At 61.0% G+C, this 138,030-nt stretch overlaps 2 protein-coding genes across 10 annotated transcripts; both read left to right on the top strand.

Moving 5' to 3' along the window:
* Nucleotides 1-40,196: 40,196 nt before the first annotated feature.
* On the top strand, nucleotides 40,197-130,917 carry CFAP46 (cilia and flagella associated protein 46). Of its 8 annotated transcripts, none has more exons than XM_032313250.1 (59): nucleotides 40,197-40,310; nucleotides 41,532-41,656; nucleotides 41,840-41,971; nucleotides 42,536-42,600; nucleotides 43,886-43,957; nucleotides 44,834-44,957; nucleotides 45,396-45,490; nucleotides 46,271-46,381; nucleotides 50,387-50,486; nucleotides 61,012-61,110; nucleotides 62,176-62,366; nucleotides 65,408-65,636; nucleotides 65,753-65,873; nucleotides 66,966-67,089; nucleotides 67,279-67,409; nucleotides 67,902-68,029; nucleotides 68,888-69,021; nucleotides 70,184-70,396; nucleotides 71,567-71,732; nucleotides 72,041-72,190; nucleotides 72,694-72,801; nucleotides 73,050-73,216; nucleotides 80,045-80,176; nucleotides 80,548-80,710; nucleotides 84,865-84,949; nucleotides 86,161-86,299; nucleotides 86,612-86,795; nucleotides 89,133-89,292; nucleotides 89,486-89,691; nucleotides 90,520-90,648; nucleotides 91,212-91,361; nucleotides 96,593-96,741; nucleotides 97,745-97,843; nucleotides 98,211-98,343; nucleotides 99,090-99,236; nucleotides 100,979-101,179; nucleotides 102,299-102,405; nucleotides 103,446-103,622; nucleotides 104,690-104,825; nucleotides 109,310-109,492; nucleotides 110,180-110,368; nucleotides 111,873-111,977; nucleotides 112,053-112,232; nucleotides 112,690-112,860; nucleotides 116,842-116,939; nucleotides 117,368-117,444; nucleotides 117,989-118,113; nucleotides 118,553-118,674; nucleotides 119,433-119,515; nucleotides 120,751-120,912; nucleotides 125,237-125,301; nucleotides 125,374-125,434; nucleotides 125,504-125,539; nucleotides 126,074-126,176; nucleotides 127,264-127,376; nucleotides 128,532-128,613; nucleotides 129,184-129,320; nucleotides 129,423-129,503; nucleotides 130,358-130,917. In XM_032313250.1, the coding sequence occupies exons 1-59, from the start codon at nucleotides 40,262-40,264 to the stop codon at nucleotides 130,480-130,482; spliced, it is 7,629 nt and encodes a 2,542-aa protein (XP_032169141.1). In that variant the 5' UTR covers nucleotides 40,197-40,261; the 3' UTR covers nucleotides 130,483-130,917. The 8 variants fall into 8 exon arrangements, with proteins under 8 accessions (XP_032169141.1, XP_032169139.1, XP_032169140.1 ...); XM_032313248.1 differs by having other exon boundaries at nucleotides 43,793-43,957; nucleotides 72,041-72,160; XM_032313249.1 differs by having other exon boundaries at nucleotides 43,793-43,957; nucleotides 101,030-101,179.
* LOC116573249 lies at nucleotides 104,989-109,302 on the top strand. 2 transcript variants are annotated; one of them, XM_032313272.1, is made up of 2 exons: nucleotides 104,989-105,518; nucleotides 109,018-109,302. In XM_032313272.1, the coding sequence occupies exons 1-2, from the start codon at nucleotides 105,045-105,047 to the stop codon at nucleotides 109,150-109,152; spliced, it is 609 nt and encodes a 202-aa protein (XP_032169163.1). In that variant the 5' UTR covers nucleotides 104,989-105,044; the 3' UTR covers nucleotides 109,153-109,302. The 2 variants fall into 2 exon arrangements, with proteins under 2 accessions (XP_032169163.1, XP_032169164.1); XM_032313273.1 differs by lacking the exon at nucleotides 109,018-109,302 and adding an exon at nucleotides 105,974-106,651.
* Nucleotides 130,918-138,030: the final 7,113 nt, after the last annotated feature.

The raw sequence follows: 138,030 nt of genomic DNA, 5'->3' as shown, positions 1-138,030 counted from the left end.
TCTGGTCACCAGAGTCCCCAGGAAGAAACACCTCGTAGAAAAGAGAGGCTTTGGCCCTGATGGGGTGGGCAGGTTGGGTGGGGGCCTGAGGGGGACAGCCCTGGGCCCAAGGGACAGCCCTGGCGGTCCTGCTCCTCTGGCGGCTGCTCGCCCGGCACACAGGCCGGGTCCCAGATGCCGGGGAGCCCCTCTGCAGGGTCCTTTGGGGAAGCTGGCTGCGGGCTCTGGGCCGACTTGGAGGGGAGCAGGTGGAGGGGCTCCCAGGAGCTGAGGGGCGGGGACGAGCCCCGTGTTCCTGTCGGACAGAGGCGGGTTCGGGGCGTGAGGGGGAGAGGAACGAGGGGCTTGGAACCTCGCTAAGAGCACGTGGCCCTCAGACGTGTGGACCAGGGTTTCTAGGCGGGAGCCGGCGCCCACACTGGACGCTGTGGTCGCCTTGCTGGCACGGCCGCATTTCCCACCCGTCAGAAACGGCTAATGGCGTTTGTACAAGTGCTCAGGTCTGAGAGCGGTCAGCCCTGCACCCGTGAGAGGCGGGCGTTCGCAAGCAGCGCCTGGCAGAGACACACCGGCAGGTCCCCGTGCCCGCGGACCTCATGCCCGCCTCCTCGCTCATGGTTTCCAAGCATGCGGAGCCACCGTTTCCACTTGAGAGGAAAGCCTTGCGAGTGCTCGTCCTGGGTCTCCGAGAAGGGCGAGCACACGCGACCGTGGACCATCTGGAGAGTGACCGGGTCGGGTGGCCGTGGCTGCAGGGACGTGCCCGCGGTGTCCGTCAGCTCACCCCAGGGTCCCTCTCCCACGGCCGCGTGCACAACATGTAAGCAAGGCACCTTCTAAAACCCAGGCCCCTTGGTGGACAAAGCCATCTCGGCACATAGGCCAAAGGGCTGGACCCCCGAATGCCCGGTGGCTCCCCAGCCGGCGAGGACGCTGTCGGTCAGCTGTCCTGGGTCCCAGGAGCCCCCCCTGTAGGGTGCGTGGGGGCTGCGCTCCGTCATCCCTGGGTTCGGGGCAAACCACTGTGGGTCTGAAACCTGCCGGGGACCCTCTATCGTCTGGGTGCCCGCGCCCGGGGCAGCCCTAGAGCGGGCAGTGGGTGCCCCCCCAAAGGCCCAGGCAGGACCGAGACGCCCCCCGCACTGACAGGATTGCCAGGCCCCTGCGCGGGGCCGCTTCTGGCTCTGCTTCTCCCAGGGACGCTCTGTCTCTGCTGTGGTGGCTCACCACACAAAGGGCGCTCGGGAGCGCTGGCCTTGCCGGGAAGCAGGCGGGCTGGCTCCACCTGCCGGCCACTCCCGGCTCCGTCCTGCGGCCTTTCATGGGCACCAGGGGCGGGGGGGTGGCGGTGGTGACCACATGGCACGTGTGCCGGCCCAGGCTCCCCCCACCCCTGGGGACAGCGGGAGTCGGCTCCCCTCACCACGCAACTCCCCCTGAGGCCCCCAGGGGCCAGATGCTTGGGAAGTGCACGCGGGGCACAGGGGTGTGGCGACCGAACGGCTCGTCTCTGTGCTGAGGCCTGGCCTCCACCCACCCTGAAGCCAGCGGGCCCCGATGGCCCCCCGTGCCCACACGGACCTGGCCTGCCTGTGCCAGGGTCCTCAGCAAGGCAGAGGCAGGCCTTCCCTTGTGTTGGCTGCAGCCCGGTGGGCGGGTTGGGACCACCCCCCACTTTCACAGGTCAGGGGTTCCTTCCGCGACCTTGCAAAGAGCAGAAATGCCACCCCCGTCCTCGTCACGAGGCCTCCGAGGCTGCCAGGAAGGAACCCAGAAAGAGCGCGGCTGACCTGGGGACACGGTGACAAGGCCTGCGTGAGGACAGCATTCCCGACCCCCGTGGATGCATCCGGTCCGCGCCAGAGCGACCAGCTGTAGGGGCGACTAGCCTGGAGGGACACACACAGCCCGGACAGGCCACAGGGGAACGGCAGCCCCAGCCGGCTCCTGGCCTGTCTGTGTGCCGCGTCACCGCAGACTTGACGGTCTCCGTGTCTGCAGGGCCAGTGAGGGCGGGGCTACGGTCTCACCTGAGACCCCGGGGAAGGGGCTGTTTCCCGCTCCCAGGGCTGGAGGCAGCAAACCGGGGGCTCTGGGGCTGGGGCCTCAGCTTCTCACCTACTATCAGCAGGTGGCCTGCAACCCCCGCCCTGTGGGTGACCTGGCACCATCACTCATTACGTCAGCGTCGGGGGTGGGGTGGACAGAGTCTCCCTGCGGAGTCGGCGTCGCGATCCAACGCAGCGTGAAGCACAGGCGACGTGCCGTCCGTCTTGTCGTACTTCACGGCTTCCGAGCACGTCTCGGGCCCCTCACACCCTGGTCAGCCGGAGGCGGAGGCCGTTGGCTCCGAGCGCGCCCGCACGGCACGGTGTGGGGCTGGTGTGCTCTCCCTGACGGCGGGCGCGTGTCTGCACGTAAACCACTTCCATGTTCGCGGCTGGACCTGCAGGGGAGACACAGCCGGACACCAGAGAAACACACCGCCGTGAGGAAACCGAGGCAGGGGAAGACAGAGCCCGGAGCTGGCGTCTCCCCACGTGGCAGCCCCCGACCCAAAAGCCTCCTCCTGGGGAGGGGGCGCTGGTGCTGCTGGCGCCGGGGGACCTTGCCCTCCGTCCACGTAGCCCAGGCCACCAGAGCACCTGCCATCACCCCGAGGCTCAGACCAGGACCACGGGGGGGCAATGACCTTTCACACCCAACACCGAAAACACCAGCCACGCAAGAAGTGCCCGGTCAGCGGGACTTCATTCAAGTTAGACTTCTGCTCCCGAAAGACCGTTTGAAGAAAACAAAAGAAGCCACAGAGAGGGAGAAAAAATTGCAAAGGACACATCACGGAAAGGACCGTTTTCCAAAATATGCAAAGATCTCTTAGAATTCAAGAGTCAGGAAATAAGCTGCTGATTAAATGGCCGAAGACCTTCATAGACAGTCACCAAAGGGGACGCACGCATAGCCAAGAACACAGGCAAGGTGCCCCGCATCGCGTGTCGTCACAAGTTCCGGCAACGACGGGCCGCCACTGCACCCCTGTTCCGGGCTCGGCGCGTGCCAGCCGCCCGCGGGGGTGACGCAGCGGACCCCTGCCACGGCCGGGGGCACCGACAGGGCACAGCCCCCGCAGACGGCACGGCTGCCGTCTCTTGCAGAATCAAACACATGACCCAGCAGTCGCGCTCCTTGGGGTTTACCCAGAGGAGGGGACACTGGTGTCCACACGGGAATCTGCACACGGTTTTTACAGCAGCTGCCGAAACCCGAACGCTGCCCTGCCGTCCTGCCGCGGGTGACGGGGAGACGCACTGGGGTCTGTCAGGCAGTGTGTCCTCGGGGATAAAGGGAACGCGTGCTCCGGCAGGAACGAGCGCGGAGGGCCCTGACGTGCCCGGACGAGGTGGAAGGAGCCAGAAGGAGGCCGAGCCGCTCCGCGGGAGGCCGGCTCCACACTCGGGAGAGGGTCCGCGGTCGCCAGGGCTGGGGGAGCAGGGAGGACGCTCCGGGCCGCGGAGCCGTGTGACAGCGGAGCCGTGTGACAGCGGAGCCGTGTGACAGCGCAGCGAAGGACACCGTCACCGGACACCCCACGGCTGGACAGTCTTTAACACTGGAGCCGGGAAGAGCCGGGGGCCTCAGCAGAGCTCCAGGGAGGGGCTGTGGGAGCCGAGCGCCCACGGGTGCAGACCACGAGGCAGGGGCCCGTGGCCAGAGCGCTGTTGGCAGCATTTGCGGAGCGGCCAGTTCCGCCCGAGAGCCCCCGGCCCAGCTGTGGCCCTGCGTGGGCCCAGGTCATGCGGCGGGCACGGGGCTCCCGGGCCCCACCCCCATCGTGGGCCCAGAGTATATGTAGCAGCAAAGGTGAGAAAAGCATTTGTTCTTCTCGTGATGGGATTTGCCGTTTTCCTCTGTGAGGTCCGGAGACGCCCTTGCTCTCCGTTGGCGTGTGCGACGCGTGCTCTCCCTGTGCTGCTGATAAAAGCACCAAAGAGCCCCGATCCCTCGGCCCCGCCAGGAAGCCTTCCCCGCCCCGGCTTGGACACCGACTCGCCCTCCCGTTCTGCAGCGCGGACATGCAGGCAGAGCTCCTGACCCACGTGTTTCCAGAAGGTTGTCTGTTCCCAATCCTTTCCCAAATACGATAGAATCCCCTCCAGGATCATGACGGAGTCAGGTGATTTACCATCGTTTCGAGGGCCACGCACGCCCGAGTGAGCTAAGAGAAGGAAGACAGCCGTGTGGGTCAGCAGCGGCCTCCGGTGCGCACCTGAAGGCCTCCCCGACCAGCCGTGCCTGGACCCCGTGCTCCTGCCATAGAGCTCACGGCGGCCTCTTTCCTGTCACACTTAATCCGACAAGAGTCCGGGTCGCGGCCTGCCGTTCAGACGTCTGCAGTGGCACCACCTGCTCCTGGAGGATGCTTCCTCCTGCCCTTCCCGCCCCGGGGCCTCCACGGGGACAGCTGCACTGCTGGTGACGGCCATGCAGGACACTGGAGAGAAGCCAGACCCCACATCTTTGCACAATGACAGCAGCGCCAACCACGAGGGCCTCCGCCTGTGGGGACCTATGGGGACAAGGCCTCAAGGCCACCCCATCATGGGGAATGGCGAGGCCCAGGGCCCCTGCCCATGGCCACAGGGCAGCAGGCTGGGAAGCATGGCTAGTTCTGGGTGACCGCGGGCTCCCCACGTGGGCCCCTTGCCCAGTCTGGACCAAGTGTTCCCCCAGGATTAGGGCCTTCCTGGCTCAGGGTCTCAGGACCATGTTGCCAAGCGCCGGTTCCCACCTTTGCTCCCTCAGCCCCCGGACAAATCCATGTCTGTCACTCAGGGCAATGCTTCCCCGTAGAAGTGGTGGCGTCTCGCCTCTCGCCTGCCCCTTCCTCTCCACGGTTAGAAGGAGGTTCCAGAACGCTGAACAGCCGGGCCACTCAGGGCTCCCACAGCCAGTCATCTGTGCTCAGGCGCCTGGCTGCGGCCTCTGTCTGCCCAACCACCCTCCAAGGTTTGGGACTGGCTCATCCTTTGTGCAATTAATCACAGTCCCAAATTGTAAATCAGAAAGGATGCTCCTTCACGCAGAACCCCAGTCCCTCCCAATCTGCCCCAAAGTGGGTCCCAGCTGACCCAGGAACAGGCTGGGATTCCGTGGTGGACACCGTGGAGACCCGTGCCAGCCCTCCTGTCCCTGGGCTCGGTTCACCAGGGAACCGCCCTGAGGTTCCCAGTCCCCCCGAGAAGGTGTCCTCTGGGGGGGGAGGCCTGCCGGGGGACGCGCCACAGGGCAGCACTGTCTTCACAGGATACTCTCAGGGCCCTAAGTCTTGCTCTCAGCCTCTCCCCTTCAATGAGAGTGAAGTCCAGGTGCGTCACGGGCGTAGATGTGAAGCAGGCACGAAGCCTGCATCTGGACTGGTGCGCAGACAAGGAGCTCCCCGAAGTCCGCGTCAGAAACAGACAGACAATCCAATCGGACGAGCAGGGCTGTGGTGAGGCATTCGGCAAAGGCGTCCAGAACGCCCGGCAGCACGTGGACGGCGGCCTGCATTGGGAGCCACCAGGAAAACGCACATTAAAACCGCAGCCTGTCAGCCGGCCGAAGCGGGACATGCCTGCGCCAGCCGGTGCCGAGAAACCGGCTGGTGGCGCAGCCGTGACGTGGCTGGGTGCTGGGACGCGGTGCGGAGCTTCCTAAACCACCGAACACGCGGTTAGTACGACCCACAGCGGCACCGGGACTTTATCCTGGAGAAATGGAAGTTTCCTTCACAGAAAAACCCATGCATGGGTATTATAACCTTCTATTACGAAGATTTCATTCATTTATTTGACACAGAGATGGGGGAGAGTGTGCACGAGCAGGGGGAGGGGCAGACGGAGAAACGGGGTCCCCACCGAGCAGGGAGCCCGATGCGGGGCTCGATCCCAGGAGCCTGAGACCATGACCTGAGCCGAAGGCAGAGGCTTAACTGACGGAGCCCCCCGGGTGCCCCCGATATAAACTTTTATCCAGAATCGCCCCAATGTGGGACGCTGGTGCTCTTCAGGCAGTTCAACACGCCGAGACCCCGCACCGCGGGCCGCAGCTGCGCAGCGGGTCCCCGGTGACTCTGCCGGGGGCCACGCCGGGGGATAAAGGCTAGTCCCCGGAGGTCACGCAGAGGACTCACTTATGGGACGGCCTTGAAACGGCAAAACGTAGAAACGGACAGACCCAGAAATGCCAGGGGCTGGGGACGCACGTGCGGGCGTGAGTGTGTGAACAGGTCTCTGAGTGTGCGCGTGAGTGTGCACGGGGGTAGCTGGGGCCTGCGAGTGTGTCTCAAGTGAGCCCGTAGTGGGCGTGAGTGTGCGCACCTGTGCGTGCCGGTGTGTACACACATGCGGCTGTTCCCCTCTGTGCACACGTGTGTGTCCACATCCGTCCAGGTGCCTGGCCTGGGACCGACAACCTCATCGTGCTCCGGGGTCAGAGTGCCGTCCGGTCGAGAGCGTGACGGAAGCAGCGCCGGCCCCGGGAAACGGACCCTCGTCCGAAAGCGGCCGCTGCGCTCGGCCTCCTTGGCCCCGCCCCGCCACGGCCGGAGGGCGCCGCGCAAGCCTGGAGTGCCCGCAGCCAGGTGGGTCACCGCGGAAGCCGGGTCCCCGTGCCACGCCCTCGTAACATCCGGCCGTGAGGACTGCAAGCTCCTTCTAAACGGAACGCTCGTCCGAGAACACACGCAGCCCCTCGACTGACCAGAACCGAGCCACGACCTGTCGCAGCTGCCGCCATCGCCGAGCAAAGCCCACGCCAACCGGGCGCGCGCGGCTTTACGAGCGGCAACCGACCCACCGCCGCCGGACAGGTAGGGCCCCCGTCTGGAAAGCGGCTTGGGAAGGAAAAGACCGTCCTGCCACGTCAGAGCCGGACTGTGTCGTGCTTGAAGACAAACCGTTCAGGACGACAGAGCTGAGTCCCGTGAATCCTGGAGCTTCGGGGCTTTCCTGAAGGGCGTGGAGTACCTCACGTCTCTCGGTGTGAGTCCCTGGTCTGCCCCACGTGGCGCCACGCTGCCACACGGAGACAGCGCTGGGGACACGTGACCTGCCCCACCCCACAGGTCGCGCACCTCCGCACGACCGGCCCGCACCAGTGGGGAGCGAGTCGGGGGGGACAGAGCCAGACGGCCCGGGGCTGCGGGGCTTGTGGGGAGTGTCTCCTGGGCTGGGGGGCATCCCGTGGACAAAGCAGCAGTGCAGGGCCCAGGCGAGACGCAGCTCGGCCACCAGTGGCCCGGAGCGCTCAAGCACAACGTAGGACGACGATGCCGCCCTCCAGCGCCCCACGAGGGGACGGAATCGCAGGTCGGAGCCGTCTCTGCCAGACGAGCTCGCGGCCGGCAAGTGCTCCTCGGCCGCCGGCGGCTGCAGGGAGAAGCTGCTACGGGGGGTGACCGCAAGCACCACACAGCCGCCCAGCGGCAGCGGCCGTTCCTCCGGAGGACAGAAACGTGGCTCCAGCTGGCTCATCCCCTCTGCTGCCCGCGGACACCTCCCGCCTCTGCTGCACGGCCAGCCCCGGCCGCCGACTCCCACCGGGCCCCCGCGGGCAGCCGTGGACGTGAGGATGAGGGCTGTGGGGAGGGCGGCCCCCACCCTGACCCAGAGCCTGCGGGTCTCCCGGCCGTGGTTCTGCTCTGACCGACTCTGAAGGCAGCTCAGTTCCGGAGGCTGAGCGGAACACGGCTGGTTTCTCACACGGCGTGGCAAAGAAGCCGGGGAAAGCCCCGTGGGCCGCGGACAGCCACGCGCCCCCGCTGAGGGGCTGGCATCGGGGTCGGGTGCCGGAGAGCTGGGGGGCTTGGAGCTGCCAGCACCTTCCCTCAGGCCTTGGCGGCTCATTTTATCCTCAGGAGTTTCGACGACACTTCCGAGCACACATTCCCACAAATAGCCCATCACACAGAAAATGAACACCCAGAGCTTGGCCCCTTCAGGGTTCCTGGGACAGTGGCTCTGTCCCTGACCTGCAGACCCCTCGCAGGAGGCCCCGGCCCAGACGCCTGCTGCCCTCCCCCGTCCCTGAGCCTGCACTGCCCGGCTCTTTCCCGTGAGCCGCATCTGGTGAGCCGCAGGTGAGTCCTTCCCAGAGGCCACCGCCCGAGGGAGGTCAGTAGAACCTACGTAATCTGCTCTGATGTAAGTGAAAAATGAACCAGCACCAAACACGCCACAGCCTGTCCCATGTGGCCGTGCCTCCCTCCCGGGCTGGCTGGCCCCGTGCCCTCTGGCCTCTTCAGCTCGGTGTCCTCCCCCCAACCATCGCCCAGGCCACAGAAAGGAGAAATTCAGGTCTCAGGGCGTAAGGCCTCCCCACCCCCGGGGACGTGATCGTGGGGAAGGGGAGGCCCTGGTTTCCCATTTGTTCTCATGTAAGAAGTCCCACCAGGGCTGACGCCAGCTGCCGGTGGAAAACCAGGTGCGAAATTCCTGAAAATGCGACAGTGCACCTTTGCTGCGTGGTACTGCCCGGTATGAGGCACTGTGAGCCTCTGTGAGTGGACCCCGGCTTATCGGCTGTGGCCAGGCCTCACACGTGCTCTCCACGGCCACGCTCTCTCGGCAACACCCGCAAACTGCCTCAACCTGGCCCTAGCCCTGGGGGGTCTGCCCCTGCCCCTGGGGTCTGGCCCTGCCCCTGGGGTCTGGCTCTATTCCTAGGGGTCTGACTCTATTACTGGGGTCTGACCCTGTCCTCGAGGGTCTGGCCTCACTTCCGAGATCTGGCTCTGTTCCTGGGATCTGACTCCTCCCCTGGGCTAGTCCTTCAGCTTGGTCAGTCCCAGGGCCCTGAGAAGTTGAAGGACTGGACAACCAGTCAGGCCACAACCCCCACGGTTTCCTTGATCAGAGGCTCACTGGGCACAACTTGGAGCCAGGCCCACTCTGGGAGGGGGCATGGCCCCGGGCCTGGAGGCAGATGTCAAAGTCCAGCAGGGAGACCCCATCTGAGAAGGTGAGCATGGAGGGGTCTGGTGCCAGGACGGCCCGAATAAGCAACCAGGACAGCGTCCCCAGGGAGCGAAGCCCACATCCTTTGACCCTCTTGCCCGACGTTTATGTGCTTAGGGAGCATTAAAACAGCACCAGTGATTCTTACATAAATGGTGGGAATTGGATGTAATTGGATAAAGATGCTTTTGGAAATGTGTTTATTCGACTGACGACACAATCTGGGCGACGTGCCATCGGCTCCGTCTGCCTTGGGGACCCGTGTGTGGGAGTGGCCAGGCTGGCGAAGCGAATCACCCGAAGCCGGAGGCTTAGACAACACACACTTGTCATCCCAGAAGTGTGACGTCGCGGTGCCTGCCACTGTGCTCCCTCCAGAGACCCCGGAGCACAGCCCCCTGTTCCTTCCAGCTTCCCCTGTCCTGGGTGTGCCTCCCCTGGGCCCAGCCACCCGCCTCTCCCCCCGCCTCCAATCCCCCTCCGCCTCTCTTGGGGACACGTGTCACTGGGCTTGGGACTCCCCTAATTCCTTAACTCAATCACACCTTTACAGGACTTTGCCAAGCAAGGTCATGTTCACAGGAGCCAAGGAAGGGTGGGACCTTGGACATATCTTTTTGGGGGACGTTATTTAAGTGACCACGATGTACCTTAACTGTATTTTGCTATAATAAAACAAAGAAAACATCAAACTCGCAGGACACCACATGGTGAGATTCTGGCCTCTGCAGGCCCCCTCTGGCCTCCTGCCCTGCCCTGTCCAAGAGTGACACCCAACCAACACAGCAGGTGTCCTTATGGCACACAGGCCCGTCGGTGGGCCCCAAGGACGGAGCGAGGCCCTTGCAGACGTCCAGCTTGGTGCCCTTCCTTAAGAGTGGCCTGCAAAGTGGCAGCCTTGTTCTGAGTGATTTTGATGGATCTCAACGGGAACATGGTATGAAATCTCAGAAATGCCACTGGCTTCCCAACTCAGGGAAACAGGCTGCTGTGGAAACACCTGCAGAACGCGGAGCTGATTCGCGGTGCCCGGTGGCGAGAGGAAATCCGTCGCTATGGCTCAGGGTGCAGCAACCAGGGAGGCCTGAGCCCTGCACCCGGGGCAGCGTGGTGGCCGGGGGGCTGTTCACACCACCCCATCCCAGACCAATGAGCCCAGTGCTCCACAGAGCTGGAACCCCGCGGTGGGCAGTCCAGGGGCAGGGAGGGCAAGGTGCCCGCGGGACCCTGGCCGCTAGACCCACAGACGCCTCCCACCCTCAGTCCCCAGACCTGCGACAGTCCCCGGGCAGGGCTGCCTCAAAGACGGCCAGTCCTTCACAAGCCACCCGCGAAGGCACGAAGCTGTACTCTTAGCTCACGCCGCACACGGAAATTAATTCAAAATGGGTCAGGACCTAAATGTGATAGCTAAGACTCTTGGAAGACAACACAGGGTGAGGTCTCCACGACACGGGCCATGACAGTGATTTCTTGGACGTGGTACCAAAGGCACAGGCAACAGAATAAAAAAAAATAGATAAATCTGACTTCATAAAAAAATTTCAATTTGCACATGAAAAGACACTATCCACAGAGTAAACAGGCAACCCACGGAATGGGAGAAAGTATTTGCAAATCATATATCTGGTGAGAGACTAGTATCCAGTATATACAGTAAGTTCCTAGAATTCAACAACAAAAAACCCAGTGAAAATACAAGCAAAGGCCTTGAACAGACATCCCTCCAGAGAAGAGGTGCCGATGGCCCATAAGGCCGTGAAAAGATGGTCAGCATCACTAGTTGCCGGGGAAATGCAGATCCAGACCACACTGAGATGTCACCTCACAGTCAGGAGGACAGCTAGTTTCAAAGAAGCTGGAAAATATCAAATGTTGGGAGGAGGTGGAGAAAATGGTGAGAACGAAACACGGTGCAGTCTCTGGTAAACAGAATCGCCACGTGGCCCGGGGATTCCATGTCTGGGTGTGCACGCAAGAGTGGAAAGCAGGATTCAGGGAGATACCTGCACGCTCACGTTCACTGCGGCTTGGTTCACAAGAGCTAAGCTGTGGAAACAAAACGAGCATCCATCGATTGATTATGGACAAGCAAATGTGGTGTAGGCACGCCCTGGAACGTTATTCAGCCTTAAAAGGACATGAATTCTGCAACAACATGGTCGGACCTTGAGGACACTATGCTCCGTGAGACCATCAACCACAAAAAGACAAACACATGATTCCACTTCTAGGAGGTTCTTAGAGTGGTCAGAGTCACGCAGACAGCATGGAGAGAGGTGGTGCCAGGGGCTGGGAGAGGGGAGAAGTCCGGGTGTAGTAGGGACAGAATTTTGTTTTTACAACATGAAAGGCGTTTCAAAGAAGAACAGTCTGTGATGGCTGCAGAAGCTAATGTACTGAATATCATGGAGTCGTACACTTAAGAACAGTCAAGATGGCAAATTTTACTTTATTTGTTAAATTAACATATAACGTATTATTTGCCCCAGGGGTACAGATCTCTGAATCATCAATCTTATACAATTTACAGCACTCACCATAGCACATACCCTCCCCAGTGTCCATCACCCAGGCACCCCAACTCTCTCTCCCACCAGCAACCCTCAGTTTGTTTCCTGAGATTAAGAGTTCCTTATGGTTTGTCTCCCTCCCAGTCCCAACTTGTTTCATTTTTCTCTCCTTTCCCCCAGGACCCCCCACCCGGCCTCTCAAATTCCTCATATCAGGGAGATCATATGATAATTGTCTTTCTCTGATTGACTTATTTCGCTCAGCATAATACCCTCTAGTTCGAACCACATCATTGCAAATGGCAAGATTTTGGGTTTTGATGGCTGCGTAGTATTCCATTGTGTGTATACACCACATCTTCTTTATCCACTCATCTGTCAACGGACAGGATGGAAACTTTGATGCTACGTGTATTATAGCATAGTATTAAAAAGTTGGGAAAAAATCCAAACACCTAGTAAGATACTTGAAATGGGTTTTCAGTAAGTGATATACACATTTTTGAAAAACACATTCACGAACAAATAACAACAAGACATATAAATCCTATCAGTAATTACATTAAATGCAAATGGGTTAAACACATACTCAAAAGGCAGAGACCAATCAAATGGATTTTTCAAGTGATGCAACTCTGCGCCGTCTGCAAGAGACACACTTCAGCTTCAAAGACATGGACGGATCGATCGCAGAAGCATGGAAGGTGTGCTCCCTGCAGATGGTGACTTGGAGCAGCCACACTAATGGGAGACGAGGTCGAGTTTAAGACAAAAATTGTTACTAGACACAAAGAAAGACATGTTTAGGTGACAAAAGCCTTAATCCTTCAAGGAGGTAGAAGAATCATAAACGCACACATACCCCACAACATGGCCCTGAAGACGGGGCAACAAATGGCTGAGTCAGGGGGTCAAAATTCGGTGCAGCGATTGTGCACCTGGTCCCCACCATCTATGCTGCATAGGATGGCAGGACAGAGGATCAGCTGGAAAAGTGCAGATGGACAGTTCAGGGAGCTGCCTACCAGACACCCAGAAACCCCACCCGACAACGGGAGCCGTGTTCTTCCCACGTGTTCCTGGCACGTCCTTGAGAACTCTCCAGATTAGGTAGTAAGTTGGGCTCATAATTGTTCCAGGATGTTGGAAAGGACCGAACTTGCACAGGCTGTGTTTCTGACTTGGCGATGGAATGAAAATCGAAACTGATGACAGAAGGAATCCCAAATGTCTGGCCGTTGAGCAGACCTTCCTGATAACTCGGGTCAGGGACGACGGCACATGACAAAGGCCAAGAGACGCCACGAAAGCTGCGCCCTGGGGAATACGGGTCTTAACAAGGGGAGAGCGTGCAAACTAGTCATTCAGTCTTCTGCCTTTAGAAGCTAGAAAAGGACGAGGAAGGTGAGTGTGGAGCGAGGGGCGGGCAGGCAGGGCGTCTGCCTTCAGAGCTGAGAGCACGGAGGTCCAAGTGGGGAGCAGGAGAACAAGGCGAAAATCAGCCAAGCCGAAAACAGTTTGCCTGAGGCGATCAGTGACGCGGACAGCCCTTTAGCTGCACAGAGAGGACGCCAGTGACCGGCGGAGCCTCGTGGGAATGAAAAGGACGACAAGGAAATGAGAAGAAAAGCCACACACGAAAATAACCCAGGTAAGGACGGACATGTCGCGGGGAGGGCAGCCCCTGACACGGCCTCGACGGGGACGAGGGTCTGGACTACACTACAGCCCAAGGGGTGGGAGGAACAGCGTGCAAACCTCCAGACAGGAGCCAGCCCAGGTGGCTTCCGGGGAACTCTACCAAACAGTCAGAGGAGAGTTAATTCCAGAATAAATAGGCAGGTCTGAGTCTCACCATTGTCCAGCCAACACCCGCAGAGCTCCCCCATCGTCGGAGGGCGCTCTCCTTTCCAGAACACGGGGGTGCTCGCGGACAGAGCAGCCTCTGGGCCCGAAGGAAGTCTCAGGAAATCCAAACTGGGCGGCGTGTTCTCCAACTGTTCTCCAGATGTTAGTAACAGAAAGGGCTCCGGAAAGTCTGCAAGTCTTCAGACGCCATATAGCCTGGAGTCAAAGAGGAAATCAGAAAGGAAATTAAGAAATATTTGGAACTGAATAAAACATTTTAGAATTTGTGGGATGCCACTAACCTCGCCCCTAGGGGTGCATGGATCACAGTAAATGCTTCTTTTAGGAAGTAAAGAGTCTCAAATCAATGAACAGCTTTTACTACAAGAAACAAAAAAAAAAAAAAAGGAGAAAATCAAATGCAGAGTAAGCAGAAGATTGCAAAGATCAGAGCAGAAGTCAATGAAATAGAAAAACAGGAAAAAATAGAGAAATCAGTTTAAGAATATCAATAAAATTGATAAACTCTTGCTAGAATGAGCAGAAGGGGGGCAGAAAACACCAATTTGGGAATGAGAAAATTATTTAAAATTAAAGAAAACATTGGAGAATCAGAGTTGATTCAACAAAACTTTCACTCTTTGAAAAATGCAGTAAGTGGACGGAACGGCGAGTAAGAGTGTGCGTGGTGTGGTGTGACCCGGGCGGCCACCTGTGTGCTCCGGAGCAAGCCCTCGGCAGTTCCCTGGCCGTGCACGCAGTCCTAGGATGCCCCGTCCCACCTCTCGGTGTCCACCCGGGACAAATGACGGCCCGTCCCCCACAGACTTGAACAGGAGCGCTTGGAGCAGCTTCTCCGTCCTGGCCGGAGCTGGGAACAAGCCGTCGCCGGGCAGTGGAGCACCGGCTGCGCCACGTCCGTGTCCAGAGCCGCGAGAGCGGGAGCTCCGGCTGCTGGCTCTCACGCAGGACGGTCCCCGAGACCCCCCCGTGTGCTCCACGCACAGCAAGTCCCATGCAGGCGAGACTCCGCTACGGGTCAGGAGGGATCTGCGGCTGCCCGGGGCTCAGAGTGGGGCTGATGGGGGTGGGCACACCCGGGGGAGACAGCCGACTGGACCCCGGTTGTGGTGCTGACAGCCGGCGGACTGGGTCCTGGCGTGCGTGCATTTTATTCTGTGTAGATTGTGCCGCGATGAGGCTGCGCGGCAGGGTGAGTATTGGCCGTGACCCAGTGCCTCGCCACGGGCCACCCGCGGTGCCAAGGATGCCCCGATTTAGCCTCTTGGCCTCAGGCCCTCCTTCCCGAGCTGCTCCGCACCCCGACACTGACACGCTTCCATCTGGGAGCAGCCCTCCCTGAAGACCTCAGGTCACACCGTCCACGCGTGGCCACCCTCCCCTAGCGCCCCCACCCCTGTGAGTGAGTGATGGGTCCTGCGCCCCCGGAGGTCCCAGTGAAGAGGAGCCGGCCTCCCGCCTACGGTGACCTGCGCCGGCCCGGAGACACCTGGCGGCAGGTGCAGAGTGACTCCCAGGACGGGGACACCGGGATCTCTGCCGTGGGGACAAAAGATCTGTGTTTCCGCGCTGCGCCTGTCCACCCCGGCCCCCAGCCTGAGCTCCCTTGTGCCCAAGGGTGACCAGCTCGCCCCGCAGTGGCCAGCACCAGAGCAGAAGGCCTTTGGGAGCACGTGAGGGGCAGTGGACATGCAGGCGCTCCAAGGCCAGGCGATGCTCACTGAGCCAAGCCCGGTCCGGTACAGCCTGGGTCAGCCCACAGGCTCCCTCTGACGTCCTGGGCCCAAGGTGGCCTCCGCTGGGACCGCCACACGGGCCTCAGCTAGCATCAGCCCTCCCGTCCACGTGAGCCTGGAGATGTCCCCATGACAGGGACCCCCCCCCCCACCCGTCTGAGCCCCACCCCGAGCAGAGGTGCTGCTCACTAACAGCCAGGAAGGTCAGGGACACCGACGTGGGCCTTGAACCCAGAGCATCTGCTTAGAGATCGAGGCCACCAGAGAAGCCCAAACACCAGCCACAGGGGAAACATCTTCTGGGGCCGCACTTCTCTGTTCCCGGAGGAGGCGGAGGCGGAGGCGGCCCACCGGCTGCGCAGGAGCACGGAGGACACAGTGCCTGACGCCACGTCCCTGCACGTGCTATACCGCAAGACCCGCACAGGCTCGGCTGGAAGCCGCGGGGGCGTCTCCGTGGACACGGGAACAACCCCCACAAGTGCCCTGTTGTATTTATGCGCCTGGAAGACATTTGATGCCTTGGAGGGTCTCACCTATGTGTGTTCATCTCTGTGATAATGTTTGTTAAGATTTTTAATTGAAAAAATCATAGAAGTCACTTATTTTATAAACACAGAAGCACTTGAGCTCAAGACATACTGGGAGGAAGAGGCGGCTGAACCTCGTGGGGACAGTCCTCAGAGGCTGTGAGTCCCCGCGTTGCGGGACGGAACCAGCGTTTCCGCCGACTCTGCCAGTGCTCGCCCTGCGCACCCGACCACGCTGGTCCCGCTCCGAGAGCCCGCTGAGGGCCAGAACCACAGCAGGGCCCCTGAGAGCGGGGCGTGGAGCTTCCAGCTATGCCCTCTGTCCCCTGCTGGCCGTCCAGCGACCTCTGTCCCCTGCTGGCCGTCCCACACCCTCTGACCCCCGCTGGTTGTCCCCCATTGTCCGCAGCTCACGCAGCAGGACCTGAAGACAAGTGACCAAGCACAACGTTTCGCACGGGTGCGCCCTGCAACGCTGTTCGTGATGGCCAGAAGGTGGGAACAAGCCAGTGTCCACCGGCGACTGTCCAGGCAGACACGGGGGTGCCGCGCCCCCATGAGCAGGAGCAAGGTGCAGACACCGCAGCGCAGTGAGAGAAGCCACGTGGTGATGGAAACCACGGATGAGACGTGTCCAGAAAAGGCAGATTCGCACACAGAGGGCAGGTTGGCGGCTGCGGTGGGGGACGTGGCTGATGCGCTCGGGGCCGATGAAGGGGCCGGGAGGGGGGTGGTGGGAGCTGGGCCGACAGAGCCAGAGTGGGACGTGAACGTCACCAGATGCCATTCCTTCTTGGTCCTAAAACCAGGACAGCGCTCAGGACGCGTGGTCAGCGGTCCGTCTTGCCGCCTCTCCTGACCCCGGGCCCGGGCTGGGGAGCTCGTCCCACCCCCCGGTTTAGCCGCAACAAGGTCCAGATCTGCACGGGGAGACATGCTGCTGCCCCAGCCGGGTCCAGGGAGAACCCCTTCCGGCCGCTGTAAGACAGTCATGGAGGGGCGAGGCAGGGGAGCCACGCACGGACCTCCCTGGCTGAGGAGGGCGGTGTGAGACCAGGCTGCTCTCACACCACGTGCCCCCACCACAAGGAGAGCTGAGGTGCTGCCCAAAGGACCCCCAACCCAGGTGGAAGGTACCCCGGCCCCCAAGGCACAGGGCCCGGCTTGTTTCACCCACATGCACAGCTGCCCCTCTGGGCCCAGCCCCTGCCTCTGCTCCATGGGCACCCACGGGAACCCGGCAAATGCCTGGCAGACAGATTGTCCATCACCGGGTCCTGTGGAGAGGACGCTCCCACTGCTGTCCGTCCCGGACCAGAGCGCCCACCCAGGGATGTGCCGGAGGGGAGGCCGGGCGTCGCTAGGCAGAGGCGGGCTCTGGCGTCGGAGGAGGTGAGGACCCTGGATGGACATCGGGCGGACAGAGACGCAGGAGAAGGCGCAGGACGCCCAGGGAGCCTCCTCCCCAGCGTCCACCGGCGCGCGCCTGGCTGTCCATCCCGTCCTGGCTGGGAGGAGGGCAGGGCCGGGGTGTGAGCCAGGGCACAGCCTCCGAAGGGCTGTGCCCTCGCCGCTGAGTGAGAGGCCGTGGGTCCTGGAAGAAACACCAAGGCCACCAATAAGCACGTTCGCTGTCTCCAGCCTGAATCCCTGCTGTGTCCTCCCTGGGGACCCACTGCCCTGTGGCCGGGCAGGGCTCAGCCGTCCCATCCCCATAGCGGGGAGCAGATGCCCCGCGGGCCATCGGTGGTGCAGGGGTCCTGTCGGCCTAAACCTCAGCCCCTTTGGGGGACCGCTCCGCCCGGTGCCCATCGGAGCTCTGCTCTTTCAGACGTGGTGCCCGGGGCAAGAGGGACCCGTGCCTGCAGCTTGACGTCCACCCCTGTGCCCACATGCACCCAGGACTCCGGAGGGTCCCCCGGCAGCACCCCGACCCTGCCCAGAGCCTGGAGGTCACGCTGGAGTCAGAAGGTCACGGCAGGCGTGGCTGCCTCACAGGGAAGCACCTCGCAGCCGTGACAGAAGCGCCGGAGGAAGGCCGGGCGGAGGTCGGCAGGAACCGGTGCTCCGCGGATGGCCCTCAGCCTGGTACCGCCGCACGGGGCGCCTCCTTGTGAAACGTGAGGGCGCAGCGTCCCGACTCGCACCACGGCCGGGGGCATGGAGCTCCCAGGGTCTCAGTCCTGGACCCCGTCTGTCCCAGACCTCAGCCCTGGATGCCCACCCTGGATCCCCGCCCCAGACCCTGTCCCCGATCCCCACCCTGGACCTTAGCCCCGGACTCCAGCCCCAGCCCCCCGGATCCTGCCCCACGGGCTAGAGGGTCCGGGTCTCTGTGTCCCCCCACCGCACCCCGTGTCACCATGTCTGATGGGAAGAGCCACAGAGAGAAACCGTGGCGGCGGCCTGACGGGCTCCCCCACATCCCAAACTACAGCCTGACCCGAGGCTGCCGCCGCAGGAGGTGCTGTTTTCAAATACTAAAGAGCTGCCGTTGGGGCCCGTGCTGGGAACGCACGGACGGACGCTGGGGGCCGTCAGCACCGGGGACCCAGGCCCCGAGGGGACGGTTTCTACACTGACCTCAGCCCGTCCTCTCAAGCAGGAAAACGGGTCCCACTGCCGCCGAGAACGCCGCCCCACAGGCTGCCCCCAGGACCCCGGGCGGGGCCTCTCCCCGCGGATCGGCGCCCCTCAGACCCAGGGCAGTGGTGCAGACGAGGGACGGCTGCGAGGTCCTGGGGGCGCTGGTGGGGCCAGGGTGCAGCCAGGACGTGACCTGGATGAGGCCAGGGCAGACCCGGGCCCCGGCTTCCACCTGCCACTCTCTGGGGCAGAGCACACTTCCCCACGCAGAGCGGGTGCGTAGCGAGGACCCGGCCCGCGGACGGAAAGACTGCTTTTCCGGGTTCCCGGCTCTGGATCTCCTTCCAACTAGAGGCCCCTGAGTCCAGGCCCGCTGCTGGTTGGAGGCCGGGCTCAGCAGGTGGGGGGAGTGTCCCTGCTCCGGGGCCGGCCTGGGCCCGAGGCCGCTTGTGGACCGTCTCACGGGTACCCGTTGGCGCGCACCGTGCTGCTGGCTGTGGCCCGACCTCAGCGCTGGGAAGCCCAACGCACCGTCCAGCCTTGGCAGCGGCTTGCCTCCTGCTGGTTTGGGAGCGGGCGAGGACAGCGGGTCACGCGTGCTCTGAACTCAATGCGGCCCTGGGTCCTCACGGGTCTGGCCGTGCGTCCCACGCGGGTCCTCACACAGGCGGCCTCGGGGCGCACATCTGCTCCGGCTGGCAGAGGGCGGCCCTGGGGGGGTGGGACAAAGACCCACGCCCACACACCCCCAGGCTCACGAGTTCACAGCTCAGGCCCCTCCCCTGCCGCGGCCCCCACCTCCGGGCTTCGCTGTCGGAGGTACAGATAATGGGGTGAAAGCGCCCGCTTCTCCTCCGTCTCCTGGCACCAGATGCCACGACACGCCTCAGACCAGTGACGCGGTCTTGTAGTGAAGGACGAGTCGACCTTACCAGTCCACACGGTTTCAGTTTTCACCACGAGGGCCTTAAAGCACGTGGAGTATCACCTGCGCGGCCTCTCGGGGCGACGCGGTTGCGCACGGGCAGCGTCCCCAGCACAGAGGGACAGACTCGGGCAGACAGACAGCCTGCAGCCCCCGCGGGCCCCAGGGCCTCCTCATCTCCCTGCAACCCTACGGTGTCGGGAGTCGGGATGGCGTGGGACCATCCCCACCAGCCCATGGTTCAGGGCTGTCGCCCCACACGTGAACCGTGGCCACCCTCACACGCATCCCTGCACAGTCCGACCCCCGTGGAGAGACGTGCACGTGCTCAGGCTGCCAGTGAGCGGCTGCTCTGCCGGGCGGCCTGGGACCGTGGACAAGAACCCACTCACACTCTCGAGGTCCCGTCTGCTCTTAGCACACACTTGTCCAGCTGACCCTTGGCTAGAACGCGACTGTCACCTCCCCACGCGGCTCTGCCCCCTTGCGTGGAGGTTCGTCCTCATCGTCCAAGGCTGCCCAGGCACTGCTGGTGACCGTCCCTGTGTGCTCCGGTGCCTCGGAAGCTCCCCGGAGAGCGCAGACGTGCAGCTCCCCGATCGGCTCCGAAGGCCCCTCAGACGATGTTCGGTTTTGTTTATTCCCAGCATCTGTGACCTTCAGAGGACATTTTGGGGTCAGGGTTAGTGTCTGATGTCTTCATAACGAAGCAACAGGAAGGTGTCCTCCGGGAGCACTCCCTGCAGCGTGGAAGCGGTGCCATTACTCCAAGAAGACGATTCTAGGGTGTCCCTGAGCAGTGTGGGGTGGCCGGTTCAAGCCACCACAGACGGAGGCCACGCCGGGCTGGACGCCCTCGGGAAGCCACCTTGGGATACAGAAGGACACACCTTCCCGGGTGAAAAACCCGAGGCTGCCAGGGAGCCAGATGGTGCTGGACGTGGCCTGGGTGAGCGGCACGGCCCTTCCTGCGCGTCGCCCAGCGGCAGGTTCTGAGTTAGGAAGAAACCACCTCCTTCAGTGCGAGCACCGGCCCCCTGCCTCCCAGTAACTGAGAAGCTCCTCCCCGGCCAGCCCCCCACAGCCTCTTGGCCGCCCGTGGGACCGCCCAGCGCTGCCCGTGGGACCGCCCAGCGCTGCCCGTGGGAAGGCTCAGCGCCGCCAGGAGCCTTCACCACCTGCACGGAGCAAGGCGCGTGTTGAGATTCCCGGGTCGCTGAGGGGGGCAGCTGGGCTATTTTTAACTACATCCCCTGGACTTTTTATAGAAGAGAAAGGCCTGGCTTTTTTCTTGCTCCACAGCTTCTGCTACTAACGACAAAATCTATCCTCAAAAATCTAAGCAAATTTTCAATAAAATTCGGTGATAAAATTCCGGTAAACTATGTATTTGTACCTTTCTGAGCCGGAGTTCTTTTCCAAAACCGACGGGGTTTGGATCATTTATGCAGTAGACTCTTCCAAGACGTTTTCATCCCAGGAAAAGGCCAGACCCGGCCTCGGTACACGGTTGTGGGTGCAGAACAGCCCGAGCTCTCCCGAGGGCTCCCCACCCCCGGAGAAGCTGCCTGAGGGGCAGAAAGTCCCCCCCAGCCTCCCCCAACTCGGACCCCTTCCCCAGGCTTCTCCCCTTCGGCCGGCTGAAGCTGGTCTCCTGGCACTTGGAGTCCCAGGTGCTGATCCCGAAAGGCGCAGCAGGGACCCCACAGCGCCCAGCCCCTGCTGAGGTTGGTGGAGCCGGGACTGGCCAGAGGGCCGCTGAGGTGCGGGGGTGGGGGGCAGGGGAGGGAGGTCGTCCCTCGGCTTGGCCGCTGTGTGCGCCGGCCCCACCCCGAGCGCGGGGTAGACAGTCAGTAACTAGCTCCCACACACTTATGCCCTGGCCGGGCCAAGACCGGGGCGGGGCGGGGGGTCCCGTCTCACTGGACACAGGTTAGAGCAGAGCCGCAGGCCGGTGGACACACAGAGGTGCAGCCCAGACGCATCGGAGGCGGGAGTGGCAGCCAGCCACAGGAGGAAGGTCACCCTCTCCAGGCTGGCCCAGCGCGCCCCACCCTGGCCTGAGCGTCCCAGCTGTGTGGAGCCGGACACTGCACGGACAGGAGGAGGATCGGCCCTGGTGAGGGGTGAGCGACCCCCGGCTCTCCTGGGGGAGGGCAGCCGTCCGGACGGACGTGGCATAAGATGGGCCCTCGGGGGCTACCAGGGAGCCGGAGGGGTTGTCAGGAAGCTGTGTCCCTGGTGTGGCCTGAGCCCCACGAGGGGCAGGTTCCTTGGAGAATGACCACAGGTGGGTGATTAACTCACAGCCCCGGGGTCAGTGGACAGAGGCCGGGAGGGTCAGCCTGGCTTGCTGCCCCCTAGTGGTCGCTGCTCTTCACGCTGGGGACAGAGACCCCCAAGGGGCTGAGCGAGGACAAGGAAAGGGGCTGACTGCGCTCCCTGCCGTGCGCCCCAGAAGGGACAGTCACCCGGGGAGCGCAGGATGTGCCCTCTCACGGCCCCGAAGCAAGTCCCGGAAATCCAACACACCCACTTAAACCAAGACGTCCCGGTCTCTTGACTCCAGCGCGACTGTGAAGACGTGTGTGAGAAGCCGCACAGCTCCCGCCGGCGGCCGCTGAAGCCTTTGCCCGACGGACAGTTCACTCGCCGGTAAAGAAGGCAACGAGCTTTCGGACACTCGTGTCCAACTGTGGAAGTCGAAAGCCTCCCCCCCAACCCCAACCTTCCAACCAGGCTGGCTGGCAGCCCCACGGGGGCCCCAGGGCAGGACCGGCAACCTTCCAGACCCACGGATGCCGGTGGCCCCGTGGCCGCGCGTCCTCGGTGCTGGACCCCCATGCCTTGAGGAGCTTGATTCATTCTGGCTTCTAATTATTTTTTTGGCTTCGTTTTTATTTATTTCCCTCTGTCTCGTTGAAGTAAAACAAGCCGTGCGTGCTGCTGAGGACTCCCTTTCCCGGAACGTGTCCATGGTCGGCCGGAGACTACCACGGGTGAAGGATCCACGGCGGGTTCCAGCCGTCCTGCTGCAGACGTGTGGCACGAAGCTATTTTGGTTCACAGTAAATAAGAGTTTCCAAACAGGTTGTGCATATTTTTCAGCGAAGCTTCGGTTCCCGGCGGAGAATGTCGCGCATTTGGAAGGCAAACTTCCGAGGCAATGGTCGGCATGTGCCGGAGCGCCCGGGCCGGCAGGAAGGAGGCGGTCCTCTCGGAGAGCGAGTGGTGTGTGCAAAACCGCCGGGCTTTTACCGACGAGGTGCACAGGGAAGTTCGAGAAATCCCACATTTCAGACTTGCCGTCAGCTCCTCCAGACGTGCAAGTCCGAGCAAGCCTGACGGTCAGGAAGGAGCAGAGGAGCCAAGTGCTTCCTGGCCGCCCGGGCTCCCTGGATGCCTGGGGGCTGCGTCTCCAGCACGAAAGGCTTCTTCTGCGTCGGGTCCTGACTGGCTCACGCGGAAGCTCACGTCTCCACGTCTCCAATGGGTGCTCCTTCAGAAGCAGCCATGGCTCCTCGTCTGGGGGTCGGTGCCAAAGGGAAGTGGGCCCTGCGCCTTCCTCTTAGCGGCCGGTGCTGCTGGGGCTCCAGCTCTGAGGGGGGACAGCTCAGGGAGGACGGAGACACTTGACGATCTCACGGTGACACGCGTCTGCTCAGGTTGCAAGAGGGGAGCTTCGTGTACCCGGGGCGATGTGTTGGCCGATGTGGGGAGGGACCTTTGAAAATGAAAGCTGTGCACTTTGTGATCACCCCCGTCAGTTCCTTCAGACTCGAGTCGTTGGTTCTCCGTTTGCTTGGTTTGGAGCTGGTGGTTTCGTGAATCAGTTTCTTGGTCAGAGTTGTCGAAATTCTCCCCGGGATCGAGCGTGTGATCCTAACGTCCCCAGAGGCCGGTGTCTGCGGGACTTGTCAGGGTCCTTTCCTGGACGGCCTGCTGGTGACTGGGAAGCCCGTCCGGGAGGAATCAAGAGAGGAACCGCAGTGCCGGACAGTGCTGCGGCCGGGGCCGATCCGGTGCGGGTTCCCTCGTGACACACGATGCGCCGATGGGGGAACCCGGTCGTTTCTGCAACGCACCACCGCTTGGAATCGTCATCATTGGAAATACGACTGATTGTAGGGACAGTAGGAACATGGACAAATTTCTAGGTATTTTTAATAATTTTGTATAATTTCTGAAAGACCCGCATTAGTAACAGGAGCCCAAAGAAATACCACCAAGCGACGTCCGCCGCGACCGGCAGCCCTGCAGCCCCGCCTCAGCCCTGCCCAGCCGGAGTCTCGTCTGGCGGTGTGGGGTCCGGCGGGGCTCACGTGCACCGTCCGGCTCGCCTCCGGCAGCGAGAGCGCCTGGCCTGTCCCCGCATTCTGGCAGGTCCTTTCCCGTGTCCTCACGCTGGTCTCTCGCAGCCACCGGCCCGCAAACGCTGTGTCCCCAGGGTGGGGGTGGGGGGCTCTGTGGGAGTCCCGCGGACTCTGGGCACCACACCCGCAGGCCGGTGACCGGATGCTGGGGGACGCAGGGGGCGGGGGCAGGCAGGACCCCGGACAGCGAGGCGGACAGCTGCCCTGACGGGGAGGGTGCGGCGCCGTCAGCTGGGGGGAGTCACCGGACAAAATCCACTCACAGAGCGAAGGGCACAAAGCTCTTACGCTTTTCATTTTCAATCACGCTGCACCCGTGAGCCCATGTGGTATTTGCTTTGGGTGGGAAGGTCACTTAAATTTTTCATTTTAATGGCTCAAAAATACGGCTGCTACTGTTGCCTACTTGTGTGTTTTCTTGGAGGAGACTGGAAGCTCCTCGCCAAGAGACAAGTAAGTCGCTCAGTAATAATGGAACAAGGCCAGCGACGAATGCTTCATTTGTCACGAGTCCATGAATATTTCAGCAATAACTGGAGGCTCCTTGTGTTGCAATAACAAGGCCTCGGGGGGCCTGGGGGCAGGGGGGCCGGGGGCGTAGACAGGCCGGGGGCAGGGGGCCGGGGATGTAGGCCCGGGGGCAGGGGGCCGGGGGCATAGGCCGGGGGCAGGGGGCCGGGGGTGTAGACCTGGGGGCAGGGGTCGGGGGCAGGGGGGCCGGGGGCGTAGACAGGCCGGGGGCAGGGGGCCGGGGATGTAGGCCCGGGGGCAGGGGGCCGGGGGCATAGGCCGGGGGCAGGGGGCCGGGGGTGTAGACCTGGGGGCAGGGGTCGGGGGCAGGGGGGCCGGGGGCGTAGACAGGCCGGGGGCAGGGGGCCGGGGATGTAGGCCCGGGGGCAGGGGGCCGGGGGCGTAGGCCCGGGGGCAGGGGGCCGGGGGCGTAGGCCCGGGGGCAGGGGCCGGGGGCGTAGGCCTGGGGGCAGGGGCCGGGGGCAGGCGCCTGGGGGCAGGGGGCCGGGGGCAGGGGCCGGGGGCAGGGGCAGGGGCACGGGGCAGGCGCCGGGGGCGTAGGCCAGGGGCAGGGGCCGGGGACGTAGGCCGGGGGCAGGGGCCGGGGGCAGACGGGCCAGGCCTCCTTCCCTTGATTGTGTTGGTGGCGCTCGTTGGAGTCAGTGTCGTGTCCCAGGTCAATGAGGAAAGATATTTATACTCAAGATGACCCGCGAGGCCTCCGTCCGCTCACCTCCCTGCACGGCGAGGCCTGTTCGCTCCCAGAAGACGCTGCCGGCGTGGCCGCTCCTGCTGAGACGCGGCAAGCACCCGCCTCACCGTGTCCCCCTCGCGGTGTGGTCGGTGTCGCCAGCGGCCCACGTGGCAGCGGCCGCCGTCAGTCAGGGCGAGGGGCCTGCGGGGACCGGACGGCCTGCTCGGGACGCACGTGTGGGGAAGTCGGTCACAGACACACAGTGCGCTCACACTCGCCCACGTTCACAGACGCTCACCCTCGTGTGACACACTCACAGACGCACACTGCGCTCACACTCGCCCACACTCAGATGCGCACGTGTGTTCACACTCACCCTCCAACACTCGCGAATGCACACGCGTGCTCACACACGCAGCCCACCGTCCTCGGAAGCGGCTGGCCTGTGTCCGGGGGCCCCAGGGCACAGGCTGGTGGCCGGAGGTCTCGCTGCGCAGAAGCGTCCACACTCCCGGCTGGTCTTGGTGGAACTTCAGCCCTCGTCCTTGTGCCGGGCTCCAGGAATGTAAGTAAAGCCGACATCCGTCCGCCCATTCCCAAACCTCCCAGGACCTCCGCTGACACCACCAATAGCGCCCCTCTCCCTCCCACTCGCACAGCTGGAGCATTACGAGCCCCTCCTGGGTCTCAGGAGCAGGCTTGTCCCCTGGGGGACAGTCCCCCTGCCAGTCGGGGACACAGAACCTGGGGCCTGATCTGGACCGTGGGGACTCACAGGTGTTCCTCAGGGCACGGGCTGCGGTGTCCCTGTGGGGGGGCCAGGCCCTGGGACCTCCGCAGTGACGCAGCTGGGCTTCCCGCTCGCAGAGGCCCCGTTCCTAGCAAGGCGTGGTGAGAGCGGCGTCCGGACAAGGATGCTGACGCAAGCCAGGCAATCCGGGGGTGGCCGTCCTTGCCGTGAGGGGGCAGCTGAGTCCCTCACCCACTCCGAGCTCTGTCCACACTCCCGTTCGCCTACGGGCTCAGCTGCCTGGCCAGACGGGGGGGGACACGTGACCCAGTGGGTCAGACGCGGACTTGGGGTTGAGGTCGCTGAGCTGGGTCGCCCCAAGGCCAGGGAGCATCCCCAGGAGGCACGTGGCTGTGTCGTGGGCTGGCCTGGCCACAGGCCTGATGGAAGGTTCCGAGGGCACGTGTGCTGGGGAAGGGCCTTGGGAGCACGACGCGGCAGGCAGGGGGGAGGCGGGGGAGGCAGTCGCCAGTGTAGACGTGCGCTGCTGCTCTGGCCCCAGGGCCGAGTCCTGCTGGGACCCACGAGACGTGGAGAAGCCTCAGGTTCCACCAGCCTGGGCAAGGGGCTCCCAGCGGCCCGACCCCCTAGGTGGGCAGGCCCACAGTACTTCTGTGTGAACTACAAAAAGCCACCCTCCCAGGATGACTACAAAGCCTCTCCCGGGGCTGTCAGGCCCCAGAAGGTGCTGGCGCCTTTGTGCTGGGGAGACAGTCCGCCCTGACCCCGGCGGCCAGGCTGGCGTGGCTGGGGAGGATGGGCGCCTTCTCCGCCCAAGGGTCTTGGCCACGCGGCCACTTGAGAAACGCCGACTCCCTCTGACCAGGGGATGTTCGTAAGGAAAACCGTGAGGTGACAACCCAGCTCAGTCAGCCCCGTTAGTGAGGCGCCCCTGAGCTCGATAATGGGCTCCTGTAGGCGTGACCGACCCGAGCACCCCCGGGACAGGAGCGCAGGACGCCACCGCTTTTGGAACCCCAGGTCTGCACGGCTTGCTAGCACAGACCCTGTGGGCGCCGCAGTCCGCGGACCGGCCGGAGGAGGCAGACTCACCCATCGCGCCAGCGTCCCCCCCGCGCCCCCACCCCCGGTCTGGGCCTCAGTGCAGCTGCCGGGACGGGAGGGACGAGCTGAGCCTCTGGGGCTGCGGCGGCCGGGGCCGGGGCCGCGCCTCAGGATCCAGTGGGGAGCCGTCTTCGGAGGGTCACAGCGGCTGGGCCACCTCAGAGCCCAGGGACAGGCCGTGGGGGCAGAGCCGCAGGCGGGGACAGCGCTGTCTTTGGAGCAGCGGAGAGCAGCTCCAGCAGCCCCACGAGGCTGTTGCGGAACCGACATGGCTGCGAACCCCCAGTGTTCCTGAGCACAACAGGGCAGCCTCGGGACGCCCAGCAGCAGACGAGAGCTGGGCCTGAGAGGGCTCCAAGCGCGTCCTCATGGCACACCCCAGAGGCTGACAGGCGGCAGAGATCCCCCCGCTGGAGGCAGCAGCTCACCCACGGGATGGGGGCCCCTTCCCAGAGGCTGGGGCTGTCGGGCTTGGGACTACGGCAAGTAGTGGGGTCTTCGTGTGTGGAAGACCCTCCAGGGACCAGTGTCCTCGCTGTGAGCCCACCGTGGGCTGTCCAGCGACAGGGTGGGGCCTGGTCACAGGTCGGCGGCATCTGGCACTCTCACCACAGCTGGACCCTTCCCAACGTGAATTCCCGGCTGGGCGCCTCGTGAACCTTCACTGATCTGCTCACTAGTGGCTGCCTCTCTGTGATGCCTGGGAAGCCTCGGGTGGTGCTGGCCCAGCCTTGGGACACTCACGGCCCCTCAGATGCCCCCAGCACATGGGCAGACTGTCCCTCCCTCAGATATGGGGATGGAGGCTAGGTGGGGGCCTGGTGACGGCGCCGACCAGCTCGTCGCTCTGTCCCCCTCAGCCTCGCGCGGGTCTGCCTGCAGCTCCCAGTCCCCCAGCAATGCCCTCCCTGGTGTGGCTGCCGCCTGGGGTGCCCCGGCCCCGTCCACCAGGCCGGGGGTAGCACCAGCCCAGCCCAGCCCAGCAGCATTGCTCCAAGAACGGACAGCACCCCTGGGCGCCCACGAGTCCTGGAGGGGCGTTCGGTCCTCACGCTGGGATCACCTGCAGGACCAGGGGGCTCCATGGCACGCGCCTCGGGGCCGGTCGGGGCTGGACGACCAGGAGCAGCGGTACAGCCCGTCCTCTGGGGAGGGCGCGTGGTATCCTTGGGCCGCGGTCCTGGAGGGTGGGCTGCGTGGTCCGTGCGCGAGGATGGTGGGCTCAAGGCTGACACTCCCGTGCGTTCCCAATTTCGGTGAGTGGAACTGTGGAATTTCCTATTTTACCAAGTTGCTGAGTCTCTGTCACGGCCAACTGACCTTCCCTTTGAGCAGCGGCCTGTGCTGTCTCGGCGCAGGAGAGCAGGACATGCTCGCGAGCCGCAGCACAGCTGGAAACACGCAGCCCGCGCCGTTTGGAGGTTCTTCCCTTCCCACCGGAGGGGCGGTCTGCGCGGACACGGGCCTGCACGGACACGAAGAAGCTGAGCGGGAGCCCTTTGCAGCTGGACTTATCTGAGCCCAGGAGCCAGATCCGGACGTCGGAGCGCCCAAATATCCTAAAGCCACCCGAACACTCCCCACCTCCCACAGATGTCCTCGCCAGCCTCGGCGCGGCCCCCACAGTTGCGCAGGGTTCCCAGGTCACAGATGGAGAAACTCAGGCTTGACGGCGGAGTGAGTGGCCTGCAGCCGCCCGGGAGGAATGAGCGGTGTGGGGCCTGCGCCCACCGGGTCTGGCTCCGGAGCCTGACCCAGGCCACCGTCCCACGGCGACTCCCGGGGGTCCCAGGCTCATGGTAGGTCGGAGTTCTGCCCTGTTTGTGGACCCAACGAAGACAGCCCGGCCTCCTGGTCGGAAGGGGCCAGGCCCCCAACGGCCCTGGGCCAGAGGGACGATGCCTAGAGAAGTCCTCCTGGCAGCACCAGTGCGGATCCTGCCGGCTCCGTCTCCTCAGTCCCCAGGCCACGGCCACGGCACCTTCCCAAAGTGCATCCCAGGTCCTCAGACCTTAAGGAGCTCGCGCAGCAGAAGTAGGTGCTGCCTGTCCCTGCCACGCCAAGGACTCCGTGAGCTGCTACAGAGGCCGTCTGTCTGGAAGCAGGGAGTGTGGTCTTCATGCGAACAGAAGCCCTCTGCACCACGGATGGAGGCCACGGACTCAGCCAGCCACATCGTAACTGGCCACTCTGGACGGGGAGGGACAGGGAGGGGCCGTGGGCAGCAAGCCGGGTGAGAGAGAGCAGCAGACCCCTGGGGTCCAGGCCCACGGCCCTGCCTTCCCGAAATAGGTCACTTTACTTCTTTCCCCCACTTCATGCCTCAGATTCCTTTGTGTCACCAGTTACACGAAGGGAATCTTGGACATCGTCGTATTGTTTCTGACTTAGTGGAAGCAGCGATACTCTGTCCTTAGGGCGTTGGAAAATGCTCATTTCTTCCTAATCGATTCAGAGCTTTTAATCAAGAGTGGACGCCGGATTTTATCAAACGCGTTTCAGGCACTTACGGAAATAATCATTATTTCCTGTTTCGGCTTGTTACATGCTGATTTACGGAATCCGTGTCCGAGTGTTGAGCTGCCTTTGAATTCCCAGGATGAGCCCGTTCCTGTGCTGTTAGATCTTGTTGGCTGACGTCTTATTTATGGAAGGTTCTGCGTTGACTTCACGGGCGAGACGGGTCTGTACCTTTCACTTGCCTGCTACCTTGTTGTAGCGATGTTGTTCTGTCTTCATAGACATAATTTGGAAGTTTTCCTTCTTTTTCTGTGCTCTGGGACTGTTTACACAGCATTAATTATTCATTCTGTTTAAAGGAATCAGTATCTTTGTATTATTGAGGCTCTGTATCCAAGAACACCCAAGTCCCTGTCCCCTCTCCAGTCTCCTGGGAACAGCTTTCCTGGGGGATTCTGTGGCCTGTGTCCCGTGGTGCTGGGTCTGTGCCTGGGGCACCGGGCTGTGTCCTCCATGGTGACGGGGCCGTGGAGAGGCCTCTGTCTTCTGGGTGCTCTACTCCCTCACCTTTTCCTGGGAAAGCATCATAAAAGCAAGGTACTCGCCCATGGGTTTTAAGTTTCCATGAGTTTTAAGCTTAAATCTCTATGCAATTCCTCCTTTGTCATTTATTATTTTCTATATTTGTGTTTCTCCCATTTTTCTCAGCTAGCACCGGGCTCCCTGGGAGCTGGGTTTATTTGGTCCCTCTGCGCGCCTCTTTCCTACATCGCCGTGTGACTTCCTTCCTGCGTGTTCATGTGGATGTCCTTCCTTCGAGCACTTGAGTTGGATGGTTGGCGCTCTGGTTCATAGCCAGATATTCGTTCTCCCTCAGAGGACGGCTTTTGGCAGGACACGCGTGCCTCCCTCCGGTTCTGTCGGAGACGGTCTGTGTGACGAGCTTGTTTTCCTTGGGTCTCAGAGTCGGCCGAGACGCAGGTGTTCTTCTTTGGCGAGGAGGGCTGTTTGCAGTTGCGTTTTAATGTCTGATTTTGTTGTCATGATCCAACAATGTTCTCTGCACTGTTTCAACTTTGGGGACTATTGAAGGGTTTTTTGGGAACTTCACCTGGGAAGTTTCCTTCTCTATGTCCAGCACAAGACACAGATCTCAGCCAGTTGTCTCCGGCGGAGACAGAATCTTACACCTGTCTTCTTGGCCCATTTTAGGTAAGACAGAATACAGTTTCTTCTTATGAATATTTTCATACCTTTTCTTTTTTTTGATGCTCTCTTAATTTTATTTTAACCTTGCTGACAGCAGGACTCTCCGTCTCTCCCTCCCGCCTGGTCCCATCTGTCTGACCCCTCGGGGCCGCTGGGGTGTTGGTGGGTCTGTAGCAGCAGGTGACTTGTTTGCTTTGTGTTCCAGTTTGAGTCTTTTTCCATCAACAGGTGAGTTTCCGGCCCGTAGCGTTGATGACTTCGGTCTTATTCTATTTGATGTATTTATATTTATTGGTTTCATTTATGTTTTATGTTTATTCATATTTTTGTATTTTTATGTGATACTTTCTGTCTTTATTATCTTTAGCTTTTTCTTTCCCCAGATGATCTGTGACTCTAGTGCTGGGGTTCGTGTGGGTCTCGGTGGAGGCCGCGCCCTCGTGGGAGGCTTCTCCCTGGCCGGCTTCTTGGGCGGCTGCACTGGCGTCCCGGGCGCCTCCTGCTTCCTCACCCCTGCCTTGACTTTTTTCCTGGCTTTTCCCCTTCAATACATTTTTTTTTTTGCAATAATACCTTTTAAGTCTCCGGGATGAGGTTGAGCCTCGCTGACTGGGGCCCGGGGAGTGGTCGAAGTACAGGCCCGGCACCCTCAGAGCAAGCCCAGAACTGAGGGACCCCCGCCCAGTCATTGGGGAAGGACGCCGGTGCCCGCGGCTCTGGGACTGTGGCCATGGGGGCTGCTTGCCCTCCAGCTCCAGGACACACGGCTCGGTTCCTGCCCTCCACGGCGCCGGTCAGGAGGGACCCATCTCTGAGCGGCTCTGTCATCCTATCCACCCCAGGCACACTGGTGGGGGCTGCTCCCAGCCCCCCGGAACTCTCTGGAGCATCTGAAATCCTGTCTCCCGGGCAAGGTTGTTGCAGCAGCAAGGCCCCTCCTTCCTGGTCACCCTGCGAGACCCTCCTGCGCGGCCAGCCTGGTTAGATGGGGATGGGCACCACACGGACGCCCGCGCCAAGGTCCACACCCTCCCCTGCCTGAATGAGCTCTCGTTCCCGGCAGCTCCGCCTGGCATCACTGCCCATCCCTCTGCTCGGGAGTGGCCAACAGCCAGGCACAGAAGGCCCCCTGATGGCCCCTGCCCCGACCTCCAGATGCCCCGGGCCTCAGCCCCCGCGTGCCCGCGCTGCCAGGCCACCCGGCTGTCCGGCCGGACTCCAAGGCCCAGAGCACAGAGATGCGAACACATGAATAACTATTTGAGGTCTCCTAAAACAAGCAATGGCCAGAGGACACCACATGAGCTGCTCTAGGCCAGGCCTAGGGGCTCCTGAGCCTGGGGTGGGATGAGCATCCGCCCAGCCAGCAGGGAGAGCTCAGAGCATCTGGGCATCGCTCAGAAACCGCACCCCCCCAACTCGTGCAGGGTCTGCCTCTGCCCTGGGCGCAGGGGCTCTGCATCTCTGCCTTCATCCCGGCACACCTGTGGGAGGCCCAGTGCACAGCGAGGTGCCCAAATGTGGGCTCCAAACTGCTCAAGCGTCCGGGCTCTGCTTTCCCCCAGGGGTCCCCAGTCTGGGTCCGTGAGCATGAGGGTTCCATCCTGCCTGGGTCTCCCAGAAGTTTCTTCCTGGACTTTTCTGCCTAAAGCGCTGGCTGTGACCCTGAGCCCTCTCTCCCTGAGGCACCGGGCGTGTGCTGAGCCCCCAATGCGGAAATGCGCCAGCAGATCTCCGTGTTTGTGGACGTTTCAGACGGGCTGCCCCCTCCGCCAGGCCCTGCTGCGGACAGTGAGACAGAGCTCCCCTTCTAGCAGGTTCTCCTTGCCTTGTGCTTGCACACAACGGAAACCCTTCTGGGCCTCTTTCTCACCCTCAGACCGGGGCCTAAGTGAAAACCCATCCCCCCCGGGGGCACCACTGCCAGTGTCTTTGGAAGGCAAAGCCTGGGGTCCCAGGGGTTGGGGGAGGGACTGAGTCCCTCCCACAGAGGTGGGTCAGGTGAGAGACCTTCCTGTAAGTTCTGTACAAACAAGACAACACACCCAGAATGGAATCGCTCACCCCAAGCCCCAGGTCACAACCCGAACCCAGAACCGGATCCGTAGAGCAGCGAGGCGGGAGCGGCCGGGTCGGCCCTGGGCGGGTCACCTGTCCCACAGGCCCCTGCGTCCGTCCCCTAAAGAAAAGTCGCCGTGCAGTGACCCGCCCGCGTTGTGCTGCTGGGACGTCCTCGTCCCGCCCCCTCCTGCCTGTAAGTCCACGTGCAGCACCTCCGAGGGCCTCCTGTCTGCTGGCTGGGACGCCCGATTTTCTCTCTCTCTCTTTCTTTTAAGATTTTATTTACGTATCTGAGAGAGACCGAGCACAGCAGGGGCTGCAGCGGAGGCAGAGGGAGAGGCAGACCCCCCGCTGAGCAGGGAGCCCGACACGGGGCTCGATCCCGGGACCCTGGGATCATGACCTGAGCCGGAGGCAGAGGCTTCACCCACGGAGCCACCCAGGCGCCCTCCAATTCCTGAATTACTGAACAAAGCCAGTAAGAGCCTTAAAATTTACTTGTTGAATTTCATTTTTTAGCAGTTCCAGGAGAAGCTGCTGTTTTGGATCTTGCGTGGGTCCCTGCGCTCAGCCGCCGCGGCGCCTGGGGTGGGAGGGAGGTGTGCGGGCCGACCCGCACCAGAGAGACGCAGAGGTGTAGTCTCCCTCGGTCCTGCCGCCAGAAACAACGGGGGCACCCCATTTTGGGTGCGGGGGAGCCTGGGGGGCTGGGGGTCACCGAGGTGGGCGGCGTGGGTGCCTGCCGGAGGCTCAGCAGCTCTGGGCTCACAGGCGGACCACGCATGTGGCTGAAAACTGGACAAAGTGCCGGTTCCCGGGAACAGCTGTGCAGACAAACTCAAGAGGAGCCACGGAGTGTCGGGAGCGCGGCCCAGGCTTCCTGGCGGCGGCCCCGGGGCTCCTTCAGCCACTGGGATTCCGTGTGCCACGTCACTACCCACAAGAGGGGACGGCAAACCCGGCCAGAGATCCGGGGCGGCTGGAACGGGCCCGCGCTGCTGGCGGAAAGGGAAACCGCGAGCCTGTGGGAAGCAGCCGGCGGTGTTGCCGCAGCCTGCACCCGCCCCGCGCGTCAGCATCTGCCCCAGAGAAGCAAAGGCAAAGCTCCTGCAAACACACGGGACTGGCGGGAGCCGTGTTCGTCGCAGCCCCAGCAGGAGCGTGGGTGCACGAGGCCGGAGCACAGCTCCCGCCGGGGCGACACGGGCGTGGACTGCTCGCGGCCGGTGCTACACAGATGTCTCCACGGTGACATCACTGTGATCTCCTCACGGACATGTCCCCGCTCTAGCTCGCTTCGTGGTCAGGACACAGCAGATGAGACGCGTCACATGTGTACAAACAACACGTGTGTGCGCAGGTGTTTGTTAAGGGTGAGTCTACCGGTGAGCGCGTGATCCCCACCGGTCCTGGGATGGAGCCCCGCACCGGGCTCCCGGCTCGCAGGGAGTCTGCTTCTCCCCCTTCATGCTCTCTCTCTCTCTCTCCCCCAAATAAATAAATAAAATCTTAAAAAAAAAAAAAAAAAAACAGTGACTTGCGATTTTCTGCTGCACGGGGGTCTGAGCCCCTTACCCCGCGCCGTTCGGGGCCAGCTATGCTACGCAGCGTATTTGGGAACAAGCTTCATGCACGGCCACGTGCACAGTCTGGACAGCCCCGTGCTGCGTGAGAAGAGCCAGACGCCAGAGAACACGGGGTCAGATCTCACGCGGAGCCGGACGCCAGGCCGGCCGTGCTGAGGGAGGCGGGGGCAGATGCGGTCCACGGGCGGGGGCAGTGGCTGGGACAGTAGGGCCTCCACGGGGGGACCGAGTGACCCGCAAATGCATTTGTCAGAACTCTGAAAATGGGACGTTTAAGGCCAGTGCGTGTCACTGCAGGCGGATGGTGCCACATTAGAGCGGGGACAGAGGGCTTGAGGCCTTAGTGTCAGACGAGCTTGGAGGCCAGGCAAGTGCCCGAGTGAGACAGGGACGCGCTTCCCAGTGACCGGGGGCAGCCCACCGTGAAGACGGGACACGCGCTTCCCAGTGACCGGGGGCAGCCCACCGTGAAGACGGGACGGCCACAAACACCTCTGCGCCCAACTGCAGAATCGAGTTCACGGAGCCGGGGGCCTGGACGGGAACCTGACCACGGACAAACGAAAGCCACGCCGTGGCCCCCTCAGCTGATGGCCGGCACAGCCCTGCAAACGTCCGTGGAGGCTGGGAGCCGAGTACACGTCTGTGCCCGGAGGAGCCTCAGGGAGCCCCCGGAGCACACGCGGCCAGGCTCCCCGCGCCACGGGAAGCAAGAACACCACCAGACCACAAACACCCCCATCTGAGCACCTGACTTCTTTAGGAAACTGTTGCGCCAAAGAAGAAATGAGAGCTCTCGTTACAGAACATCCGGCAAATGACATGGAAAACCCCACCGTCCAGTAAAACAGCCAGAATTCGGAAGTCAGCAAGGGGACAGCACTGTGCCGGTTAACGTCCGCCACGCCGACAGCACAGCTCCGGCCCGGACCCTCCGGACGGCTGTCCGACCTGGGGACGCGGAGGTCCCCCTGGGGTCTCTGCCCTGACGCCGGGCCCCGGGAGCGCCCCGTCTCAGTGCCCGCATCCCACCCCCGCCCTCGGGGCTTCTCCCCAGACCCAACCGACTGCCGTGCTGCCCGTCTCCTTGCTAATGAGGGAAAGGGCACGGGGCCTCGTACTTCCTCCGTATTTGTGTAAGAAAACATGTTTCGACAATTTGAGAATTAAACCAGTGTCATTTTTCAAAGTGATTTTGTTTTTAGGTAATCTCCGCACTGAATATGGGGCTCGAGCCCACGATCCTGAGATCAAGGGCTGCTCACTGCACGCACGGAAGCAGTCAGGCACCCGAGAATCAAGCTTTTGCACTACGTACCCGAAATGACGCACCCGCGGTGCTCGGACAACACGCCACACCCCTGCTTAGTTCATTAACTAAGGAGAAAAGGGGAAAGTGATGTAAGTAGGCATCCGACTCAAGAAGAACTAGAACACACGGCCGAGTTCAGGGACAGAGCGGAGGGTAAGAATGAAAGAAAAAATAGTAAAAAACAAATTCTAGGATCAATAAATATACCCGAAAGCTCATTCTTTTTTTTTTTTTTAAAGGAAAATAATAAAGTAGAACCCAGCTAGCCTGACCAAGAAGACAAGAAAGAGACACAAAATAAAGAAACCGTAGGAAAAGAGCCCAAGACACAGAGGGGTTGAGAGGCACATGTTCACGTCTGTGTGTTCTCAGGTCTGGGTGACACGGACGCGGTTTCAGACACATACCCACGGGGCTGGGAGGAACCAGTGACTGTCCCACAGCCACACGCACGCCCACGCACTCCCCGCACACACCCACAGCCCCACGCACGCCCACGCACGCACCAACTCCTGCTCAAAAAAAAGAAGAGAACGTGCCCAGTTTCCCAAGCGCCGGCGAGCTCGAAGGGACAGCTGCCGTGTCACAGAAGCAGTCCGCGAGCGCAGAGGGACGGGCTTCTGAAGTCTGGACGGACACCCTGGACCCGCTTCCTGTGGCAGCGCAGAGGCAGGGATTCTGAGGATCTGGTTAGCGGCACCAGACCCGTCCCCCGGGCCCCAGGAGGCAGCAGCCCAGCATCCCCCGCTCGCGGACGGCTGGCTCTGGGCTGAGACCCAGCACCCCTGCCGTGGGAGCCGCCGTTAGAGCAGCCCGAGAGGACGTGGGCCGCGGGCCCCCGTGTGGAGGAGGGTGACCAAAGTGCTGATTTGAGGGTCACCCAGCTGCGTGTCAAGGACCTCCTGCTGCAGGCGGATGCAGACGCCATCAGGAGGCCAGTCCGGGAGGCCCGAGGCCCGTCAGGGGAAGGGCGGCCCACGCCGAAACCCTCCCGTGAGCGCGGTGTGTCCCTACACGGGCAGTGCCGTGCCCTCGGAGGGGTGCGTCGGGGCCGCCGTGGCCTGTCCTCGAGGCGTCCGGGGTCAGAGCACCGGCGAGGAGGAGCAGCAGCCAGGGAAACGCACAGCGCCCCACGAGTTGCACACTCAGTGGGAAAGAGCAGGTGGGGCTGACCGGAACTGTCCTCACTAATGAGACGCCATCTAGCAGAGAGAGGTCGGCGTCCCTGTCTTCAGGGTTAAGGCGACTGTGTGACTAGAGGCGTGAGTTTAACGTTTAATGCTCTAGGATTTGGAAAATCTCTTACTATGTGACGTTGGGAGATACTTCCATGGGGGGAATAAATGTAACCGCCGTGCGCACGGTGCCAAGCGTCTCTCTGAATAAACCCACATCCGAGGGCGCTCTGGGAGCACAGAGCGGCCGACCGACTGGCCTGAGCCTTCCACCCCCAAGACGGTGCGTGACTCCAGAGCCCGAGTGAGACGGAGTTGTGGGTTTCAGAATCACGTCTGGGCAGAAGCTATTTTATCAGACATGCAAACACACACACATGTGCCACACACCACCCTGTATGCACATGGGTACATGTGTGTATGTCCTTTGTCATGCTTCAAATTTTAAATCTTACGTAAGAAAACGTACACCCGACGCCGGCCAGAAATCCGCCCCGGGGTCTGTCTGCATCTTAATCTTGAAAATGCAAAATGAAACCCTGGTGAGGACATCAGCTGGGAGTGTCCCAGGGAAAAAGGAGCAGCTTAGGTTTAACAAGAGAAATGTCTGTTTCTTTTTCATGTGAGGCCGTCCAGGACCGAGCAGCCGCCCCACAGCCGGGAGACCCAGGCTGCTTCGTCCACGTGTGGAGGTCATCACCTCACGGCACAAAATAGCTGCGCAAGCTCCAGCCTTCATGGCCATATTTCCACCAGCAAGCAAAAGGAGGACCCACCAAGGGGTTGCTCTCCCTGTGAGAATCCTCCCCTAAAATTGCTTTAAAGTGACCAGAACTTGGTCACTTGACCACACTGGCTACAAGGGAGGTGGGAAGTGAGGTAGCCTTCTGCTTGCCAAAAATCGGAGCCTGTTCCTGGGGCAGAAGCAGCGGAGAAGGCGTAAAGAGAGACAAACAGAACGTGGAGCAGCACGGACTTCTGCACCGTCTGGGAGGCGACGCAGCGGGGAAAGCTGACCCTTGTCTTCTCTGGCTGCCTTCCCGGGCTCATCCCGCAGCGCCCGGCTCCTCCGGGTGCCAGCGGCTCACAGCTACCCCGTCCTGCTGCCCCAGGCCGGTGCTCCTCCCCACCCAGCTGGGTCTCAGCTCAGTCCCACTGGCCCTGGGACCAGACGCCTGCACGACCGCCCGTGGTATTCTGCAGGCTCTCCGCTGCGAATGGCGACTGCAGGGAGTTTGGAAGGGAGTACAACCACGTGCCTGATGCTCCAGGAAAGAAAGGGCCCTGCCTGCCCCCTCTTCCCTCGGAGCCACACCCCGGTCTCCCCAGCCTTTGGTTCCCTCTGCCTGGCCCAGAACCGGGTGGACACGGACTCGCAGAGAGGGTTCCTGCATGCCCGGTGCTGCTGCCCTCCCCCGTGCACGTGCCTACACGTTGCTGGTCGGTGCCCCGGCTCGGTCCTCCTGCCCGCAGGGAAGCAGCCCATCGCGTGCCCACAGCACACCGGGCTCCCTGCTGGCTACGTGTGCTGTTTCCACTTCAGGGCTAACAGGAACCGAGCTGCAGTGGACATCCTGGAGCACGGCTCTCTGCGGACACGTCATCTAACTTGGGTTAACCCGTAAAAGTAGATTGTGGGGCTTTAGGGTAGCAGCTTGTCTAACTTCATTAAAAACCTTCTGTTTCTCAGCACCATGTTTCATTCCCACTGGCCGTGGGAGAGGGTCCCCGTGGGTGTATCTCACCGATACTCATCATGGTCAGTCTCTTCCGTTTCAGCAGTCCGCGTGGGTCCACAGCAGGATCTCGCTGCGAGTTAGATCTGTGTTTCCTGCTGACTCTTCCGCTGTCCAGCGCCTGTCCGCATCTTCTGCCCAGTTTTTGGTGTGTTGTCTTTCCTTAGATTTACTGGCTTTTAAATCTATGCCCTGGGTGCAGTTCGCACGTCAGGTTTATTTGTCACGAATATTTTCTCCCATTCTGTTCATTTTCTTACAGTCTTTCGAAGAGCAGGGGTTTTGTTTTTGAGGAGGACAGCTCTGTTCTTTTCCTGGATGGCTTCAGTCTTCGTGCCCTGGCTAGGACGCTCCCGTCTGCTCCAGGATGCTGCACTATTCGCTTTCTGTCCCCCCCACACGGCCTGTGACCCGGCTCTGACGAGGGCTGCCTGGCGGGGCAGGGGGCTGCGTGTCCCGGCGCCTACCCACCTCCAAGGCGTTCTGGCACCATGGTGAGAAAAGACCGTCCTGTTCCCTGCATCAGCGTGTCGGCCAGGTCAGCCGACCCCGCACACGGGATCTGGTTCTGACCTCGGTCTGCTCCGCTGGTCTACACTGTCTCCTGTACTGGACGGCCTTCCTGTCACTCTGGAGATGATGGAGTGTGAGTCCTCCAACGCTGCTGTCCCCTCACGGTCGTCTTGGCCACTCCAGGTCCTCTGTGTTTCCGTGGACGGGTTAGGGTCAGCTGTCGGTTTCCAGAAAACGGTCGGCTGGGCTTGCGGCCGGCGTGCCCCTGGGCGGGAAGGGCCTGGCGCTCGCAAACCCGCGTCTCCCGCCCTCCGCGGCTGGGCGCTTCTCTCAACCAGGCTTTGCGGCCGCCGCGCCGGGACAGTCACCTCTTTCGTTCAGTTCGCTCCGCACTGGTCTGTTTTTGATGCTCTTCTCAGCGGGGCGGCTCTGTGCTCCTGGTGGGTGCGGCCGTTGGGGACCCGTCCGCACCCACCAGCTGGCGCTGCCCCATCCGCTGACTTCGCTTCCTCAGCCGCTGCGGGTCTGGAGATGCCGCAGGACTCTCCACCGCGCGTCCCATTAACCAATGAAACCGTCAACCCGAAAGGGCTCGACGGTCTCCTCCGTTAGAAACCAAGTCCTGCCCGGAAGCCCGTGCCCCCGCCTCACCGCTTTCCCTCAGAGGCCGCTACTGCGCACCGCCCTCCCTCGCCCACCCACCGCTCCCCCGTCAGGAAACGGCTATTCCGGTCGCTCGAGGCCTCGCCCTTGTTCACCCCAACCGCTCCTCTCGCGGACCTCTCGGCCACGTCTGATGCAGCGGCCCGTCCCCCAACACCCCTCCCTCGGCTCCCCGCGGCCCTGCCCGCCTCGCCCTCCACCTCTCTGCACCCCCCCCCCCCGCACAGCTCTTCCCGCCGCTCCTGGCCGAGGGGTCTCCAAGGCTGGGGGGTCTCCAGCCCCGCTCCCCCCGGGCGCCCGTCCACAGCCGCACGCGTAGGCGGAGGCGCGCAGGCCACCTCCAGCCCAGAGCCTCGCAGACGCCCCGACGGAGCGGCCGCCCCGGCTCGGGAGCCGCAGCTGGGCTCAGCCGGCCCGCGGGGCGCGACCCTCTCAGGGTCCGAGCCCCAGACCCGCATCCGGCCCGCCGGGCGCGACCCTCCCAGGGTCCGAGCCCCAGACCCGCATCCACGGTCGCGGCCGCTGCGCCCCCGCCCAGGGCCGAGCAACGGTGCGCGGGATCCGGGTCTGCAGGACGCACGGGAACCGCCCCGGGCAGGAGTCCGGGCAGGAACAGTCGGGCCAGACCCAGGGGCGTCCCCGACCTGGGGGCTGCTCGGGCGGGGGCGCGGGGCGGCTGCAGCATCTCCCCGGGAGGGTGGGGGGAGCGGCGCGGGGCCCCGACGCGAGCGCGCCCTGCCCTGGCTCCGCATCCCCCGGCCGCGGGGCCGCGCGCCCGCCCCCACGTCGCTGGCGGGAACGCGCGGGACGGAGCGCTCAGGGCGGGGCCCGGGCGGCGGTTCGCCCCCGCCTAGTGTGGCCCCGTCGCCGACCCGTAGCGCCGGCCGCGTCCCCTCGGTCGCTAGGCAACGCCCCGCCGCCGGCGGCCGGAGGAAGCCCGCGGCGCTCGGTGCGGCGCCATGGACCTGGTCATCACGCAGGAGCTGGCCCGCGCCCAGAGCCAGCAGGGTGGGCGGGGGCCCCGTCCCCGGCCGGAGGGACCCGGAAGCCCCCAGGACCCTGCCCCCGGGGAGGCGACCCACCCGTCCCAGCGGACCGCAGACCCGGGGCGGCCGGGGGGTTCCCACTGGAGGCGGTCCGGCCCGCGCCCCCACCCCCGCCGCCGGACCCCCGCGGCCCGCGTCGTCGTCCTCCGCGGGGGCTCGGGATGCCTGCCCCCTGCTGCGGACGCTCGGGCCTGGTGCAGACGGGGGCGGGCTGGGGCGGGGTGCGGCCGCGGGGGGCGGAGGCCGGACGGGGCGGGGGCGGAGGCCGGACGGGGCGGGGGCGGATCCCGGGCCGCGGGGGGCGGAGCTCGGACCGCGGGGGGCGGAGGCCGGACCGCGGGGGGCGGAGCCCGGACCTCGGGGGCTGGAGCTCGGACCGCGGGGGGCGGAGGCCGGACCGCGGGGGGCGGAGCCCGGACCTCGGGGGCTGGAGCTAGGACCGCGGGGGGCGGAGGCCGGACCGCGGGGGGCGGAGCCCGGACCGCGGAGGGTGGAGCCCGAACCGCGGGGGGTGGAGCCCGGTCCGCGGGGGCCGGAGCCCGGACCTCGGGGGCTGGAACTCGGACCGCGGGGGGCGGAGGCCGGACCGCGGGGGCCGGAGCCCGGACCTCGGGGGCTGGAGCTCGGACCGCGGGGGGCGGAGGCCGGACCGCGGGGGGCGGAGGCCGGACCGCGGGGGGTGGAGCCCGGACCGCGGGGGCCGGAGCCCGGACCTCGGGGGCTGGAGCTCGGACCGCGGGGGGCGGAGCCCGGACCGCGGGGGGCGGAGCCCGGACCGCGGGGGCCGGAGCCCGGACCGCGGGGGCCGGAGCCCGGACCTCGGGGGCTGGAGCTCGGACCGCGGGGGGCGGAGCCCGGACCTCGGGGGCTGGAGCTCGGACCGCGGGGGGCGGAGCCCGGACCGCGGGGGGCGGAGCTAGGACCGCGGGGGGCGGAGCTAGGACCGCGGGGGGCGGAGCCCGGTCCGCGGGGGGCGGAGCCCGGGCCGCGGGGGGCGGAGCCAGGACCGCGGGGGGCGGAGGCCGGACCGCGGGGGGCGGAGCCCGGACCGCGGAGGGTGGAGCCCGAACCGCGGGGGGTGGAGCCCGGTCCGCGGGGGGCGGAGCCCGGACGGCAGGCCCCTCCCACACTGGTCCCCGCGCACAGCGGAGCCACGTGCGCTCTCTTCTCTGCGCCCCTGCAGACGAGGCCTCCCTGAAGAGGGCCTACGAGCTGATTAAGTCGGCCAACCTCGGGAGGTCAGAGTTTGACCCCATGGAAAGCTTCAGCCCCGATCTGTTTGTTTTGTGCGCAGAACAAGCCCTGAAGGTACTGAGGGCGGGGCGGGGGCGGGGGCGGTGTCCTAGGAGGGTCGCTGTTTCTGGGAGCCGGAGGCGGAGCCGCGGAGAGCAGGCGCCCCCGGTGGGGGTGGGGCGATGCGGTCCTCAGGTCTGTCTTCAGAGCCAGACACCCCTTCTGGGGTGTTGGTGGCAGGACTGCGGTGTCTTGCAGATGGGGCACCCCGCCCTGAGCGATGACTGCCTCCGGATGTACTTCAAGGTGAAGGGGCCCGTCACCCAGTTCCTGGGCCGAGCGCACCTGTGCAGGGCCCAGCTCTGTGCCCCCAAGTCCACGGAAAACCTGGTGAGAGACGCCCCAGAGGGCAGGCCTCCATTGGAGGGTGAAGCTTTTCGGGGCGCAGCCAGCCCCCCACTGCACCCCCCGCACTAGGTCCCTGTTCCTAAGCAAATGCTAACGGCTTGTGCCGCTCCGGGTTTTCCCCGAGGCTGCCTTGATTCTCTCAAAATGTTACATCTTGTGTCAAAAGACTTACAGTCTCGCCGGCTCCCGAAATGGCTCCCGAAATTTCAGTCGGGTCAGGCAAACCCTCAAGAACTCCAGGGGAAGGTCCGCGAGCGATTCCTTGTCAGTGCTGGGAAACGGGCCTGTTCCCCGCCTGTGCTTTCCCCAAGTTCCTGTCTGACCTTGGGCGTCTGCAGGCTCCCGCTCTGGTCGTGCCCAGGACAGCTGCCCTGGACCTGGGCCGGGTGTGCGTGCGGACTCGCGAGGTGCCCCGGCTCCGGCTGCTCTCACACAGGCTCCCAGGCCAGTCCGTAGGCGGCTTAATGTCCACGGACGTGGCGACGACGAATGACTGATGTTTCAGTGGCGAATTCAATATAATGTTGAATTTTTATGTTGTTTTAGGAGGAATTTGAAAATTGTGTGACTCAGTATATGAAGGCAATAAACTTTGCAAAAGCAGAACCCAGGTAGGCGTAATAGAATCGGCCGTTTCTAACTGGGATTGGGTAAAAGGTCCAGGACCAGGATTTACCACGTGCTTCTGCCTGTTGAGACTGTGGGGGTTGTCCTTGCGTGCCCTGCCGAATGCTCTGTCGCTAACGCGTAGGTCTGGGCCGAGCACAGAGTCCCTTGGCTTCACCCTTTTGTCTCCTGCGGTTCCTGTGACCACATGGCGTTTGTCTGTGGGAACTTCTCCCTTGGCCGGTCTCCATGGCCCTCTTACTTTCTGGGCCTCTGTGGGTTCAGCATCAGGGTCCCTCCCTCCCCGGCCCCCGCTCGCCCACGTCGCCTCTGGCAGACGGGCCGAGGCCTCACGTGCACAGCGATTTAGCTGCAAGTCCCGCACACTTTCCTACTGAAGGTTTCCTTCATCAAAAAGAAATGTTAGAGAAGCCGTTACGTTTGCACGCAACGTGGTAGTAACTCGACCTATTTGAGTAGGATGCACCGCTTACGGGAGGTGCAGGTGGAATCCCGACTCGCTCCCTGGGTGTCCGGATCAGTGCTCTGACGGTCTCCTCCCCAGGCCCCTGGGGCCTTACAAGGCAGAGCTGGCCTCTCAGAGGTCCCCTGTGGGACCTTCACTCAGGTTCCTCCAGGCTCTGTCCAGCCTTCAGGAAGAAGCCCACCGTCTGAGGGGTCCCTGCTCCCCTGCCCACCCCGCCTCCTGCTCCACTTTGCACTTCACGCTCAGGCATGGGGGCTTTGGTCCCCAAAGTTTCTGCTCTTCTTTTTTTTTAACCTGCCAGACCCTTTCCCTGCGCTGCTGTCTGGTCTCAGCAGGATGTTCCTTCCTCCAGGAAGCCTTCCTTGATCCCCTCTGCACTTGCCTTTTCTTGTCTATCTCTTGGGAACCAAAGGAGACCTTGCTGGCTGGTGCGTTTTCACAGGGAGCCTATCACTTTTGGAATGACCGAACGGGTGAAGGGCTCTCTAGTCCGGCCTCAGGACTCACGTGGCCAGGTCATCGTGGCTGGACTTGACCTGTAGCCTCCACACCCTCCTGCATAGGCCGTGTGGGTGCGATTGGCCCAGAGCGGCTCAGATCGCGTTGTTGCCTTCTGCTGGAGACAGAGGACTCGGGGACCCAGGACTGGCTTGGGATGGGCTCCTGGTGGGCAGGGACCTGCTCTCGGATGACCTTGGCGTGCCCTGCAGGTACTACTTCCTGGTGTATAACGCATCGGTCCTCTACTGGCAAATGGTGAGGCCGTTCCTCAAGCCGGGCTATCACCACCATCTGCTCTCCAGCCTCTCCCAGGTTGTCAGCGTGTTAAACCAGACTGCAGAGGAAGACAAGGAGTGGCGAGCAGAGCTGATGCTGTGAGTCGGACGCCCGGCCGTGGGTCCCTAAGCAGCGCACCGGCAGCCTCTGACCTGTTGCCTCTCCCGCTCGCTCCTGGCAGGAGGGTCATGTCCCAGGGCAGGGCGGATATCACTGCTTTCTAATCTGTAGCTACAATTACGTTTGTGTGTGTCTTGTCTGATGAGGTCTGCAGACGAAATCACAGCGTCCTGATCACGGGGGGTTATAACAAGACGAGTGCTTGGACTCAGAACCCAGGAAATGTGAGCTTGGGTCATGATCCTGGCTTGTGGTTTTAACTCGGTTCAGTAAATTGTTAATGGGGTAGACGTTTTAGCAACATAAAACTCAGCCAGGATGGCCCTGTTTAGGGAGGTGTGTGCCTAGTGCATCACCGGAGAGACAGCCCCGAGAAGCCACGGTGAGATCACACGGTCAGCGTGTGATCCTTGTGCTGAGGGGACCAGGGGGCGAGCAGCCAGACTTTCCCTATCTTTGGGGAGCACGACATGCAGGCCAGAGACTGGGGGAGTGTCTGCAAGGGGGGCCTAGGGACGGGCCCTGAACTTGGAATCCAGAATCCATAGGCTTTCCTTTCCCTGCTGTATGGCTGTTTAGGAAATAAGTATAAGTACGATCTTAACGAAAAATACTATTTTAGATGTTTGAGGTAGTTACAGTGCAGACATTTCCTTTCCCTGCTGCCAAGGGTAGCACAGCTCGCGGACGCTGCCGAGCCGTGTGCCGCGGGGGCGCAGTAGGGAGCCGGCGGAGCCGTGTGTCTTTCTGAAGTTTGCGAGACGTAATAAACGCACAATAACCTGGTTATTAGACATCTGCGGTGGGAAACGGTTTTACCAGGTTTTAATATCTAGTTGGTTTATATTACCCAGGGAGCTCCTGGACTGTTATCTCCAAGCCGGAAAAAAGGACGAGGCCGCAAAATTTTGTGTCACCGCAGCACCGTTCATAAAAGCCAACGTGCCGCACAAGTACCGACACATCTATTCCGTCATGGTGAGTTGGCACATGAGAGAGGCGGGCAGAAGGAAGTTCTTAAATGTCGTCTTTGGGGAACTGTGTGTAACCACGGCCGGGTCCCTCCACCGAGAGAAAAGCACACGTGCGTTGTGCATCCGTTGACAAAAAACCAAGATCTTTGCCTTCGTTGTGATCTCGGACTATTTCACTCGTAGCAGAAGATGTGTTACGGTTAAGGAATCGTAAACCCCAGAGCGTGCTCGGGGAATGTCATCTTCTGCTAACTTTGGCGTATGGGAAACCAACTTGGCTTCTCCATGAAAACTAAGTATAAAATGTAATTAAGGAAGAGGTACTTACTCGTTCTAAGTATTATTTTAAGAGAGAAATAGTTGTAAAATAATAACTGATATCGGGATTTCTACCTAATCATTTGTTTACACCGACGGATAACTCCCGTCCGCCTCGTGACAGGTGCGACATGGACTGGCGGACGAGCTCCAGTTAGCGGAAGAGAAGACAGCCTCCACCAGCCTGGCCGTCACTTACCACATCAACATGCTGAAGGCGTAAGTGGTTTAGGGGTTTTAGGTGCCGACTCAGGGTCTGTGGCACCTAGAGGGGATGTGGCCGTGCCGGGGGGTGGGTGACGGTGGGACAGGAGGGAGAGGCGGGGCCCAGAGGACGGGACTCTGCCTCCCTTTACCTAGAAGTGGCCAGAGAGGCTGCCAGTGGGTGAGCGTAGCTTCTAAGCCAGCGAGGAAAGTGGTTAAGGAGCAGAGGCACTGGCGGGGCGAGCTCTGTCTGAGAGGCCCTTCCAGATGAGCCTTCACACTTGACCTTGACATTGAGCAAAACAGGAGGGGTTGACTTGGATAGCCCCTGACGGTAGTGGTCCGAAGTGGAGGAAGCAGGGACCCGGGTGCGGGCAGACACCTGCTCGAGCGGCCGGAGGGGTGAAACAGGAGGAGAGCCGCCGTGTGCGAGGGAAGAGCCGTGGGGAGATCCAGAGCGTGTGAGGCGAGGTCCGCGGGGAGATCGCTGTGTGTCTGAGTACAGGGAGGCGGTTTGCCGCCCAGGGTCCTGAGCAGGGGAGGCACCAAGGGCCCAGCCAGCCTGCAGGGTTGCCCTCCTGGGGCTCTGGTTCCGGCAGAGGCCTGTGTGGGGAGAGACGGCCTGTTCTGGGAGCGAGGGGCGTAAGGAGGTAGGAGAAGTCATCTTGGACAGCGAAGCATCGAGGGACGAGGCTTTTTAAGGCCTCTGTGCAGTGGGAAACACAGGTCCCTAGACCTTCTGTGTCTCTTAGGGTAATTGGAACAAATCTGACGTAACGCTTGAATAAATTCTAGGAAATTGGACAAGAATGAGTTACCTGAAGATGTGGGTGCAGTTCTGAAGGAGACCTACGGACATTTAAGTTCTTACAACCACCAGCGCTCCCCTGCGGTCCGAGAGGAGAAGTAAGTGTTCGCGTTTTTCCGCCGTCACGTCTACGTGGTCATCGGACCGCAGCAGGGTCAGCCCCGGCGGAGAGTCTGCTCTTGGTTCGGGCCTCGAGGTCTGTGCTGTCCGGGGAGCGTATGGGATATGGAACTTCAAGTCGTACTTTTAAAATCAAATTCAGCTTCCCAGCATGGGCACGTTTCAGGGTATTGACACATCTCACAGCTTTCTGAGCAGCCGTGAAACGTGTCGCGGCCAGACTCCTCTGCCCGCGGACTTTGCTTTCCAGTCTGCGCCTTCCTCCATCCCCTGGCGCCGCTGGCGTTTGCAGACATCCCGGCCTGGGTTCCCGGCCTGGGTTCCCGGGAGCGGGGAGCTGCGCCAGCGGCTGTCGGCAGGAGCAGGAGGCGTGCCCTGGTGTGTGCCGCAGGGATGACGGGCGGGCTTCCCCGTGACTCGGAGGAAGAAGCGCCAGCCCTACCCTGCGGCGGTGGTGGCTGAAGTGGCCTCCCTGCTCTGGTCCCATCTGTGTGCCCCGATTACCGCGGGGCGTACCGCTCCGCTGTGGGGCGGCCTCTGAACGACGGCCTTTGAGTTCTCAGTGATTGTCCCTCCTCCGCACTCCCGACTCACGAGACACTGTGGCCAAGGTCTGTAATCATTACTTGTGTATTTTTTCACTCTGTCACTCATTCCTTAATTTTGGGGTGTTATGGGTGGAACTGTGTCCCTCAAAAAGACCTATTCAAGTCCCAACCCTTGCTTCTGGTGAACATGATTTTATTTGGAAACAGGGTTTTTACAGAGGTCATCAGGCTCGGGTGGGGTCATACCGGCTTGGGGTGGGCCCTCATGGGTGGCTTGGGTCCTCGTAAGAAGAGGGAGGTCTGGGGTGCAGATTCTCATGGGGCAGAAGGCCGGGTGACGCCGGGGGCAGAGGTTAGAGCATCGTAGCTACAAGCCGATGAGCACAAGGCTGCCGGCGACCCAGTAGGACGGGTCTTACCCTGGACCTCAGGCTCCTTGTCTCCAAAACTGTACGAGATGAAATTCTGTTGTTTAAGCCAATTAGTAGCTGGTAGCCCATCACTGCCACCTCCGGAAACTCGTCTAGGGGGTGTGATAACCAGTCGCTGTGTCACAAGTTGCCCCGGGGCCAACGGCATACGACACACGCCCGTTGTCTCGCGCTGCCTGCGGACGGGCATCCCGGTGCCGCTGCCATGCGGGGGTCGGCGGGGCGCGGGGGTGCTCTGTCGGAGCCGGCTGGGGACCGCTGACCTGCGCACGGGGAGTCGGAATTGTGGGGGACGTGGTCAGGCGCCAGGCTGCGCGTTCCTAGAGGACGGGGTCACGCAGGCTGTGAGCCAGGCCTCTGGAGGCCGCCCGTGGTAGACTGGGTGAAGGGGCCCCAGATGTCTCCTGTCCGTGTTGTCACTCTGGAGGAGCTCCTCCACGGCTCTTGCATTTATACAGACTTAATGGGGGGGGGGGTGTCTATACATATTTTTAAATTTATTTTTATCATTGCGGTGCCTGGGGACGCAGTTGGTTAAACATCTGACTGTTGGTTTCGGCTCAGGTCACAATGTCAGGGATGTGAGACCGAGCCTCTCGTCAGGCTTCCTGCTCTGTGCAACGTCCATTCGTGATTTTCTCTCCCTGTGCCCCACCCCGAGCTCACGCCCTCTAAAACAAATAAATCTTTGAATGGATGGAATCCATCATTTTTCTCTTATTTCAAATTGAACATGCAATAATTATAAGGAGTTTGGAAATGGATCAGTGTGAACCTCCAGCATTAACATCTCACAGGTTGTGAACTGCTTTTCCCATAGAAATTGTGAGGCTGTTCTACATCACAGACTGTCTGCAGCGAAGTTCTTAACGTGGGTGTTCAGGCCCTCTGGGGAGTCAGCCAGAGCTCGTCGGGTCAGAGAGGCCGTGCACACGCATGGCACGCATCTGCACGGCTGCCGCGTCCCCTCCGGCCGGCCGTGTGACAGCTGGGCCCTGCCCTGGGGTCTCGCTACTGATATGGGCAGCTCCAGGAAGTTTCTAGAAATGGGACCCTGGGGTACTTGAGACATGCTGCAAAAGCCGTGTGGAGCCCACCTGTGAAGACCCTGGCCTCTGACCTCTCTGGTCGCCGCAGGGCAGATTGGAGGAGGGGACGTGCCACTGCTCCCTCCCTCGGACTGCCGCTGTTTTGTCCTGGGTTTCCTGGCATTTTCCCCTGTATTAGTTTCCTATACACTTGTTTTGCCCAGTTTTTTAATAAGGGCATAAACCATTTCATTACTGACTCGCAGAAGCTTTTTCTGTTTTAAAACTTGGGCCCTCCAGCTCCTGTGTTTACCCCTTGTCCCAGTTTGGGTACCTTTTAGGTGTTTAACATTAATTTTTGATGTACAGAAATGTGGTATTTAATATAAGACTAATTCGAACTCACATTTATCCCGCCAGTCAGGGGCCTGTTGCTCAGTCCTTCCCCAGCAGCCCCGTGAGTCGAGGCTGACCTGGGTCCCCCAGAAGTCCAGGGCCGTGTGCTTCCGCCCAGCGGGAGCCAGCCTTGGCCTCGGGTCCCCACCTCTGCCTCGGAGCCCAGCAAGACCCTCCCACCCTCCAGGTCTGCAGATGGTCCTTGCCCCTGCGGTGTGGCTCGGGCTTTCCTTTCCCAGGAACGTCTGCTTTTCCTGTGTGTGGCCCCTGGGGCTGCGTCGCGGCTCCTGACGCTGACAGCTCAGTTTCCTCGGCTTCCCGCACGGTCGGCCTTCGCCAGACGTGCTGCTCGGGCTGCAGGAGGGGCCCGTCCCGTGCGGCCTGGGCTCCTGTCTCACTGGCCGCAGCTGCCTTCTGTGTTTGCTTGGGGTGGTTCCTTGTCTGACGGCCTGCGGCTCCGACTCCGAGGGAGGGGCTCTGCTGACTGCCTTCCACCCGGGCTTCTGTGCCCAGAATTCTGGGCGGGAAAAATGTTCTGTTTAAAACTTAAAAAAAAAAAAGGACTGAAACTCTGTGATTTGTACCTTTTCGAGTTCTCCCTCTTAACCTGTGCAGTGGGTCCAGGCGGCCAGAGGTCCGGGAGCACGGAGGGGCCGGATGTCAAGAGGCGAGGCCTGCCGGGCCCTTGGGGCTCCAGGGGCTGAGCAGGTGGAGGAGGCGGCGGGCCGGGACAGTGGGAATGCAGGGGGCGGGAGGGTGGCGACACTGGACTCGGTTATTACAGCAGACAGTCCACCTGGGGTCCCAAGTAAGACGGCGATGGCTCACTTGCAAAGGGCAGAAGGGGCACCGGCTTGTCCCAGGGGACGTTTGGCATGTCTGGAGGTCGCTGGGGGCCGTGGTGGGGAGCCGCTGCTGGCATCTGGTGGCCGGCAGCCAGGGGTGCTGCTGAGGTCCTGGGTGTGCAGGTTGGGTCTCCCGAGCCCAGCGAAGAACTGCCTGGCCGGGATGTCAGGTCGAGGCGGGGGGCCCGGGCCCGTCCTGCTCCACTAGCCTCAGATCACGCCGTCCGGTCTCCAGCTCATTCCCCAAGTTGCCCTGGCCGTCACGGGTCCTTTGCACTCCCAGACGACGTTAGCATCCGCTTGCCGCTTTCTGCAGAGACCGGGACCAGCGGTGCCTCCGGATGTGTGTCCCGTGGCCAGAGGAAGGGCTTTGAGTCAGGAAGTCCGTGTCTGTTCCCTGTGTTGCTCCCACAGCTCTGCTGAGTCCGACGGTGACGTCGGGTGCTGATGGCTGTGCGGGGCTGCTCGTCCCTGTCCCCTTCTGTGCTTGTACCGTCTGAGGGCACAGGAGGAGGAGCAGCTTCCTAAGCGGACCGAGCTCTTCGTTTCCGCCAAGTGTGGCATCAGGGCCTGGCGGGGGCCGGGCTTGGGGACGGTGGCCATAGGTTTGTTTGGTGTTGTCTCCCGTGTGGGGTTAACCAGCGACCGCTGCCTCCCCTGTCGGGTAGAGGAGCACGCGGCCGTGCCCCCTGACGCCCGCGCCGACACGGGGCCCTTCTGTTTCCTCACTCGCAGACTTCTTCTGCTCTTCGAACTGGCCCGGCTTTCCCTGGCCTTGAAGTGTGAGGAGATAGCCTCCGCCTGCCTCTCCGACCTGCAGAGTGTCGACAGCAGAGTAAGTGGCCGGCGGCGCGTGCTCGGGGAGGGCAGGGAGGGAGGGTGAGGCCGAGGCCCGCAGCAGGGGTGTGGCGGCGAGGAGGCACCGGTTGTGCAGGGGTGCAGCCCCTTGGCAAGGGGGTGCGGCTCGTGCCCCCAATCTCGCCGCCCTTGAGGCCGCGGCCCAGGTTGCTGCCGGCTGCCCCACGACTCACCGGAGGGGCTGCCAGTGTCTCGCCGAGTTGCCGACCCACAGCCTGTTGCCAGCCCCATGACTGGACACTCCCACCCGTCCCTCTGCTTTCACAGAAGGGGCTGGAATCAGCATTTTGTACCTAAAGCTTTTACCCGTACTTACCTTTTTTTCCTGTACTAAGTCCACGGACACGAAAGTACTCGCGAATTGCACTTTCAAGGTTTAAAAATACGTGTTAAAATATTGGCTCCAACAAAAGACTTACCTCCCTGCCCGGGCTTCCCACGGGTGCGCACCTCGGCGTGTGCCTTGACTGCGGGGGCTGCGAGGGCTCTGGACAGAACCGAGGCTCCTGGGCTGCCCGCGGTGGACGCGGCTCCCCGACACCAGCGGGTGCCGCGGTGGGCGCCGCGGCCCGTGAGAGCCCGAGAGGAGGGAGGGGTCGCCCGGATGCTGGGGCCGTTCCGCCTCCGCCACGTCCTGCACTTGCCCCTGAGCACCTGCCGTGTTTGGTCCCAGAGTCCCTGTGAGTCGCAGACCTCGGCTGCTTCTCTGACGTTTGCCACCAAATCCAGCCCCAGCGCAGTGTCCCCTCCGTGGCGCGGGTCGTGAGACAGTTCCGCGGGGAGAGCCGTCACGTCTGTGGTTCTCTTGGTCTGGAAATTGTTCTGAAGAGGAAGGAAAACTTCACCCGGACCGGGACGGCCGGTGGTCCTTGGACGGCACTGCTGGCTGGGAGGGAGGCTGGGGTGCGCGGCGGGGCTGCGTGCGGCGGGGCTGCGGCTGGACGGCGGCGCGGCCGGAGAGCGCAGGGGCCGGAACCAGCGGAGGCACATTTTTGAAGGACTTCAGAGTTCTTTACGGAGTCATTCCCATCCTCTGTTTCCACACAGAGTGGCCCGACCTTAGCACTGGGGTGTCCCCCCGCTCAGCCCACCCGCAGACAGCGACCTCCCACGAGAGGGCCGTTCCCCCAGGGCGGTGCTGCTGCGTGGCCTGTGGTATCCGTGGAATCGCCGAGGCCCGCTTCTTTCTTAAACGCGGAGCTCCAGTGCCGACAGCCCCGTGAGTCGCGCCTCTGGGACCGCAGCTCCCTCCCTCTCCTCACTGGCCCTTTGCAGCGTACTCCGTATTTCTTGTTCTTGGGGTTTGTAGGTATTCTGGCGGACTCGGAGAGGATGTCTTCACCTTTTAAGTGAAGGATTCTGTGTGTCCATTAAACAGCCTCGGTGTTATTTGGTTCGTTTTCATCTGTGTGCTGAGAAATGTGTTAAGTGTCTTCCTACAAATATGAGCATCTCAGTTTACGTCGTACGTTTGTCCTTTCTCACGGGTACTGGCTCGTCTCGGTTTGGAATCGTGCTGTTTTCCCGGTAAGTTGTTCGTCACGTGATTACACCTCGACCTTCTTCGTGATGGTGACGTTTCTGTCGTCCATTTTCCCTGTGAGGGCAGGGACCCGTCTGACCTGCTTGCTGCTGTGACCCCTCCCAGCGTATGATGTCTGGCACTCAGGAGGTGCTTGGCAAATTTTGTGGACCAGGTGAGCAGATGTGAAGGTCATTACGGTCTCTGTGAAGTGGGCGTGTTCCGGTTTTCAGGGTTTGTCAGCTTTTTCTTCGTAGGGTCTCTGTGCAGGGACGGGCCGCGTGGTTGGAAAGTCCACATGCCGGGTCACTCTCAGGGGGTCCGGGTGGGCCAACGCCGAGCAAGAGGGCAGAGGCGCAGTGGAGAGGGAGACGACTGAGCGGCAGGGCCTGGTAGTTCGCCACCCGGAGGGGACAGTAAACAAAGACAGCCGCGTCGTTTTATGATACTTCAGAAGAACGGGAAACTTTCCTTAAAAGCGGGAAAGATATGAAAGTGACATCGTGAAAGAAATGAACTTTTTTCTGGCCAAGTTGGAGTAAAAGTTTCTCAAGTCTGAAACAACTAAAAAAAACAAACAAAATATGAGACACAAATCTTCAAGGGACCAGACGGCGGAGAGTGAAGGAATTCGGGAGGTGGGAGGTCGCAGCTCGGCGCAGGGGTGGGTGCAGGCGAAGCCCGAGACGGTAGCCGAGCCGCGGAGCCGTGGGTCGCCCGGAGGCCAGAGCAGTCCCGGTTCACAGGACAGAGCGCCAGGGAGCAGCGAGCCGCACCAGAGGGGGGGTCCGGACAGGCCCGAGGCCCCCCTTCGAGTCTTCAGCTGGGATCCGACTCGCGCCCGTGCGTACGGGACCCGTGCACGCCGGCGAGGGAGCCACCGACCAGGAACAGTCTGACCGGGAACACAGGGCTGAGAATCGCTCCTGGAGTGCAATTTAAAGCAGTTCGATCTAGGTCCTGATGCCTGGCCACCACACACACCCACGTAAGCACAGTGTTGCTTATGTCAGCAGCCAGTGCCCGGGACCCAGAGCCAGTGCCGTTGCTCTGCAAGCCTCCCGACGTAGTCTCCAGCTCTGCGGCTGCTCCTCGGGCGCCCATGGGCCAGGGGTCAGGGCCAGTGCTGCTAGAGTGCTTGTAGCCCAGCCCTAGTGCCCAAAGAGATCCCCATGGCTGCGACCTCCCCTGAGGGAGAGAAAGGAATCAGGAGGTCCCCAGCAGCCTTCGCCACCACGGACCCCAACAGACCTTGAAACTAGAGACCAGCAGCCTTGACCGTTGAGGAACCCTACCGTGTCTGCTGAGGCTGACCTCGGCTGGCGGAGCTGCGTGGGGACGATGACACCGGGCCTTCCCTGCGCTAGAGCTGCCGGCCACGTCTCCCTGGCTGGCATTGTCACCCTGCCCCACGGGGGAGGGTCTCTCCCCGCCGGAACTGGACTGCACCGCTTGGAAGACTTCTTCATCAGATGCACAGACATCATCACAGACACACACAACAAGGAAACACGACGCCACCAAAGGGACACAACAATTTTCCAGTGAGGTGCTCCGAAGAAACAGGTTTGTGAAGTGCCAGGGAATTCGAAGTGATTGTTTCCAGGAAGCGCAGCTACGAGAGAGAGAGACTCAAGGAAGTCAGGGATAAGGGGAACAAAATGAGAAGTTCAGTGGCGATGAGGATTTCTTAGAAACCCTGGTGCTGAAGACCCAATACAGGGAATGAAGCGAGACGCGTAGTGGGGAGCTTTGGTCGGGGGCTTGATCCAAGCAGAAAAGAGAATTTGTAAACTGAAAGGTCACTTGACATTTCCCCGAAGAAACGAAACAGTACAGAAGGCCGACGTGAAGTATGGGTGCGCGTCCCGGGGGTCCCAGAGAGCAAGGGACGAGGAAGAGGCAAGAAAACAGGTTTAAAAAAATAACGGTTGAACTTTCCCTAGTCTGGAGAAGAGGTGGTCGTCCAAGGACACGAGGCTCACAGGTCCCAGAGAGATTCAACCCAGCGAAGACTGCACCGAAGGATCTTAGAATCCAAGTGCCGGACGGTTTGTTGTACGAAGTATTATTATTATAAAGGAGTTTTGAAAGCAGCAGGAGAATCACGCTGATTCATCCAAGGGAGTCGCCGTGAGGCCGTCGGAGGGTTTGTCGGCAGAGACCTCGCAGGCCAGGAAGGGACCGGGCGACGCATTCCGAGCGCGGAAGGCAGAAGCTGCCGGGCAGGAGTGTGTTGTCCCGCGAGGCTGTCCGTGAGCAGCGGAGGACGGAGGCAGACGGGAGCGGAGCGAGTTCTTCACGGGAAAGGACAGGGCGGGGTCAGAAGCGCACCGGTGCGGGCAGCGGGGACGCGTCGGCCGGCGCTTCGGGGGCCGGTGCGGCCGGAGCCTGGCCCGTGCGGTCTGGAAGACAGAGTCACTCGGGACGACGCGCCGCAGTGACTAGGTAACGGGCACGAAACATGAAAATCGCGAATTGTGACGTGGGAAACATGCCGTGTAGTGGGGAGTAGTGACAAGGGAGTTTTGTGTGGTTGCAGGAGGTTGAGCAGACGCTCGCCGCGGGGTGTTTCCTGGAAGCTTCGGCTGCCTGCGGGGCGGGGGAGAGGAGGGGGGGGTTGGGGGGGTGGGGGGTGGGGGGTTGGGGGGTGGGGGGGTGGGGGGGTGGGGGGCTGGTGGAGGGGGGAGGGGGGCTGGTGGAGGGGGGAGGGGGGGCGCCGCAGCAGAGACACCGGCTGGCGGAGAGGAAGCCGGCAGGGGTGAGTCGTTTCCTGCTCATGGCGACGTGGCGGAGAAGGACCGGCTTCTCCCCCGCGGAGACGGGGTGCCGAGTGCACGGCGGGTCGAAGACGGGCCCGGCCGCCCGCTGCCCACAGGAGGCCGCTTGGGGCCGCGTGCAGGACGGTGAGCGCGGGAGCCGGACCCCCGCGCTTACCCGAAGTCGGAACAGACTCCGCGGGACAGAGAATCGTTCTCTGGTGAGAAACGTCGCCCAGTCACGAGGCCGGGACCGCCGTGCGTGCTTGTGTGCCCTGCGTCGGAGCACCCAGGGCGTGGGCGAGTCTTACCACACCTGGAAGCAGAAGTGAACGGCGACCCGGTAACCGCAGGGTCTGCGGCCCTTCGCCGTCCCCAGGGACCTGTCCCTCACACGGACCTGATGGGCTTCGTAGACGCACACAGAACAGAGGCGACTCCCACGAAACCAGAAGTGGAAGCACAGACGGTACCGCTGACACCCCAGGGACGTGAAGGGGCGTAGGACGGCTGCGCCCCGAGGAGACCATAACCCGTGGGTTCTGTTCCCAGAGACACAAACCTACCGAGACAGAACCGCGAGTCAGACTCTGAATGGGCTGACAACTAGCAAGCAGCTTGAGCTGGTAAAAAAAATCCCCGACGAAGAAATGCCCAGGACCAGAGGACTTCACCAGGGAATTACACCAGACGTTAAAGAACTGATGCCGGTCCTTTATGAAGTGTTCAAAAAAAACCCCAAAAAACTGAAGAGAAAGGAACACTCCCCTGCTCACTTTTAAGGCCACCACTGCTCTGATAGCACAGCCAGAGAAAGACACTACAAGAGAAGGAAAGTGCGGGCCGGTGTCCCTGATGGACATGGAGGCCAGCTCAGACTCAGCGCGTCATGGAGATCAGGTGCCCAGAGCGGGCGTGACTTCTCCCGAGGACGCAAGGCGGGGTTAGCGCAGACGGGTCCAGTAACTGTGGTGCCGCACCTCAATGTGAAGAAGGGTAGGCACCACGTGATAATCTCAATACACGCAAGAAAAGCGTTTGTCGAAATTCAACATCCTTTCGTGATACGACGCTCAACAAACCGGACACGGAGTGATGTTGTCTCCACAGAGGTCTCCTGCGACCAGCCCACAACTCACATCGTACTCTGTGGTGAAAAGCTAAAAGGAAAGTTCCCCTAAAAGCTGTCAGAACTAATGAGCAAATTCAGTAAAGTTAGAAAACTCACAATCAACAGAAATCTGTTGTTCCTGTGCACTAAAACTAACCATCCGAAAGAGAACTTGAGAAAGCAACTCCGTCTACGACAGCATCACACTCAACGAACTGCTCAGGAGTGAGTTTAACCGAGGACGTTAGGGACCTGAGCGCCCGGAACTGCGCGGTGTTCATGGAAGACGTTGAGGAAGACACAAGTAAATGGAAAGATATTCAATGTTTATGGATTGGAAGAACTAAAATTGTTAAAATGCCCATACTACCCAAAACCATCTACAGATTCAATGCAATCTCTATCAGAATTCCAATGGTCTTTCTCACAAAAGATTAAAAAAAAAATCTTAGGGGCGCCTGGGTGGCTCAGTGGGTTAAGCCGCTGCCTTCGGCTCGGGTCATGATCTCGGGGTCCTGGGATTGAGTCCCGCATTGGGCTCTCTGCTTAGCGGGGAGCCTGCTTCCTCCTCTCTCTCTCTGCCTGTGTCTCTGCCTACTTGGGATCTCTGTCAAATAAATAAATAAAATCTTTAAAAAATAATCTTAAAGCTTGTGGAAAGCCTGTGGGGCCCCCGGAGAGCCGCAGCACTCTCGAGAAGGAAAAGCGGAGCTGCGGGTCTCCTGCTTCTTCGCGTCCCCGTTAAAAACGACAGGAATCGGAATCATGGCGTACTGGCTTAGAAACAGAGGCGGAGAGCCGCGGAATAGAATCGGGAGCCCAGAAGTCAGTGCACACGCATAATGCCAACTGGTGTTTGGCAAAGCCCCGGTAGCACACCTTGGGGAAGCCGGGCGACCTCGTACAGAGGCGTGCGACTGGACCCCCCCTTTCAGCACTCACAAACACTGACTTGAGATGGATTAAAGACCTTGAAGACCTGAAACCATTAAGCCTCTCCCATGCGCATACATAGGGGAAGAACTTCTTGACGTGGGTCTTGGCGACGTTTTGACTTTGACAATGAAAGCAAAAGTAAACAAGAGGGACTACATCAAACAGCAAAGAAAACGGTCGACCGTGGAGCAGCAGCGTAGGGCGTAGGAGGGAAGCCCTTGCCGACTGGGTGTCTGAGAAGGGGCTGGCACCTAAACCAGACAAGGAGCTCCTGTAATTCAGTAGCAAAACCCCGAGTACTCTAGTGAATGAAATGAGCTGAAGACCCGCGTAAACACTTTCTCAGAGAAGAGACCCGGGTGGCCGAGCAGTACGTGAAGAGGAAGTTACCATCCCCCACCGTCAGGGGCTAAAATGGAAGCCGCGGTGTCCCCTCACAGCCGTTACAGTGGCTGTCAGCAAAGACACAGGCGGTAACAGGTGTTGGCTCCCACCCCCTTCAGATGTCCAGGGATGTGGAGAAAAGGAAGCCCTTGTACAGTCGAGGCGGGAAGTGAAGTGGTACAGCCACGACGGGAAACTAAAACCAGACTGCGGGAGACCCAGCGACGCTGCTCCTGGGAATACGCCCGAAGGGACGTGAACCCAGTCCCTGGACCAGCTGTCTGTGCTCCGCGCTCGTCGGAGCGCTAGCCACGATAGCCACGACAGGGAGATAACCTGACGCCCGCGGCGAGCGGATAAAGAGAACGTGTGCGCGTATACGGGTGCGCACACACACACCACACACACCACAGGGCACACGGAGGCAATCCTGCCGTGTGTGACAGCGTGCACGCGTCTAGAGTGTCGTGCCGAGTGAAGGAAGCAGACGGAGAAACAGAATAAAATGGGCCTTGCAAGGGCCTGGCGTGCAGGGAGGAGACGCTGGTCGGGGCACTGGCTGCGTCGGAGGTGCTGGTGTACAGCTTGATGACTGGGCTGCGCATTGGAAGCTGCCCAAAGGGTAGATCTTGGGCATTCTTGCCAAAAGGAAAAAATAAAACAAAATACGTGAAGCGATTGATTTGTTAATTTACCTCATTACGGTAATAAAACCCTAATGTACACGTATATCATCGCATCTACACCCCACACATACAAATTCGTCAGTTATACCTCAATAAAAACTTTTAAAAGTAAAGCAGAACTGACATTTCAGAGGAAAAGATTAGCACTACCAGAATGAAGCAGAGGAGAAACACGGAAATAACCGAGCTCCCGCGAGTCGTGGGGCAGCTTTGGGCAGACGAACGTGCGCATCGTCGGAGTCCCCGAGGAGAGGCGAGAGAAGGACCCCGAGACACGATGGGTCAGAATTCCAAACGCGGTCGTCTTTAAAGGGGGACATGGGGGACTAAGGAGCCCCGGTGAGTCCGACAGCTAACTCTTCGTTGGAAACGATGCAAGCCAAGACATGTAAGCGCGACATCTTTACAATATGAAAAACAGGAAAGCTATCTGCCTAAAAATGTACGCTCCGAAAGTATCTTTAAAAACCAGATGTAAGGGGCGCCTGGGGGGCTCAGTCAGGGAAATGTCTGCCTTAGCCCAGGTCGTGATCCTGGGGTGCTGGGATCGAGCCCTCGTCGGGCTCCCTGCTCGGTGGGGCGTCTGCTTCTCCCACTCCTTCTGAAGGCTCATGCTCTCTCACTCTCAAATTTTAAAGAAATATTTAAAAATTTAAAAAAGAGCTAAATATTTATTAAAATGTACCAAATCTGAAAGAGTGACTCAGACTACAGGAAACGTAGGGCAAGCTCTTCGTGTGGAGGCCAGCGGCGCGGCAAGTCCGGGTCTGCGGAACATAGAGAGGGGCCCGGAAAGGGCCACCACGGGAGCAGGAGTGAAAGACCCGACAAATATTTAACTCTCCTCAAAAGGCCATTGACTGTGTAGAGGGAAGATACCGATGTGAACCCCCAGACTCTGTCCGGGTCGACGGCGGCGCTGGCGCCGTCCCAAGCAGAGGCCCGGCAGGAGCGCTCCGGAGACGGGCCGCGGGTCACAAAACCTGTGCGGAGACGCAACGGCACCAAGATCGGGCGTCGAGGACGGCCGCTGCCTGGCCCGCGGGGGGACGGTGGCGGCGCCCACGTCAGCCGCCGTGGCGCTGGCTTGAAGGATGCGATGCTCCACGGGGCGAGTCCAGCGTTAGACCCGCGAACGTACGGCCAGTTGCCTTTTGACAGAGGCGTGACGGCGTTGGGTGGGTGAGGAAGTTGCCCCTTACACGATGGCGCTGGAGCAGCCCATGTCCGAGCCGGAGCCGAACCGAACCAGCGAGCGCACCGGCCCCCACTTCCCGCCGCACGCGGACGCGAGACCTCGCGTGGGACGAGCGTCGGGAGACGACTTGCAGAGCAGCAACAGCGAGTCTCTGTGATCTGGGGTTCGGCAAAGACTTCTTAGATTCGGTGTCGAGCGTGATTCATACAAGAAGTCGACACATTTTGCTACAATGAAGAACCTTCGTTCAGAAAATGAAGCACCGAGTAGGTCCTGAGTGAAGGTGTCCGCGAGTCGTGTCTGACCAAGGGCTGCGCCCGGCTGTGCAGGGAGCGCTCAGTGCTCGAGAAAACAACCAAAAAAAAAAAAAGAAGAAGAAAGAAAGAAAGAAAAGAAAAAAGGAACCAGAGAGCTCTGGGCAGGCACTTTCCCCGGTGAAGACCGTGGACGGACCGAAGAACGGACTCCGAGAAGCGCTGGTTGCCCGGTCCTCCACGCTCCCACCGCACGGCGCACTCCTGCACCCCGGGTCCGGGACACCTGCTGCGTGTCCTCCGGTTTTGACAATTCTCATGCTCTCGCTGGGGACAGCGCCAGATCCCACGCTGAGGGACTCAGTCCCGCAGAACTGCTCCCCCGCTTTGGTGCCCCCAACTTCTGTCCTTCTGCTCTACAGATGAGGGGCTCCCACAACCCCCTCCTTGGGTTTGATCCGTTTTCCAGAGCAACTCACAGAACTCAGGGGAACCCGTTTACCCATTTATTACATAATAAAGGTGCAGAGGAGCGGCCAGAGAGAGACGTAGGGGAGAGTTGGGGGGAGGCGTCCTGAGCAAGGGCAGAAGCTTCTGTCCTCGTGGAGACGGGTGGGCCGCCCTCCCAGTGTGTGCACGTGTTTGCCAACCTGCAGGCGCCCTGGACCCTGTACTATTGGGATTTTACGGGGGTTTCCTCACATAGGCACGATCCAATTAGCGATGCATTTCTGGAGGCCGGGGGTGGGGCTGAGGGCCCCCAGCTTGTCGTCAGGGCTTGGCCTTTGTGGGACCAGCCCCCAGTCTGTGGAAGGAAAGATGCCCCCAGTGCTCTAACACTTAGAGCATCACAAGCGTTTCAGGAGCGCTGTGCTGGGAACCGAGGCGGAGACCCGTGTGCACTCTGGACTAACTCGTGGCGACACACGTCCTAGATGGCTGCACGCACAGACCGACCCCACTCGGCGTGGAGAGGCTGTGGGGACGCCACAGCTCTCGGGCCAGCGGGAGTGCAGAATGGCACAGCGCCTTTGGAAGAGCTTAGCAGTTTCGTAGAAGCAAAGTGAGGCCCGCGAGACAAATCCTGGGTTCCTACTGCCCACGCCTCGGCCCTGCCAAGCAGGATGCTCTCATCCCAGCCCCGCAGGGAGTAAGTGAAAGAAAACGTGTTTGCCAAGGGTTATAAGCATTTATCTGAAGTTGGTGTAATTATGTAAAAATTCAAGGTCCAGTGAAATTATCTTTTTTTCCCCACAATTAAAAATGTATAAAAAATGTTTGCTTTCTCACTTAAAGCTTTGCATTTGGGGGCACCTGGGTGGCTCAGTCATCAGGGCTCTGCCTTCAGCTCAGATCGTGGTCTCAGGGTCCTGGGATCGACCCCCACAGCGAAGCCTACTTCCCCCTCTTGTGTTCCGTCTCTTGCTGTGTCTCTGTCAGATAAATAAATAAAACCTTAAAAAAAAAAAGCTTTGCATTTTGGGGGAATATTTAAAGTTTTTGTTATATGTCTTTGTATTCTCTTGTTTTTGTTGTTGAATTTCTACCTAGTACGTTAGTAGTATTTTAAAATGGTCTTTGAGGTTAATGAACGTGTGTGATTGCTTCCCTTAAAATCTCCCGTATATGCAGAGACTGTGTGTGTCCCGCAGGATCCTGGGAAGCTGATTGAAATCGAGTGCCTGGAGTGTGAACTGGAAGCTTCGAGTCTCGAAAGTAAACTTAAAGTCTACGTCCGCGCGGCTGTCGAGGTAAATCCCTGAACAGGAGACGGCATCACTCAGCAGTTTGTGCATTTCCTGGAAGCTGCCGGCCCCTCGGATCACGGGGACACAAGGGCATCTGCTGTTTAACACAGTAGGTTTGGACCAGCAGCCCCGGCCAGGAAAGGAATCCAGAGATTGTATTAGACTACTCGTTAATGAGAATTTGGCAGCTTAAAAGGAAAAGCAAACGGTTGGCACCGAGTAGTGATGGCTGAGGCGGGAGCTCCTAGGGTTTGCTCGAGGCGCCCCAGAGAACCTTCCAGCCAGAGAGCAGCAGCCGGCCGCGGGGCTCTGTCCCCCGCACCTGCAGCAGGCTCCGCGCCTTCACTGCTGCCTGGCGGATGTCTGTGTTCCTCTTGGACTTGCTCATGGGCTTCTCTAGCCCTGAGCCCACCTGGCACCTGGCAGGAGCCTGACCAGGGCAGCGTCGGGCATGGTTTCCTGAGCATCCCGGCCCCACGTCTGGCCATGGGCTGCAGCAGCATGGGTGGCCCGAGGGGCTGCAGCGGGCGCTGTGTCAAGCTCAGTCCCTCTGCTGCTGCCCACTGGCACCTGTCAGGGCGCATTGGCTGCCAGCTCGGGAGGCAGAGTGAGGGGAGGCCCTGAGGCTGCCAGTAGCCAGAGGCCATGGGACCAAGCTTCGGGTCAGCAGGCAGCCCCAGGGGACTCTGAGGAAGTGTGGGCCGTAAGCCGGCTCCCCACATCCTCAGATGTGAGACCAGAGCCTGTCTGGTGGGAAGGGCGCATGTAGCACAGGACAGAGGAGGGGGTCTCTGGGTCGTAGACAGAGCCGGCCACAGGCCACTGTGGTCACGGTACCAGCTCGAGAAGTACACACCCTTGGATGGAAGCAGCTCGTGCGAGAGAAGCACCGTGTGGGTGTGCGGGGCCCATTCCCGGCCTTTCAGGGAAGTGTCTTACAGACAAGCAGCCCCTTGTAGGGCTGGTGACACAGGCCCTGGCCCCCACAGCCACCCGAGCCTCCAGCTCCCTGGGTGGGGCGCGGGGTTTGCCTCCCGTCCGCACAGGCGGCCCATGTGTCTCGTGCAGATGCAGCTGAGCATAGTACAGAGGCTCGACGTGGCCCTGCAGCGAGCCGTACGCCTGGGCGAGCCTGGGCCCGTCCACGTGGTGTGTGCTACGCAGTGGAACACGTGTCTCCCTCTGCTGCAGCACAACCTGCGGCGCCAGCTGCGGAAGCCGCTGAGCAACGTCGCCGATGTCCTGGAGAAGGCGGACAGGTAGTCTGTGCCCCCAAGAGGTGGGTGCTCGTGTGGGGAGGCCTGGGGCGGATCCCTCAACACCGGGAGGAAGCTGAGGTCCGGCTCATGTCCCCCAAAAGTGGTGCCAGCAGGAAACTCTACCTACATCAGAAAGGGCTTGGCCGGTGGTGACGGGGTCACGAGTGTGCCCTGGGCAGGACAGGGTGGCCCTCCCCACTGGCTGACACAAAGTTAGGGCCAGCCCGCGTCCCGGCACCGAGGCTCTGACTGCCCGCGGCCACACGCCGACGGCAGGATTCAGGCAGGTCCGACCTCCTCCGTAGACCAGTGCCGGTGCCCTGTTGACTCCGCTCCACGGGCTCTGATGGAAGAGCCTGCTACAGCCACGGTGTGGTGCCCGCTGGCCATGACACCAGAGGCATGATCTGGGGTGTGGGCACCAACGGGTCAGTGCCGAGCTGAGGGACTCCAAGTCTGTGGTCCGCACTGGGTTGGACACATTTGTCCCGCACTTGCTGAGCCGCTGTCCTGGGCCGGGCAGGGCACTGCGCCTGGAGACGTGCTGCGGGGTGTACAGCCGAGCACCGGCACCCGCACCGGCACCGGCACCCGCTCTGTTTCAGCAGGCGGCTGTGTTGAGTGCTGGGAAGGTAGTAAAGCAGGGAGAAGAGGCGCAGGGCTGCTGTTCCGGGCTGCGAGGCGTCTGGTGGCAGCGTCCGCCCATCTTCCTTTCATGTGCTGGGCCCGTCCGTGGCGCCTGGAGCTCCAGCCCCTCCGCGTTTGGTGCCGCGCTGAGCTTATCTCGACCTCATTTCTTTCTGCGCGTCCCTTCGGCTTCCGGCTGCTCCTTCCCTGCCTTCCTTGAGGTTAATTTTTAGAGTTCGGCTCCGCTTGCCCCGCTGGCTCGTTTCTCCACCCTCCCTCCCAGGGCGCAGGGCTGCTCAAGGGCCAGTAATGCGGGTCCTCAGGCAGCCGGGTCTGTGCGGGCCGCTCGCGCACCCCGGCCCGCACGGACCGTAGAGCTCTGCGGCGCCGCTCCCCGCGTCCGCACCCGCTGCCTGTGCGCCGTCGTGCTCGTGGGTCTCACGTCTGCACGCAGCGCGGTGCGGCTCCGGCATGAACAGATCTTCCTCCCTCGCGGAGCTGCCGTCCGTCTCGGAGCCCGTGGATTTGTTCGTTTGCTTGCTTGCTTGGTGCTAAGAAAATCACAGAGGAAGCGGTAGTTTCTCACGTTTACCTACTCCGCTGATCCCGCCGGCTCTTTCCTTCCTGCGCATCCTGGGTCCCACGTGCTCTGTTTCAACCCGAAGGCCTCCCTGCTGGCGATGGACCTTGTGGGTCTGAAATGACTTTCCCTCACTCTCCGCTTGGAAGACTGTCGTCGCTGGCTGTTGGGTTCTGGGTTTCCAGGTATTTTCTTCTTTAAACACCTTGGCAAGGTTGTTGTAGTTCTTCTGGCCATCCGGATTCCTGATAAGAATGTGCACTGTTTTCAGGAGGGTCGGGCCCTTCGCCGTACGTGCCTCTGCTCCTGTTTTCGGAGTTCTGACCTCGGTACCCTTGGAGCCTTTAACGCTCCTCGTTGGGTCTGCTGAGATGTGCAGACGCGGGCCCGGGCCTCTCACCAGGAAGCATCAGCTGTTACCATTTGTTCTCTCTCTCTGCCTCCTGGGACTCGGGCTTCGCACGTGCCCTGGACACGGCCCCCAAGTCCCAAGCCTCTGCTCCTTTTAAAAACCGACTTCAGTCTGTCCCTCCGAGGCATGATGTCTAGGCTGTGGCTGGCTCGGTTGCAGCCTGCTGTGGCACCAGCAGGACCTTTCCAACGTCGCGTGTCCCTGTTCTGAGCTCTGGTGTCTCGGTTCCTGCGGGTTCTCCTCTCCGGAGAGTCCGTATCTGTTCCGTCCCTAATATCGTCTGCCTTCAGGTTTTTACAATACGTTTATATTTGCATTTTAATATCTGCATTGAAGGATTTATCTGGCAAACCCAATGCCTGGCCCGGGCCGTATCCACTCACAGGCTGCTGCACGTCCGGTCTCCGGCCCCACGGAGCCCCTCACCCCATCCCGCCTGTGGCTGCAGCTGCCCAGGCTGCGCTGCGATGGCACCTCCTTGGCCCCGTGCTCTGCAAGACTGTCCTGACCGTCCCTCTGTGCAGCGCCCCATGCTGTGTGTGTGCTGTCGGCCTCAGTCGGCGCCCCAGCTCGGTCAGCCCTGGCCGGGTCTCCCGCTGCCCAAAGGAGCAGGATTCAGGGCAGGGCCTGCCCCAAACTGTGACACATTCTGGGCAGGGTCTGCACAGCCTGGTTCCCTGAGGAAGAGCAGGGACCTCAGTCTGGCACCAACCAGGGACCCCTCACGGACGTGGGTGAAGCCACAGGCATTCCTTGCCTCCGTGTCCCCAAGGTCACAGCCGTATCACATGGCATTCATACCTCTGTCTGCGCTGTCAGCTCACGGGTCCTGCAGCGCCTGTGTTCAGCCGAATCTGTTGGATTTGTTGATGCTGGTGTCCCTGGGCAGTGGCTGTGGTGTGGGTCTCTGCCTCTTGTTGATGGAAAAGCTCTGAAGACACTTCCGTGACATGTGCAGACACCGGCAGAGGAAGCAGCCGGAGCAGCAGCCAGGCAGGGGGCAGGCCCCTTGGGGGGTGTCCCTGAGCTGCTGAGACCAGAGCAGGGCCCCATCCTGGGGGGCAAATGGCAGACTTCTGTCGCGGGCAGCGGGCAGCAGCGGGCAGCAGCAGGCACGCAGGTGGGACGGTTCTGATGGCCAGAGGCAGTAGCGGTAGCAGCAGCGTCGCGAGCCTCCCGTGTCTGCTAAGACCCTACCCAGCAGGTCCCACTGCACGGTTCCCCGTCCACTGACCTGCTGCTCCTCAGCCCCGGAGCCCAGGTGCTACAGCTGCCCTGCAGGGGCCTCCCTGCTTGTCCCCGATCGAGGCCTCCAGGCAAAGCCGGCGGGAGCCGAAGCACGCTGGGAAGCCCAGACTCCGGGGGGGTCTCACGGCAGGTCCGTGCGCCCAGGCCTGCGTCACACCGTGCTGTCTTCCCCAGCCTCATGGTCCTGCTCCGCTGCCAAGTGCACATGGAGATGGCGCACATTGAGGAGGATGAGGACCGGCTGGAGCCGGCCATCCAGCACCTGCAGAAGGCTGTGCTCCTGGACAGCCTCGGCCTCTACCGGGACAAGCTCACCAGGGCCTTGAACCGGCTGCGCCTGTGCACCATGCTCTACCAGTCCCCCGAGCGTGCCGAGGACAAGGCCATCATGGCCATTGAGCAGGTACTGACCCGGGCTCCGTGGGGCTGCCCAGGGATGGGGCCGGCCGAGCAGCCCGGGACAGCGTCCGTTTAGGTGATGTAGTGGCCCGCGCATCACACCGTGTCTTCCTGCCGCAGGCGAGGAAGGCTGTCCCCAGAGACAGCGTCAGGAAGAAGCGGGCGCTCCTGGTGAACGCGGGCCTGGCGCTGGCCCCTGACACCTTCCAGATTGTGCTCGACAGCGAGAATGAGGCCAAAGGTACATGCTGCCTCGCCCCTGGAGCCCAGCGTGTTTCTGCTCAGGAGCCGCCCTGAGCCTCCTGCGTCCGCAGGCTGACCCCCAGCCCGGCACGTGGGGACCAGGCTGCGCCCGCCCAAGGTCTGAACCCGCCCGTCCCGGCCTTGACATGCGTGCAGTCTGGGTCTCAGCTCGGCCACTGTCCCCCAGGACCTTGTTCACGGCAGGACTGACCATCGTGCGCTGGAGGCCGGGGCTCCTGATGAGGGGTCGGCAGGGCTAGGAGCTCCCCCCGGGGCTGGGCGGAGGGTGGCTTCAGCCCCTTCGGCAGACGGAGTCTTCCCCGTGTCTTCACGCCATCTTTCCTCTGTGCCTGCTTCTCTGGCTCCAGAGTTCCTCCCTTTTAAGGACATCTGTCGTAACAGATTAGGGCCGGCCTCACGATCTCATTTGAACTGGATTGCCCCCATAAAGACACAAGTAAGGTCACTAGGGTCCTGGGGTTAGGGCTTCATTGTACCTTTCTGGGGCACAGTTCTGCCCACATCACGGACGTGCCCAGGGCATCGCATCCTGTGGACGGCAGGTTCGTGCCTGACTGGGGAGCCCACCCACGGCTCTGCCCTCGCCGGCCGGCATGCCCCAGCGCTGGGGAGCGGACTGCTCTGGGACGTGGCCTCTGTCGGCCTCAGGCTTCTCTGGGGCCTGCTGGTGCCACCTTGGGTTTCCACCTTGCCCCGGCCGGTGTGGGGCTGTGTTGGCGGTCCCGACCGCTCCGTGCCGCCGGCCTCCCAGCCAAAGAGCCCACCCACGGCCCAGCCCGGTGAGGCCTTCAAGGGGCTCCTAGGGCCGGCTGCCGGCGGCTGGTGTGTCGGCTGCGAGGCGGCAGCACGTGCCACTGGGCACGGTCCACCACCCAGTGGACCGTGGGGTTAGGGGGTTGTTGGGCAGGGGCCGCCGTGAGGGAGAGGCCCCCAGACCACGGAGCCCAAGCTGCCGGGCGTGGTGGCTGTGCTCACGGCGCAGGGTCCCCGGGACAGAGACATGGCGCCTCCCAGTCCTGTGGCCCCGAACATTGCCATGTGAGCCTGGCATCTCCGCGTCTACCCTCAGTGTCCGTGGGGAAAGTCAGGGGCCGCTTCACCTACCTGTTTGCGAAGGCGCGGCACCACATGGTCAGCGTGGAGAAAGCCGCCGGGCACCTGCGGCGTCTGGGGGCCGAGAACGACAAGGAGAGGTGGGTGATGTGGCGCGGGCCCCAGGCGCCGGCTGGGCCGGGCTGTCGGGACGCCTCCGTGGGCCGGGTGGTCCTGAGGGAAGCACGTGGGCTCCCGCCGCCCCATCGCGATCCACCGGGCGCCCCCACGCTCGGGTTCCTAATGTCGCCCCCTGCTCACCTGTCCACCACCTCCCGTCTGGTGAGCAGAATCCAGATCTGGGCCGAGCTCGCCAAAGTGTCCCGGAAGCAAGGCGTGTGGGATGTCTGCCGGGCGGCGAGCCGCTTCTGCCTCCTGTACCACAACGTCAAGGTGAAGAGGCTGGCGCGGCCGAAGAAAGGTACCCGGGCCCGGGGCCTCGGAGCCACGGGCAGTGGCTGCGGGGCTGTCCGCACGCAGACAGGGGCTGTCTGGCTCCCGCCAGAGTCTGGATCCAGGTCGTGCGCCCATGCTGGACCCCAGCTCACGGGGACCCGTCGACCGAGCGTGGGCCGGGGGGCTTCTCGGGACTGTGGGGGCGGCTCCCTGCAGCAGCTCTGGTCGAGGGGACACTTGGGACCCAGGGACGTGCCAGGGGTCCCACATGGTCAGGGACGTGGGTGCCGCAGGCTTGGAGGGCGGGGCTTCTCGAGAGGCCAGACTGCGTGAGCCAGACCAGGAACGCGTTGTGGGGGGGGCAGGGGGGGGGGGCGGGGGGGCTTTCGCACCCCCCCCGGGGGCCCGCCCACAGGGGGTTTCCTCCGGCCCCTTCCCGGCTGGGAATCCCTGTGTGTTGTTTGCTAGTGAAGACGCGCATGTGCGACCAGAGCTCGAGCGTCGCGCTCTCCCTCAGGGAAGAAGAAGAGGGGAGGAGACAGCCCGGCCCAGGACGCCTGGGGCCCGTCGGAGGTCACCCTGCAGAGGCAGACGAGCCCCAGCCTGCTGCGCAAGTTTGCGGAAGTGGGCTTCATCAGCGCGGAGGTGCGCCCCTGCCCCGTGGCTCGGGGTGCGCACTCAACCCCCCCACCCCGACCGGCTCCTGAAGCGCCGTGCAGCGGAGGGACGCCTCCCCGGGTTCACAGATGGGTCACGACCTTGTGTCAATCCACGTCCTTCCGTGGAAGCCCTTTCTGCGTCTGCAGCCGTTTCGCAGGCACGGAGGCGACGGCTGGGCTCTTGGGGCGTCCCGTCAACGGCTCTGACTGAGCTGTGCGTTCCCTCTGCTTGCGCCAGAGCGGGGCTGGCCCCTCTGGGGTTCACCGGCACGTCCGCAGTGAGCACACGCAGACCCCAGGGTGGGCGCCAGGCCGGGGCCGCCGTCTCCACTGCACCTGCCCCCCTCCCAGGGCAGCGTCCCCAGTGACGTCTCGTCACATCATTGTTCTCGGGGCCACCTTGGCCTGTGTGTCTTGGGGTCATTGGGGGATGTGGCTAGAGCCCTCACTGGAGATCGTGTCTGGGCCGTGAGCCGGGGACACGGTGACACCTGGGGCAGAGCCCGGTGCAGGGAGCCGGCAGCCGGTGGGGGCAGGACCGTCACGCCCCAGCCCTGTGTGCGGCCCCTCCGCCTGTGCCGGTGCCCTCGGCAGCCGCCGGTGTCTGTGCTCACTCGTGCGGTGACTGGGGGTCCGAGTGACCGGGACGGTGGTCCGAGAACGGGGCCTCCTCTTCCTGAGACGCTGTGTGCATGGGGGACGTGGGGCAGATGGGGGGTGGGGAGGACCCTCTGGAAGACCACAGGTTCATCACAGGGCCTGCCCCCCTCAGGCCTGACTGTGCACCCCCCTGGCGCCCGGTGCCCGCGCCTGTGACCGCTCGTGCTGCACGCTTCCTTCGCAGGGCACGGTGCACTTGCTGCGCTCCGAGGGTGTGGAGCTGAACAACCGTCCCCGCCCCCCGGAGGACCTGAGCCAGCACTCCGCCGGCTACACGGTCGAGTCCCCGGAGGACAATGCGCAGTGGATCATGTACCAGTAGGTGGCCCGACGGGGCCCAGGCGACCCCAGCAGATGCGGGCACGGCTTGGCCACGGAGCACGGGCTGGGTGGCCGGGGACGACAGGGCCCAGACTCGGGGTGTCTGTGCCCAGACCAGGGCCGTGGCTTGTGTCGCGTGTGACACACGTGGCTCCTCCCAGTTAGTGTGTTACCAGAGACGGGGAGGAGCTCACGGGAGGAGCCGTGGTCAGCTCTGCCCACGGCGTCTGGGCTCAGTCATGGTGCGCGTGGACGGGAAGGAGCACTTTGTACAACAGCCCAGAAGACGTGCCACGTGAGCCACCGCCACGGAAGCACTCATAGCTCGCGGTGCTGGTTTCACGGTGGTGGGTTTTAGTCATGTTTAGTCTAAAGCTGAGTATTCCTGCAAGAGAACGTGGTACCGAGTGGGCATCCACGCATCTCGGAGCCGCGGCCAATTCTCCCTCACTGGGGCCCGGTGAGCCTCTCCCCCGCGGGTTCCACGCAGTGAACGGCTCCTGTGGGGGGCGGCCCCCGCGTTCAGCGCTCGGAACGTTTGTCTTGGTGTTTGTTACGTGGACGGCGTCTTTGCCTCAGTCCTCGGGGGGTCCCACGGAGCAGAGCCCAGGGCCCCGTCCCCGGGTGCCAGCTGCGACGCGGCAAGGGCCTGCCTGTGCTGGAGGAGGCTCCGTAAGCCACGGCCCAGCCACGCCCGACCCACGAATGCTTCTGTACAGCCTACGTGCTGAGTGCTTTTGATGTATTAGAAGTCTGTGAAGTAAACTAGGGAAAAATGGGCAACAGAGACTCCCACGGCTCACAAAGCCTAGGATACTTGCCATTGGGCCCCTTACCCTAAGGCGCTGGGACCACAGGTCCAAGAGAACGGACTGTCCTGCAGAGGGCGAGGGGCGGCTGGTGGCCCAGACGGAGGTTTGAGGCAGAGTAGGGGTGTGATTTGGGAACTCGGAGCCGAGGGAGGACGTCCAGCTGGGGGGCAGGATATGCTGGGCAGGGCTGCGCCCTGGGAGGGAACACGACAGGTTCCAGCAGGCAGCCCCGGCAGGGGCACCTTTGTGACCCCAGATGCTGCGGAGAGCTGGGCCGTCAGCAGGTGTCGTGTTTGCGCCTGTGACGCCCGTCTGAGCAAAGGCTCGGCGGGGTGTGCTGTCCACAGGGCCTGGATTGAGGGTCTGTCGCAGAGCGCCATGAACAGCTGGCTGCGGTCTGCCGAGATCGGACGAGAGCTCCAGGAGGGCTGGATCGTGCAGAACGCGGTGGTCTACGTCCTGAACCACAACTACCACCTCATTGTGGCCGGGCGGCAGAGGGAGCTCGTGGACACCTTGGACCACCTCCTGAGCATTGTCAAGGCCACGGGCCATAGCGGGTAGGTGTGGCCCGTGGATGCTTCGTGTACTCCTGGCCTCCAGGGCTGTCTCCCTCCTGATGCCCCGAGACTTCGATTCAGGCCTGGCAACTGTGGGGTCACACATGAGTCTGTTGTGGGGCGGGCGCCCCGAGACCCGTCCTTCCAGTGAGCAGCGGGGCTGCGGTTGGCTGGTGTGCGGCGGTGGTGGGGACGCGGGGAAACCCGAGGGCTGCTCAAGCCTCCACAGGCTCTGACTCCGAGCTGCACATCCCGAGCAGAGGCTCAGCCCTGCCCCCACAGCGCCCCGTGCAGAATCCCGCCCGCCTAACTGTTTTCCAAACTGAAGGGTTTTAAGGAACATTTGCTGAGACCCGAGTCCCCTTGGAGAACAGACGGAAAAAGCAACCCCATCTCGGAGTCTTGTGCTGGTTTTGGAGCGGGTCGGAGAGGGGTAGGATCTGTGCCCGTGAGTTCTTGTCCTGCCGGACGTGAACGAGGAGCTAAAACGAGACTTCGGAAAGCGTCAGGTCTGGTCAGAGTTTTCCGACAGGGATGATGCTTCCGAACGCTCTTTTCTTGTTGCTGGTTTGGCTTTTGGTCGAAGCAATAAGACGTCAGAGCTTCGCATCGGAGGCTGAGGTAGAGACGGTGCCGTGGGTCGGGATGCGGCAGCGTGTGTGGATTTTTGTACGTGACAAATAACAAAAGTGGACCCTGAGACCCAGGGCTGCTCAGCGGGCCCTGGGACGCCCCTCCGACTCGAGCGCCCACTGGGACACCGTGGACACCCGCCTCTCCCCTCTGGGCCGCGCTCCTGCAGATTGCTGTTGTGGACGGGGAGCAGACTTTGAGTCCCTGATTCCTGGCACGGGGAGGCCATTTCAACAATTCTAACCTGAGCCACGACTGGGCCGGATGGACAGATGTCCCGGCCCTGAGGAGCCCACCCACCTGACATGGTGGGCCCCTCTCAGTGCAAAGACCTGTGTTGGGGGACTGAAGTGTCCCCGTGTGGCCCTCGTCATAGCCAGTGTCTCCTGGAAGGTCTGAGAACAGCCCCATGGCCTAGGGCTGAAACCATGAGCGCCTGTCGTCGGGTCCCGTTAGATGGGGACCGGGACTCCGGAGGCCCCGCGTCTGCCTCTGTGCGAGCGGCCGCGCCCTCACCGCCGGCACGTTGCTTTCCAGACACCCCACCGTGCTGGCCATGCTCTGTAACACGCTGGCCCGAGGCTTGATCATTAAGTGGATTCCAGCCCACGTGCCAGAAAAATCGAAGAGACCCGTACGCTCCAACCTGTTTCACGCCCCACTGGACTCGGTGGCCAGCTCTGAAGTCAGGACCGCCGTGGAGGTAGAAGGACCCCGCGCGAGGCCGGGGGACCCGCACCCCGTTAGCGGAGGGGGCGGGTGGCGGAGCAGCTCGGAGCTGGACACAGGGCGCGGGCAAGAGGGGAACACGCAGAGCCCTGGAAGTTCTGGGGACGCTCCGGGCCCCCGGGGGGGAGGGGCTGGGGCCGCCAGCATCGGGACTGGCATCTGCTTCAGCCACTGGTGCGGCCTGACCGGGAGCCGCGTCCACTTGTCTTTAAATCATTTGGGTCTTGGCTCGGGCTTCCCTGTCACGTTCGGGCCACGTGAGTAAGGACCCGTCCACTTTAGGTCTGCGAGTTTGCCCTGAACCCGACGGACGGGCCTGTGCCCGAGGAGGTGCTGCCCATCAGCGCCCGGCAGCAGCTCATCGCCACCTGGGTGAAGGGGAAGCAGCTGCTGCAGCAGCAGGTCGGGCCGCGGCTGGGCGTGGACGAGCAGGTGCCGCGGCCGCGGGGTGCGGGCCGGGGTCGGGGGGGCCCGGGGGCTTGAAGAGGCTGGTCCACATGTGCCCGGCCCTGCAGGGTAGGAGCCTCCCGCACAGGACAGTGGCGCGCGTGGGGGAGGGCTCCCTCGTCCTGTAGAGGAGCCCCGCCCTCTGGGAAGGTCTGTCCCCAGAGAGGTCACTGCCCTGGGCCGCAGCATCTTCTCCTTAGTTCTGTGGCCTTACCTGGAGGTGCACCCAGGCCAGAGGGAGCCCCCCGAGCTGTGAACCTGAGACTGTGGGAGTGGGGCGGGGGCCGGCAGGTTTTGCTCCCACAGACGCGGACCTTGGGCTGGTGGGCAGTTGGAGCCGCACCCGGGCCACGGCCGAGCCCTTCTGCCTGCTGGCGGCTGAACACGGATCTTGGAGAGACCCTTCGGGGGCTCTGGTCGTTGCCGCTGTGCTGCCGTGGCCCGGCGTGGCCCGGCACCCCTGGGCTGAAGATGCTTCCTTCCCCCAGAGTCCCAACGAGGACATCGACTCGGTGACGCAGGTCCTCGTCGCTCTGGAGATGTACTCCTGCAACGGGCTGGGCCTCATGGACTTCGCCGTGCCCCCGCTGGCCCAGGTAGGAAGACCCTGACCCGAGGCCGTTCACTGGAACCTGCAGCTCCAACATGGAGCCAGGGTCAGGGGGCCTCGCCTGAGGGGGCAGACTGGCGTCCCGGGGCGTGACCACGTCCTTGCCACAGCACTCAACACCCGGGTGCGGGGTCCCCGGTTCGGGCCCATGTGGGAGCTCCCCTGAGTGCCTCCTCTGGGCTCGGCGCCGGGCACGTCGCCGCACTCACAGACGCGCCTTCCCCCGCACTGCAGCTGGTGAGGACGGCGTCCGAGTGCGGCTGGTCCGACCCGCTGGTGGAGCTGCAGACCCTGATGCGGCTCACGCGCTTCGCCCACGCGGCGCGCGACCATGAGCTCACCATGCTCTGCTCGCAGAAGGCCACCCAGATGGGCATCAGACACCTGCGAGCCTGCGACCCGTGAGTGCCCCCCTGACCCCACTCGCTGTCCTGGTGACGCTCATTTCCTGGCGCCTGGGGGGGCAGGGGACGTCCCGTGGAGCCTCCGTGTCACACGTCAGTGTGCGGGGCCAAGGAGCAAGGCCGGCGGGGTCCCCGAGCGAGACACCACCCCTTGCCAGCCTCACCTGCTGCTCCCCATGGACCCGGAGCTCTGACTTGGCCCCTGAGCAGGTCACGGGCTGACCAAGGTCCCTGCCTGGCGCCGGCCGCAGCTCCCCTGGCCGCAGGCACGCGGAGGCCTTCCCTCCCCGAGTGCGAGGCTGCCTCACGCCCGCTGCCGTGGTGGAAGTTTCTGAGGCAAGGACAGGTTTCCTTGAGGTTCTTTTCAGGCTCTTTCCTGGAAATGATGAAATCACTGACCCAAGCGTATGTATGAAGACATTCATGGCGGCCAAGCAGCCAGTCTGGCATCCCGAGGCCAGGCCCCAGCCGTGCCGGATAGCTCCGCGTCCCCAGGCTTGGACCGCGTCGCCATTGCAGGCTGCCCGCTGCCACAGGCCGTTTTTTGGGGGGGGGGTCTGTCCCACACGCCAAATCCCGGGGACGGGGACGCGTCTACCCGAGGTCAGCCACTCCACGGCCCTCCTCAGACCCGCCTGATGCACGTTTGGGGCCACAGGTGAAAGCCACCCGAGAGGTCTGCACGCCATCAGTCAGCCCGTGGCCAGGGCCTCAGCGCAGGGGGCCGGCACGGTTCGCCCGAGGACCCTGTGGCGCTGCCTCACTCCCTGCCCGGGGCAGCTCTCTGCTAGGCATCACGGCTCCCACGTTGATGGGAGAAACTGAGGCAGGTCGAGGGCGATTCACGGGCCCTGCCGGCAGGTGCAGAGCTGGGATGGGGCCCCAGCGTCTGGCTCTACAAGCCCACGCTCCTAGAGACCACTGGACGCCACCTCTCGGACGTGAGCACGGCACCCTCTCTGTCAGCAGGGGCGCGCTGGAAAGTTCCAGAAGAAGTCAGCCGCGTCCCTCTGAGCGTGTGTCCCCAAGACGGGTGCCACACTGGGTGACTGACGGGACTTCTGGAATGCGGGGTGGCTGGGGGCAGGAGAGGCCCCCCTCCCATGAGGCGACTCCAGGGGCCTGGGCCCAAGGAACAAAGTCTGATTCTGGAAAGTCCTGGGAAAACCATCTGAATTGGACTAGGAGCCTCGTACCTGGTTAGTTCACAGTTTCCCCCAAAATCAGACGTCGTGGGGGCAGCTCTCGTTCTGAGAACCCGCCGCCCCGCAAGCAGAAGACAGGCTCACGCACTCCGTTCTACCCACTCCCTGGGGGTGGCCCAGCGTGGTGACAAGGTTGGGACAGCCTGGGCCCCCAGGACCCGCCCTCCTCAGATGGGGCGGCAGAGGCCTGGCATGGGGAAGGGGCGGGTCGAGGCAGGAGACCCAACGTGAAGAGGAGCTCTGACCACACGGGGACACAGGAAGGTCCTGGGGCGGCCAGGGCGGGGACGGGTTAGAGACATGGGGACCGAGGGGCGTTCTCAGGCCCTGCGGCTTGAGGGCTGCAAGGAAACTCCGCCCACCCTGGCTCCTGGGCGGCCTCCACGGAGCACGCGGCTGCCTGCGGAGCGCCCACCCGGCAGCAGGTGGGCCGAAGCCCTGTCCCGAGAGCCCCCAGCAGCGTCCTGGCCACAGGCGTGAACAGGGAGTTACTGGGACGCAGGACCGCACGATGGTCCGAGGAGAACAGGAGACAAACCTCGCGGTGCACCGGGAAGATGCAGCGCTCGGAGGTAAGGCACAGCACTGCTGAGGGACAGGAGCCACACCGGACCGAGCTCTGCTGGGCACAAACTCGGGGCAGAAGAAGTGGGAGGAAATGTCATGGGACATACACGAGAAGGGACAGACGCACAGAAAATGTGACAGACGCCGGACGACATGTGGGGAGTTTTACTTTGGGAGCCGTAGCAGGAGCAGAGTGCCCTTGAGAAAGGAGCCTGAGTGGGGCAGAGAGCCCCTCGCGTGTGGCCCCGCGGACGCCGAGTCACCACCGCCAGTGCCCAGCAAGGCAGGAGACAGAAGGGCCGCAGGCTTCTGAGAACCCATCACCGGAAGGTGGAGCTTTCTAGTGGAAATGATTCTAAAGACCTAGAATTCTAACTCATCCAGACTTTCAGTCACGTCTGGGTACGGAAGCCATTTTTAGACGGGCAGAGACCTAGATTATAGACGTGCCACACCTGTTTTTAGAAAGTTCCTTGAAGGAGATGCTCCAGAAAAACAAGGGAATAAACCAAAAAAAGGGAAAAATGTGGGATGTTGGCAATAACAGATTCAACCCAGAAAAGTCGTCAAGCTGTGCCGGCCCTGAGAGAGCCACCTGTGTAAAGAACAGTGGGACGGAGGCGGCCCGCGAGTCAGGGCGGTGAGGGGGGACCCGACGCGTTGTGTCACGGGAAAATAATACAACCGAGAAAAGCCAGTTGGAAACTCCAGAAGAGCCGAGAGTCATACACAGCCCGACTCCTCGGGGGAGAACATTTGCGTTATCATGGTGTTCACTGGTATTTTAGTTTTAGGACTAACATTTTGACACAGGAAATCTCTCTGTGGTTATCGGGTCTGACAATACAAAAGTAGAAGTCCTGACGACACGCTTTAGCAGGCAGGGGAGTGTCTAGAAGGGTGGAGAGGGCTGTGGTAACGTCCTTGCTGGAGAAGGTGCGCGGTCGGGGTCGCCAGCTCAGGGTCACGAGCCCTTACGGTACAAAGATGATGAGCAGGGGAACTAAAGTCATGCTATAATCAACAATACTCCTAAGTTGGGAAGACGGCAAAGGGGGGGTTCTGAGTGACTTGAGCTTCCACGGCCGGCTCTCAGAGCTCCACAGGTAACGTGTGGCGTCCGTCCGCGGGGCGGCTCGTGCGAGGGGAGGGTCCGGAGACCTGCACCTGCCTGCGGGCAGCCAGGGCTAAGTATGTCGCAGTCATTCCCTCCGGGGAGCAGCCCTGGGAGCCAGATAGGAGGCCCTTCTTCCCAGCCATGTGCAGGTGCCACCTGGATAGAAATCCAGAAGGTGTTTTGAAAAGAGACACTGCAGAGACGTTGTAGGAGTTGGTATGGGCGAGCTGCTGCCGTGGGGCTAAAACGTCCTTTGCTGCCGGCTGAAGGCTGGTCAGGAGGAGCCGCCAGGTAATGAAGGACGTGGGCCCTGGCTTTGCCATTCTGCATGGGTGATTCTTAAATTGAGTTTTATCTTAAAAGGACAAGTCTTTTACTAATATAAAAATTCGTTTCCAAAAATTCATTTGTAGAACGTCGCTGCCCTCTAGCGGTGGCTGGAGTCACGGCACCCCGTGGACTTGCCTACGCAGCCGCTGGGTTCGACTGCGGTTCTGACCGCTTGTCCAAGCACACGGGGTGCTCGCCGTGTCCGGGTCACTCAGTGGTCACTCAGAGCACTGGACCCTGAGGCTGGGCAGGATCCGTGGTCACACTCGGCCACACGGCGTGCACTGCAGATGGCTCATCTGTTTTACTTACACATATTTCAAATTTTTGTGCTAATTTTTGCATTTTGCTAGTTACTTGAAGAAACTCTATGTGGGATTGGTCACAGAGTAATTTTATAACAGCACTTACATTCAAGAGTAAATGTAATTTTTAGTTCTTAATGAAAAATTTCAGTTGCTAATCAACTCATATTTTCACCTCCAAGTGTTCAATTACTAGAATAACTTTCACATTCACACTATCAATGTAAACGAATATACATTAATGAGAAATTTCATGTGGATCCCTAAAATAGACAGAAAATAGATTAAAAGGAAGTAGCCTAAGAATATTTGGGGCATTTCTACTTTGTTCAGCATTTTTACTCAACATAATCATCAATGTTGGGTCTTTATATAAATTTGAAAGTCCCTTTTCTACCCGTTCTGGCCATGGTATAGTAGCGGATGTTATAGTCTTACTCTGTGAAAAAAACCAAGACAAAACTGTAAGGCTTAACAAAATACATGAAGCACTGATTTTTGGGCATTGGACAACAGATGGTCCAAAGCAGAAATTTTTGCAGGGGGGACATCAAAAGTGGGCTGGCTCCACTTTCAGACTCACTCTCTGCCAGGTGGGGCTGCAGCGCTGGCCTAACCAGCACCGAGCGGTGGAGCCCAGACAGAAGCCGTACTGGAGTGGGACAGGGATCCGCGCAGGGGGCCGCCCAGGCAGCAGGGTTGGTGTGAGAGAGGAGGTTCCTGACGGAGCACGCGTGCTCACAGGCACTGACATGTGGGCTCTAAGATCAAGAGAGATGGTGGAATTGGCCAACAGGGGTCAGGGGGGCTTCACTGATCTTGCCAGGCAATCATCGAGATCACACCTTAAGAATAGGGCTATAAGGGCTACTGTAGCCTTGCCCTAAAGAGCCTCCCTCAGATCTTGAGAAGATAAGCGGAACCGCCACTACATTACCTGCCTGTCAGAAGAAAACGCGCCTTCCTTTCAAGGAAGGCAACACCACCCACACGCTCACCAGTGCTCTCAACAGTACAGCCCTTCAGTGTCCAACATAAGATAAAAAATTACTAGACCCCTGGGAAAATGAGAAAATGTCCTTCCATACCAGGAGAAAACACAGTCAATAGAATAGAAACAGATGCCTGTGTGAGGGCTCAGTGGGGTTCAGCATCGGTTTTCAGAGCCGGGGACTGAGCCCCACATTGGGCTACCTGCTCAGTGGGAAGTCTGCGCCTCTGCGTCTCTCTCGGCCCCTCTCCCCTGTTCTTGCCCACACTTTCTCTCTCTGAAATAAAAATATATCTTTACAAAATGAACTAGAAGCAGTCAACAGACCCAGATATGACACAAATTTTGGAATTAGCAGACAACACATTTAAAATTTAAATTAAAACAACTATTATAAATATAAGAATATATTTTTAGTGGAAAAACTAGTGTACAAGGGGGGAATTTCAACAAAGAAATGAAAAATGTTATGAACTAAGTGGAAACTCTAGGACTGACAAATATAGTCTCTGCAAACATTACTGGGAAAGCTTAGTGTCCGAGGAGGAAGTGGTAGTAACTCTGACGGCAGATCTACACAGCACTGAAGCCGAGGCACAGGGAGAAAAACCAGAAAAGCAAAATGAACATCACGTCAGCAGCATGCAGGGCAGAATCAAGTGGTCCAACACACACCTAGTGGGAGTCTCGGGACAGAGGCAAGAAAGGGAGGCAGAAATATACGTACTTACATTTTCTCAAATTCAGTTAAAAATATCAACCCAGAGATCCAAGACTTGCAATGACCCCAGGCAGGATCAACACACAGAAAACAACACCGTGTTCACTGTAGTCAGACTGCTGCAGACCAAAGTGACGAGAAATCTTTAGAAAGGAGTCAGAAGGCAAACAGATGCACTACGTACAGGAAAGCAAGGTCAAAACTGCAGACTTCTCTGCAGAAACAATGCAGACTGCCCAACGCTTTAAGTGCTTAAAAAAACAACTGTCAATCTAGAATTCCATGTCCAAGAATAGCCTTCAGGAAACGAACTCAAAATCAAGATGTTTTAAGATAAACTAAAGGTAAAAGAATCCATTCCTAGAAGAGATGCCAGAAGAAATTCTTCAGGCAACAGGAAGACGAGAGAGGCAGAAAGTTGGCCCAAGAAGCCCCGGAGGGCACCCGCAGTGGTGAATGTGTGGGCGCACACGAAAGGCCTCACCTTCAGTTCGCCGGTCCTTTAAAGGACACTTGCCTGTTTAAAACAAAGTACATTGAATCGTGGGATCATTAATAAATGTGGAAGCGAAACGCATGGCCACGATGGCACAAACAATAGAATGAGGCACACAGACGTTCACTGTTCAGAGCTCGGACGCCACCCGGGAAGTGATGCGACGTTAATTCAAGGTAGACTGTGCCTGGTTAAGGGTGTATGTTGTGATCTCTAGAGCAAGTCCCTAAAAATAATTAAAATCCAATAGAGGAGATAAAATGGAGTGCTAGAAAATATTCAGTTAACCCAAAACAGCGTAGGAAAGGAGCAACATATGGGACGAAAGGACAGCAAGGCGAAGCGGATGATCCGCCCCGACCGCACCCATGTATGCACGAAACGTAAGCGGGCCAGCGCTCTGGTGAAATGCACAGGCTTTATCCGCCGGATCCAGTAAGTAAGACCCAACTAGAAGTTGTTTTCAGAGACACATCCAGAATAGACTCAGGTGGCCCACGGAGGGAGTCTACCTGGGAGCCAGTATATTTCTCTTAGAATAAATCCAGGGCCCCCTAAGTGGAGTTTCAGGGATTTGCTCCCCTCCAGCACTGCACAGGGGTGACCTCTCAGTGTACGTGGTGTCGTATGTGCACAGCCCACAGTGTGGCTGAGATAGGAAACCTGGGGGGAGAGGGAATCCCACAGCATTCTTGACGTTGCTTTGAGTTGGAACCGTGTAGGACTGGGCTCTCAGCACACAGACGACGGCCTCTGGGACCAGACACACTGGGGCACACGGGACGGGGCCCATGACTCTGGGTGGCGCTTGGCCATCCTACAAGGGCGGGTTCCAGCAGACAGGCTCACTCACTGCTGGCCTTCATGTTCCCGGTTTCAAGAGCTGGAAACCAGAGACGTGAGTGAGTCGTTTCAACACCAACTCATGATTCTGTGCCGTGGTTCCGTGGGTTGACCGGATTCAGCTAGTTAGCTGTGGCGCAGGGGCTTTCATGAGGTTCCTGTGGATGTCCTCAGGGCTCGTTAGCCTTCCTGCAGGGCCCCTGTCTCCCCTGAAGGCCGTCCTGCATTTGAGGCCCTTCTCTGTCTCCAGGGTCGAGACTGAACTGGTGGCGGAGATGCTGAGCACCACAGCCTGCATCCGGGGCAGGAGCATCATGGAGAACCTGAAGGGGAGAAAGCAGCTGCGCCTGGCGGCCGCCAAGGCCTTCATAGAGAGTGCCAAGTACGCCGCGCCGCGCTCCAGGCCGGTGGTGTGGGGTGCGCGCTGCGCGAGGGCCGTGAGCGGCGACTGTAGTGCTACGAACGGACGGGCACGATGCTCAGTGGGGACAGCCGCGGAGGCCGGCTCTCCCTTGGTGGCCCCATGGCCAGGGCTATCTCACGCTTCGTGGTGACACCTACCCCCCCCCACCCGCTTGGGCATGAGCAGGTCACCCCAGGCCGCGTGGCCATCGGAGGGAGGGAGCGCCCGTACGGAGGGCTATTTCACGGCACCCAACCGCGCCCCTCCCCTGTAAATCCAGGAGCCTCACGTGTCGCTGCTGCGTCGTCCGTCCCTGTTTACACCTGGCCAGGTCAGGAATTCCCTTTCAGGTTTGGGGGCATTGCAAGGAGCAGCGCCCTGGTGATGGTGGCCGCGAGGCACTACTGGAACACCTGGCTTCCGTTCCTGTCCTCCGCGGCCAGCAGGAAGACAACCAAGAACATCCTACAGCGGATCATCAGCATCATCAACAGGACAGAAGCGAAAAAGCAGGTGGCTGTGTGGGGCCACGGCGGGGCAGGCCTCTCCCAGAAAGGCTGGGCAAGATCCCCAGGAAAGGCAGACCCCACGGAGCTCTTGAAACCAGGAACATGAAGGCCAGCAGAGTGGGGGGCCCGGAGGACAAGGGCATTTCCGAAATCCCAGCTGGGCGAAACCCCGCCCCTCCCTCCGCCCCTAGAGAACACGGACCCGTACCCAGAAAGCTCCAGCAGGAGGGAGGGAGGCGCGGAGGAGGTGGGAACAGAGCAGGAGCCTCAGACAGCTGCGGAAAACCACGGAAGAGCCGGCGTCCTGGCCTGGCTCTACCCAATGCCCACCCCATCACCAGCGTGGGCGGCCTTGGTAAAGGCCTTGTCCCTGTGTGGCCCCCTCTGTCCACCAGCCCCTCGGGCTGGCAGAGCTGGGCCCAGTCCCAGCTTGAGAGGGAGTGTGCAGGTCAGTGAGGACTGTCTCACTCGCCTGCTGACCACGTGTGTCCTCTGCCCCTCCTGGAGACTCCCAGCCCTAGGACTCGGCTCCCCACAGGGCTTCCAGCACCTTTCCCGTCTGCCAGGAAAGCCACACGCCTACGGTTTTCAGTGGGATCCTTCCGAAACGAAGGCCTGCAGGTCCAAGTCGTTGGCAGACAGAGGTCCGTGCCCAGACCAGGCAGGAGCCCATGGACAGAGCTTCTTGAGCCCGCAGTCCCCGGCCCAGTGATGCCTCCGAGGCCAGCGGACAGACAGGCTCTGGGAGGTTTGGCGGGGACCAAAGTCAGAACCGAAGTCAGATGTTTAACTGACTGAGCCCCCCAGGGGCCCCTATACCTCATTGTGGTTTTGATTTGCGTTTCTCTTGCACTAAGGATAGAGCATCTTTCATGTGCTTATCTTCGCTATCTGCATGTTTTCTTTGGGAAGCGTCTTTTCAAGTTCCTTGCCCTTTTTTGAATTGGTTTGGTTTTTGTTGAGTTGTAAAGAGTTCTCTGCACATTCTGGATATTAATCCCTCGTCAGACAGAAGATGCGCAGATTTTTTTCTCCATTTGTTTGACTGCCTTTTCACTCCCTTGGTGGTATCTTTGGATGCACAGAGGTTCTTAGTTTTGATGAAATTCAATTTTTTTTTTTCTTTTTGCCTATGTTTTGGTGTCACATCCATGGAGCCATTGTCAAATCTAATGTCATGGAGAATTTTTCCAGTATTTTCTTCTAAGAGTTTTATAGCTTTACCTCTTGTGTTCAGGGGTTTTTCCCCCACTTGAGTTAATTTCGGTATATGCTGTAAAGCAGGGGGACAGCTTTGTTCCATCGTGTGTGAAAGTCCCGTGTCCCAGCACCAGCTGTTGAAAAGGTGGCTCTTTTCCCGTTGAATGATCTTGGCATCCTTGTCAAAACTCATTTCACCATTTACAGAAGAGTTTACTTCTGGGGTCTTTCTTCTGTTCCACTGGTATGTGTGTCTGTCGTAATGCCAGGGCCACACTGATTTGACGACTGTAGCTTTGTGACAAATTTCGGAGTCAGGAGCTAGGAGCCTTGCAAGTTTATTACTCCTTTTTGAGATTGTTGTGGCTACTTGGGGCCTCGTTGCAATTCCACATGAATTTGAGGATTGGCTTTTCTATTTCTTCTAAAAACGGTGTTGGAGGGGCGCCTGGGTGGCTCAGTGGGTTAAGCCTCTGCCTTCGGCTCAGGTCATGATCCCAGGGGCCTGGGATCGAGCCCCGCATCGGGCTCTCTGCTCAGCGGGGAGCCTGCTTCCTCCTCTCTCTCTCTGCCTATTTGTGATCTCTCTCTCTGTCAAATAGATAAATAAAATCTTTTAAAAAATAAAAAATAAAAAAAAATAAAAACGGTGTTGGAGCTTTGAGGCGGGTGTGTTGACTCTTTAGATCACTTGGGGTAATACGTACGGTTGAACATGTGAAAGCCTTTCTATCCATGAACATGGATGTTTTTCCATTCATATAGGTCTTCCTTAATTTCTTTCAGGGATGTTTTCATCGTTTTTGGCAGATACGTCTTTTACCTCTTTGGAAGTATTTAATTCCTTTAGGTGCTAGCATAAATGATTTTGCTTTCTGTCTTAGCTCTGGCTGCTCTAACAACATGGTGCATGACTGGGTGGCCTACCCAACAGAAGTCTGTGTCATGTCCTTCTGGAGTCCGGAGTTCTGAGACCAGGGAACCAGCGTGGCCTGGTTCTGGTGAAGGCTCTCTTCTGTCTTGCATCCGTCTGCCTTCTTGCTGTGTCCTCCTCTGGGGGCAATGTAGGGACAGAGCAAGATGTCTTCTGTCTCATGTTATGGTCTTATGAAGGACCCTGCCCCTCATGACCTCATCTAACCCTAATTACCCCCCACTGGAGACGAAGACTTCTACAGGTGAATGCGGTAGTGGTGGGGGACACAACTAAGTGCACAGCACGTTCCTAGTTTCCTTTGTGGATTGTTAGTTGCTGATATATAGAGAAACCACGGACTGTTATATTGTGTCCTACAGGTTTTCTAAATTGATTTATTAGCTCTAATGATTTTCTTGGGAACTTTTGGGGATTCTTCTATATGTAGGATCATATCATCTGTGAAAGGAGAGAGTTTCACCTTTTATTCTTTTTCTTGTCTTGTTACTCTGGCTGGAATTTCCAGTAGAATTTTGAACAGCAGCAGGGAAAGCATCTTCATCTTGTTCCTGGTCTCGGGGGGAGCTTCAGGTGCTCACCACTGAGCGCAGTGTCAGCTGTGGGGTTTTGATAGATATCCTTCATGTGTTGAGAAATGCTTCCATTTTTCCCAGTTTTCTGAGATTTTATGAAAAGCTGTTGGATTTTGTCCAATGCCTTGTTCCATCAGCTGAGGATCGTGGCGTGGGGAACGTGGTGGTCCTTTTCCTCCTGCGTTCTACGAACGCGATGAGTTGCATGGACGATGTTACATGGAAGACTCGTCCTCCCGGGGTGAACCCCACGTGGTCATGGATTTGATTTGCTAAATTTTGTTGAGGATGTTTCCCTCATCTAAATTCCTAATGGGTATTGGTCTATGATCTTTCTTGCTGTGTATTTGTCTAGAATGCTCTCAGAATCAGTTTGGAAGTATTTCTTGCACTTTGGTGTTTGAAAAGTTGAGGAGGATTATTGTCAATTGTGTAGACATTCGGTAGACCCCAACCACAAGCCATCGGGTCCAGGACTTTTCTTTATTGGGTTGTTTCTGATTATTGGCTCAGTTGTTACTTGTGTATGTTTGTTGAGATTTTCCATTTCTTATTGAGTCAGTGTAGGCAACGTGCATGTTTCAAGGTATGTGCCCATTTCTTCCCGTCTTAATAGTTGGTTGGTGCGCTTCTTATCTCTCCAGGGTCGGTGTTCAAATTCCCGCGCTCACTCCTGATTTTGGTCATTTGTGCCTTCATTTTCTCCTTGCTAGTCTTGCTAAAGGTTTGTCAATTTACTTGATCTTTTCGTTGACTTTCTCTGTTATTTTTCCAACCTCTATTTTGTCGATTACTTTGTTCTACCTGCCTTTATTACTACCTGCCTTCTGCTGGCTTTGGGTCTAGTTTGTTCTTTTTCTAGTTCCTTCAGGTGGAAAGTCAGGTTGTTCACTTGACATCTTTCTTCTGTTTCCATGTCGGCATTTGCAGCTGTAAACTTGCCTCCGAGCGCTGCGTTTGCATCTCCTCCAAGTCATTTGTGTTTGTTTAGAGGGCGCACAAGCAGCGGAGGGACAGAGAGAATCCTAAGACTCCCTGCTGAGCATGGAGCCTGCTGGGGCTCGACCCCAGGACCCAGAGATCAGGACAGTCAGACTCTTAACTGACTGAGCCACCCAGGCATCTTTCCTAACATCTTAACATCTTAACATCTTAACATCTTTCTTTTTTCTAATGTGCTTTTGATCCCATCGATTTCAGCCTCTAAAATGGGTTTGGACACTTCATGCCATTGAGGAAGCTGCTGTCTGAGTTGGGGGTGGTCTCTGCGTAGGGCTCTCCCGGGCACTGGGAGCTTCTTCTCCTGGGTGAATGGGACTTTGCTTTTTATGTCTTAGTGTTTCAGAAACTTAGTTGCAATTTCTGTAATTAGGTACTGAGCCAAATAAACCTCAAAACGGTGAAGGAGTCACAACTTCCTGGATATACATGTCCTTGTTTCGACTGCAGGGAAAGAGGGAAGTGCTGCTGCTTCACCAGTGGCCTACGGCGGACTCCCACAGCGGAGGGGTGGCAGAAGGTCACTTTCTCCCAGGTTTGTAGACACGAGACAGACACAGCCACAGGCACAAGAGAGGCAAGGGCTCTGCGCCATAACTCCGGCAGCCTTGCATGAAGCCTGCTCAGTCCGGACGGAGACCACAGGGAGTGTTGCCTCGTCACTTGGGGTGTGATGGGCAACAACCTCACGGAGCCCCCATGGTGTGCACAAGGACGCCAGCTAGGGGACCCCGTCCCGGACGCCCTGGAGTCAGGGGGTACCCGGCAGGCCCGTCACAGTCTTGCACTTCCGCACAACGAGGCGGAGATGTCGTCTTGCAAAACCAAACCAAAACACAAACTGAACTAGGAGGTAAAACCATATTTAAGAATTCGTGTTTAATTCTGCGGAGAAAAATCATCATCCTTGTATCTGGCAGTATTTGCTGGGGAGTGTAAATGCTGGGGACCGTCTCCGGTCCCAAGGACTTCAGGTCTGTCGGAGAGAGAAACTTGATTTAAAATGATGAACAAAAAGTAGGACCATGTGTCACTGACTTTGGAGCACTGAGCCGCGACAGTTCCCACAGGCTCCCCGCAGAGCGCACCCGGGCTCCTGGCGCCGATGGAACAGAGGGGGGCACAGGGCAGGACCCCCAGCCCGTCAGGCCTGAAACGACAGGCAGGAGCAGCCCTTGTGGCCCAGTCCCAGAGGCTGACCAGCGTCTGGGTCCCACTGCTGGGTGTGGGCGGCAGGGACCCTGCATACTGAGAGCCCCGTGCTGGCTGTGCAGAGGCCTCAGGGGCACACAGGTTCCACGCAGCGGGTGCCGGTGCCAGCAGTGTCCCCGGCCATGGCCTTTGTCTGCTCTGGGGTCCACCCTGCAAACAGAGACCCCGAGGGTCCTGCACCCACGGCGGGGCCTCTGCTCAGGTGGGACCCCGGGGGTGCATAAGCTCGGGCACGCCCTGGGGTGTGCGGTGGCAAGTCCACAGGACAGTTTTGTCTCTGTCCCTCCGCAGGCCGTTTCCACACCCAAGGGTGCGGCCCCGGCCGCCCGATCCGTAGAGCCGCAGAGGAGGGACCTCCGCAGGACCTGGGGGCGGGTGGGGGGCGCAGAGTCCGAGCTCAGCAGGGGCTGGCGGCGTGCGGGAGGCACCTGCGGGAGGAGGAAGCTCCGTGGGGCTCCGTGAGTCCGACTGGGCTTGGTGGTGGGCCCCGGGCCGTCCAGCCTCGCCCCCGCACAGCCGCCTCTCCCGCCGCAGGTGCCGAGGACGACCTGACGCTGCGCGCCGCGCTCTACGGGCTGCTGTTCCACTGCCACGCCGACCACGGGGACTGGGAGGGCGGCCTCAAGGTGCTGGACGAGGCCGTGCAGGTGCTGCCGCGGACGGCCCACCGCCTGTGAGCGCTCTGCCGGACCGACCCTCCCCTCCCCTGCCCCCGCCCTCCTCTCCCCTCCTTCCCCCTCCCCACCCCCTCCCCCCAGAACCTCCCTCCCCTGCTCCGGCTCTAGGCCTTGCCCTGTCCGCTCTCTTTGCCCCGCAGGGAAACCCAGGCGAGGCTCAGCCGCACACAGATGCGAGGAACTCGGGCGCCGTTGCTCACCTTCCGTTTTGTCACTAGGAGAAGGGACACGACCTCCTTAGTTTTAGATGCATCGTCTGTGTTTGTTTCTCCTTCAAGCACTGATTTTTCTTTTTTGCTTTGTTTAAGCTTGATTTTTAAACATATGGTCATGGTGAAAGCCAGACTCGGCCAGAACTTCACCATGGAGATCCAGAAGTTCAAGGACGAGAGGGAAGGCTATCAGGCGCACATGTGGCGCCGGCTGGCCTTGAACTCGAGAAGCGCGTCCGGGCAGCTGGTCTGCCACCACAACGCCATCCGGGCCCTGCAGGTCTGACCGGGGCTTCGGGCGCTGGCGACTCAGCTTCTGGGGTAGAGACGTGACCCGTGGGGGGAGGCTGAGCCCCTCCTCGCCCAGCAGAGGAAGTGAGGAGGGCACGTGCCCTTCTGAGGAGTCAGGGGCGCTCTTCCGTCGCACCGCCCCAGCGTGGAGGGATGCACCTTGCGGGGCGCGGCCTCCTGTTCTGCAGGGGGGTCCACCCGAGGAGGGGACGCCCGAGGCTGGACCGGGCTGCGGAGGGAGCAGGGCTCCGCAGCCTTCTGAGACTCCCCACGCCAACAAGAACCGAGTAGACTGGGAGTGACACGGGGTGAGGGGCAGAATCGGGGGAGGGGAGGTGCCTGGTGCAGAGCAGGTGGGACTCAGGGAAGGACAAGGAAGCCCTGGCAGGGGGGACTGAGGTTGTCTTGAAGACGCTCCCCGGCCCCACATACCTGTTCCAGAGAGCATCTCTCGTTGCTCTCATGGAGCGCGTCCTGCTGGGAGGGTTCTCGACTGAGCCAGGGTCCCGGGGACGGGTCAGGACACTGCTCTGTGTGGTCAATGCTGAGTGGTCGGTGAAGACCAAGGTCCCCATCAGGTTCACCGGGGCCAGCAGCGTGGCCCCCACTACTTGACAGAAAGGCACCAGCCTTCTTGCAAAGGCTCTCCATCCCCACTGACCCCAAGCCCCTCCTCACTTGCTCCCTGTTTCTCAGGGGTACGAGGTGTTTTTAGCAATTCACAAGGTCACAGAGCCATCACCACAGTCAACGGCACAATATTTCATCACCACCCAGAACCCCGTAGGTCTGTTCTCTGTCCTCCCACTGCCAACCCCAGTGAGCTGCCAGTCCACTCTCTGCCTCCAAGGGTTTTCTGTCTGGACATGTGCAGTCGCACAAGGTGTGTCCGCTATGACCGGCTTCTTCCACATCGTGTAAGGTGGCCAGACCTCGTGTGTGCAGCTGGGTGCGTGCTCTCGCCGGCTCAGGGCTGCTGGTCTCCCGTCAGAGGGGTGTATGTGTTCTTCCCGGGGGGGCTCTTTCCGTGTGGACACACGGTCACGTTTCTCTTGGGCTCTGCCCGAGCAGCATAACTGCGGGGCCCCGCGCGGTCTCCCCACCGAACCTTCCAGGAGTGCTTTCCCACCAGCTGGGCGAGGCTCCGGTCTCTCCACGCCCTGGTGACGCCGTCTCCTGGCCGCCTGGTTCTAGCATCCTGGCGGCCACAGCGCTGATTGCAGTTCCCGGGCGACTGATGCATGTATTTGCATACGTGTATTGGCCGTTTGTCTATCTTTTTGGGCAAAATGTCTATTCTGATGCTTTGCCCAATTTTTGATTTGGTTATCTTTTTATTGTTGAGCTGTAGGACTTCCGCGAGCATCCTGGGCACGACCCTTACCAGATAAAAGATCTGTAAATTTTCTCTCCTTCTGGGTATTGTTGTTTTCAGCCTCTCCCACACTACTTACTGAGGGGGGTGGCGGGGCTCAGGGCTCGGCTTCCCTCCGTCCACAAGCCTTCCTCCCTGATGATCTCAGCCAGGCTCCGGGCTGAACGCCGCCTCCCCCCTGAGTCGCCTCACAGCTTAGTGTCTAGCCTGGACCCCTCTCCCCTCGCCCCCCACGCCCCGCTGCCCGCGCCCCTCCATCTCACGATGCGTCAGCCCAACACCCGATGTCGAAGTCCCGCTCCGCGGCGCCCCCTCCTCCTTCCTGCCTTTTCTGCCCCACAGAGGGCAGCCCCCCACTCCCAGGGGGTCAGGCATGGGGCATGGGGCGCAGCAGGCGGGAGGCAGAGGGGCCACCGCTGCGCTGGCTCTGCTCTGGGAGGACGGGGAGCAGCTCCACTGCCACCTGCCGTGCTTTGTGACCTAGTCTGTGCGCAGCCGCAGCCCGGGCCTGGGGCTGGGCTCTGGGGCTGCCGCAGGGATGGAAAGGCGTCTTCCCTGGCCCTGGAGCTCTGCTGAACCGCAGAACCATCCAGAGCCTGCCTCCCATACACGTTTGAAGGCCCGTCTGAGGAAACAAAGCTGCTCACGGACCAAAGACAGCCCGACTGAGGAGTCCGGGTGCCGGGAGGGGCAGACGGGCACAGGCCGGGGACTGGAGGACTCGGAGAGACTGTGCCAGGCTTTGGTCTTGGGACAAAACCATGAGCGACAGAAAGGTTCTAACGAGTGTGGGCAGCAGATGTCCCGCTAGCGGGTCCCGCCACGTGGAGGCGGGGTGAGGGCCCACCACGGGTCCCAGAAAAGGAAGCAGCGGACGCCGTCCATCGCAGCGTTTGGGATGCGGAGTGGTAAGCGCGTGTCTCTTCTGTCTTTTTTTGCTTCATCCCAAAGAAACCAGAGAATGAGTGGCAGAAAGTTGAGTACATCCTGGAGCTCAGCGAATGGCTGTACTACAAGCAGTTTCCTATGGAAGACGTGATTTTCCACCTGAAGTGGGCGGTCGACATCCTGATGCTGATCACCCCAGCCAGGGACACGCCTGAGGGGGCAGGTGAGGGTGCGGTCTGCTCTGATTCGGGGCCGGCCCGGCGTGGACGTGTCCTCACGGCCTCCGCTGGGACCTGTGCCCGGGGCAGGAGCCCTGGGACCGTATCCCTGAGGCCAGCCCAGCCCCTGATGGCAGGGATGCCTTCTAGAAGGGCCCGGTCAGGACAGCTCATGGCCGGGGCACCCCTGTGTTGCAGAGGAGCCACTGTCCACTCCGGAAGCCCCAGAAAGCGTGGTGTCCAAGGACATGGGGACAGTCCCCGTGGAGGAGCTCCGCAGCGTGAGACAGCTAGAGGCGCTGGCTCGGGCCTACACCCTGCTGGCGCTGATGGTGTCCCCGGGTGCCGCCGGCTATGAGGAATATTGCCTCCTGGCCTACATGTGCCTCAGGCGCATCTGGCAGGTGAGGCGCCAGGCTGCTCACTGCCCCGTCCCCAGCTCTTGGCAGGGGCCGACACCTCCCCCTGCAGCTCACGGGCCTCGCCGGCTGGTGCCGCCCTCAGACAACAGCCCTGCCCCCACTGCAGTGGCCGGGGACACTCTTCTCTGAAACACACCACCACCCCGGCCCATCCACCACGAAGTGCCCCAGGGCAACGGTGTGTTGGGGCGACAGCCAGCCCATGCTTGCCTCTGCCTGCCCCTCGGCGCCCTGGCACTCAAGAACCTTCTGTGCATTCCCCGTCCACCATTTCTTTACAGGGCCCTCCCAGAGTGGCTCTTGGAGCTTCTGGTTCTCGAGGACATTTGAGGGCAATGCCCCTGACCCTCCCAGCAGTGTGCCGGGGGACAGTGGGACTGCCACCCCTTGGCGGTGGGAAGAATGAGACAGACCTGGAAGGCATCCTTGGTCTTCAAGATGCCCCAGCCCACTCTCCCACCATCCACAAAACAAGGATTCTTCAACACTTCTTTTAGGAGAACAGCTAAAATCTTTACGTGTTCTCAATTAGAGACGTAAACTCACTTCATGGAGGTGACCGGCACTCCTTGGAGGTTGGCTCTGTGTCCCCGCTGGTCCAGCATCTTGGAGACTGCAGTGTCCCACCCACTGAGGGACACCACAGTCCCCTGTGCTTGGGGCAGGCTCACTGGTGTGGCCCTGGTGCCCGAGTAGACACCAGGCTGCCCCTCAGAGCCGTACCACTGGCCACCCCTCAGATCTGAGCCGGTGCAGGAACGTGTGCACGGCTGCTCTTAACGCTGCGAATCTGGATTTCACTTTCCGCAGGTGTCTTTATTAACAGCAGGAAAAGCCATTTCAGAAAGCAAAATTCTGGAAGCAACAGGCAGCTCCCACTTGCTGTCGCCTCACAAAGAGAAGGACAGGAGGAGGGGAAAGAGCAGAGACCCCAAGCAGGTGCCGGGGCGCATGCGCGCGGGCCGTGTCGGGCCGGCCGCGGGAGGCCGGGGCCAGCGACTGGACACACCCAGCCTGTGGGGCCTGACGGACCCCCGTCCCTCAGTGTCCTCCTCCGTAAAGTGGAGGACACCCCCCGGCTGTGAGGAGGGTGACCCAGGGCGCACGTCTCCTCTCTGGTCGGAGGCCGGCTCTCTGGAGCAGAGGGGAAGCGCGGGCATCCCGGGGCGGCCGTGCAGAGCGGGCTCCCGCTGGGCTCCGGCACCACGTCCTCCGAGCGCGGGGTGGCAGGCGCCGGGCTCCGCGGGAAGACTCTGGCCGTGCACACAGCCAACAGCATCCGCTTTGCAAGTGATACCAGAGCGCGTTCGGCTGTGACAGTGAACGCGGCTGGGGTGTGGGTTACAGGGAGGGCGGCCACGAGCAGGGGCGCCATCGGGGCGGGGGGGCCCTGATCCAGCCAGCGCTGGGCCCCCGAAGGCAGTGCCCTCTCCGGGTTCACCCCCTGCCCCGGCTCAGGCTGGGCAGGATTCCGAAGCGAGTCCCGCCCTCCTGCTTCGCAGCAGCAAAGCGCCGCCGCGGGCAAGCAGCTCCACGACGCGCCGGCCAGCGTGGAAGAGTGGGCTTCCTACTGCTGCCCCGAAGGAGTGATGTCACTGTTCCGACACGATAACAGCGACTTTACCATTAACCCTTCAAGCATCCGGAAGCCGGTAAGGCGACTTCGAGGGGCGGGTGCCGGCCGCCGTCCTGAACCCCGACTCCCTGCCCCGTAGCCATTGTGCTGTGATGTACATCCAGAAAGAGGCACGTAAGCAGGGCCTGGCTTGGTGCCTCGTTGACGACGCACCTGTGCGTGGCCTCCCAGGCCTCTGCCGTCCCCAGGCGACAGCCAGTGTCGGTGGGAAGCACGTGCTCCCTCTCGTCGTGCGGTGCCCTCCCCGCCAGGAATGCACCCCGATGCGGAAACGCCGCCGGTGGCCCTGTCTGTGGCTGCTGTGGCGGCGAGCCGCGGCCGCCCCGGCTCTGGCTCCGGCTCCAGGGCCCACCTGGGTAACCCGCGGAAACGCTCCCTCTCTGGATTTCCGCCGGCCACGCTGGCAAGGAAGCCGTTTGCTGGGAGGTCCCCGGGGTTAGACCCCATGACCCGGGACCTTCATTGCCCAGCGCCTTCCTCCCGTCTTTTGTGCTGAACAACGTGGGGACCGTCCCCGTGTCCCTCCCGTGTTCGGGTTCGTTCGCCCCGTCTCGTCCGTGTCTCTGTCGCCTGTTGGGTTTCTCGGCCGTGGAGCCGTCCCACGCCCGGACTAGACCACAGTACGCGTGTCCCTGCGACACTGGGGGACACTCGTGTTGTCCCCAGTCGGTGGCTTCACATGCAAAGCTGCTGTGAGTGTTCCTGACGGCACCCGTGGCCGTGGAGCGTGGGTTTGGCCGACCAGGTCACCTCTGGCCAAACGGCCTTCTGAGGTGGCTGAGCCAGCGCCGTGCCCCCTGCAGCGGCGGGGGGGGGGGCATCGTCCACGCCGTGCCGGCCTCGCGTGGTTCCCCTTCCTACCTGGGCCCAGGTAGGAAGCATGGCCGCGCCTCACTCTGCCCTCTGGACCTCGGATGTCGTCTCTGTGGCCTTTCCAGGCTGTTGCCCACATTTTACTGAGGTTTCTGTCTCTTTCTTACTGATTTGAAGGAATCCTTAACCTTCTCTGGAAACCACACCCTGCGGCGGACGGAGGGCGCGTCACCTTCCCCTCTTCGTGGGCTCCCCTGAGGTCTTCGCGTGACTCGAGATTCCGCGTCCCTGTGATAAAATTAGAGATCTGCCCCTTTGTCACTAGGACTTCGTGGGTCCTGTTTGACGGGACCGTTTCCGTCTCCAGAGGTCGTGAAGATACCCGCTCGCGGCGTCTTCCTGAAGCTTTCTGGGGTTCTGTGCCAGAGTCCCACAGGCCGTCGCCTGAGGCCGGGGGGTGTGGTGCCGGGCGAGGTCAGCACGGGCTCTCCAGTCTGGGTGTCAGAATGTTCCAGCCCGTCTGTGGGAAGAGCGTGCGCCCGTCTTCTCTGCGGAGCCGTGTTTGCCCTGCGACCGTGTCCACGCGCGCCCGCCCCTCACGGCCGCGACGCCTGAGCCTCCGTGGTCTTCGAGAAGGTTCTGGACGTTCTTCCCGTACCCCTCACAGCTCCGCGTGCACCGTGGAGTCCGCGGCTGGGCCCGGCTCCTGACTGCTCAGAGGCTCCGGTCGGCCGCCGGCTCGGGGAGAGCGGACGCCCACGGCCCTCCGGAGCGTGACCAGCCCGACCCCTCCCCCGGCTCGGGCCTTCCCTCGACGCGTGGCGGGGGTGCGTTTCCCGTGCGGCGCGCGTGCCGGTGGGGTTCGCTGTATTCGACTCGACGTGTTTGATCCTGTTGCAAATGGGCTTTTCTGGGTCACGCCTGAACGCCACGTGAAATACAGAAAGACAGTTTTGTTGAACTTCCAATCACTGTGCTGACTTGTCTGTCCCGTCTTCTGGGCGTCGTGTGGGACCGTCGCTCTGTCGTCACTCCCGCCCTGGGCTCTGCGGGTCCAGGCCCGGGCAGGTGCCGGAGAGACGCCGGGCACGGCAAGGGGCTTATCGCGCTGCCGGCTCTGACGGGAGGATTGGCGACACTCGCTAGAGCTGTGACGGCTGTTTGTCGTGGTTTCAGGGAGATTCTTTACCCCCGGAGAGTTTCCCGTTTCTCGCTGCCCAGAGCTTAGTCGCGAGCGGCCGGAGCCGGCGGCGGCGCGTTTCCTTCCAGCGGCTCAAGCGGCGGCGCGGCTTCTCCTTCCTGCTTCCAGCTGATCGCGCGGCTCTTTTGCCGATGGTCACGCGGAGAAGATCCGTGTGGCTGAAATGTGTCATTCGTGTCCCGCATACTCGTGTTTGCCACCTTGCGGCGTTGGTGTCCACAGCCCTCTCCCGTGCGTCCGGCCCCCGTGTCAGGATTTGGTAAAAAGTTATGCAGATTCTGGTTCTGTTCCCAGCCGGCCCCAGACATGCGGCTTTTCAGCACTGACATCCAGCTCTCCTGCTGCCTGTGGACACCCGCTGGGTGTCCCGTGAATTCACCCAGTCCCGGCACGGACCACCCAGGGTCGGTGGGTGTGCGCTCCTCGGCCTCAGAGCTCAGGCTCTCAAGGCGGCCCCCGCGTCGACAGTGCCGGGGCTCTAGGCCACCTGCACGGTCATCTGATGTGGCTGCGCGTTGGAGGTTCCCGTGACGCCCCTGTGCAGGGTTACGATTTGCTAGGGCGGCTCACGGAACTCAGGGAAACACCGTGTTTTCTAGATCACCGCGTTGTTAGCAAGGACGCGAGTGAGCGGCCGGGTGAAGAGGTCCGCGGGTCGGGGTCTGGTGCCGAGTGCGGGAGCTCCTGCACGCCTGGCACCGGGGGGCGCCGCCGCGTGTGGATGTGTTCACCCCCCGGACATGCGCCTCGCTGCTCCATGTAGGGCTTTAGGGAGGTTCCGCGACGCAGGCGCGAGTGAGGGAATCTTTGGCCGTTGGTGACTTGCTCCTCCTCCGGCTGCTCCCTGTCCCCGGCACCAGGGGCGGGACCAGACCTCCAGCCTCTGGTCACAGGGTTGGGTCCCCGGCACGCAGTCCCCCTCCCCAGCTGTCCGGGGGCCGCCTGGAGTCACCTCACGGAGACAAACTCAGCTGCTCGGAAGGGCCTCCTGGTTCTCGAGGTCGCAAGGGTTGTTGGAGCTCGGTGCCAGCAGCGGGTCCGTGTCCTTGTGGGTCACAATGTCACACTGACCCTTTCGTCAGTTAGGAAGTGTCTTCTCCCCCTTCTTTTTCTTATTTTTTTTTTTAAGATTTTATTTATTTATTTGACAGAGATCACAAGTAGGCAGAGAGGCAGGCAGAGAGAGAGGAGGAAGCAGGCTCCCTGCAGAGCAGAGAGCCCGATGCGGGACTCGATCCCAGGACCCTGAGATCATGACCTGAGCCGAAGGCAGAGGCTTAACCCACTGAGCCACCCAGGTGCCCCCCCTTTCTTTTTCTTGAAGGGCTTCGTGCTTCTACTGATACTTATTTTTTAGAAAAGTCTGGACTGTGACAAAATACCCGTGGTTTTTTATTTATTCTGTCCATTAATAACTAATATTTGAGAACATTTTAATGTTAATGGAACATGAGCTAAGAAAAGTTTAATTTTTTTACATTTCAATATTAGGGTATTAACAAGAGAAAATAAAAATAATTATGGTCAAAATTACTGCATCAAAACAAACAATAAATGCTTGACATTAGGCTACATACCATTTAGTTTTTGGCGTAAAGTTCTTTGTAAGAGAGAACACTAGTCACGTCGCTCGTGGGGACACTTCCCGCTGCTGGGGCGGCCACTTCTCGGTGTCCCTGCGGCGGCTCTTAGCATAGTTGTCTGCGGTTGTGGGAATGGGGTGCAGTGGAGAGGCACTCACCGCCTCCGTGCTAAGTAAGAGCACATCCCCGATTCCCGTAGGTACGGGGAGGCCGACAGAGCGCGGCTGCCCCGTGTGTTTGAGGCCATCGGTCAAGCCTAAGGAGTTCGGTCAAGGCACGGGTGTAACGGTTCGCACAAGAAAGAGCGCGACGCCAGCCTGGGGGCCTGAGAACAGGACAAAACCATAAGTCACTCTTTCTGGCGGCGGTGACAGTGCCCTTTCTACCATCTTCCCTGTGACTTGAGACAATCTTTGCTGGCCCGAGGCATGCGGAGTGTGTGGGGCCAGGCCACGTGGGTCGCCGCCACGGACGGTCCTCCATCTTTATTTTTCTTGATTCTTGGGGAGGTTTGTAAAAGATTATTTGTTCGTTCTGCCTTAAATCTGGGAGAGTCCCCTGGTGGGAACTTCTGGACCTTTTCTTCTTTGTGGGAAAGTCATAAGTTACGATTCAGTTTTCTTTGTAGTTCAAGAGCTTTTCTGATTTTCTGTTTCTCTTATAATTTGGCGGATTGTGTTTTTCTAGGGTATTTCCACGTAACATAAAATTACACGTTTGTAAAGTAATGTTGTTCCTAATGTCCTTTCCTGATCTTGGAGTGTCCGTAGGCTCTGTAGGATGCGAGCCTTCCCACCCCTGCTTCCTGACCAGCCTCACAGGGTCATCGGTATTAATCTCTCAAAGAAAACGCATGTTCTCCTGGTCGCCCAAAGCCACTGGCTTTTGGGAAGTCCCTGAGATGGCTGCTTTGCGTGTAGATCACCCTGACCCTAAGGTGCAGGCCTTTGGGGACCCAGCCGGGTGCGTAGCTTGCGGTGGGCCCTCCACGCGGCTGCTTGTCCCCCCCCCACAGGAAAAACCCCAAACAAGCAAACAAAACCCAGAAGCGCTACCAGCCTCCCAGCCGGCTCGTGAGTCCTCAGAAACCCCCCGGACGAGTGCACCCCGATGTGGCTCACTTCTTGAGACCCCGTTTCTTCTGGCCCAGTAACTGCCCCAGCACCACCTAGTGACCTGCGCTTGGTCCAGCTTCTCGAATTTTCCACCCCAGAGTAATAGTTATGTCAAACCCAGTCTGTCTTCATGATGCGAGATGTTCTCTACCTGTACTCGGTTTTAAGGCAGTTATATGTGTCCATAGAGAGACTCTGTTTTCAATGGATCAGCAGCTCCCAGTGGAGGAAATCGAACAGAAACATTCATTTGAGTGAACATGTGACTGGGTTGTTTGTTGTGAGGACTTTTAACTGTATTGGGTGTGGACGGTTACGGGTGATCGCGCACGACGAGACGGAAGCTAAGCGTGCGGAAGGGAGGGCGGAGAGCACAGCGTCCCTTCGCTCAGCAAACACGGCTCGGTGCCGGGTGTGCGTCGGGACCTGTGCGTGGCGTGGGGACGGGCGGGGCCGCTGACGAGAGACCTTGTGAGCTGGCGGCCTGCCGTCCCTCCAGTGCTTGACCTTACACGTGTGCTGTGTGTTTGCGTAGACGTACACTCTGTACTATCTGGACCACTTGGTCAGCGCCCTGCAGAAGCTGTCCCTTCACGAGCTCGCCGTCCCGCTCCTGCAGCTGGGGGCAGCCGTCGCGGCCGCTGTGGTGGACAGCAAGAGCCTCGGAGACCTCTACCACCTGCGGTCAGTACGGCTGATGCACGGTCAGGGAAACTGGGGGACACTTGGGAGGCTGAAGGGGAATACTCCAAAGCAATGTAAGAGAAGCAGCATTTCCGAATACTAATTCTGTGGTTGGCTAATTCCATAAGTAATAGCCCAGGGATTTGTAAAACCAAATAAATCAGCATCCTCGATCATGAAAATACTCTTTTTGTTTTAAAATTTCTACTGGGTTCTTTTTTTTTTTTTTTTTTAAAGATTTTATTTATTTATTTGACAGAGAGAAATCACAAGTAGATGGAGAGGCAGGGAGAGAGAGAGAGAGAGGGAAGCAGGCTCTCTGCCGAGCAGAGAGCCCGATGCGGGACTCGATCCCAGGACCCTGAGATCATGACCTGAGCCGAAGGCAGCGGCTTAACCCACTGAGCCACCCAGGCGCCCCTCTACTGGGTTCTTAAGGGAAGATCGTTGTTCTAAGGAAATGTACGCTGGCGTATTAGAATGAAGGGCCGCTGTGGGGCCTGCTCCCCAGTCACCAAAAGAAATATTTACAGGGTGGCGGGGGGCAGGGAGACCAGCCGTGAGGCAGGTGTGGTGAGCGCCTGCGCCCAGGGCTCTGCGAGGGACCTACAGTCGGGCTCTGCAGTGCTCGGGCAGCTCTTCTGTGAGCTGGAAACCCTTTCCCGCGACACCGTTTTGCGCCAGAACCGAAGCAGACCTTGCCGGTGTCGCGGAGCTCAGGGCCCCGCCCGCGGAGCCTTATTTTTCCCTGTGAGGGTGACCTCGACGGTGAGTCCGGACAGAGTCCGGGGTGTGAGTGCATGTGAACATTCTTGCCGCCTGAAGTCCGCAAGAGGCACGTGTGTCATTTTGCTTACCTCTCAATATTACTGGAAACATCACTAAATGAGCCATTCTTTTCTCGTTTACCAGTTTTTATGAGGCGCACTGAGCCCAGGGCAGCCTGACCCTTACCCACACGTCCCGTGTGACCCTGTGCTTGCTCTGTCGCCCCTTCCCCTAGACTTGCCCTTGCTTGTTCCGACTTGAAATTGAGAGAAGCAGCTGCTCACCACGAGGAGCAGGCCGGGCAGACGTACATCTACGATCTGGAGCAGGCGAGGTGCGCCCCCCAGCCCCCGCGGTCCCGACCTGCCCAGGGGACGCCAGCTCGCCTGTAAACAAGGAAGGATTTGGCCAACACGGAGCTGCTCCCGGCCGTGTCCTCTCCAACCCCAGGCCCATCCTGCATCACACACAGCCAGGGGGACGACGCTTGGCCTGGGGGGGGTGTGTCAGGGGCAGCTCCGGGGGTCAGGGGCGGCTCCGGGGGCAGTCGTGGGAGTTTTGTGTCATCTCTGTGAACACGCGAGTGATCGGTGGCTGTTTTAATTTGCATTTCTGGATCACTAATGACATTGGACATTTGCAGACACTTGCTTCTTGGCCGTGGCATTTCTTGGGCATGTCACCTGTGTTACTTACATTAGCTGCAGAAAGGAAATCGCCTTGAGAAAGGAGAGGCATAAGGAAGCAGTCTTAGACGACAGTGTGCCGACGCCGGCTGAGCCCGTAACTGCGGTGCCGCCCCCGGAGACGAAGCCCCTCGTGGCCCAAGACAAGGTACCCTCGCTCCGCCAGCAGCACCGTGTCCCCGAGCCACAGCTCGGCCCCTAGTGGGAGAAGCCTTCACCGCGAGCTGTGTACAGACCCTCGTGTCGGGTTCCCGGGAAAGCCGGGGTGTGTCCCCTCCCCGTGCGCCCTGGGTGTCTCTGGGGAGATCGAGGCTACAGATCACCTCGGAGTGCACCCACCAGGGGCTTGGGCAGGATTCAGAGAAGACAGGCAGGGGCAGCACAGAGGGATTCCCAGGAAGGGTGGCCGAGGCCGGGGCACTTGGAGAGTTGCCCCAGAGGTCTGACTACTGCCCACGCGGCGAGATCACTGGTGTCGGCTCACGCCTCAAGAAAAGCAGCCATCAGGCCACCACGCTCCGAACACCTGTCACCCCGGGGCCGCCAGCCTTGGGCCTCCGTCCTGGAGCCGCGGGCATCAACCATCTGGGAGGCGCGGTAGGAACGTGCCAGGCCCCCGTGTGTCTTGAGGAATTCAGGGGCTCACTGACACCTCACATGCTGGTCCGGGTGCCGCCTGGTACCGGAGACCCGGGCCCCAGAGCGCAGGGCAGCGGCCGGAGCAGGGGCAGTGCAGGACCTGCTCTGACACCCCCCGGGGTGGGCTGGCGGGTGACAAGAGGCGCTGTCCCAGGAGGCGGCTCGCTGCAGAGGTCGGGGGCCGGGCCTGGGGGGAAGCATGGACGGCGGGAGCTTCCTCAGCCTCCGGCGCAGACCTGCCGCCCCATCTTCCAGCTCCTGACGGTGAACGGAGACACCGGGAGGGGCCTGGAAGGGACGTCCTTCCCCCAGCTGTGGATGCTCAAAGCCGACGTGCTGCTGGAGATGGACCTGTACCAGCCCGCGAGGCTGCTGCTGGCGGAGGCCTGCCTGGCCTTCCAGGTGAGGGGCCGCCGCGCCCGGGGTCAGTGCGGGGGGCGCCTGCGCACGACGGCTCTCTGGGACGCAGGCGTCTGCTCGGAAGCTGGCTGGCCTCTCGCCGTTCTGCAATGTCCATCCTGGACTCGGATCTAAGTCTCTGCCCTTGGCCTGTGGTTTCTTTGGTTTTCGTTCTGTCCGTGGAGAGTTTGCGGAAGTCCTCACTTCCTGCGGCGGCTGCAGGTCTGACCCCGCAGGTGTTTCCTGATGTCGTGTGCAGCGGCTGAGAGACAGGAGGGCTCCTCGCTGTGGGCCCAGCCCAGGCGTCCGTGGTCTCTCGGGGGGCCTCGCTGGAAGCCTGAGGTCTTCTGAGCCCCCGAGAGGCTTGCACTCCAGCCTGGCTGTGCAGACCTTGGCTCCCAGCCCCCCGTCACCCCCGTCTGCTGTGCTCCTTGGACCTGCCCTGCCCCGGGCACATGGGTTCAGGTGCCCCCATGACTGGTGTCTAATGCCCGCAGCTGGAGGCCCCAAAGCCCCAGCTGTGTCCTCCTGAGCTCCGTCCCCCGTGAGAAAGGTGCCCGTGTGTGCGCCCCTCCCCGCGGAGAAGGGGTGCCTGGGACATGCGGTTCGATCGGTGTCCGGCTCGGAGAACCGCACTCACTGGGGGGCACGGCAAAGCTACAGGACCAGACGGGCTGCCACGGGTTTTAAAGGACTCCAGAGAGAGAAGGACCTTAAGAGCACAGAGTTCAAGGCCGTTGGAGATCAGGCCATGGGCAGGGAGCTTGTCCAGCTCAGATGGCTGCGTGCGGGCCAGACAGCAGAGGGGCCAGGCGGGGGCAGAAGGGGGAGCGTCCGGCTGGGACCGAGAGGCCGCACTCTGCTGGCAGCGGTCTCTTCTGAGACCCGTGGGCCGAGGAGCCGGCCGTCGGAGAGCTCCTGGGGGTGTTGTGCCCAGGTGGTGGCTGGGGCACCTTTGCTCCTCCAGACGCCACTCTGCCCTCTCCTGAGCCTTCTGTCACGTGTCCCACACACATGGCCGGCGCCTTGCCCGCGGGCTTTTCCTTCCTGCCCTGAACCGCATCTCCGTGGGGCCGGAGCGGTCGGCTCCTGGCGATGTCTCCCTGGGGCGTCTGCCTGCCCCAGCCCCTGCGACCCTCCACAGCAGTCCGCCATCCGCCTCTCTGCTGCGGCTGCCCCCACCACCCCCACCAGCGTGTCTGCCTCCTGTGAGCGCCTGGCTCGCCTCGCCTCCAGCCTGCCCTGGCTTCTGGGGCCTTGGCTGTTGGGAGCACAGGGCCCAGGCCCAGCAGGCCCCACTTCAGTGTCTTCGAGCTGTACGCTCGCTGCTCTGTCCGGAGCTGGCCACCACGGACTCCTGCCCTTCCCGCCTGAGCGCCCAGCATCCTCCTGCCCGGGTGGGGTTCGGAGGCCGACAGCACCCGCACCGCACGCCCAGGCTCCCTGCACCGTGTGTGAGGGACGGGGGATGAGGCAGCCACGGCTGGCGTGGGTGCAAATGTCCGCCATCTGTGGCCAGCGTCTGGATGGCGGCTCCTAGGAGCGCACTGGGGACTGCTGCCAAGGGAGGGCTCGGGGACCCTGGAAGTGGACATTAGCACATGCACAGGCCTCAAGCCCCCCCCAGCCCCGGGCCCTTCAGAGGGAGCCGCCCAGCGGCCACTGTGTGGGGCGAGGCCTGGTGCCAGGAGCTGCGGTCACGCCGTCCGGCTCCCGCCGACTCTGCTCACGCGTGTCTGTTTCAGGAGCTTGGTGACCCTTGCGCGGAAGCAAAGTGCCTGCACCTTCTAGCGCGGCTGGCGAACAAGGAGAAAAACCACGCGCGCGCCCTGAAGCTGGTGGAGAAGGCCCGGCGCCTGGGCGGGGACGAGGAGTTCTGGCACAGCTCCGCGCTGACCCTGGCAGACGCGCTCCTGGCCAAGGGAGACGAAGGCGGCAAAGTGACGGTAGGGCCGCCGGGCGCCCGTGGGGGTGGTGGGCCGCCGGGCGCCCGTGGGGGTGGTGGGCCGCCGGGCGCCCGTGGGGGTGGTGGGCCGCCGGGGGCCCGGGGGGGGTGGTGGGCCGCCGGGCGCCCGTGGGGGTGGTGGGCCGCCGGGCGCCCGTGGGGGTGGTGGGCCGCCGGGCGCCCGTGGGGGTGGTGGGCCGCCGGGCGCCCGTGGGGGTGGTGGGTCCCCGGGCCCTCGTGGGGGTGGTGGGTCCCCGGGCGCTCGTGGGGGGTGGTGGGTCCCCGGGCGCTCGTGGGGGTGGTGCGTGGTGGGTCCCCGGGCGCTCGTGGGGGTGGTGGGCCGCCGGGCGCTCGTGGGGGTGGTGGGCCGCCGGGCGCTCGTGGGGGTGGTGGGGCCCCGGGCGCTCGTGGGGGTGGTGGGTCCCCGGGCCCTCGTGGGGGTGGTGGGTCCCCGGGCGCTCGTGGGGGTGGTGGGTCCCCGGGCGCTCGTGGGGGTGGTGGGCCGCCGGGCGCTCGTGGGGGTGGTGGGTCCCCGGGCGCTCGTGGGGGTGGTGGGCCGCCGGGCGCTCGTGGGGGGTGGTGGGCCGCCGGGCGCTCGTGGGGGTGGTGGGCCGCCGGGCGCTCGTGGGGGTGGTGGGCCGCCGGGCGCTCGTGGGGGTGGTGGGCCGCCGGGCGCTCGTGGGGGTGGTGGGTCCCCGGGCGCTCGGGGGGGTGGTGGGTCCCGGGCGCTCGTGGGGGTGGTGGGTCCCCGGGCGCTCGTGGGGGGTGGTGGGTCCCCGGGCGCTCGTGGGGGGTGGTGGGTCCCCGGGCGCTCGTGGGGGTGGTGGGCCGCCGGGCGCTCGTGGGGGTGGTGGGCCGCCGGGCGCTCGTGGGGGGTGGTGGGTCCCCGGGCGCTCGTGGGGGGTGGTGGGTCCCCGGGCGCTCGTGGGGGGTGGTGGGTCCCCGGGCGCTCGTGGGGGGTGGTGGGTCCCCGGGCGCTCGTTGGGGGTGGTGGGTCCCGGGCGCTCGTGGGGGGTGGTGGTTCCCCGGGCGCTCCTGGGGGTGGTGGGTCCCCGGGTGCTCCTGGGGGTGGTGGGTCCCCCGGCCCGGAGCCACCCGCGGACGTCGCCATCCTCCTCAGGCCGGGCGGGAGTTCCAGAGACTCATCGACGTCTTCAGGGACCTGCAGAGGGAGAGACCGAACCGAGCGCCCGTCCTGGAGTTTATGAGCACAGACCTGGAAGCCAGGTAGTTCCCTGCGAGGAAAACGGAATTCACGCGAGGTCGGGGCTGACTGTCCTCGCGCGGCTTCCCAGACCTCTGAGGTGCAGAGAGTCACACAACACCCCCGACCCAGCTGGCCTTCTCCGAAGCGGAGCCTTCCACCTGGGGACCCTTGTCCACAGCCCATGGCCCCGGGGGTCAGGGGCCCGGGGAGGTCGCTAGAGCCTGACCTTCAGCCTTCTGGCTCCCGGAGACAGTGTCTCTTCCTTTCCAACGTGCCTTTTTCTCGAGACAAGGACGCAGGTGGCTCATTTGGTTCCTACATTCTCTGGGGACACGTCTGAGCTCCCCCAGGTGCGCGTGGACCCCCGCGGGGTGAGGGGCAGGCACAGCCCCAGCAGGGGCCTGGCCGCGGGGTTTTCTCCTCCCCCGCCCCCCGTGATGGTGTGACCTTCGTCCCGCAAGCATGCGCCTCCCTGGGGTCTGTCCTGTCTGAGTCAGTGGCAGGCGCTTTGAGTAAAGAGCTTCGGAGACCGACACTTGCCTCCCGGGCTTAGGGGTCCTTCGGATGTCTGGCCTCTTTGTGGTACTTTGTATTCTTCCAGAAAATTGCGAACTCTGGGTTTTGGGTCGTGTTGGTGTGTCTGTTTTTGGACTCTTTTCCTGTAACGTCACAGTCTTTGTCACAGGTCTGTCCCCGCCCATGCCCAGGCCCACCTTCCCCTCGGTCAGACTTGTGCATCGCCTCCCGCTGACCTTAACGAAGTAGCGGCCGAGGCTGTCCTCACGGTTTCCCCTTGTTTCCACCTTGTGTTTGCTCAGTTCTGGGTTCTCCTTTGGAGGGGCTCGGGCTCCCGGGGCTCCGGCCGGCGGCACCCGCACGTCATCCCGGGTTCCCGCGTGGGATCTGCGCCTGCGCCACAGGAGGACGGTGCCGGGGCAGGACAGTCTCGTGGTGGAAGCACGTGGCCTGCGTGCTTTCTGGTCCGTGGGCAGTGCGCTCCGTGTCGGGGTGACGCAGGCCGGACCGCGGTGGCCACGTGGGACGGTCCTGCTGCCCACAGATGTGTGAGCCTCCGGGTCAGGGCCGTCGAGGACCTCGCTGGCTGTGAGCCTTCCGAATGCTTGCTCCTGCTGACCGAGCTGCACGATCGTTTGACGGACATTGAGAAAAAGCTGACCGCCTGGGGCTACAAAGAGAAGTGTGTGGACATAAAACTAGAGCGCGCAAAGATAAAGAGGTGCGGGGGCCCCCGGGGTGGGGGGCTGAGGTCTGTCCCTGAGCCCCTGCCCCCCTGTCCCATGGCCTGACCCCGTGCCGGGCTCTCCTCTTGGCCCAGGACTCCCCAGCCCCCTTGTGTCCCAGCAGAGCCTCCTCCTGGCCCCGGACTCCCCAGCCCCCTTGTGTCCTAGCAGAGCCTTCTCCTGGCCCCGGGGCCGGCTACACATCCCTCCAGGACAGCGGCATGGGGGTGGGGCCGTCCGCGCTCTTGTCCCGCCCCCGCGGTGTCCCCTCCACCGCCCCCCGCGGCGTCTCAGCAGACACAGCGAGCTCCACACCCCCACCCCCACCTTGTTCACACTCTGCTCACGCTCGCGCAGACACACATCACACCCGTGTGTGCACATTACCTGTGGTCACTCACAGGCACACACACGTCGGCCCCGTGTGCCCCTGGACATGCTCGCCCTCGCTGGCCCTGCAGCAGCCCGCGTCAACCTCCCCCGTGTGACCTCTCGAAGTCCCCACTGTCTTCGAGGGCAGGGGCTGACCCAGAGACAGAGGAAGGAGGCCGAGCCTCAGCGAACGGCCCGTCTCCCACCTCCCCTCTGTCCCCCCGGCCCCGGGCTGCCCACCTGCTTGGGGTGCGCACAGGCATTTCGAAGCCAACAAGCAAATCTTGCGTCAAAGGTGTTAAAAACAGCCTTTCTGAGGAAAAGGCCACCTGGGCACATGGGGTGTAACGTTGATCCTGTGATTACAGAATCGATATGTGGTCGTTGTCGAACTTTAAAAAATGCAGGAAGGCATGGAGAGGAAAACAAGGCAGTTAAATCAGCACAATTTACGTCATGGCGTTGGTTCGTTGGATAGATTTAATTTTACAAAAATAAGACTGAAGTGCATACGCATTTTGGGGCCAAGATACAGTGACGATATCTTTACATATAGAACATCCAGTCATAAAATTTGAAGTACTCATAAAGATACGATATAATGATTTAAAATCAGACACTGCAGCTTGTTAGTATCGATGGAATAATGCTGAAGGTTCTGGCTCCAAACCCACTCTTCCATCTTCTAAAGATTATGCGCCCGACACGAGAGAGGGGAAGAACAGAGAACGGCGCATCACCTGGAGGCCTACGACTTGGTCCAGAGCGCCGTGGCCGAGGCAGAGGCGCTGTTTCTCAGCGTGCGGGGCTTACTGTCCTCCCAGGAGGTGAGTCTGGGTCCCAGTCCCTCCCCGGAGCCCTGAGCACCCCTCGGCGCACACAGATACCCCCGCACTTGCCCTAAAAAGGCAGCCCGCCTCCTTGCAGTCTGGCCGGGACGCAGCATCGCAGCAAGATTCGCCCTCCCTTCCGAAATAACAAAAATGTCTACTCCCTTCCGAGTAGACAAAAATGTGAAACAGATTTTCAACACGCTAGATGCCCACATGGGCAGCGCCGTCCCTGAGCACAGGTGGCCCCACCCCGGCCCGTCCTCACCACGGAAGCAGGGGGCCCTCAGGAAGGTGGTGGGCCCCCACGCAGCCTTGGAGCAGCACCTGCTCCCGCCAGCCAGACGGGACAACCTCGTGACCCCAGGCACTGCGCCAAGCAGACGGAAGGTCTTGTCTCAGCTGGGGGCGATCGGTCCAGGACGAGCTCCGCCCTGGGTCGGCTGCACGGAGACCCGGGAGGGCCACAGTGTCTGCCGACAGCTGTCCCGGAGCGAAGGCAAACCAGCTTCTCAAGTGTCCCTGACAGAAGACGAGGACACGCAATGTCTGGCAACCAGTGAGAAGCACCACGCCAGAAAGCAGGGAAAATACGCTTCCCAACATGCGGAACCGTCCGTCCAGACGGACCGGGCACCGGCGCGGATGTCAGAATACAAGGTCAGGGACAGGGACAGGGACAAGGTACGAGTGAGTCAGAAGTAACTCTTGAGGACAATGTGTGGGTCAAGACCAGGATGCGATTAAAGTAGAAATCAAAAAGCAACATAAAAAAAGAGTTAAGTCCATAGATACAGAAAGCTGATTAGTGGTTGTCGGGGAGGGGCAGGGGAGGGGCTGAAGACAAGGCTGTTGAGTGAGGTGGGGGTTCCCTTTTGGGAGGACGAACCATGAGGGTGAGGCTGCACAAGGCGGTGAGAGCACTAAGGGCCACTGCATTGTACACTTCCAGACGGTGGTTTTATGTCATATGAATTTTACCTCGATTAAAAACACCAGAAAGCTATGGGTGAAATACCCAAATATTTGGAAAGTAAATAGCGTCCATCAGAATAACTATGAGCCAGAGAACAAATCAAAAGCGAAAGTATTTCTGAACTGAAGGCGGAAAAAAACTCAGAAATTCATGACGTCTCTAATTGCAGTGCTTAGGGGAAAATTTGTAGTGCTGTATAACCACACGACGAAAGAAGATCCCAGACTAACAACCTTAGCCTTCATTGTAAGGAAAGAGAAGAGCCAAATGCAAATGAGCAGAAAAAAGGGGACTGAAGATCTAAGCAGCGATCAGTGAAATCAGAGACATAAAAATAAAAGGTAAAATCAATAAAACCACAGGTTGTTATTTGAGATAAAAAAGTTCCTACACTTCTGTCCAGACTGGTCAGGGGGAAGAAACAGACATAAATGCTCCGTATCTGAAATACGAGTTGTAGCATCACCAGGGAGCCTACGCGCATGAGAAGGATAAAAGGGAATATTCTGAGCAACTTTGTGACGATATAGAACAATTCCTCGACGGACACAAACAACCAAAACTCATTCAAAAAGAGATAGATTACCTGAACAGCCCTTCATCTGTTAAAGAAATGGAATTTTTAGTAAGTCTTTCCACAAAGAAAACATCAGAGCCAGACTGTTTTACTGGTGATTCCTAGCAAACATTTAAGGAGAACATAACACCAATTCAACACAGAGTCTTCTAGAAAATTGAGGAGAGAACCCATCCCCATCTGTAAGGCTAGCATGACTGTGATACCAAAACAAAACCTACAGATTCATGAGCACAGATGCAGAAGTTCTAAATAAAACTTCAGCAAATTAAATCCAATAATATGTAAAAAAGAATAATATGGAAAGTATGTAAAAATATGTGAAAAATATGTAGAAAAGATAACACATCAATGCCAAGTTGGGGTTATCCTGGGATTGTTGTAACTTTCAAAAATCAATCAATTTGGCTCACCATATTTTCTTAAAAATCACCTTAAAAATATGATCACCTCAGTAGACAAAACCCAACACTCATTCCTGACTGGGCGGGGAAGATTCTCAGCAAACTATCACCAGAAGGAAAGCTCTCCCAGCTGGTAGACTGCATCTGTGAAAACTCTAGGACTCACATCACACTTAGTGGGGAAAGCAAAGCACTAAGATGGCCCCTTCCCCCACCTTCATTCTGAATTGTACTTGGGTTGTAGTCAACTTAGTAAGTAAGAGGAAGAAACCAAAAATGCCCAGTCTAGAAAGGAAGAAGTAAAACTGTCTTTGTGTACAGAGGGCATGATCATCTGTGTAGAAAATCTCATGCAGGGGCACCTGGGTGGCTTAGTTGGTTGAGCGTCCGACTCTTGATTTTCAGCTGTGATCCTGATCGTAGGGTCATGAGATGGAGCCCTGAGTTGGGCTCCATGCTGGGTGAGAAGCCTATTTAAGATTCTCTTTTCTGGGGTGCCTGGGTGGCTCAGTGGGTTAAAGCCTCTGCCTTCGGCTCAGGTCATGATCCCAGGATCCTGGGATCGAGCCCTGCATTGGGTTCTCTGCTCAGCAGCAAGCTGCTTCCTCCGCTCTCTCTGCCTGCCTCTCTGCCTACTTGTGATGTCTGTCTGTCAAATAAACAAATAAAGTCTTTAAAAAAAATAGATTCTCTTTTCTTCTCCCACTGCCCCTGCCCTACCTGCTCACACACTTGAGTGCTCTTAGAAAAGAAAAAGAAGAAAGACTCTCATGCAATCTACAAAAATGGTAACGTAAAGCTTAGGACACGAGAACAATATAAAAAATTAATTTTAGGGCGCCTGGGTGGCTCAGTGGGTTAAGCTGCTGCCTTCGGCTCAGGTCATGATCTCAGGGTCCTGGGATCGAGTCCCGCATCGGGCTCTCTGCTCAGCAGGGAACCTGCTTCCTCCTCTCTCTCTGCCTGCCTCTCTGCCTACTTGTGATCTCTCTCTGTCAAATAAATAAAAATTTAAAAAAAAATTAATTTTATATTTCTATATACTCACAACAATTGATCAGGTATTAAAAATTCAAACACAAAACCACTGGATAGCATAAAAATGAAATTTGACAAAAAAAAGGGAAAATTTACCCCTGAGAACTAGAAAACATCACTGAGAGAAGACTTAAGAAGATAGCGAGGTATACCATGTTCATGGACCAGAAGACTTGCTGTAATCCTGACCAAGAAGCTGCAGGCTTTTCATAAAAATTTGAAAAAAAAAATTTAAAATTCATTTGAAACTGCAAAAGATGTAGCACAGTAAACAGAAGTTAAGAAAGACTGACTTGGAGATCTAACACTACCTGATTGTAAGACTTACTGTAAAGTGACAGGAACCAAAGCCGTGTGGTTTTAGTGTATAAGTAAGACGAGCAGACCAGTGGCACATAACAGTGAATCCGGAAATAGAAGATCGCTTTTCCACAAAAGAGCAAAGGCAGTTCAGTGAAGACAGGCCACTGTGTATGGTCGTGGTGTTGGAGCCTCTGGAAACCCAGACGGCTTCAGATCGTTCCTCATACCAGACGCCAGATTCAGCCCAAGAGGACGGGAGATCTGAAGGTGAGAGCTGAGACTGCTTCTGAAGGAAAACACACCTCGGGGACCTTGTGTTCAGCAAAGATTCCTTACACGCGGCTCTCGGGAGACAAACTGAGACCCGCTCTTCAAAAGACACTATTCAAGGGGTGCCAAGACCAGGCACGAGCCTGTAGAAAATATTTGCAAACCATGTGATGGACAAGGTCTTGTATCCAGAATATAAAACCCTCTTAAAACTTAGTACTAAGAGAAACACCCCCATAAAAAGTGGGCAAAGAGTTGAGCAGACATTTCTCCAAAGAGGACATGTGGCTGATGTAGAATTCCATGAGGGGTTGGTGAACTCACTGGTGAGTCAGGGAAACCACCGCACACCGCCTAAAACGCCTGCAGCTTAGAAGGCCGGGCGTGGCAGGGGTTAGCAAGGACACAGAGGGACCAAACTCTCAGGGTCTGAAGCACGGACAGCAGCTTGGCCATTAAACAGGGCCCCGGAGGAGCCGGCACCGCACACCCAGGAGTTTGCCTGCGGAAGGTGAAAGCGCACGTCCTCGCAGAAGCCCGTGCACACGTGTTCACAGCCGTTGGGTTTGCAGCGGCCCCGCGTGTGAGTGGGTACTCACGCTGGGCCCTCCTGGACTACAGGTGCCCCGTGTCCATGGACACATGTCCGTGGACAGGTGTGAGCGCGGCAGCAGCGTGGGAGGGTCCGAGTCGTCTCGTGAGCGGCATCAACCAGAGGAAGCACGCGCCGCGGGACGGTCCCCGTGTGGACCCTAGAACCTGCGAACGGGCTCGTGGGGTGGAGTGTGGCCCTGGGCTGTGTGGGCGGGAGGGACCAGATAGAAAGGGGGCGTGAGGGTGTGGGGCACAGGGACATGGGCGTGGCCTTCCCCGTGGCGCTCTGACCGCGTGTGTCCGGCCCGCCCGGCTGCAGAGCATCAGCACGCCCCTGACGAGGAAGCTGGCGCGGCTGCGCCTCCACCTGGCCGAGGCGTCCCTGGACCTGCTGCAGCTGACGTGGGCGGAGGCGCAGGCCCGGCGGCGGGGGCAGGGCTCGGCGGACAGGCTGCTGGCCGACTACCTGCACAGCCTGAGCGACGTCACCTCCGTGGACCTGGTAACCGGCCCGAGAGCCCGCAGCCCAGGGCTCTGGGTCCTGCCTGCGGGGCACCGGGGGCGTGGTGGGGGGCACGGCAGGACCGACCAGAGGGTGGCAGGGGTGGAGCCCTCTGACCGCGGCTGTGTCCTCAGTCCCCGGGGCTCCCGGCCCCCCACCCCCTGGTCGGATGGCCTTGGGGGGCTCCTGGGGGATGTCCCGGGCGCACTGCCCTCTCCTCCCCGGGCATGCGCTTGGGCCGATTATTTCCGCACAAGGAAGGGCTCAGCAGGGGTGAGTTCGTTCCTTAAAGAAGTTGAGGTTGAACATCTCTGAAGGGAACATCCTGCCATTTCGGACACTTTCTCCGACTTCACACACTGTGCACCAGAGCAACTCGATGTAACCGTAAATACATCAAAGTTGGCCCTAAAATTGAACTCGACATGAGCTTATCTATTTGTCAGTGAGTCCCAAGCCAAGGTTCTGTAAGCAGATTTTAGTGACTCCCCAACGCCTCAGCCCTGGAGGCCGCCCTCCCCCACCCCCACAGAGGCCAGAAGGTGCATTTCTCACCCGGGACGTCGCCCCTCCTGGGGGTGTCAGACCAGGGGGCTCAGGGACAGGACGGGGTGGTAGGGAAGGTCGGGGTGTCGGGGAGCCTCTGCTGTTGCTCAGGGCAACGCCAAGGCGCTCCTGTCCCCACAGAAGTGGTTCACGCTACGGCGGACCCTCGCCCACGCGGCGCTGGCGCAGCTGGGGAGCCTGCACTCGCTGTCCGCCGGCTGCGTGCAGATCCGGGCGCAGGTCCTGGGCCTGGCGGGGAAGGCCCTCCGCCTGCTGGCTGTGCACACGGACCCCGAGCGCCCCACCTGCCACTGGGAGGACAGCCCGTCGGTACGTGCTCACCCGCAGCCCCTCGGGAGGAAGGGCGATTGGAGACAGGCCTCGACCTGCCCCTGACTGAGAAGGGCCGTGCGGCCTGGAAAAGCAAGGACAAGGCGAGTAGTCTGTCCGGCGTGACCAGCGCGTGGGAAAGAGACACGGACTTCTGGGGACGGACTCTGGAGAGAAGGGGGAGCAAGCACATATAGAGTCCAAGGGCAGGACGCCCCAGCCCCCAGTGCGGGTGTCCCGTCCGCATCTCGGCAGCTTTCCTCCAGGGATCTGGGGTCTGCCTCAGTGCCAGGAGCGGAGAAGCCCCCTCCTCATGTGCCGCAGGGGACCCCAAGCCCCCTTCCACCACCCACAGCGTCTGGTGTCCCCTGCTTCTCCGGAGCCCCCTGCAAGGCTGCCCAGGCAGGCCTGGTGGTCACAGGGCAGCACCGCAGCCAGGAAGGAAGCCTGGGGACAGCTGCTGCCGCGGGCTGTAGACCCTGCTGGCCACCGTCCTAAATGTATCCTTCTGTCTGGAGGGCACCTGCTCAGAGGCAAAGTCAGGCTCGTCCCCCTGGACTCTGCTCTTTTAGGAAGACCCGGCCCCGAGCAGCAGGGCCCCACACCCCTGTGTGAGCGCCGGTCCTGATGCCTCACCGGTCTGGATCCCAGGACCTGGGACTGGGCCCACACGCGGGTGACATGATGGAGCTCCGGCTCCTCCCTCCCTCTCTGTCCCTTGAGCACCTGCACAGGCGGCTCCGAGCAGGTGGGCGTCGGCCAGTGATGCCGGCAGCCCCCTCCCCTCGGGGCTGGGGTCCTTGCCTATGGAATGGCACTGGCAACGCTCCGTCTCAGAGGCCATCAGGGAAACACACGCAAGCAGCTTCCAAGAAGCGTGCCCCCGCAGCCCCGGCCCCGTGCCCCCGCAGCCCCGGCCCCGTGCCCCCGCAGCCCCGGCCCCGTCCCCCGCAGCCCCGGCCCCGTCCCCCGCAGCCCCGGCCCCGTGCCCCCGCAGCCCCGGCCCCGTCCCCCAGCCAGGCTTTTAAACCCTGCTGCTCCCGGCCGTGACCGCACAGACCCAGGGGCTCCCCTGTGCCTGCTGCCGCCCCCTGGCAGAGTCCCCTGGCACTCCGGAAGACCTCATCTGCGTGGCTGGTCCTGCGGTCCCTGGGGCGGGCGGGCACCTGACGTGCTCAGTCCGGGCTGCACGGTACTGGCCGCTGCCTGTACTTGGGGAGGTGATTTTGAAGGACCGAGGAAAGTAAGCACAGAATTCAATTGTTCTGAGACCAAGGACACTCGGACTTGCTTCTCTAGAGTTGCTTCCCCACACACGCTGCACCTGCCAGCCGCCGGGGATCCTGGGCCAGGGCCTCGGGGGTCAACCCGGTTGGCGAGAGGCCCGACCGCTCCCTGCAGCACACCTCACCGAGAGGTCCCAAGGAGATGCCCCACGTGCGGCAGGCGCACCCAAGCTGGGTGGTGGGACGGGCGCAGGCTGACAGGAGGTACTTCTCCGTAGGCCACTGCTGAGCTGAGCGGCCTTAAGCATCTGGAGACCGTCCCCGAGGATGGGGCCGGCAGGGGTCACTACGAGGAGCACAGCAGGAAGTGCTCAGACCAGCAGGTATGGCCACTCACCCCCACCCCAGGATTCCGGGCCCGCAGAGCCCCCCTGAGCCCGAGCCCTGCGCCCCCACAGAGGAAGATGGTGCTGGCCCAGAGGTTCCTGGCCCAGGCCTCCGAGCTGCTGCTACAGTGCCTGCAGGTCGCCCTGGCCAGCCGCCTCCTGGATGTTGCTGCTGCCGCCAGCCTGGAGATGGTGGAGTGTACCGGCACCCTGGACCCCGCGGCCACCTGCCAGTTCCTGGCGCTGTCTCAGGTATGGTCTGCTCGGCACCCCGCCTAAGGCCTTTCTTGGCCGCCTGGGAAGGGGGCGTTCCCGGAGCACCCAGCACTCGCTCCTACCGGTGGGCTGGCCCCCGGGCCGCGGCCAGCCTCTCTGCCTCAGGAGCGTGGCGCTCAGCTGGAAGAGGACCCTCTCGAGGAAGTAGGGAGGCCCCTATGCTTCAGAGGGTCCCCTCGTAGTGACATCCTTTGGGTCCACCAAGCCTCATGCTCTTGAGACTCGGAGCAGAGAAGTGGGCAGGTGCCGGGGGCACCATGGGGCAGGGCCTGGTGACAGCCAGTGGCCAGGAGAAGCGCGGCATCCAAGAAGCTGGTGCCCGGGAGAGGCTGAGCAGCCGCTGGCCACCCCTTCCTCCCCCCCGCCCTCAACAGGGGCGCCCATAGGCCCTGGCAGGGCTCAGCCTCTTAGCTCCGTCCTGTGTCTTCTTCAGAGCTGCTTGGCTTCAGAGATGATGTGGGACGTCCTGTCCACGGCCACAGCCAACACCAGCAGCTCGCAGCTGGCAGCCCTCCTGCATCTCGAGCACCAGCTGAAGCAGAAGGGGAGGACGTCCACCAGCTTGTATGCGAGTGTGGAGCAGAGGCTGGAAGTCATCTCCAAGGTGAGCGGCGAGCCGTCCACGTCTGCCCTGGCCACGCAGCCCTCCGGCGTCACCGCGTCACCAGCCTGAAGATAGCATGCGCCAGTGCGGCCTCTCACCAGCTGTGTGGTTCTGGAGGTGTCCCTCGCCCTCCCTGACCTCCACCTCCTCGAGGGCCCCCTGGTGACCGTAAGTGCCCAGGCCTGCAGCAGGTCAGGGGGGCACAGGGCCCCTGAGGGTCTTCTGGAGGGGATGTACTTCCTTCAGCCACAGCAGAACACCATGGACACTAGCACATCCTCCTTTGCTCGGAGGAGCAGGTGTGAGCAGGAGAGTTAAGAGAAACCTCAATGAAATGCAATGGATCAGGACGGCAGCCCAGGCGCTCTGAGCGATCCCCCACTCCCCCCTGCTTTTCTGGGCGCACCTGTGTGGGTCTGACCTCAGCCCTTCCTCCAGGGCTGCTCTTCTCCCTCTGATGCTTGGGGTCGAGCTGTCCTTTGTGTGGACCACCACGCGGCCTGCAGCGCAAGAAGCTGGGGGAGGGGCCAGGCAGAAACAGTGAGTGCAGGAGACAGCTAGGAATAGCACAGAGCAAACACGTACAAGGAAATAAATTCCAAGAGTGTAAAACCGTCATCTTAAGACCTTGTGGAATTGAGCTTATCTTGTGGAAGACGATGCGAAAAGCAGGACGATTAGAGCTTACAAAGTATGGGTTCTGCCACTCCTAGGGTAGGTTAAAGTTACATTTTTATTAGATCACAGTAAGCCAAAGATGAATGTCATGGTCCCTAGGATAACCACTAGAATAATGTGTAAGTAAGGTAGTAAAAAGAGAAAAATCAAATGGTAGCATTTTATTATCCCAAAGACAGGCAAAAAGAGTGGGGGGAGAGAATATAAAAACATAACAGTCCCAGTAGGAAAAAAGCAGGAAGAAAGCAGTTAGGAACCCAAATATAAATATAGAATTACAATAAATGTAAATCGACCAAACCCTATAGGTCAAAAACCAAGATTGTCAGGTTGGCTGAGAAGAAAAACAAAACTGAATTATATGTCGCTTAAGAGAGACCTGCTTCACATGTAAGGACACAGAAATGTCGGAAGGAAAAGCTGAGAAATAGTATCTAAGTCATGAAGATACTCGTCCGGTGAAAGCCAGGTGACCCGAGGATCAGTCAGCAGTGAATCCACATCCTTGGTCCGTACGTACCATCATCAAGCTTCACAGGCACGAAACAGAAGTGATGGGAATAAAGGAGTGCTGGACAGGACATCCACGCCGCCTCAGCTTCCCGTGGAAGCCACGGACCCTATATAGATCAGTAAGCATGCAGGGACGCGTAGGAGAGCCGTTCGCATGCGGGTCTGCCTGGACATTCACAGAGACATCCCCTGAGCACAGCGCTGACTATGACTGGGTTCTCTTCTAACCAAGCTTGCAGGGAGCGTGTGCTCTGTGGACCAGTGCTGGCCATAGCAAAGCCTGAAGACTCTCCAACTGAGGGAAAATCGTTTCCTTTGTCGTCCTGCCACAATGCGATTAAATTAGAAGTCAACAACTGAAAGATACAATCAATTTGAAATTAAACAATATCCATCAGTCAAAGGAGAAGTCACAATGAAATTTAGAAAATATTTTAAGCTGACTTAGAGAATGAAAATATCATATGTCAAAACCTATGAGACTTATCTAAAGCAGGGCTTAGAGGAAAAATACAGCCTTGAATACAGGGAGAAAATCTCACAAACAGTAATCTGGGTTTTGAATTCTAGAAGCTAGAATAAGAACACCTCTAAGAGGGACGCCTGGGTGGCTCAGTTGGTTGAGCAGCTGCCTTCGGCTCAGGTCATGATCCCAGTGTCCTGGGATCGAGTCCCGCATTGGGCTCCTTGCTTGGCAGGGAGCCTGCTTCTCCCTCTGCCTCTGCCTGCCTGTGCTTGCTCTCTCTCCCTCTCTCTGACAAATAAATAAAAAAAAATCTTTAAAAAAAAAAAAAAAGAACACCTCTAAGAAAAATAAACGGTAGTAAGAACTACAATAGAAACAATGGAATTAAAATGGTAGAGGACACCAGCAGTGGTAGAAGGGCTCCAAAGAGAAGACTAATGAAATCGATGAACATTTAGAAGATCTGAAAAGGAGAAAGAGAAAGAAAAAGAAAGAAAGGAAGGAAGAAAACCCAAAATTCCACTATCAGTGATAAAAAGACATCACGGAGCACCTTCAGACTTCCCAAAGCCATTAGGACATGTTCTATATAACCATACTCCAGCAAAGTTGGACAATCTGGATGGAATCGAGAAATTTCTCAAAAAATACAAATTACCAAAACTGATAGAACAGAAAATCTGAGTAATTTATTATCTGTTAAAGAAATTGAATCTTTTATTAAAAACCCTGCAAAGAAAAATCCCAGCCCACTTGGTGAGGACGTGGAGAAAGGGGACCCTCTTATTACGCTGCTGTGGAATGCGAGCTGGTGGCCACTCTGGAAAGCTGTATGGAGGTCCCACAGACGAACTACAAATACCACTTCCATATGACCCAGGACTTGCACGACGGGCTATTTACCCAAGAAATACAGAAACACCAATTCAAAGGGACACACGAACCCCGATGTTTTTAGCAGCATTATTTACAGTAGACGAGAGATGGAAGCCGCCCAAGGGTCCCCTGACTGATGAACGGAGAAAGGAGAAGGGGTCTGTGAGTACAGTGGAGAATTATTAAGCCATAAGAATGAAATCTCGCCCTTTACAATGACAAGGATGGGGCTAGACAGTGTTGTGCTAAGCAAAGGAAGTCAGAGAAAAACAGATGCCATAGGATTTCACCCATATGTGGAATTTAGAAACAAAATGACCCGACAGAAAAAGACAAGCCAAGGGACAGACTGTTAACTCTAAAGAATGGGCTGATGGTCACCAGCGGGGAGTTGGGGGGACGGTTAGGTGACGGGATGGAGGCATGCCCTTGTGCTGAGCTCGGGAGACGTGTGCAAGTGTTGGGCCATGATGCTGTGCACCTGAGACTCGTACAACACTGTGTCAGCCATACTGAAGTTAAAATAAAAACCTAAACAATGAGCGAACCCCCGAGGGGACTCTCGGAGCACGTGTTCTGTTCTCCCTTCGATAAGAGTAAGACAGACGCTCCCACAGACAGGAACGTCCCAAAGATAGCAAAAGGTCCGTAAACATTCCGAACGGCGCCCAGCTTCATTAGTTCCCAGGGAGGTGCACACAGGAGGGTGGCTTCAGTCACCGCCGGGCCACCCGGACAGCTGCCACGGGCCCATGCGGCGGCACCAGCGGGCACAGGATGGAAGAGCCTCGGCACGCCGGCGGGTGGCCTGCCCCCTGCACAGGTGCTCCCCGGTCCCCAGGGCCCGTCCAGTGGCTTCGGCCAAAGCAGACATGGCCAGGAGTGGACACAGGCCACGGATGCGCATGGATAGCCCAGGACTCTGTGCCTGCGACCCCCGACCCCCGGCTTCTCCTCCGCGCTGATGGGTGCCACCCGCTGAGGGTTTTGGGCGAGGACACCGTGCGGCCCCCAGCACACTTGCAAACACAAAGCTGGTTTCATCAGCAAGTGGGGAGCTGTGCTTGGGGGTGCGGTGGCTGCTCCGGGAGGGCTGCGGAGCCACGGCGCAGAAGGCAGGGGGCCGTGCGCGGGTCACCTGGGGCGCTCGGGCACGGGCCGAGGACGGAGGTTGGGCTCAAGCCGGCCGGACAGGCTTCCCGCCGCTGCTTGCTGGGCTCTCAGGCTCACCGGCGCCCGCAGGTCAGCTTTGTGCAGGAGACCCCCAGGGGGGATTCCTGGCACGCCCTCTGCCCCCTGTGGCGGCCACGAGTCCTGCAGGGGTCGCGCCCCAGCCCGGCCACGGGGCACCCGGTCTGAGCGCCCCGCCCCCTGCACAGAGCCTCTGCGGACTTCTCGGCGAGGGGCCTGCACCGGCGCGGTCAGTGATTGCTGCCGGTCACCCACAGGCTTGGCAGAATCTCAGGGTCACGGAGCAGCACTTGACCCTCCTGAACGAAATCCCGCCCAGCTTTCGGGTCCTCACTCTGCAGCACTCACCGGACAGGTGCGCCTTCCTGCCCCGCTCTGGGGCCGCTCCCCACCCTGCTAGCACATCTGGCGGTGGGCGCGAACCCGGCACCGGGGCTGCCAGGCGGGAGGGCATGTTGGGGTGGACCGAAGGCCCCCCCCAGGCTGGCCGAGCGCCCAGCCGAGATGGGTGAGGCAGCACGGCCCCGGGCGAGGCCAGGCTGGCACCTGCGGTCCGCAGCATGGCGCCCGTGCGGCGGCTGAAGGCCACGGTCACCGTGGGGCGGAAGGCTTGCCGGGCGCAGTCCGGATGGGCCTGTGTCCGTTCTGGCTCCCGACGTGGCCGCGGCGATCCTGGGGCGGGGCTCCGGCCGGGATGGACGTAGGCGGTTCACTGAGTCTGCATCTCTGGGGCTCGACTGGGACCCCACGGTCTGGTGACCCCGGCCTGCGTCCTGCCCACAGGACGCATCTGTACTGCGCTGCCTATGAGAGACCCAGGCCGGTTCCCGCGGCCAAAGGGAAGTTGCTGCAAGTGGGCGGTGAGTTCTGCCGCCTCTGCCGCCCGGGGGCGCGCGGCCCGGGGACACATGCTGCAGGCGGGTCCACGACCCACACTTGGGGCCCAGCCCTTCCTATGCTTGCGTGGGGTTGTTGAGCCCCTGAGAGACAGGGAGGGAGGCGGGGTGGTGCTTCCTGGACCCCCGCAGCCCTTGGGGCCGGTGACGCACAGATACGGACCAGCTGCCCCTCTCCCCCTCCAGGATTTCTTCTCCCCGAACCACACATTCCCACTTCCCTCCTTATGTCTCAGGCATATCACTCCACTTAACGTTTCACGTAAAGCGGTGGGGGCTGTGGAACGGAGACACGCGTCTGTGTCTCCGCTTCCGCCGGCCCTCACGAGCGCCCCCGAGCCAGCCCTGTCCGCAGCCGGGAACTTCTTCTCCCGTGGAGCAGCCGCGTGCCCGCCCCCCCCCTCACGCTTCCCGCTCCCCGGGCTCATGCACACCCCCGTGCCGTCCTCTGCCCGAGGGCGGTCTGTGAGGCCGTGGGGTGGCGACAGGAGGGTGTCGCTCTCCACAGGCTCTTGCCAGGTGGCACGGGTGGCCGTGAATCCAGACACCCTCTCCTGCCTATTGGCCGGTGCCCAGCGGTGCAGGGAGATGGCCGAGGTCAGCAACGAAGACCCGGCTCCCAGCTCAGGCATGGTGAGGCCCCTGAGCCCAACTCCCGGGGTGCCGCGGCCACAGTGCAGGGGCCGGTCCCGGTCCGGCTGCTGCAGGGTGTGGCAGGGAGGGCTAGGTGAGTGGCACCGGCCATCCAGACCCCGCACTGCTGGACGCCCAGGTGGGAGTTCCCTCACGTAGCCGGCTCTCGGAATGCTTGAGCTTGGCTTCCTCCCAGTGTCCACGCCAGGCAGGGGGCAGGGGGCGGGGGCCTCATGGAGGAGCTCGGTCTGTGGGGGCTCGGGTGGGCCCTGATCATGGAGCAGGCAGGGGTGCAGGGAGCCCAGGTTTTGGGGGGAAGGGCAGGTTCCAGGGTCCGCAGGGCCCTTCCCACGCTCTGCTCTACCCGGGTGGGGGTTATGAGCCCCCTCCCCCGCCCTCAGACGCTCCTGATCCCGGGGTGACGCCGGGGTTGGCACAGGAATTGGAAAGTGCGCGCCCAGAAAGGGAAGGACGGTCTCTGCAGCAATTCGGCGACGTCCTCGCGTCCGTGGAGGATTACCTGAGGCCGCTGTTCCCCGTGCTCAGCTGCCCTGAGACCAGGTGCTGTGGGCTGCCAGCTCCGAGGGCAGGGTCTGTGGGGGGCGAGGGAGGGGCCGGCCACATCTCCTGATTCGGGGTGGGCTTTGGGCCCCAAGTTGGCAACCTTCTTGGGACAGACAGGAGGACCACCATCTGTCCCCAGCAGGGCCTTGAAATGGTGGGGGCAGTCAGGGATAGGGTGCCTGGGAGCCGGGGCGGACAGGGTCGGGGGCTCAGCCTGCAGGCCTCCTCTGCTGCCTCCCTGAATCCTGGGAGGAGCCGGCTGTGGGATGGGGACGCTGTTCCCACGTGGACATCTGAGACTTGGACGTCGTGAAGCTGAGTCAGGCCATGCAGAACGCGCATCCATGATGCCCGACTTGGGACCCTCTGTCGTAGGCATCAAGCCCTTGTGCTGCTCCAAGTCTTTTCTGGGGGCGCGTCCTGGCCACTCTGGTCCCCTCAGCTGCTGCTGCCGGGGGCTGTGGGGGGTGCGGCCCAGGTCCCAAGCCCCTGTGATTCAGGTTCGGTAGAGAAGGAGTTGGGGGGCTTGGGCACGTGGTAGTTTTGAGACTTGCCAGGAGGTCGGAGACTACCCTGAGCCCCGTTTGTTCCCGCGTGTGCCGTTACCACTGGCCCCCAGCGCAGGGAGACCTGTCCCCAAGAGTGAGCCACTGAAAGGGCCTCGTGGCACTCCCTGCCCTGATGTTCCCCCTGTTCTTAGTACATGTGATGTTTACATGTTTGTAAGAACCTGAGGACGTGCCTTTGACTTCCAGAACACAGATTCCCACGGCTGCTGCAGATTCCCACGGGAAACCAAAGGGCAAAGACAAGGAAAGGAAAGTGTCCCTGTCCCACGGTGAGTGGGGCCCGAGGGGAGCTTCTGCTGGAGAACTCGGGCTGGGATTTACCCGTCCCTCTGGGAGAGCCCAGGCAGAATGGGAACAGGCCTCCCCAGAGGGGCTCCCGGAGAGGTGGGAGGTCCCCCGTGTGGGGGCTGGGGCCGCTGCCCACAGCCCCGCCGACCCTGGCGTGTTCGCCCTTCCTGGGGAAGTGGCAGTGACCGAGTTGCTGTTGGTCTGCTGTCCGGCTGCCCAGCTCATCCTGAGTGTGCGCAGCCCAGAGGACACGAGGGGCCGAGAGCTGCTGTGTGCGCGATCCGCTGACCCTGAAGGAAGGTTTTCCCGGTGCCGCCGCGGCTGGGCTGTGGCCTGTCCGTGCGGGTTCAGCCACTCAGCCCGGCACCTGCCATTTTATAAATCACTTTCTCAAGGGCATTTTCATTGGTTGATTTTCTGTCACCCCCACGGAATTATTCAATAGAAGGGAAAGGCGGGCTGCTCTATCCAAGGGTGTTTTGATTCCCAAAAGCGCCTGGCGGTGGCTTCGGGCCAACAGCACGCCCCAGACACGGCCGCTCCAGCTCCCACGCCGGGGCCTCGCCTCCTGGGGCCGGCCCTGAGGGTGAGGGACCAGAGTTTGCCCACCTGAGACCTTTCGTGAATGAGATTCTGCCCTAAAGATTCCCCAGATTAAGGCCTCTGATCACTTTGAAGTGATTTGCTTTTACTTAGTACATACAGTGAATCCAGTCCCCTTGTCCCCTTACACCTGCCACAAAGAGCCGGTTTTCTCCCAGGCCGGGAGGGTCCGAGAGCTCCTCCACGGGCTGCATGGCCCCTGGAGAGCCTGCCACATCGCAGGGTGCAAGTCCTTGAGCTTATGTCTTCATTCTTTGAAAGGGGGGCTCCGAGGTTGGGAGGAGTCATGACATTCCTGGACCTGCCCTGGGAACTGGCTGCCCCATGGGGGGCAGGTCCTCGAAACACAGAGGACGCAATGGCCCTGTGACCTGGGCCCTGCCTGGGTCTGAGCTGTGACTCAGCCTGAACCAGTGTCCATCCCCCCCAGAGAGTCCGGGCGCACCCCAGGCCCTACTCCTCACAGGCCGAGCCCAGCCCAGACTTTTCCTGTGTGTGCAACCCAGCAGCTGCCCTGCGGACAGACGGACCCAGACAGACCCACCCAGGGGCTTGCCCGTCCGAGGAGCGTGTCTCCTGCTGCCTTTGTAGCTGGTGTCTCCCCGGTCCACAGTTCAGCTCGATGCTGCAGACAACGTCATCCTTGTTGTGGACAAGCATCTCCTGGAGCTGCCGCTGGAAGGTCTTCCCGTGTTCGAGGAGGGGACGGTCTCCGCTCTGTCCCGAGACTTCTCCCTGCAGATGCTGTGCAACCGCCTCCGTAAGGAGGAGACAGGTAAGGGGCGCCCTGGGCCACACTCACACTGACCGTCCGTCCGGCCCCGTCTGAAGTGCCTCGTGTGCGCTCCTGTCAGACGCCGCTTGTCCCGCTCCTTTCCAGGCCCTCGTCTGCTCGGAGGTGGTCAGAGAGCCCCTGCCGTGTGCCCAGTGTCTGCGAGGGGCTAAAGCTGAAGGGGACACAGCACATTGTTCTTGCCTCACACACCTCTGCTCGGAGGGCGGGGATGGGTGCGACCCACCATAGGGCTCCTCCTTTCCCAGGCGGTGAGGGAGAGCACCAGGAGACGGAGGACACTCAGGCCGGGGGCAGCCGCGCACTCGGGCTGACCGTGCGTGTCCCGGGGGCTGTTCGCGCCCACGTGCCCAGTGCCGTCGCCTGTGCTCTGTGCGGGCTGCTGCTCGGCTAAAGACAACTAGCTTGGACTTTGGCTTCCATCAGGAGGAGGTAACAGGGACCGAATTTGCCGTCCGGCGGGACAAGTGAAGACCAGAATAGGTAGAGCGTGGGTTTCGGACAGCGGAGGCCAGGCCGCGTGGAGCCCGGTCCCTGAGAACACGGCCGACCCACGGAGGACGGGCTGTGCGCCCAGAGGAGCTCACCACCTGGCGTCAGAGCACAGGAATTAGTAATGGCCAGTGTCCCCCCACCCCGATCTGATGAAAACCGTAAGCCCATGTGTCCAGAAGTTTCCATAAACCCCAGACAGAGGCAGCGGAGAGGAGAGTCCGGGGCAGGTGCTCAGAGGGACAAGAGCTCGGCAGCAGCCACGGGCCACGCAGAAGCGAGGGCAGGAGAGACCCCGACTTCCGACGGAGACAGCCCGGCGGCGAGCGACAGCCTCCTGGCCCACGCCGTGAAGGCGAGGGGAGCGCAGAGCTCAGGAGAATGTGGAAACGGCAGGAAGACGGAGAGGGGCTCGAAGAGCGGAGGGGCCCGGGGGACGGCGGCGCGCACGCTCTCCTCGGACGGGGCCGGCCGCGACCAGCAGGGAGGGCCCTCCGCGGGGCAGCTCGCGGGGTCCGAGACCCCCTCAAACAACAGGACGGCAACACGCCGCCCCACGTTCCGGGCTACGTTGTAGACTTGCTCGTGTCCGTGTCTAGGGCCAAGTTTTGCCAGTTGCCTGGTTTCTGTTCTTTTCGGTTTGTGGGGTTCCGTGGTTTCCCTATGGAGATTCTTATTATTTAAGTGAGGGACAGAGGCCGTCTCGCGCTCTAGCTTGTCCGCTCACGGGCCCATGTGGTCCAGCACGAGGTTCTAATAGAGCCAAAGTATCAACTTCCTCTCGCTTGCTGGCGCTTTGGGCCTTTTTTTAAAACTTGTTTTCTTACTTCACGGCCATGAAGCTCCTCCGCATGACACCGCATGAGCGCGTCTGTTTCCCTCCCTGCCCACAGCGGGAGGAGCGGCTCCCTTTCTCCGCGCCAGCGCCCTCGACCGGAGTATCCTTTCTCCTCAGCTCCGCGTGGCCAGGGCTGGCGGCCGCGGCAGAGAAGAGCCACCCCGGGACGGGGGGAGGCGTGGTGGCCTGGACGTGCACCCCCTGTTTGCTGCAATCTGGGAGTGGGACCCGGGGAGTGTGTCCTGGATGAGCCGGGAGCCCCGAGGACAGCACTGGCTCCTCCCAAGACGGAGGCAGGAGGGTCACGGAGACTCGGGAGGAGGCTGGGCTGCTGCCTCTAAGGACGGGGAGGCCCCGCCGTGGCCATCAGAGGCTGCAGGAGACCGAACCCGATTCTCCCCAGCGCCGCACCCACACCCTGATTGTCGCCCAGGGGGACCCCGTTCGACCCTGACCTCCAGGTCTGTGAGATACCACACGTGTGGGGGAATTTGTTGCAGCAGCCACGGGAAATGCCGGCCAAGTGTGAGCTCAGGGTCTGCATGCGTCGCCGAGCGCTGAGGGCCCTGCGCACCCCAAGGCTGGGAGCTGCTCTGGCCGCAGGCATGTTTGAGGGTGAAACGTTCCCAGTAGGTCTTTCAGGAGAACCACCAGAGACAGAACCGGTGTTTGAACGCCAGACCAACAGAGGAAACCGGCAGGAGAGCCAGCGATGCGGACACCGCGCCCCAGTGGCCAGCGAGAGGACCAGGGGAAGAATAAAAGTCAAAGGGCAACGTGGTGGGGTGAGTCCACGCGGGTCAGAAGTCAGCACGTGGCCACACCAGCCGGCTCCGTGACCGCGCGTGACGAGGCCGTCGTGTGAAACAGACCGACCACGGGCGCACGGTCAGGGCTGGGCTCATTCCCGGGTGACGAGGTCGGGTCACCAGCAGGGTAAACGCGCTGCGCCTCACAGCATCTGACGCAAGGAGCGGCCCACGCCCAGGGCAGGACGGGCGGCCCGGCCCGCTGAGGTGGACCGCACTCACCCGCACGTCCGGCCGGCCGCACCAACGGCGGGAAGCGGAGAGAGTCTGAGCCGGGCCTGGACAGACAGACACGGGAGCCGCACAGCAACTGGGACGTTCTCCGTCTGCCCGGCCCAGGGCGCTCAGCAGCCCCGCCACAGCCGCCTCAGGACAGAAGCCACTACCAGGAGGCCGAGGTGCCTGCAAGCTTAGAAACCGGCTTCTGCTGGTCTCCCGGGACTCAGGAGACGTGACCGCAGGAAGCCCGAGACCGGCGTTAGAGCAGCAGGTGCGAAGGGCCGCACAGCTCTGGACGTTTGTGTCAGAGCAGGGGGGCTGGAGGCGCGCGAGCCGAGCCCCGGCCCCCGCAGCTGGAGCCAGGACGGCAAACGAAACGGGAGAAAGACCCCAAGAAAGCAGGGGACGTGTACAATGAGCACGCGAGCAGACAACAGCAAACAAAGCAGTATGCATTTTTAAAAATACATTATTTGTTTGACAGAGGGAGAGAGCACTAGTGGGGGGAGGGAGCGGGAGCAGCAGACTCCCCACCGAGCGGGAAGCCCGATGCGGGACGCGATCCCAGGATCCCAGTAGCATCTGAAGCAAGGAGCGGCCCACCGCAGGGCAGGGCCCCGGGATCATGACGTGAGCCGAGGGCAGATGCTTAACGACGGAGCCCCCGCCAGGCATCTGGAAATAAAAAGTTTTAAAAACTCGTAAAATAGACACATTCTGCTAAGAATGACCAAGAAAAAAAGCGGATGGGGCACAAATACACAAAGTTAGGAATGAAAAGACACCAGCTCCACGATGCATCAGAGACTTAAGAGATCCTAAGAGCCCTGAGGACAGCGTATTCGCACCCTGAGGCAAAGCGGACCAAGTCCTGTTCCCAGACTCAAGAGGGAAAAGCCCGCGTTCCCGGAACCAGCCGGAAGGGAGAAGACAGAGCTGCTCCTTTGAGATCATCAGACTTTCCAGAAACCGTTCCCATCAGTCTCCGCAGACCGCCCTGAGAGGAGGGAAGAGGCCAACCCGTCCTCGGCGTCTGTCGGCCCCGACACCCAAACGGCCAAGGGCAGCACAAGAAAGAAAAACAGAACTCGCGCCGCCCGGCCTGCCCTCAAGAGCTCACCGGGGTCGTCACATGGGGTTACGGGGACGCGGACGTCTACGGGGCCGTCGCTGCAGGGGAGAGCAGCGGGTCGATGTGTGCGTTCGTGACAGGCGTGTCCCGCGAGCGGGACACACGGAACACCCCGCTCCCCGGGGAAGCCCATGCAGACCCGGGGCTGACGGCACAGCCAGGGAGCTGCCCCGGCAGAAAGGAGCGGCGGGGGCGGAAGGAGGGAACTGTCCTGGGTTTGGGGCCCACCGCGATTTTGCCGCAGAATCCGGCAGCCGTGGAACAGAGACGTTCACGTCCGCAGCAGCAGGCACAGGAGCCGCTGCGCCCGGGGCCTCTGACTGGGCCGCCGCGGGCGCGCTGGGCGAACGGACAGCCAGGCCGGCCGCGGGGCCTCCGGTGACTGTTCTGCCCCGGGCCCTGTGCGCCTTCATGTTTCAGAAACTCCGGCTCTCTTGGCTTTACGAACCTGAAAGCCAGTTGTTCTCACCACCTTATGCATTTTTCTCTTAAGGTGAAAAAATTAACCATTTTAAAGTGAACCGTTCAGGGGCGTCTGGGTGGCTCAGTGGGTTAAAGCCTCTGCCTTCGGCTCAGGTCATGATCCCAGGGTCCTGGGATCGAGCCCCGCATCGGGCTCTCTGCTCAGAGGGGAGCCTGCTTCCTCCTCTCTCTCTGCCTGCCTCTCTGCCTGCTTGTGATCTCTGTCTGTCAAATGAATAAATAGAATCTTAAGAAAAAAAATAAAGCGAACCGTTCAGGGGCATTTCGTGTGTTCAGAATGCTGGTGCTACCTCCTGTGCCAGCCCCAGACACCCCTTCTTCTGCTGTCCACAGCCGAGGGGGCCGTGGGGAAGGAAGGCCGAGGCCGGAAGAGGAGCCCCGCGAAGAAGGGACAGAAGGTGGCAGGCGGGCGCGGGGGGCAGGGCCCCCACCAGGACGCAGGCCTCCAACGACCCTTGTCTCTGGTGCAGGACGCCCCGCCCCGGCTCCTCCCCCATGACTGCGTCCTCGTGGACACTGACAACTTCAAGTGTATCCTTTATGGTCCCGCTGCCCGGGACACCCCGGGGCGAGCGCTATTTCTCCTTAACCCAGACCTAGTCGTCGTGGACCCCTACGAGGAGGCGCGGGGCATCGGTGAGCGCCTCCCGCGGGCCCTCGACGCGCACACACATGGGCACACACATGTGCACACACACGCCACATGCCACCCTCCGGGCTCTGCCCTCGGCTGCCTCCCATTCCACGGACCACGGGAGGTGGGGGCAGTGGGGTCCTGTGGCCTGTGGCCATCACAGCCAAGTCAGGATGATACAGTAGGAAAAGTGAACCCTGAAGTGAGGTACGCCGCCCCCTTCCCAGAGCCGGAAACCCCCCACCCTCCGCAGCCTGAGTGTCTAATTCCTGTGGTTCTTCTTTTCTAAACGGGTTTTTAAAATTCCTTTCCATCACTTCTCGGCCTTTTGGCCAAGATCAAGTGTAAAATCTCTTTACAAAGGAGGGAAGGCGCACGGGCATTTGCACAAGCACCAGACCGACTCCAGCACGTCTGGGATCTCCACGCCAGGGGCCACGCCAGGGGCCACGCCAGGGGCTGCCCGCTGCCCGCCCCTCCGAGTCCCCCTGAGAGACAAGCTCCCGTGTTTTGTGTCCGTTCAATTCCTGCTGCAGAAAAGCTGACCCCTGTCTTCGTCACCCGGGACATCTTGGAAAGACACCGAGACTCGCTCACTGCGCTCTGGGAGGGGCATCTGGGAAGCAAGCACGTCCCCAGGTTGGTGTCGGGGCTCTGGGGACACGGTCCGGCAGGCCCACGCGAGCTAGCTGGGGGTGCTGCACACACGGTGGGGACTGCTGTCCTCCGCCCCCCCCACCCTGACCCCCCATTCTGTCCTGTCAACACCCCCACCCCATCCGCAGAGGAGCCCAGTGTCTGGCCTTCCTTGGTCACACAGCAGGCTCCTCGGTCCTCAGGGCGCCTGCATGGAGGCCTCACTGCCCCCGCCCCGCTTCACAGACGAGGGCCTGGCCCCTGGAGTGTGCTGCTGCCCCGGGGTCCCCCAGCCAGTCCAGTGCAGGGCGTGCCCCCGGCTTCCGGACTCAAGACTTGCAGAGGGGCGTGGGGAGGTGGGAGGGGTGGAGGGGTGTGTGTGAGGGAGAACCTGCTAGAGAGGGACGGGCTGCCGGACTGTGGACTGCCGGACTGTGGACTGCGAGAGAGAGAAGGTGGGGCCCTCATGGGGCGGGGCTGTGGGAGGGAAGGGCGGGGCCCATGGGGGCGGGGCTGCGGGAGAAGAGGCGGGACCACGGGCGGGGCCTGAGTGGGCGGGGCCTGTGAGTGGAGAAGGGGCAGCATTGCAGAGGGGCCTGCTGGAGAAGGGCAGGGTGGCGCGGGGGCGGGGCCTGCGGGAGGGGCGGGGCCTGCTGGGGCGGGGCCTGCTGGGGGCGGGGACGCTCCCCCGCCCCCCCCCCCCCGCGCTTTCTCAGAAACCTGGGGGTGGTTGGCCATCAGGGAAGAGTCCTTCCAGCCCTTTCCAGAGCCACTGCTCAGCGAGAGGAGAGAGCGTTGCGGGTACCCGAGGTCCGTTCTCGGGAGAACCGGGGCTAGAACCCGAGACGGAGGTGGACGCTGCTCCAGGACGGTGGACGTTAGCCTTGTCCTGGCAGGGGTGGGGCGGGGAGTGAGGAGCGCAGGGCAGGCTGTGCTTTCAGAGCACGTCCTGACGTCTGTCGGGCCTGCTGCCCTGCGCCAGATGTGGTCCGGGCCCCCCCCACCCCCCCCCCCCCCCCCCCCCCGGGCACCCTGACTCCCGCTGCCTGCCTCCGGCCCCACCCGCCGGGCACCCTGCTTCCCTCCGCAGCCAGGCCGAGTGGGAGCAGCTCCTGGGCAGCTGCAGCGGCTTCTTCTTCTACGGGATGGAGAGCTTTCTGTCCCACGTCCTGGTGGAGCGCTTGGCTGCCATGAACCTACGAGGTGAGACGGTCCCTCGGGGCCCCCAGCAGCCCCCCAAGTGCGTGAGATGCGTCCACTCAGGGACAGAGCAAGGCTCCTGTGTCCCCATCGGTCATTGTCTAAAGCAGGGTTCAGGGGGCCTGCGCAAGCACAGCACGGCTCTGGGGGACGTGCCCTCCTGCTGGCGTCCCGCCTCTGCTTCTCAGAGACCCAGTTCAGAATTCCAGACCCGGCCGGTGCAGCCAGAGGCAGGGACTGGGAGGGTCACCCGCAGAGCCGGGCCTGCAGAGACCAGGAGGGCTACGGTGGGCATTTCCAGAACACACTGACCAGAGCCCCACCCCCGTAAACATGGGCACTGTAGGCCTTGCGGTCCCTCTGGCTGCCCCCTGAGGACTTCGAGTGGGCGGTCTGGCTCGCTCTTGAGTGACCTTGTCCCGAGGCAGGGGCAGACCGGCCGCACCACACTGTCACTAGGAGAGCATTTTCAGAGACCCTCAAGAGGCACGTAGCCCAGTGACGACAGCATAACAAGCACGTGGACATGTGTCCCATGGTCAGGGCACCTCACATCATTATCTGCTGTCTGGCTCCCTCCCAGCCCCCTGGAGAAGGGCCATGCAACAGCCCGCCTAGCCCCGGAAGCCTGCCCGTGGCGCGTTCCTTGCCCCAAGTGGAGGTAGAAACAAGGCTCAGATGTGTGAGGTCGCAGGAATTCTTAGGCCCAGCAGGCTCGTGCGGGAGCAGCAGCGCTCCTGGAGCCCCTGTTCCCGACCGAGGCTGGTCCTGGTGCCCGCCCTCAGCCAGGCCACTGCAGGAAGCGGGCAGCCGACTCTGTGCACGTGGGGCTGCCAGCATGCCCACGGCCGAGTGTTGCTGTGTCATTGGGCACACAGGGCCGTGAGCCTGAGACCGTCCCCGGCAGGCTGGGGAGCCAGAGCTGAGCCGGTTGCGCAAGATGACTGAAAGGGTGTGGGGCTCCCGAGGCAGATAACGTCCCCGTGGGCTGGTGCGGCCCGTGGGTCTTGGGAAAGGGTATATGGACGTCTGGTCTGAGCCTCGGGCATGTTGGGCTGCATTGCCTGAGGCTCCCACACCCTGTGCAACACCCCGGGCTGCACCGGCCTCCTGCTCCTGGGCGTGCGACTGCAGGACTGTCCCTCCTGTGCCCCGCAGAGTGCCAGATGATGGTCCTGCTGGACCTGACGCGGTCCTACGAGAGCATGCAGCGGCATGTGGAGAACTCCGAGAAGAAGAGGTGCCTGCCGTCCCCCACACCAGCTTGAGCCAGCAGCCTGGCCTCCACACACTCAATGGGGGTGTCCAGGGCCTGCGACTGATGGGTGTGCTTCCCAGGGAGGAGGGGGACAGAGTGTCCCTGTGTCCCTGGGCGGAGCCATTTGCCCCCAGTGTCTTTCCTGGAAGAGTCTTGTTGGGGGGGGTGTGCAGTGGAGGAGGGAGCAGCGGCCAGCTAAGGCCTGTGGGGCCTGGGCCAGGGGGCGGAGGGCTGGCGGCTGGAGGGCGCCCTGGCTTCCAAGCTCCCCACATCCCACGCACCCCAGGGCCTATGTGGGCTGCCAAGGTGGCTGAGCCGCGGCCCGTCTCACTGTGATGCTTTGTCTTCTGATTCCACCGCAAGGCTGGGAGTGGTCCCGAACCTCCGGAAGCCTTGTTTTGTTAAATGGCATTTCAGGCGGGCAGGGGGTTGGGGGAGGTGGATCCTGAGTCTTTTAAGAACCTGAAGAGTTGTCAGTCCGATACTTGGTGCCTGTTGGGCTGTGGCCTGGGGTTGGCTCAGGCCGTCCCACGGGACCTCGATCCCCCGCAGTGTGCCCCAGCTGTCCTTGGAGGACCCCATCAAGACCGCCGTCCTTCTGAGTCTGGTAGGCGTCAGGAGCATCCTGGCAAACCAGTGGCCGACATTCCTGCAGGACAACGCGCTGCGGGCCAGCATCCTGTGGGAAAGTGAGTGGGCGCGGGTGTCCCAGGTCCGTCCCCAGCCCTGTGGGCCTCTCTCGAAGCCCGCCAGCAGCGCCCCGGCCAGTCTGAGGGATGTTTCCTTCCTAGGCATGTTGACTGTTGGCCGGCCGATCGGGAGAGCCGTCCGTCTCCTTCAGAGAATGGGAGCTGGTGACCCGGGGAGCCACGGTAACAGATGTTGTCCCCCATCTCCCGTCCCCGCTGCTGCGCCGGCTGTGCCAGGCCACCGCCCAGCCAGCGTCCCTGCGGCGCTGCAGGGCTGGGGTGCCCGCCGTTTCCAGGCCACTTCTGGGGCTCAGCACGTGCTGCCCGAGAGCACAGCCTCCCCAGTGAGCGCTGGCAGCACAGGTCCTCAGGGCCAAACACACCGGGCGTTGGAAAGGCTCCAAGTGCCCACGTTCTGGAAGGCCAGGCGTGCTCACTGGGGCGGGAGCATGAAACCTTCAAAACGCACGGTGCAAAAGGAGCTGAAAACTTAGAAGTGACGTAGTCCACAGTGCCCGGAGCGCGGCCCCCAAACAGTAGAGGCTGTTGGACGCGTGTGGGAGGAAGGGAGGAGAGCCTGGCGCCGGCCGGCCTGAAGAGGGGGCGCGGCTAGAGGAGTCCGTGGGGTGAGCAGCGGCTGGGGAGTCGCTTCGGGGACAGAAGAAGGGGAAGCCACGGCGCCGCGTGGCCTGTCGTCCCCCGTGGATGTGCGCTGGAAGGAAGGGACGAAACCGTGACTGTCACACAGGCCCCCCCAACAGTCAGGGTGGCCGTCAGCTGGGGGCCAGAGAGGCCCAGAGCGGGTGGGATCTTCCGGCCCCTGGCCCGCAGGGCTGGGACTGGTGTGGGAGGGGCAGGCGGGCCCAGGCCTGGCGAGGTCCCTCCCTGGCTGGGTGCCACCGCCTGTGGGCCTCCGTGTCCGCGGATGTGGACGCGTGGTAGGTCCAGGTGAGGCTGCGTCTGGAGGCAGGGGCAGGAGCACCCTTGTCCACGGCGAGCCCCACCCCAGTGAGCCGTGCTGCCCCACTCTCCCTCAGGCGAGCCTCCGTGGGCCTCCAGGGACAAGCAGCTGTCCCCCCCGCCACAGCTCAGTGACTCTGAGCGGCTGCCCGTCGCCCTCAACTTGGTCCTGTACGGGCTGCCGCACCTGGCCATCGGGTGACTCCCCCAGAGAAGGACGTGGACTGCCCCTCCCAGGACCCACCACCAGCCCTGCCCACCTAGGGTGCCCCTCCTGCGGTGACCCTGCCCCTGGACTCCAGTTCTGTTCAGTCACGCCAGGGCCCTCCTGAGTCTGATCTGCTCTGGCGCCGCCTCCTCAGCTTCCTCCTGCCCGGCCCGCACGGGGCCCCTTGCGGGATGAGGAGCTTCTCTGTGGGGCTCTGCATGGGGGCTGACCACACAGCAGCCAGGACCCCCAGAACCCTCCCCTGCCCTGTGCGTTCCCTCGGGTCCCAGTGGTGGGGGAGCCGCCTGTATTTGGGGGAGGGGCTGGCCCTGGGGCTTAGGCTTTCGGTCCCTCGAGGCCCACGGTGGTCCCCGGACAAGGAAAGCCATCGTGTTTGGTGTAGGCGCTTTAGTAAATGATGTTGAGAGTCTGCATCACGTGTCTGTGCTGTGGTCTGTGACCCTGGGTGCGCGGCAAGGCCTGAGTCTCCGGAAGGGGATGCTCTCTGTCCAGCGCTGTGCCAGGTGGCGCTCAGCCAGTGTTTGCCGAATGAGTGAATGCGTGAAATCCAGCCCCAGGGCCCGTGGATGCCCCTCAGGAGAGGACCAGAAGCTCCATGGAGAGCCACAGTGTGTCTGGAAGTGGCCGGAAGTGGGTCTCAGAGGCCCCAGGGCAGAGCGTGCTGCAGCCGTCTGTGGGCTCCGCAGCAGACCGGGGGAGCCTGGGGAGAAGCCGCTGTCCGCAGAGCTGGACGCTCGGCCAGACTCGAGGGTGGCCGTAGGAGGACACGCCCTGGTCCCCAGGAGGCATTCCCCCACCGGGCCCCAAGCCTTCCTGGCCCACATGGAGACCAGGGCGAGGTGCTAGGAGGTACTAGGAGCCGGTGTCCCAAGAGTCTCGCGGGCTGGGGACAGGGACAGGGAGAGCCAGCTCGAGGTCTCTCTCCGGTGGAGCCGGTGCCGTTAGAGAGCCCATGGTCTGGGGCAAGCGGGTCGAAGTGTCTTCGGGCACTGGGTCCTGGCAAGCAGCCCCTCAGACATCGGCCAGGGCCAGGCCACAGAACGCCCTGGGCCCCAGGAAGCCTGTGGCAAGGCCTGGGGACACTGGCCCTGGGGGCTGCTAGGACAGCTCTTCCCAGGCCTCCGACACGGCGAGGTGTCCGCCCAGAGGTCATGTCTTCTGCCTGCCTCACCTGGAGACTTCTGGCCTCTAAGCACCACCTCTGGGGTCCCTGGGGAGCCAGAGACAATGACCCACAGGCCAGAGGGTGTCAGGCCTCAGGCCAGGTGCCCACTGGTCCCCTCTGGGCTGTGAGAACCAGGAGCTAAGTGGACGGGAGACAGCACACGTCCGTGAGGCACATGTGAGGGGGTGTGGATGGTGGGGTTTCATCCTGATGTGTCCTGGACTTGGGGGAGGGAGGAAAGCCCACACTGCAGCCTCCCTGCCCTGAGTCAGACGGACCCGCCCTGGGCCATCCTGGGTCGGAGCGCAGGCCAGGCCACACGGTGAGAAATCGGACTGCAGCGAGGTATCCCAGCGCAACCCTAAAGCCGCTGAAGTAGACACCAGCACCTACACGGTGTGCTGGGGAGGGTGGGGGGCACCCGGGCCCGCATCCGTCCATGCTGGGGCTGTGAAAGGACCCGGCCACAGGAGGACCGTCGGATGGGTTCTCAGGAACTCTGCCCGTGACCAGCCTGTGGGCCGGCCCTGCGCTCCCGGGCACGCGTCCCAGAGAAGCACGTATGGGCGCGTCCACAGCGGCCTTACTCCCCCAGAGCAAGCCCTAGGGTCCAGAGGGTCCTTCGCCGGGGACGGCTGAGCAAGCTCCGGTCCATGAGCCAACGGGACTCCACGAGGAGAAGCCGTGGACGATGGCCCCCAGATGGCTCCAGGGGCACAAGGCCGAGAGCAAGGGCCACGACGGCAAGGTCACAGCCGGACGAAGTCATCGTCTTCTCTGCCGGTGCCGCAGACGGGGAGAGCAGGCCGGCGTCGCGGGCACAGCATGGGGGGGGCAGGAGGGAGCCCCCACAGCCACAGGCCAGAGATCCGCCTGTGGGAAACCCTTGCACGTGGCCTGTGAACGTGGCGGACGGAGCATGGTCCGCGGTCTGTGCGTGGCACTGTGCCGGGGGTTCCCACGCTGCCCCAGGGCGGCCGGGGAAGGGCGCGTCCACAGCGCTGTTTCTGCAACTGCTCAGACGTCCGTAAGCAGCTCCACGGGAGCTTAAAAGCAGCTCATCACTGACAACGTCTAAGCATGGTGACTCCCTCCTTGGTTAATTCTTTCCCTTTTGTCAAACATGCACACATACTTCTTCCAGTTTAAAAAAAAAGAGCTAACTAACGATCAGGAAATAAATTCAAGTCCGAGCCGCCGTGGACAGATGAGGCCCCTCTAGAGCGGCGCTGGCTCCCACCCAGACCGTGAGAATAAAAGCCTCTGGGGATATTTCATCTGCACAACCCACATTTTTTACCTCGCACCGTGTCTGCTCCTGTGAGAAATATGAAACGCGAGTGCTGGTCCGCGTATGGGAGGCTTTGAAATAACTTTCTGAATTATGCCCCAGCCACATGACGAATCACATTATCAATTAGCTTCTGTAACAGACGTGGCATTCCGTAATATATTCAAGCACGGAAAATTGCATAGGGGGGATTTATGGAACCCTAAAAATTATAAGGAGGAAAAAGATCGCTCGGAATTTATTGGTAATAATAGACAGTATGTAATTAGAACGGGGGCAGCCCTCAGAGGAAGGGTGGTCAGATCGGCAACGTCGCGAGTGCCGGGGGGCTCCGGGAGACGGCCCTCCCTGCACCGGTGACCCGCGTGTGTGCGGTGGTCGCGGGGGCCCTTGGCTGGAGCCAGGCTTCCCGACCTGAGCCCCTCGCTCGTGAGCCCCGGCCTCAGCTGCCCAGGGCTGGGGCCTGCGGGGGACCGGAGGGGCCCGACTGCCAGTGCAGGCCCGGCCCAGCGTGGCGGGGCCCCTCGCTCGCAACCCCGGGTGTTCTCTGCGTGTGTGTCACCACCTTTGTAAAAGTGGCATCCACTTTTCTAATTTAAGTCTTGGAAATAGTGATTTCTGGGGCGCCTGGGGGGCTCAGGGGGTTAAGCCACTGCCTTCGGCTCAGGTCATGATCTCAGGGTCCTGGGATCAAGCCCCGCATCGGGCTCTCTGCTCAGCGGGGAGCCTGCTTCCCTCTCTCTCTGCCTGCCTCTCTGCCTGCTTGTGATCTGTCAAATAAAATCTTAAAAAAAGAAGAAAATAGTGATTTCCGTATTTTTTTAAGAGTCGCATAGCGTAGAGAGGGGGAGGGCAGAGGGCGTGAGAACCCCCAGCAGACTTGCCGCTGAGCACAGAGGTGGGGCTGGATCTCAGTCCCTGAGACCACGACCTCAGCTGAATTCGAGTCCCACCCTCAACCCGCTGAGTCGCCCAGGCGCCCTGTGATTTCCATATTTTTTAAAAAAGGACTTTTTTAAAAACTATTTTCTTGTAGGAAATTTGGAGAATAAAAACAAAGGGGAAAATGTACTCCCAGCCCACACCTGGGGTCGGTGTTTGGATGGATTTCTGGATTTCTCTGCCCGCGTTCCTATGCTCAGCCGCCTCCCGGGCGGCCACTCAGCAGGCGTTCCCATTTCCAGATGTTTGAGTCAGAAGTCTTGAAAGCACCCTGGCCTCCAGGGGACACTTGCCCACGTGGGAGCCCAGTGCGCCAGCACCGAGGGTCCTCTGGGCCTGGAGGGCGGGCCCCTGCAGATGGGGCGGGCAGTATGGGGGTGTCCCCCTCCGCCCTGGGGAGGTGAGCCTGAGGATGAGTGGGCTGGGGGCTCGGGTCACATGGGCTCTGAGCCCGGCCAGCAGGGTCAGTGCCTGTGGCCGGGGTCACAGTCACGTGGCCCGTAAGGTGGGTTGCCCCAGCTTAACCCTTCACATCCGTGCCTCAGTCCCCGTGGAGCAGCATCACCCGGCCACACCCGAGGTCCCCCCTCTGTGACGCGGCCCTCACACGCCCCACTGCCTCTGCGGAGCGGGAGACCCTGGCCGCGGCCCGTCCTGGCCGGCGTATGCGCCTCCTGGCGCTGGTGCTCTGGGCTCCTGGGTACCCCCCTCCCGGCCCCAGCGGCTCTCAGCAGGTGCTCCTGGGACAGCGAGTGTGGGGTCCGCAGGCGCCTGTGCGCCAGGCCCTCTGCAAGCAGTAAGTCCAGCCACGGCTGAAGCAGGCTCCCTGCTGGACCCAGGTTAAGAAATTAGGCGGGTTAATAAAGCTAAAACGCTCACAGATGCTTGTGTGTAAATTTCTATTAAGTTCCGTCGTCCAGCACCAGTCTCCAATAGTTTAATTTCTATATTAAATAATTAAAACTCTATTTTCAATTGCTGTGAACAATTGTTTTCCTTAATGATCTTCCCAGAGGAGCCAGTAATTTTCTATCTTGTAAAAATGATTAACTGGCGTCATTATCCCGTTTCTCTGAAATATAACCGAGCCGCTCCAGGAAGGCCATCTGTATTCAATTAATGCTCCCTGGCATTAAGACGGACAATATTACTTCATGCCATGCACAACCCGGCTGTCCCTCGTTTTATTATGACGATGATGGAGATAGAAACAACCAGTTTAATTATCCCATTTCCAGCAGAAATCAATTTTCAACACGTCTTCACCCTTAAACAGAGGAAGAAGCCGGCAGTGCCGCTCTAGGGCAGGGCTGGCCGCCCGGGCGCTCAACGGGGCCGCCGCAGACCGTCTCGGCTCGCAGCCCACGGTGGGGTGCTCGGGGCCCGGACCCCGCACGCGGGGGACGCCCCTCAGGGAGAAGTGGCCCGTGAGGGTCTGCACACCGGGTGGACGTGCTGCCCCTCCCTCGGGGTCAGCTCCCAGGGGTTGCCCGCTCCCATCTCCCTCAGCATCGACCCCCCACCCCACCAGCCGTCCCCCAGGCCCCAGTCTGGGGCTGCTGAGACCTGTGCCCGCTGCAGACTAGGGGGGCCTGGGGGGATGTGTCGCCCTGTGCCGTGGCTGCCTTTGTCCGGGTGATTCTGGGGACGCACCCTGCCCCGCCGCTCAGTCATGCCGCGCCGTGGGCCAGCGTAATCAAGTTGTCTGACATTTTTATCACCATTCGTTGAGGCCGGAGGAAGAGGACCAGATGGACGCCCCCTCGCTTGGCTAAGGGCCGGGACGAAGCTGATGGGCCAAATGACGTGGAGCTCTGAGCTCTTCTTGTTACAGATTTTAATTCTTGGTGACAGACGGCAGGAGGTGGCGTTGGCGGCGGCTGCCCCTTTCCCCCCCGTCCGTTACTGCCCCCAAACGGCCCCTGGGGCTGTCCCAGGAGCCCTCGCTGAAACCCTTGTCTCTGAAATGAGCCCTCGAACAAGGACCCACGAGATGTGGGCCTCTCAGGCCCAGACATGGGGTTCAGCTCTGTCCAGGCGAGGGGACCACCGTGTCTGGGCACAGGGGAGGCGTCCTGCCCTCGGGCCCAGGGCGCGGGTCACCCTGTAATGCTGCTCAGAACCGCCCACCTCTCCCCTGCATGCACCGCACGGCCCTCGGCCCTGGGGTGGGGGGGGTCCCGCAGCCCTCAGCACCGCAGTCTGTCTGTGCCGTGGGACAGAGGATCAAGGTGACTGGGACCCTGAGGGACTCAGTGAGAAGCTCTGGAACCACGTTTCTCCCGTAGCCGAAGCCCACATCTCCCAACAGCCTCTCTGGCCGGCCCTTCTCTTGGCTCCTGGCTCCTGGCTCGGCTGCGGTGATACCTGCCCTTGGGGACACCCTGACAAGAAGTGTCTGTCCAGCTGGCTAGAGCTCACTGCACCGTAGCAGGAGCTGGATGCTGACCAGCTGACCTGGAGTGGAGGATGGGTCCCCCTCCTGCCCGCCTTCTCACAGAGCCACGTTTCAGGGCTCACTCCTGGCCGGCCCTTTCCAGATGCTTCTCACGGACTGATGAGGGCTGAGCACCAAAGAACCTTCCATGGCCGGGCCCGACGGTCGAGACCAACCCCACGGTGACCCTCGCCACCCATTCCTGTACTGCTTGCGGGCCACTGGGGCCCCAGGCCTCATCTTCCTAGGTGCGTCCAGCCTGGAGTCCCAGGAACAGCGGCAGTGCTTGCTGAGGCCAGGCTGCCCAGCCCCGGAGTCCCTGGGAATGTCGTGCCTCGCTGGGTGTAGGACTGGCCAGGTCAGACTCCTTCATGGAGGACGTTCAGAAAGTCATGTAATTAAGCTGTTAAAGAAAAAGTGACCCTAGAGACACCTAAACCAGGATGCAGTGGTCCTGCCATCTGCCTCATGCCGGACTCGGGTTCTCAACCAAAACCTGCTCGGGCTGTATTCCGTCTCGGCAGTCAGCCTGCTCAAGATGCCATGAGGGCTTCGGTGGGACAGTCCGGCTCACCTCCTTCCTTGTGACCTGGCTCTCGCGGCCGCTAGCCCGAATCACAGGGACACCGTTTTCTGAGATGCAGATTCCGCAGGAAAGCAAATCCACAGAGCCGCCACATTCACAGCGCGAGGAAGACCAGATTGGGTTTGTATTTTCTTTTTTACTTCTCCAAATTTTTCTTACTTCTACAGGTGTATGAGCGGTTAATAGATTAACACTGTTTCTGCAAGCCAGCTGGAAAGAGATCTCAGACTAATCAAATTTTAATAGACCTTATAATCAGCTGAATTTCCCCCAGAGGCAGACAAGTTCTGTCAGTTCGTTTGGTCTGGAATGCATTTATGCAACGGAGCCCGCCGTCGGTTCCTGCAGAAGCCGGAGGACAAGACAAGCAGCGGTGAAGGTCTCATCGGGACGGGGGTCTCCGGGAAAGCCCTGAGCGGGACCCCGAGTGCCCCGCATTCCCAGGACGCTCTTTGAGCGCCACTCTCACAGCCAGGCTGGAAACCCTGTCTTCATTCTCCTTTTAAAATCCCTAAGGGGCATAACGTGGAGTAATTTCATCATCCGGAGCCCTGAACATGACCACTGCTCGCTGGGGATTTGACTGCTTTGTGTCCTGGCACTTCCCCTGGGAAGAGTTAGCCAGACCAGAAAAGGCCCAGCTGCCCCCATCAGCTGCTCCCTGCCACCTGCCACCGGCAGCGGTCATGAGGGGTCAGGCCGCACGGCTCCACCCCAGGGCCCTGTGCCCCAGCCCCAGCGTGGATACGGGCTGCGTGGTCAGAACCACAACTGGAACTTGCTGGCCAAGAGGTGTGGGGCCTGGGCTGGGGCATTCCCTGAGAGATCCCAAGTAGAGACGCGGGAGCCCCCGATGACCTGTGTGGCCGCACGCAGACGCACACGTGGACGAGCAGGGGCTGCTTGGGCGGGATGGTCATCATCTGCGGTCACCGGCCCTCAGAGCAGCGCTCAGCAGTGAGGCCCCAGCTCTGCTCTGTGGGGTTGTCATCTATCAGGGTGACACCTGCTGCTGGCTGAGCTCGGGTACGTGGAGCCTTCTCGGTCATTTTGTTTCGTTTCTGGAGCTGTGGGTTAAGGGCTGTCGTTCCGGAAGCAGA

Source organism: Mustela erminea, chromosome 14, assembly GCF_009829155.1.
Source record: "Mustela erminea isolate mMusErm1 chromosome 14, mMusErm1.Pri, whole genome shotgun sequence".
NCBI lineage: Eukaryota > Metazoa > Chordata > Mammalia > Carnivora > Mustelidae > Mustela > Mustela erminea.
This window is presented reverse-complemented; position numbering and strand designations above follow the sequence as displayed.

Bases quoted from the DNA above. Each gene is read 5' to 3' on its own strand.
- LOC116573249 (XM_032313272.1), top strand. From the start codon at position 105,045: ATGGGCAGCGCCGTCCCTGAGCACAGGTGGCCCCACCCCGGCCCGTCC. The intron at 105,519-109,017 runs GTGAGTCAGAAG...CCTGGACTACAG, and splicing joins GGGACAGGGACAAGGTACGA to GTGCCCCGTGTCCATGGACA.
- CFAP46 (XM_032313246.1), top strand. From the start codon at position 40,262: ATGGACCTGGTCATCACGCAGGAGCTGGCCCGCGCCCAGAGCCAGCAG. The intron at 62,367-65,407 runs GTAGTCTGTGCC...TGTCTTCCCCAG, and splicing joins GTCCTGGAGAAGGCGGACAG to CCTCATGGTCCTGCTCCGCT. The intron at 86,300-86,611 runs GTGAGCGCTCTG...GCTTTGTTTAAG, and splicing joins CCGCGGACGGCCCACCGCCT to CTTGATTTTTAAACATATGG.